The following is a 144179-nucleotide window of genomic DNA, read 5'->3' as shown; positions in this document are numbered from 1 at the left end:
CCGCTCCCATGTGTCAGTCACCCAGAATGCAGCTCTTACCTAGATCCCCACTGGGGCTTTTATGACCTGTCCTCCTAATCCATATTCAGGGCTACTTTTTCCTCTTATGACACTCTGTGGCACTATTAACAAGCCAGGCGCCAAGTTTTGCTGGATTCAATTCAATGTTTCAGCACTGCACTTGGAGACATTTTCCTCCAAACTGGCAGGAGCCTCACAGATGCCAGGTATTCTGACACCTTCTGTGAGTGTGGGAGTGGGAGGCTGGAGCCCCCCAGGGCTCTGATCCTGGAGCTAGAGAGAGAAGGGCAGATGTTTAATTGAAGGCAAGGTTCTCAAGACTCCCGTGGGCCCCTCATGACTCCCAGTCTGATGCTTCCTGTAATCCCCCCTTATAGGAGAAAAGCCCAAGGGGCCTTGCTCTGGTCTGCTCTCACTCCTCTCTGGCCCTGGGGAGCCACCCCTCTCCCCACAGGAAGCTAGTCCAAATAGCAGAAAGAAGGAGAATCCACTCATATTTCAGTTCATGGGAGCAAGGGGAATCCTGGCAATGACAAAAAGGGTCCATTAGTCCAGTCCAGTCCACCAGCCCAAAAGTCAGAGCCTGTGGTGCTCAACCTGTTGGTACCACTTTCCTGGTTTCCCACTGTCAGTTCATGAGCCATCCTGAATTAAGGCCTATGCACTGGGCTTGTGACATCTGCCTGTCTCGCAGGGTGGTTGGGCAGATCATGGAACCTTACTGGCCCTCCACCCACACTTCTCCATCCCTGTATGCTCCTCTGGACAGAGCAGCCTCATGACGTTCCTTAAGTGTCCACTCATTTTTAATTTGGGGCATTTTGCTTTGCTCTCGGTAAATAGTGCATGTTAGCCACTCGTATTGCCATGAGAGCACCTGCTATGCACCAGGTGCTGTGCTAGACATTGGAACTTTAATGGTGGACACGAGAATCCCACTGTCAGCCATCAAATGCCTGTATTTTAAGATAAATATCTACTGACCCATGGTCCCACCCAAAGAACAGTGGCTTCTCAATGTGCCAGCACCACAGTGCAGCACCACAGCTCACCCGCAGGAGGCGCTCCATCTTAGCCAAGTGAATAAAGACGATGCAAAATATTGTGAAATACTGTAACGTGCCAAAAGGACCTGAATTGTTATTAACAGCAGAAGCACTAAATGTCCTACCCATTCTGCCACAGAAGTGAAAATCAGAAGAAACAGCAGGAAGATGGAAGATCCACTTATGTTTCAGTTAGTGCAGTGGTGCCCAACTTTTCTGACACCAGGGAACAGTCGTGGAAGACAATTTTTCCACGGACCAGCGGCGGGGAAAGGACATGGTTTCAGGATGAAACTGTTCCACCTCAAACTATCAGGCATTAGTTAGATTCTTAGAAGGAACATGCAACCTAGATCCCTCATATGCATGGTTCACAATAGGGTTCATGCTCCTGTGAGAATCTTATGCCACTGCTGATCTGACAGGAGGCGGAGCTCAGGCACTAACACCTGCCCCTCACCTGCCACTCACCTCCTGCTGTGCAGCCCCGTTCCTAAGAAGCCATCGACCAGTGCCAGTCCATGGCCCAGGGGTTGGGGACCCCGAGTTAATGGAAGCCAGGGGAACCCTGGTAATGATGAAAAGTGCAATCCAATAAGATTGTAAGGGTCATGGGAGCTCAGAGAAGGAAGGGGTCCTTTTTCAGCTGGGGTGGTCAGAGCCTCTTATGGTAGAGGGGGCATTTCAGCTTGGACGTGGAGAGATGGGCCAGAGGGGTCGTGGCATGAGAGCCAAGGACTGGTTGGGTTTGACCAGACCAGCAGGTCTTGGGTCCACTACATCAGATCTTCAACATAGTTTCCCAGGCCCCTCTGGAATCAGGAGCTACAAAGGAACCCAGGGATCTCTCTTTAACCAGTTCCTGAACAAGATTCAGATGCAGAAGCAGGGCTCTGGGTGGACCCACAAGTTCCAAATAGGGAGGGTGGATGAGGTTATAGGCAAGGGCAGGCCACAGTGGCCCTTGGATGATGACCTGTAACCCGAAGGGAGCCACAGAAGGCTTTAGAGTGGAAAAATGGCATCATCATTTCTGTGAATGTAGGGTGAAAGACTTAGCAAGGAGAGAAACTGGGGGCAAGAAGCCCTCCTGGGAAGCTTTTGGAATCATCAGCATCAAGTAATGACGGCCTAAACCAGGGCAGAGGTAGCAGTGATAGAAAGAAGGAGATGGAACTAAAAACATGGTGGAATAGAATTGACAGGACTCGATAACTGATTGGACGTGGGGGAGTGAAGCCAGTCAAAGATGACTTATTCAAGATGCCTTTGGTGTTTTTAATATAAAATACAAATACGAACACACATGATCAGATATTCCTTAATACTTATCTGATTTGAAGAAACAAACAGCCCCCTATCTCTCAGCTCCAAAGGCTTGGGAGACTCAAGACAATATTAATAATGATGCATTTTATAGTATATGAACTTTGCCATCTGTGGTAGAGGCATCAAAAAGTCAATACGAGTAAATTGACAAGCTTGTCAATGAATGAAATTAATTTTCTTTTTCTGCTGCATCGCTAAACATAATTTCAGAATGTCATGGTAATATTCACTGTCCATTATCATGGCTGAGCGGCAGAGACAGTCAAGTTAAAATATGGAAAGAAATGGCTATATCATAGCATCTAATGCACGGGAAGCACACGCACCCGCTGAAACAGGCATTTGCTCCAGCGAGTACGCAGCCCCTAATATCTCGTCTCAGAATTTGTCAGGTTTGCAGCTGAGAGACCTCTGCCCTTTGAACGTGAGAAAATGGATTTTAACACGTTGCCCTACCTAGTTTTAACCTACACCCAAGTGTTCTCTAGTAGAGCAGATGGCCGGGGCTAGGATGAGACCTTAGGGGTCAGAACGTCTAGGCTCCTGGTTTGAAAAACGGGGAGAAAGTGACTTACAGAGGATGCCACACAGCAGAGCCAGGGTTTGAACCCAGGCTTCCCAATTCTGGAATTCAGTCAGAATCAGTGGACCCTTCTGCTGAGGAGGAGGAGATGGGTAAACGGCTGCCTTTTCTATGGAAAGAAAGCAGAGAACAGCCTGATCAGCCCGGAAGAACATGTGGGCAAGGACGCCAGCTCATTGGTGCAGTCAACCAGTATTGAGCAGGTGCTAGGGACAAGCAGTGGTTGAAGCTTTGGGGGCTCAGCAGAGAATCAAACACACAAAGCCTCCACCCTCACAGATCTTACAGTCCAGCGGGGAGAGACCAAACTGTGTAGTGAATAAGTAAATAATCAAGGAAAATGCGGATTGTGCTGAGTGCTCTAAAGGAAATGAACAGGGTGACGAGGGAGAACGGAGCTGGAGGTGACCAAGTGTGGATGAAAGGGACCTCCCTGAGGAAGGGACTCCCAGCGTCTGGTCCTCTGAGCCACTCTTTGCAAACAAACAGAAAAGGAACAACAGGAGCCATTTCAGGTGCTTCTTGTGTCCCCTTCGCAGAGTGTGAGCTTGTTTAAACCTCTCAACAGTCCAACAAGACCTATCCTGCTGTCCCCACAGTACTGACAAGGCCAGCGAGGCTCAGAAGACCCATAACCATCCAGGAAGTGGGTACATGACCCACACCGCGTCCGTCTGAGCCCAAAGCCTCCACCCTCAGCCCTGCCTCACATGCAATTTGAAAGTTCAGCATTTCTCGTTTGCATTCTGCTTCTCTCTCCACTTGGAACTTTCCAGAAGGCAGGCCTCCTAAAACCCCTCACAGCTACGAGGCAAGGTTGATGGGTTTCCTTGGGATCCCACATTGCATCAGAATCAATGTGAGCTGCAGAGTCTGGCAAAAGCCACCACGGTGGCCTCGCGATGTCATGAAAATAAGGCTGAGGGTCAAGGCTTCAGTAAACCAGTGGCCCCTGCTGGGCCTCACTTCCATCATCTCTAAAATGGGAATAAAAATACTCACCCCGCCTACACCGCAGGCTCTTGGGACAATGGAATGAATGGGAAAACAAATGAAAAATGTCAGCTTACACATCGCCTTCGCCACAGCACACTCTTGGGGGGCCAGTGTGTATCAAGCACCTGCAAATATACCAAGCATTTTACAGCATCAGTGTCCTCACACTGAAGACGGCCACATGGAGACTCAGAACAGGTAACTGATTCATCAGTATTACAGGGAATGCTGGAAATCGGGTTCTTTTGAAGTTAAAGCCCACGCTCCACCACCCTAGGGAGAAATACCTTCATCCTCGGTCAAGGCAAATGTGCTCCATGCCGCCTCTCTGCTGTAGCTGCTCACGGGCGTGGAGTCACAGAGCCTTCCCATGGGGGCTTCCTCAGGGTGCCCGAGTGGAACGAAGAGGGGCAGTGGCTGAAGTGTGGACCCTTTAGATGATATACTTTATTCCAAAACTGGCATCCTACAGCTTCACACACCCAGACAGAGAGAGACGTCCGGTTCTCGGCCACTCCCAAATGGCTTTTTCTTTCCTCGCCGACAGAGGAAATTGCCTCATGAAAGCCAGTGGCCTTTTTTATTTTCTCTCAATGGTTGGAAGCGATTTTTGCCTTCCAGTTGACAACGTGGGTGACAAAGATGGATTTTCTGAGCAAATATTTGTGTTGTTTGTGACCGTGTTTGTGCGGCACAGAGCAGGCAGCTGGATAATGGAGCCCCTTTGGGAGAGGAGCTGAGGATCATGTTTTTTTGCACCTTGGTCGTTTTGGGCCATGCCACTAATTGGAACTTACTGTCCCATTAATGAGTTTTCTCTCCAGAGATTCATATGACCATTTCGACTCTCAAGTCCCCACCTAATGGACTATTGAACAACAGAGAGCACACAGCTCCATCTCAAAGGTGCCCTGTTCAACACGCAGCAGTCCCCAGTTAACCCGGGGCTTAAACACCAGAGTGGCAAAGTGACTCCCAGGCCAGCCCCTGGGAAAAGGGCTAAATTGGTATGATGTAATTGCTCTCCCACCCTGGAAAAGGCCAGTGTGGCCGCCGTCTGAGCAGTGGACGCCCGGTCCCCTGGCGGCCAAGAATCAATTTTTATCCTCACTACGCCACGCTTCCATTTCTACTCATTAGGAGCCTGATGATGACCCCAGTGGGTGAGGCTCACAGGACCAGGGACTTCAAGCAGCTGCCTGGAAAATGGGTCTATGATAAAAGTGGGGTCAGCCAAAAAGGTCAGTCCCCAGAGATGCCCAAGGGGAGAGGCAGACAAACATGTTCTTCCCAGCTGGAATGGGACAAGGACTTCTTCTTCTCCAGAACCTCCTGGTCTCACCTTGGCTAGAACCTCCTATTCTACCTAAAATGTAAATCTGATTGCTGATGGCCCCGCCCTGCTCACAATCCTTCAATGGCTCCCTATTGCCCTCTGAGTGAAATCCAAGCTTCTTAGGGTGTAATACGCGGCATGAGTCTGCATCTCCAGTCTCACCCCCCTCCCCCATGTGCCTCCTCAGACTTGCTCCCTAGAAATACCCAGTTGCTTACGGGTTAGGATTAGGGTCCACGTGCCTTTGCTGTTTCGCACCCTGAGCCCCACTGCAGCTGCACCCCCTCCCCAAAAGTCCTCCTGCTCACTCCTTCTGGTCCTCCAGGTCCCACTGCAGACTAATTCCCTTGCAGAAAACTCCAGTTGGGATCTCCACACACCCCCGTGGCTCAGATCGAAGTTCCCTCGCTTTGTTCCCACACAGCCTACATTGACCACAAACACGGCATTCATTGCAGAGACCTGAAACGATTTGTTGGGGCGTCTCTCCCAGCTAAACCAGGATTTCCCAACCTCGTCACTACCAACGTTCGGGCCCCGTTAGTTGTTTGTTGTGAAGAGACTTTCTGTGCATTGTAACAACGAAAAATGTCCTCAGACATTGCCAGAGGTCCCCTAGAGTGCAGAATCGCCCCCGGTTAAGCATGCCCAGGGCGGACCATAAGCTCCTGAGGGTGCACAGAGCCCATGGGGATCAGAGACTCCTGAGAACAATCCCCACTGCCCTCCTCCCCAGCTGAGGTGTCCATGAGCAAGGTAACACCCCTCCCTGAGCCTCAGTTTCCTTACTCATCAAATGGGGATCATGGCATGTGGCTTAGGGCTGTCGAGAATAGCAGCCACGGGTCATGCTGACAGTCGATAGGCGTTGCTCTACCATGAAACTGCACGTCTTCCTTTTTTTTTTTTTTTTTGCTTTTGAGAAAGAGTCTTGCTCTGTCACCTGGGCTGGAGTGTAATGACACGATCTTGGCTCACTGCAATCTCCATCTCCTGGGTTTAAGCAACTCTCTTGCCTCAGCCTCCCCAGTAGCTGGGATTACAGGCATGTGTCACCATTCCCAGCTAATTTTTTTATTTTTAGTAGAGACAGGGTTTTGCCATGTTGAGCAGACTTGAACATCTGACCTCAAGTGATCCGCCCACCTCAGCCACGCAAAGTGCTGGGATTACGGTTGTCTTACTTTAAATACACAGGAAACTTAGTGTTAGATTCAGATTCACCTGACCCTTGTTAACCCTGCATGCCCCAGATGCTTTTTCATGAGTGCCATCCCATTCAATGCTCACCATGATTACCATCAACATTTCACAGGTAAGAAAACTGAGGGCCCGGCATCAGCTGACTCACCTGAAACCTAAGTGTCACCTGTTGAATTCAGGTTGGAACCCCATCTTCCAGATCCCAGACTGCTGGGGTCTCTTTCCTTTCCAGAGCCTAGCAGATGCCCTCCCTCCTATGCCCAGCTCTCATCCCTCCGTGTCTGGTGGCTCCTGTCCATCCTCAGGCCATATCTTCATGCCAGTTCCTGCAGGATTCTGTGCCCATGGCACCTGCATTTCTCATTATGATCCCATCCCCCATCCCTACTAAGCCATAAACTCCAGGAGGGCTGAGATAGTGACAAGTGTTTGCCAGTTTGTCCAGAGCCTGGCAGAGCACTGACACTAACCATGGATTGAATGCATGAATGGGTGAGTCATGAATAAAGAAAGGTAAGCTAGGAGACTGAACTCTAACCAGGACCATGGCGCCCAGCATGCCAGAGAGAGGCTCCTCAGCTCTCAGAAGGCCTTTCCTATGCAGGTGATTCCAGCCTCTTCCACAGACACTGCCTCCTTACAGCAAGCCCAACACACATCAGACGAGGACCATTACATCAGCACCAACACTGAAAGCTGCATTTTTGGTTTTTCTTGAGACAGAGTCTCGCTCTGTCACCCAGGCTGGAGTGCAGTGGCGCGATCTTGGCTCACCGCAACCTCCACCTCCTGGGTTCAAGTGATTCTCCTGCCTCAGCTTCCCAAGTAGTTGGGATTATAGGCATGTGCCACCACACCAGGCTAATTTTTTGTATTTTTAGTAGAGACGGGGTTTCTCCATGTTGGTCAGGCTGGTCTAGAACTCCTGACCTCAGGTGATCCACCTGCCTCGGCATCCCAAAGTGCTGGGATTACAGGCGTGAGAAGCTGCACTTTTGTCAAAGTGTGGCTCAAGCTCAGTGATGCATGGTCAAGCAGAGGCTGAGGCAAAGCCATCAGAGCCCAGCAGGTCAGTGGATGCGGAGGGACATCACCCCAAGGTTTGGGCCTCCTGACTGAGTCCAGGTCCTCCAATGCCCCGTGCACTCTCAACACCAACCCTCCTACTGTTCCAACTTCCCCCAGACACTCCCAGACCCTGACTACTGCTTTCAAGCCAGTTGTGTGAGCCTTCCTGTGCTTTAAGCCTCTGCCTAGATGTGGCTTTTGGGGAAGGCCATCCTTCCCCCCGGCTTGGATGAGGCCCCCATCATGTCTGCATTTCCCCAGCACACTTCTCCAGCTGCATCCCCATCAAAAACCATCAAACCCCTTCAATGCCTAGCTCTTCTGCTGCAGCACCCCTAGTGCCGGGCACATCAGCGGTGCTCAGTAAACTCACGTGAGATGGAAGAATAAATGTGTTTTGCACAGGTGCTCACATCTGCATCTTTTTTTTTTTTTTTTTGAGACAGAGGAGTCTCACTGTTGCCCAGGCTAGGATGTGGTGGCCTGGTGCCCCTGGCTGCTGAGTCTCTGTAAGTCCCCTGCTTATTCCATAATCACCAGGCAACCCTGTGATGAGGACTCCACATCTCTCATGGGGCCCACCCATAGGAGAGAACATCTCAGTCGTAACTCAGGAATTCTCAACAACTCACTGTTTATAATTCTCACTGGAATTGAGCACACTGATTCTGGCGTCATTAAAATAAAACAAGTACCATGGTGAGTCCTTGCAGGGAACCGCCCACACGTTTGCCCACTACCATCCTCTCTCCCGGGACAAATATTGAAATGGTTCCCCCTTTGTCTCTTCCCACCCCCAAAATAAGAAGGGGGGCCGTGGAGGAAGAGAGGAAAAACCAACAGTATTATTGCATCTATCTTATCTCTTTGCAAAAGAAAAGCAATATTTACTGAAAAATATTGTACAAAAGAATCTCTCCCCACAAGAAAAAAGATGTGATCATCTCTTTAGTGAATAAAAGAAAAAAAAAACAGTTTCTTAAAAACACAGCCATACTCTGCATATGGTCTGTTTAAATGCATTTTATTAAGAGTTATACCACTTAATGATGGCTTAAAGAATCGCTACATAAACAATACCATTTTAGCGTAAGAGGGTTGGAATATTCTAATAGGAGCCAGTAAAAACTCACTCTTCAGTGGTTTATGAAACTTGAATACGTTGATGTGGCGGCACTCAATTAATGTCAGGCCGTATGGATTTCAATCTGGCTTGAAATATATTTAAACGAATGAAGTAGATACAAATGTTAGCTCTTTGGCCAGCCAGAGCTAAAAAATCCATTTTCTATCCCATTTATAATAAGAACTAATTTGAATGTAATTTATCTGAAGTACAATGTTTCCTAATTTTTACACACAACCATTACTTATAGTTTAAGTAATAGTTATATCCATGGATCTTAGTGCACTTAATTGAAAATGCATGTTATTAAAATGCAAGACTTAATCCTTCAAAAATAAAAGCATTATTCTAAAGAATAATTGAATACTCAGACTCAGAGCAAGGGGAGGGGCCGGTGAAAGCTTTCTTTAAAAAAAAAAAAAAAAAAAAAAAAACCTCCCCTTTAAATACCGCACTTCTCTCTCTTTACGTGGTATTAGAATTATGTCAGAGTGAAATTAGCCACTCTCGACCCGTTATTTCAATTCAGATTACAACTGCCTCTCATCCAAGTGTCAGACTTGGCACCAGAGTCAAATCCGTCTGCCGAGGAGTGACATGTCAAGGGTGACAGTGACAAATTGTCACTAAGTGAGGAATAACACATGACAGGGCATGTGTCCGTAATGAGGCATATGCATGCCAGTAAGCCTCGGGATGCGCGGGGCTGAGGGCGGAATGCTGGAAGCGCTCCGGATGCTGCGAGTTCTCATTAGGGCTCCGCACCTCCTTGGATGGGAGTGTCCATCATTAAAATAAATAAATAATAAATAAGCTCCTAAGTGAACAACACATGGACAAAGGCCTATTCTGCTTAAAAAAAAAAAAAAAAAAAAAGGAAGAAAAGAAAAGAAAAAAGAAATCCAAATGTTTGTAAATTTTTTTGAAGGTTAAAATAAAATAAAGTTTTCCTTCCTGACCTCATCTTCCATCTTCATGATTTGTTTCCTCCTTTAACTTCGCCAAGATCAAGGAAACACAAACTTCCAGAATGAAATGATTCTTTCTCTGTGTGTTTGTACAAATATTTCCATGAGCACTTTGAGAGATGGTCCCATTTGCCAAGCAGAGGCTGTCAGAGACATTCCACAAAGGCACCACACGAGTGAATTTCTCATTGGTGTCCAATGAAAATAATGGTATTTTCACCCCAAGCAAAGAGCCAGCTGCTGGGAGGAGGGTGTAGAGGCAGGTGAGAGATACCATCATGAAAAATTAACTCAAGGCCACAAAATAGGAAGCATTCAGAAAGGAAGATAGAATCCCCTATTGTTTTGTTTTGTTTTGCTTTGCTTGATTTTGTGGTCTTCAATTTCCTGTATGGGACCTCTGGAATTGTTGCTTGTCCCAGTGAACAGAGACTTTTATACCCAAGTCACATGGATGTATAATGGAGTGCTGTTCTCATTAGGGCTCTATCCAATGAAAATGTGGATTTTATTGGATAGATGGATAGCTGGATGGATGAATGAATGGATAGGTAGATGAATGTGGGAATGGATAGCTGATGGATAAGTGGATGGATGGGGGATAGATAGGTAGATGGATGAAGAATGGATAAGTATATGGATGGGGGGTGGATAGGCCAATGGATGATGGAATGATGGATAGATGAATAGGTGAAGGGATAGTCGGATGGATGGGTGAATGGATACATGGATGGATAAGGGAATGGATATATGGGTGAATGGAAAAGTGGATGGATGGGGGATGGATGGATGAAAGGATGAATGATTGATGGATGGATAAATGGATATATGGTTGGGAAAGTGGGTAGATGGATGGATAGGTGGAGGGATAGTTGGATGGATGGGTGGATAGATAGAGGGATAGTTAGATGGATGGGTAGATGGATAGGTGGATGGTTAGGGGAATGGATGGAAGGATGAATAAATGGATGAATAGGTAGATGGATAGGGGACAAATGGGTAGATGGATTGGGGGATGAAGAGATAGATGGATAGGTGGAGGAATAATTGGATGGATGGGTGGATGGATAAGAGGATGGATGGGGGAATTGGTTGAATGGATGTATGAATGGATAGATGTAAGGATAGATGAGCTCAGAGGTGAGTTAAAAAGTGAGGACTCACAGGTATGGCTGGGGCAGGCCCTTTGGGGAATCAAATATCTTGCTAAGAGCTTAGACTCTGTTCAAGGTGGAGGATTTAAAGTTGGGAATGACGTGGCTAGGTCTGCATGGTAGAAAGATTACTCTGGCTTCAGTGTGTGCAAGCAAAGACAGTGATAGTGGAAGCAAGGTGATGAGAGGCAGTCTGCTGCAAACTCCCATCTAAGAAATAATATGGCCCAAGAAAAAGTGCTGAAAGAGATCAGGAGAAGTGAACAGGTTTAAGGGATGTTAGAAAGCAAAAATCAACAGAAACCAGTTAACTGGCTGGATTTGTAAAGTGGAGAGAGAAATCCTAAATGATTCCCAGATAGAATAGTAGAACCACTGACTACGACAGCAACACAAAAAAAGAGCAGGTTTTAGAAGGCAGTGAGAAACCGACCATTTGGAAAATGCTGAAATTTTGAGAAGGAATCTAGATTTGGGAGCCCTCAGCACATTGGTGGAAATTCAAGCTGCAAAGGTAAAAGAGGGAACTCTGAAATCAAAGACCATATTTTAGCAAAACTGGAGAGGACTCAAGGGGCAACATTTACACATTTCTATAGCACCTGTTTTTTTACATGCAAATCTACATGTTTTAAGTTTTAAACACTAGTTTGTAATCTGCTTCTTTTCGCTTAATAAAAATATCATGGACATTTTCATTTATCCTTTTTCTTTCACATCATTTAAAGGCTGTTTCAATTTATGAACATGTCATAAATTACTGAACCTATCTCTTCTGGTCAGGCATTTACATTATTTCTAGGTTTTCACTATTGCATGCATCTTCCTGTAATTTTGGCTCTAAATAACTGATCTTTGCAAGGGCTCCCAAGAGCTCCACTGTGATCAAATGGAGGGTGAAGAAGAGAGGTGAGATGCAGAAAGCCAAGACACTCTCAGTGAGCATGCTGGGGACAAGAGGTTCAGTGGTGAGAGGTAATTTAGGAATCACACACCATCTGGGGTGAGAGGGAAAATGAAGATGTCCAAGGTGGCTCTTCTAAGAATTCCTGTTTACCTCTGCAGCTCCACAAATTTCATGGAGCCTCTCCAGGAAATTTCTTAATAAACTATTCATTTAAATGTTGCTTATTAAATTCCATGTCACAAACATCTATGTACGCCTTAGACTGGCTTAGATTGGCCAGCTGAAGTAAGCAACCTAAATATCTAGTGGCTTAACACAACAGAGTTTACTTTTGCTCCTGCTAAACATCACAATGTCTACTGTGAATCTGCAGGAGACTCTGCTCCATAGTGTCCCTCAGGGATCCAGGCTGACAGATGCTCCACCACTGAACAGTTTCACCATCTGGAAGATTCTGCCTCTTTAGTTGCCATGGTAGAGGAAGAGAGATTAGAGAATCTCACATGGGCTTTCCACTATCCCTGTCGGGAAGTCACAGACATCATTTCTTCTCACAGTCCAAGGGCTAGAACTGACCACAGGACCCAACCTACTGGCAAGGAAGCTGAGAAATGTGGGAAGATAAATGGAATATTAGGTGAGTTTTCCTGTCTCTGCCTTGGATATAAATAGCATATCCAAGCTACCCCAACCTGGGACAACAAAATAAGGTTACTCTTCCATTAAATGCCCACTATACAATGGCAAAAGATTAGAAGCGGCCTAACTGTTCATCGATGAGAACTTACTAATTATGTCACACCTATCATAAAATACATTTTAATCACAGAGAAGCCATTGATATGTTTCAAAAGAGAATGTATCGAAATGAAATAATTTCAAAATAATATGAAATGAAGACATTATTACACAAAACAGAATGCACAGAATACTGCCAATGGGTAGAAGGGGATATATACAGTCGATGAAATATTTGTGAAATGTCTCTGATAAGACACACAGGCAGCTGGTGACATTGATTGTCTTCAGGCAAAGGAGGAATGGTTGCAGCATGGGGGTGGACGGGACAGGTTTCACTGCTATTCTTTCTTACTATTTACTTATTTAATTAATTTTTTTTTTTTTTTTTTTTTTTTAGATGTAGCCTCACTCTGTCACCCAGGCTGGAGTGCAATGGCACGATCTCGGCTCACTACAACCTCTACCTCCCGGGCTCAATTCTCCTGCCTCGGCCTCCCAGTAAGCTGGGATTACAGGCGTGTGCCACAGAGACAGGGTTTCACTATGTTGGCAGGGCTGGTCTTGAACTCCTGACCTCAGGTGATCCACCCACCTAGGTCCCAAAGTGCTGAGATTACAGACATAAGCCACAACACCCGACCTATTTATTTATGTATTTATTTTGAGACATAGACTCGCTTTGTTACCCAGGCTGAAGTGCAGTGGCGTGAACATAGCTCACTGAGCCTCAACCTCCTGGGCTGAAGCAATCCTCCCACCTCAGCCTTCTGAGTAGCTGGGACTACAGGCGTGCACCACCATGCTCTGCTAATTTTTTATTTTTATTTTTATTTTATTTATTTATTTATTTATTTTGTAGAGATGGGGTGATTTTTTTAAAAAAATTTTTTGTAGAGATGGCATCTCACCATCTTGCCCAGGCCAGTCTCAAATGCCTGTGCTCAAATGATTCTCCCCCTCTGCCTCCCAAAGTGCTAGAATTACATGTGTGAGACATCACTGGGGCCTTTCCTACCTTTTAAATGTTGAACTTTGACCTGTTTTTAAAAATAAATGCATAACGTATGCAAACAACATATAAAATTATTTTGTAAAAACCTTCAGTAATACTGACTTTGTGCCCCCCACACACCCATGGAGAAACTTACACACACATACCCCATGAGCGCGCCGGCATTACTGAGAAGTTCCAGTCTCCTGCCTCTCTGGGACTCTTCTAAAACCACCTTGTCACAGGAGTGGCTGCCAATAGCCCTAAGGAGGCCACTCTCCTCTGGGAAGAGCCTTTCCCCCATGGTGGTTGCTGCTAACACTGTCCTCTGGCCTCAGGGAGGAGCCCCTGCCCTGATTCTCTCTGACACAGCCGAGACCAGGCTTTCAGGTCTTTCCATTCATCAGGGAACCCTCGAGCCTGACAAAGCAGACAGAACCTCTGCCTCTGGACAGGGAGACACGGAGGCCACAGACCCTGCTGAACGCTGCTCCCACCTTCCAGCCCAGGGGCCACTCAAGCCACACCATGGGAGCCGCCTCCAAGTCCAGGCCCCACATCCGGCGAGGCCCAGAAAAAGGAAGTCCCCTCCCATCCTGAATTTCCTGTCCAAGGGTGGGCCTCCCTGTGGGACAACTGACAGTGAGAATAGCTGCTCCCAAGGAGGTGTGGCCTTGCCCTTTGACCCCCGTAGGACAGGAGCCCCAGAATCCAAGAGCCCCGCCTCGGTCCGTGGGCAGGTGCGCAGACGCATGAAGACTTGCATGTGAGGCTCTCCCACCCAAGCAGTGGTGCAGTGGGGAGGAAGCCAAGGCACAGAACATCCAGGGCAGTGTGCAGAATCCTGTGCCAAGCTCAGCCCTGGCAGGGGTGAGATTCCAGCCGAGAGAGAGGTTCATGAAGGCTCCAGTTCACTAATTAATTTCAAGTGTTTGGGGAAATCAGAGAAAATTTGCTAAAGACAAATCCCAGACCTCCAATTGGCCAACTGCTCCCCCGCTCCTCCCCACTGAAGTCTGGTTCTCTTGCAAATGTGTCCCCAGCCAGCCCAGCTCCTTCTGTCAAGCCCCCTCCCTGCCACCAGCCCTCCCCAGGATGTCATCCAGCAGCTCCAGGGAGGCTTCAGACACGGTGGCTTCAGGCTGCCATTCCTCACCTCGGCAACAAGTGAGTCTTCAAAGGTTACAGATTTCTGGTTTTCTTTTTTTTTTTAAGACGAAGTCTTGCTCTTGTCGCCCAGACTAGAGTACAATGGCGTGATTTCTTCTCACTGCAACCTCTGCCTCCTGGGTTCAAGCAATTCATCAGCCTCCTGCATAGATGGGATTACAGGCACCCACCACCACGCCCAGCTAATTTTTGTATTTTCAGTAGAGATGGGATTTCACTATGTTGACCAGGCTGGAAATCCTGACCTCAGGTGATCTGCCCACCTTGGCTTCCCAAAGTGCCGGGATTACAGGCGTGAGCCACTGCGCCCAGCCTGGTTGCAGATTTCAATTGTGCTGCAGGATGGACTGTGAGTCCTTGGTCTGGCCACTGAGAACCCCAGAGTAATCACAGAGGTCCCAATCCAAAGATTCCAGGGCAGGAGCTAATGCTGACTATGTCCTGGGCACTGGGAGAGAGCAGTGAGCATAACAAAAAGTCACCCTGTCCTGCAGGTCCTGTTGAAGACACCCACATAGACCAAGAAGGATAAACAAAATGATTACAAACTAGGATACATAACACCCTAGGGTACAGATGATGACCAGAGCTGGCTGCGGACAACATGGACAGAGCCCGAGCCCCTGAGGGGAGAGGACCAGTGTAGACACAGCCTGAGCCCCTGGGGGAAGGGGACCAGCGTAGACACAGCCTGAGCCCCTGGAGGAAGGGGACCAGTGTAGACACAGCCTGAGCCCCTGGGGGAAGGGGACCAGTGTAGACACAGCCTGAGCCCCTGGGGGAAGGGGACCAGTGTAGACACAGCCTGAGCCCCTGGGGGAAGGGGACCAGTGTAGACACAGCCTGAGCCCCTGGGGGAAGGGGACCAGTGTAGACACAGCCTGAGCCCCTGGGGAAAGGGGACCATTGTAGACACAGCCTGAGCCCCTGGGGGAAGGGGACCAGTGTAGACACAGCCTGAGCCCCTGGGGGAAGGGGACCAGTGTAGACACAGCCTGAGCCTCTAGGGGAAGGGGACCAATGCAGACACAGCCTGAGCCTCTGGGCTGAAGTGACTGAGGGCAGAAGGTGAGGAGGAGAAGGGTTGGGTGCAGGGAGGGTAGGTAGTCATTCGGGCAAAGGGAAGAGTGTGTTTTGCATGGGCCATATAGGAAAATGAGCTGGGTGTGTTACCACTAAGGAACGTATCCAAGTCACACAGCCCCAAATTACGTTAGTGGCGGTGAATCCATATGGGTCTGCAGCAGCCTCAGTTCTTACCTCCTCAAAAGAAAGAATTCCACTGAGGCAAGTTTTAGAGCAGGAGTGAGTTTATCAATAAGTTTTAGGGCAGGAATGGAAGGAAGCAAAGCACACTTGGAAGAGGTTCCAGCAGACGACTGGAGAGAGTCAAGTGCATAATTTGATCTTTGGCTTGGGTTCTGTAGGTTGGCATGCTGCTGGGAGGTTGCTTTCCTTCTCCCCGATTCTCCCTTGGGGTGAGCTGTCTGCATGCACAGCAGCCTGCCAGCACGTGGGAGGGGCTGCACGCGCAGTGTGTTTACCGAAGTGACGCGCATGCTCACTCAAAGCATTTTTCTTTCACCAGTTGAGTGTTTAAACTCTGCTATTTTTGCCTCTTAGTGCACATGCTTGAGACCACTTGCCCAACTCCTGAGATCTTATTGGGAAGCTGCTGATCACAAGTTTCAGGTGTTTCTGTCTATTGGGAGACCTTTCCCTCGCACTGGCTGCAACCAATTATTATTGTATAGAGACAGTTCTAACAACTTCCTGACCATCACCTGATGGTTCCTGACATTCCTGGTGGGGCAGGGGATGCCTCTCCTGCCCTGCTCACGTCTGCCTGACTGCCTCCTGTAACAAGCACGTTTCAGAAACTAAAAAAAATAGAGCGCAGTGCAGTGCAGGGAGGGAGGGTGCAGACTGAGCTAGAAGGAGAGAGGAACCCAAGGAGGGAGAAGCAGATCATGCTGCCACCTGGGTGTGCTTTTGCCCTAAATGGGAAAAAGCTCAGAATGGGAAGCTCAGAATGGGCTCAGAATGGGAAGCCATCAGAGGGGTTTAGCAGAGGACAGCCTGATCATTGGGACAAGTGTGGGAAGAATGAAGTCAAATTTAAAACTTCCAATTATCATAACACAAAAACACAAATCACAGGTTGGGAGAAGGTGTTTCCCATTTGTATCAACAGCAAAGGGAAATGATCTAAACATATATAAAGAACATCTACAAATCAATAAGAAAGAGACAAAAACAACCCAAGAGGAGACTTTGAACAGACTTTTCACAGAAGAAGAAACACCAATTGCCCATCAACATGTAAAAAGATGTTCTACTCAAAAATAATTCAAAGATGCAAATTTACTGTGCACGAGCTTGGGAAGTTCTGGAGGACCCAATGAAGCACATGTTCCATTAGGAAGCAATTGTGGCTATTTAAAAATAAAGAATATATATTTTAGATGCATATGTATTGTCTTTCAAATGGCTACTAAATCATTAGGACATACATATGTTTTTTGACCTAATATAATAAACAGAACTCCTGGGTGTTTGGTTGAGGAATGGGTAGAAAAATTCCTGAGACCTTAATAGTGCCTGAACTGATTATGTTTGGGGCCTATGGGTTGGAACAGATGAACTGTCCTGGAATAAATCTGTGAGGTTTCCCCTGAACCAGGAGTGCAGAGAAGGCAGAATCCAAGAAATCAGGGGCTGCATTCTGCAGGGGATGGGGATGATGGAAGAACACGCACAGTCTTTTTCTTTGGGGTCTGTAAGAATTCCTCCATATGAAACTGTTAAGTTCATGCTGGTCCCTGTTTCAGGAGGGTACAGAAGCAATATGGCTGGAGGTCTGATGGAGTTCAGAGGAAATGGTCCAGACCCTGACTAGAGGGTTGTATTATGTCCCCCAGAAGAGATATATCTAACTCCTAACCCTTGGAACCTGTGAAGAGAACCTTCTCTAGAATTAGAGGTCGTCACAGACATAATTAGGTTGAGAATCTCTACGTGTGATCACTCTGGATTTAGGGTGGGTCCCAGCTCCCCGACTGGTATTCCTCTACAAGAAAGGCAGCAGGGGATTTAAGACAGAGACTTAGCAGGGAGGCCATGATGTGAAGACGGAGGCAGAGACTGGAGTGATGCTGCCACAAGCCAAGGACACTGGGAGACAAGAAGATCCTACTCCAAAGCCTTCAGAGGGAGCGGGAGCATGGTCCAGCCCACACCTTGATTTCACCTGACTTCCGGCCTCCAGAACTGCCGGGGAACAAATTTCCACTGTTTTAAGCCACCAGCCTGTGTTGATTTATTATGGTGGTCCCAGGAAGCTCTAATGCATCCAGTTTGGCCACTGTAGAGTGTGAAAGGAAATTAAATCTTAGAACCCCAAACTCATTAAGCCAAAGGAAAAGTTAAGCTTGGAACTAGGTCGCACAAACCTTCCCTGACCCCACTTTTGATTCCTAAATAAGATGACTACAAGATGAAAAGTTACATGCCTCCCCCATATTTTGCCCACAAGGAAATTCCTAGTGAGCTCCAAGATCCTAACCCTAAGGTGTTCCTGTTAGAATTTCACCATGGCAATGTAAATTGATAGCTTATCTTTATAGGTGCAGTCACACACCCCCGCCCACCAGACACAGCTGCATATCTGATTGTTCCCCTGCCCCACTGTGTCTGTTTCCTCATGTAAAAATGCAGACTCACTGAGCCACACAAAGGCAGGAATGACTATTTTCCCCTACCCCTGCTTACATAAAAGTTGTATGTTTCTCAATGTCCCGCTCTTTCCCCTTTAAATTTGGGGAAACGGCACCCAACATCAACATCATCTTCAGAGAAAGGCATAAACCTGTCTCCCAGGAGCATGTCTTTAACTTTCACAAACAAACCTCCTAAAATGATTGAGATTTGTCTCATTATTTTCCTCGATTGACAAGAGAAATGAGCAACAGGTCTAGCTGACACCCGGATCCACCACCTCCTGGGAGGGCGGCCTGGGAGCTGCTGGGGGCAAGCCCACTGACCAGCTGACTCCAGCCATCTCTCTGCACCATCAGCAGCTCTGCACCTTGGCGTAGAGGCCTCCTGATTTGGCTTGCTTATTTTCTCCAAGGTCAACGCTGTGTTTGGGGGAAGTAACAGACACACACACACAGTCTTGTTAGGCACGAGCAGGCAAGGAGAGGTGGTAGGGGAGCCCTGCGCTGGGTTCTGGCCCCAGCTCCACCCTTCTGTGCTGTGTGGCTGTGGGTCTGCCATTTCCCTCTCTGGGAAATCTGGAGTCCTCTTGCTGGTGGCCTCACTGACCAATGAGTTAGTAGTTGGACCCTGCACAGCCATCTGCAGAGGGCCATGGTGGGTGTCTGGTGGCTTTAGACTGCTCAAAGGGGAGTCCCACTGGGAAGACATGTCTACCCGGGGTGACAATGAGGAAGGGCACTTTCCTGGATGTATTAGTCTGCCAGGGCTGTCAGCACACAGCATCACATGCTGAGCAGCTTAAGCAACCAAAACTGTATTGCCTCACAGTTCTGGAGGCTAGATGTCTAAAACCAAGGTGTCTGCAGAGTTGGTTCCTTATGAGCAACTTGAGGAAGAATCTTCCACTCTGCTCTCCCAGCTTCTGGTAGCCTCAAGTGTTCCTTGGTTTTCAAATGACTGAGTTTTCTTGTCTTCACATCCAGCTCCCTGTGTGTCCATGCCCAAATTTCCCCTTTTTTTTTTTTTTTTTTTTTTTTTGAGACGGAGTTTCGCTCTTGTTACCCAGGCTGGAGTGCAATGGCGCGATCTCGGCTCACCGCAACCTCCGCCTCCTGGGTTCAGGCAATTCTCCTGCCTCAGCCTCCTGAGTAGCTGGGATTACAGGCACGCGCCACCATGCCCAGCTAATTTTTTGTATTTTTAGTAGAGACGGGGTTTCACCATGTTGACCAGGATGGTCTCGATCTCTTGACCTCGTGATCCACCCGCCTCGGCCTCCCAAAGTGCTGGGATTACAGGCGTGAGCCACCGCGCCCGGCCCAAATTTCCCCTTTTAACCAGGACGCCAGCCATATTGGATTAGGGCCCCTCTAATGACCTCATTTTAACATGATTTCCTCTGTAAAAAGCCAATGTCCAAATAAAGGCACATTCTAAGGTATTTGGGGGACAGAATTCAATCCATAAAACTGGAACAACCACCAAAAAACAAATCTGTATCCAGCTCTTTCTCACATCTAAGCGAGGATAGGGCACGGATTCTTCCAGAAGTCAGTCAACCATTTGTGGTTTGGGGAGCTGGAGAGGGGAATAAAGAGAAATTGGAGGTGACATTTGTTGGGTTGTCTTGGCAAGGAGGCCAGCCCTTGGCCATGCTGCCTGGGTTTGAATCTCCAGCTTTGTTCTTTGCTAGCTCTGTGGCCTTATGCAATTTATTTAAAACCTGACAAGACTCAGTTCCTTCTTCCGTAAAATGAGAATAAAATAATAGTACCTCTCCCCTCACAGTCATAGGGTGACTGTGAGAATTAAATGGAAGGATACAGGTGGAGCGCCCAGGACAATGCCAGCACACAGCAAGCCTTCAGCAGAGGGTAACTGGAATAAATGTCTCTGTGTCTCCAGTCTCTGGCAAACTCAGGAGTGTTTAATTCACGTGTGGCAAGTAAGAAAGAGAATGAGGGAATAAAATATAAACCAATAAGTTGGCAGAATTTGCACAGGCTTAGAAATGACCACTAATTGTGCTTGTCCATGGAAACAAAGGTAGCTGGCCAGTGGAAAGGACTGCTGATGTCATGGCCTTTTCCCACCAGTGAGTCCTCTGTGGGAGAAGGTAAGTTCACAGTTGCTCCCACTGTCGACTGGTAAATGTTTTATACTATTTACGAGGCAGAGAAATTATGTATAATTATTCCATAATGCAAACACATTATGAATACTTAAAGCACCATTTTCTTCCTCCTCCTAAGGAATCTGGTTGAACTCTGTGCTAAAGATGTTTTGTGTAATTGAAATTTAGAACAGGTGTAGAAAGGAATAAAGAGCCTTTCTGACTGAGGTTAAGGAAACTGCAGTAACCCTTCTTGTGAAAATAGGAAAGCTGTTCTAGGAAGGCCTGGGAAGGGCTCTGTCCTGGAGGTATCCTGCACGGCAGGGCATCAAACACAGCTGCGTGGAGAGATCAAGGGCTTCAGGGAAGCGGTCCCCCATAGCCAGTTGCTCTCTAACATCCCCCTTTTACATTTCTGTACCCCACTTGCCATTTATGGAATTAGCTTTACTTGTTCACCTGTCCATGGCCTGCCTCCCTCACTAGAAGGGAAGAATTGGTGGTCCCATTCGCCAGTGTGTCTCCGTAGCCACGGCACCCAAATGAGGGCCCAGCACACAGCAGGCACTCAGTAAATATCTGTCAAAGAAGCAAGCAAATAGAGGAATAGCAAGCCTGTATTAGTCTGTTCTCATGCTGCTAATAACATACCTAAGACTGGCTAATTTATAAAGGGTAGATATCTAATGGATGCACAGTTCCACATGTTTGGGAAGGCCTCACAATCATGGTGGAAGCTGAATGAGGAGCAAAGTCACATCTTACACGGCGGCAGGCAAGAGAGCTTGTGCAGAGGAACTCCCCTTTATGAAACCAACAGATCTCGTCAGACTTAGTCACTATCACAAGAATGGCCTGGGAAAGACCCATCCCCATGATTCAGCTACTTCTCATAGGGTTCCTCCCACAACACACGGGAATGATGGGAGCTACAATTCAACATGAGATTTGGGTGGGGACACAGCTAAACCATGTCACTCCCTGAAGGGAAGGAGTAAGTGGAAAAGGAGTCATTTCATTAAGTGGGCACTTGCTATATGAGTGCAGTTGCATGATCTCATTTAATCATCACAAGCCCTCTTGGGGTTCAATATTTTACCCACAATGCACAGATGAGGACACTGAGGCTTGGAAATGTGAAATGATTTATTTGCCCGAGATCACATAGGTACAAAGTGTGGAGACGAGGTTCTCACCCAGGCCTCAGCCCCTTTCACTCTCTGGATTGTCTTTTGCATCAAACATCAGGCACTCTGATCAAAGGAGCAATTTGAATGGGCAGCCAGATCACCATAAATCACCCAACTGGACCGTCTCACTGTAATAAGAAAGGAGCAATCTGTTTGCAAAAAGGAAAAGAGAATCCCAGTGGCTGGGGGAGGCCATTCATTAAGGGGGCTCAATTGCCTGACAGCTGAATAGAAACTTGAACTGCAGCCTCTCAAACCTGAACTTCGGCTTGGCCTAATTCCATATCAAGTGACAACAGTTTGCCATCTGTCCTGGGTCTGGTCCTCTGAGGACCTCAAAGGGCAGATCCAATCTCCCTTCACTTGGCCTTGACATACATACCCTATCTGTTCTTATTTAAGAAACAATATCGGCCTTTATTCTCCGGCTCCTCTCACAGATGGCTGGACAGTCACCTGTTGCCTTATCTGCCACTCCACCCGAGAGAGTTAGGGGTAGGAGTGGGCACTTAACAGTGAGGATGGAGCTGATAAAAGCACACATAGGCAGAGTATTTCAATTGGGGTGGAACAGGTGTAACCCACCCCCTCTGCTCTAAGTGTTGCTCAAGTGTTGGAAAGGATATGGACTTGGGAGTCAACCACACTGTGTTTCAAATCCTCACTCCCTCATCACTAGCTGTGACCTTGAGCCAGTCATTGTACTTTCTCTGCTCAGCTGTCTTATCTACAAAAATAACTCCTTCCCTGTGGAGTTCTTGTGAAGATTTAATTTAATGGGGGTAATGTATGTAAATCACTTTGGATCTGACATTGGGAATGAGCTTCTTAAACAGCAGGTATTATTATTATTAGATTACATAGATTCTCAGCAAATGTCTCTTAAACCCAAGAAGTCTCCAGGAACACAGCTGAAATTGTTGTTGTTGAACTAACCTCTTCCCAAAACTCATAAAGAAAATTAGCACAACGTAGAGCTATGAAGATCATTGGAAGTCATTTATCTGTCCATTTTACAGATGGGGACAACAAGGCCCAAAGAAAAGGAGACAGGTAGGCCAAGGCCACCCAGCCAATCAGTGGCAGAGCAAGGAGGTGAAGCCCAGACCCCTGAGCTTCCCCTCATAACCCCCGTCTCTCTCTGGGTGCTGGAGCACCCAGAGACTGGCCCAGCATTTCTCTCTTCACATAGTCTCAAGGCTTCTCCAGATGGTCTCTCCATGTGGTTTAGTGTGGGCTTCCTCATGGCATGGTGGCCCTCAGGCAGTTGGTCTGCTTATACAGCAGTACAGGGTGTAACCCAGGGGGTCCAGCAAGCAAGATGGCAGGTGTACAGAGCCATGCTGCGGCACCACCTCCACCTCCTCTATTGGTTACAGTCACACCATGCTCGGTTGAGTAGTGCCCTAAAATGCATGTCCACCCAGAACCTCAGAATGCCACCTTATGTGGAAACAGCGCCATTGCAGACGTATTTAGTGAAGGTGAGGTCTTACTGGAGAAGGGCTGTATTAGTCCATTCTTACACTGCTATAAAGATGCTACCTAAGGCTGGGCATGGTGGCTCACATCTGTGATCCCAGCACATTGGTGGCCGAGGCAGGCAGATCATAGGTTGGCAGTTCAAGGCCAGCCTGGCCAACAGAGTGAAAGCCTGTCTCTACTAAAAATATAAAAATTAGTCAGGCATGGTGGCATGTAGCTGTGGTCTCAGCTACTTAGGAGGCTGAGGCAGGAGAATCACTTGAACTGGGGAGGTGGAGATTGCAGCGAGGTGGGATCGCACCACTGCACTCCAGCTTGGGCAACAGAGTGAGACTTCAAAAAACAAAACAAAACAAAAAGATGCTACCTGAGACTGAGACTGGGTAATTTATAAACAAAAGAGGTTTAATTGACTCACAGTTCCAGATGGCTGGGGAAGCCTCAGGAAACTCAGAATCATGGCAGAAGGCAAAGGGCAGGCAAGCCACATCTTACATGGCAGGAGGAGAGAGCGTGCGAGCAATGGGGGAACTGCCAAACACTTTTAAACCATCAGCTCCCACAAGAACTCACTCACTATCACGAGAACAGCATGGGGAAAACCGTCCCCATGATCCAATCACCTCCCACCAGGCCCCTCCCCTGACACGTGGGGATGACCATTGGAGATGAGATTTAGGTGAGGAAACAGAGAAAAACCATATCAAGGGTGGACCCTAAATCCAACATGGCTGGTGTCCTTGCAAGGAGAGGGAGGTTCAGACACAAAGGCATCACGGAAAAGGCAGAAACAAAGGCCGCATTCCTACATTCTTGCACTGCTATAAAGAAATACCTGAGACTGGGTAATTTATAAAGAAAAGAGGTTCAACTGGCTGGTGGTTCCACAGGCTGTTAGAAGGAAGCATGGCAGCATCTGCTTTTGGGGAGACCTCAGGGAGCTTTTGTTCCTAGCAGAAGACAAAGCAGAAGCAGTCACCTTTAGGGCCGCAGCAGGACCGAGAGAGAAAGGGAGGTGCTGCACACTTTTAAAACAACCAGACCTCATGAGACCTCACTCACTGTCACAAGAATGGCACCCAGTGGGAAATGCACCTCCATGATCCAGCCGCCTCCCACGGGCCCCTCCCCCAGCACTGGGGATTTGGGCAGGAACACAGATCCAGACCATATCAAAGGCCATGTGAAGAGGAAGACAGACTGAAGCAATGCAGCTGCAAGGAACACCAGGGATGGCTGCCGCCACCAGGAACTAGGACAAGACTAGAAAGGACTCCCCCCTAGAGCCTTCAAAGGGAGTTTGGCCCAACCAACACCTTGATTTTGGATGTCTGCCTCCAGAACTGTGACAGAATACATTTCTGTTGTTTTGTCACCCAGTTTGTGCTAATTTGTTACAGAGCCCTAGGAAACTAATGTACAAGCCCACCCACATTCGAGGGGAAGGGAATTTCCACCTCTTGATGGAAAGTGGCAGGGTTCCAGCAGAGCACATGGGACAGGAGATACTGTACCACCCATCTTGGCAAAGCACAATCTGCCACAAACTCTGTAGTGTATATGATGAATGGGGCAAAAATGTTGAGCGCAAGTTTAGGGCTCCAAGCACAGCAGAGGTTTATTTCTCACTCATGTAAATCACAGGCCTCCAGACCCTTCCAAGACGATCTAAGTTGTCTGAGGTTGACCATCCTAGAAAGCTCCTAAAGGATTTCTGATGTGTCTGGACCTGGGAAAGGAATAGAAGCTGGATAGTGTGGCCAGAGAAGTTGGAGGGGTGGGTATGGCCCCTGGCTCACCTCAGCCATGGGGCAGGACTCCTAAACCAGCATGAAGCAAACCAACACCCCACTGCTCTTGAAGCCTTAATAGGGACATTTACCAGGTAATTCTAGGAATCTGTCTGCACGTTAAAGAAGTCTCATCTCTCCAGGGTGGCTGAGGCTTGAAGGGAGGGAATCTATCATTCGTCCCCTGATTCTAGAGGTACTCTGCCCACCAGGGACAGCTGTTCTAGGCTGCTTAGCCAAAGCCTACTCTTGCTGTCTTAGTCTTTTCAGGCTGCTATAACAAAATACCATAAACTTGATGGCTTATAAACAACAGAAATTTCTCACAGTTCTAGAGGCTGTGAAGTCCAGGATCAAAGGGCCAGCAGATTCGGTGCCTGGTGAGGGCCTGCTTCCTGGTTCGTTGACAGCCATCTTTCTACCGTAACCTCACATGACAGAAAGGACAAACAAGCTCCCTTGGAACTCTTTTAAAAGGGCATTAATCCCATTCATGAGGCCTCATGGCCTAATCACCATCATGACCCAATCATCTCCAAAAGGCCCCATCTCCCATTGTCATTGCATGGGGGATTCAGTTTTACATATTAATTTGGGAGGACCCAATATTGAGACCATAGCAGGGCTGCCATAAACTAATAAACCTCTGCCTTGAGCTGCCTTGCCTTCAAAGGAAATGTTTTGCTTGCTAAAAATACAAGATTAGAAGTGGGGTAGACTCCAGGCACATTGTATTAGTTCAAGGATCCCTAGCAGCAAGCAAAAGCAAACTCACAGATGACTAAATACTGAGCTCCAAACACAACTGAGATTTATTTCTCACTCATGTGAAGCCGAATGCAGGGTTCTGATTAGCAGGTGTCCCTTCTCCAAGGGGTGATTGAGAGGTCCAGGCTCCTTCCATCTTGTGGCTCTTCTATCTTCAACATGTGGCTCCCAATGTTGCCATGGAAACTGCATCAAATATGCAGAAAGGGAAAAAGCACAGAGGACGGGCTGGGGGCTGGGGTAGGGAAGAACTGCCCATCACCTCCACCTACAATTTATTGTCTAGAACCCAATCACAGATCAGCACCTAACCACAGAGAGAGGCTGGGAAACAGAGTCTAGCAGTATGCCCAGGAGAAAGCCTGGCAAGCCCCAGAGGGAGGGGCTTGATGAGGAGATAGCCAGCATCTGCCCATAGGAAGGTCAAAGGCTCAGTGGCTCATTATGTCCTCAAGTGCCTGGGCTCTCTTCCTCTCCCCACATCTGCCCACAGAGACCACTCTGCCAATGGTCCAGTCCATCTCTCTCCCCTGACCTCTTCAAGCTTTATACCCTACAGTGAGTCCATTAGCAAATCCAGCTGACTCTGCCCATAGCATCTCCAGATGCTGGCCTCTTCTCCATCACCCTGGTGCCTGTCACCATCATCTCTCACCTGGGTAATCATGGTTGCCTCCTCACTGGGCTCCTAGCTGCTACCTGCTCCTCCTCCAGCCCTTTCTCATCACAGCAGCCTGAATAATCCTTACAAAACGAAATTGGAGATCTGGTCTATGCCAAAACTGCTCATTGGCAACACATCTTACCCAGGCCAGCGTCTTCAAAGTGACTCAGGGGTCCCTGCACAATCTGCCCCCATCCCTCCACCCATGTTCTCTTAGACCTCATCTCCTCTCCCCTCCATCCCCCTTTCCTGTTCACTCTGCCCCAGCCCTACCAGCCCCCTCACCAAACCTCCAGCATGACAGGCACAGCCTTCCTATGAGCCTCAGCCTTCCTATGAGCCATTCCCTCTCTCTCCATCACACGGCTACATCCCCCTCACTTCCTTCAACAGTCATTTTCTCAGCAAGGCCCATCCTAGCAATCCCATTTGAAACTTCAGTGCCCCTTCACTGATTTAATTTTTCTCCTTAACACTTACCACCAGCCAACAAACTATAGCCTCATTTACATTCTGCCTCCCCTACAAGAATGTAAACTTCATAAGGGCAGAAAGTTCGTCTGTTTTCTTCCTTGATGTATTGCCAATGCCACAAACATTGTGGACCCTCAGTGAAGTCTTAGTTGGATGAAGGAACAAAAAGGCTGCAAGGGCAATTGAAGCCGTATGCCTCCCGACTCATGCCCACAGGACAGGGAGAGGGTGTGTATTAGTCCATTTTCACACTGCTCATAAAGATATATCTGAGACGGTGCATTTTACAAAAGAAAGAGGTTTAATGGACTTATAGTTCCAAGTGGCTGGGAGGCCTCACATTCACAGTGGAAGGCAAGGAGGAGCAAGTCACATCTTACATGGATGGCGGCAGCAAAGAGAGAGTCTGTGCAGGGTAATTCCTTCTTATAAAACCATCAGGTCATGAGACTTATTCGCTATCATGAGAACAGCATGAGAAAGGCCTGTCCCCATGATTCAAATACCTCCCACCGGGCCCCTCCCACAACACGTGGGAATTCAAGATGAGATTTGGGTGGGGACACAGCCAAACCATATCAGGGGGGTTTTAGAAATGTTTCTCTGGCCATGAAATATAGGCCGCCTTTTCCAGCTCTTGAATCTGGGTGCATCTGGGAAGCATGTCTACCACAAAACTAAAACCCACCATCCTCAGTGAGGTTGCTCTTGTTTTCATGATTCTCCCCATGGTTGCAAGATGGCTGCCATGACCCCAAGCATAAAAATGACCACAGCCCCCAAAGCAAGAAGCAAGAAGGGGCACTCCCCATATCCACCTCTCTTTTCTCATCAGAGAAGGAAATCTTTCCCAGAAGCTTTCCTATGAGTTTCATCATCCAAACTCAGCACACATGACCACCCTCAGTTTCAAGGGAGCCTGGGAAAGGGCATGTTAGCCTCTTTGAGCTTCTAGAATAGAAGATGGGTGAGGTTGAGGTGAATTTGGAAGAAATGCTACCTAGGCAACTAGTGAGGTTTGCCAACAGCCTTGCTAAAGGCAATCTCAGAAGTGGAGCACTGCAGAGTCGGAACAGTGGATGCATCCACACCAACAGCCAGGCAAGTGAGAGGGGCCAGGCAAGGCCAGAGTTGGCATGGTCTGCTCAAGTTTCCCTAATTAACTAGGGGAGAAACAGCCTGTGCTGAAGTCTCCCATGGCCCAGTCTAGCATCCTCAATCCAGTTCCCATAAGTCCTACTCCATGAGAAGTAAGGGGGGAAGTTCTGGAAACAGCCCATGAGGCAAATATCAGAGGTCAAGGCTGCTCCCCCTTCAATAGAAGTGCAAGGACATAGATAGAAGGCTTGGCTGTGAATAACAATCATTCCTTTGACCAAGCCCTGCATTTTCTGCAATGCTTGTGGTCCTCTCTGAAGTCAGCAGCACACTGACTGAGGCAGGAAGGCTCCAGTGCCAATCATTCACCCACAATACCCACCCAGAGCGATTTTCTTCCTAGTTCATTTCCCCTCCTTTTGCCACTTGATAAAATATAGTACAATTTTTTTTTCCTGGAAAGGACAGCTATTTTATCAGTATTACAAAGCACCTTCAATTTGAACTCAACTTGTAACCACAGCCGAAGACTATTTTGCTTTTAGTCACTATTATGTGGAATGTTATTCATTACTTTTTTTTTTATTTCCAGCAATATGTTTTCTATCAACGTGTATCTTTTGTAACTCTTTTTCTTTTTAACATGAATGAATTTCTCTCTACCACAATATTATGTGAGTAGACAACAGGCATGCAAAACTCGAGTTTCTTTGACTTCTTGGGAAAGAAAAAGCAGAAGAAAATTGAATTAACTCTATTTTCCCTGGGCCCATCCCTAGGACTTGCAGCAGCCCAAGTTCCTCCACTCGTTCCCACCCTCACCTGCCTAATGAGAATGAAATTCCACAGACCCAACAGGGGAGGGTGGCTCTTTGTGGATGTCCCAAGTTTTGGGTGCTGGGATCTGGGATGGAGAAGAGTCTGTAACTCTGGACAGCAGCACCAAGTGTCACCCCTGCTTCTGCCACATGACTGGTTACAAGCATAAGGAGCACATGGGTCAGGTTCTCGATGCAGACTTCCATTTTTAGAGTGGGTGACCTCAGAAAAGTCACAGAGCCTCAGAGAGCCTGAGTGAGCCCTGGTGTTTATCTCTGCAGAGTGAAATCACCCTGCAGGCTTTCATGAGAGCTGCAGCCTCTTCTTGTCAATGTGCTTGCCCGACTCTGAAGGACTCTCTACATGGGAGCTGTGGTTGCTCTTCAAGAGAAGCAGAGTCCCCCAACTTGGTCGCTGCTCTCAGGGCCTTACAGTTTGCGAAGGAAGGCCAGAAATCCTTCTTGTCCTCAAGGTCCTGGTCTCATGCTGCCTCCTCCAGGAACCCTTCCTTGTCCCTCCATACCTGCTCTGTGCCTGGGCAGCACCTGGCAAGCTGCTCCCTGTTGCCCCTTTCACATTACACTTTGTGTTAGTCTGAGTGCCTCTGCCATGTCTGAACTTCCCTCAATTGTCTCTGGAAGCCCTGAGCCTAAAAGCAACTCTGTGCTCAGAAAATACTAGCTGGCTTGATGGAGACACCAGGGCACAGACACAGGGAGCTGTTAATAAACAGCAATGCCATGCTCCAGCCTAGTGCATGGCAACTGCAGAGCTGAAAGTGGTGCCCCTGAGTGTCCTGAGCACTCTTTCAAAACGCTGCTCCTTCAGGAACTGCTTTGGGTTAAGGTGCAGCACACCAAGGGGCCAGGTCATGGTAGGGTGCTCATTTGGCAAAGCTAAATCTTCCCATATCATCACACTGAGAACGTATAATTAAACAGTACCCAGAAGACACATGGCAGTTTACAAAGATCTCTGGGGGTCAGAAAAGAAAAACATATTTGAAACATCTAAGTCAGCAATGGATTCTATTTAAAATATGCAAGAAACTCCTGCAAATAGATAAGAAAAAGCAGACCTAATAGGGAAAATGGGCAAAGGAAAAGAAAAGGCAACTTACAGAGGAAGAAAACAAAAGAACCAGGAAGTACATGAAGAGACACTCAAATGTTTTAGCAATCAGAGAAATGGTATTTAAAACAAAGATCGCTGTACACATATTAGATTCACAAAAATTAGAAAGATGAGTTGTGTCAAGTGCTGGTGAAGATAAGATGTGGCACAACTTAGTCAAACTAGACACCTGGTGCCACAGACAATTCCAATTCCGGGTTTACAGTCCACAGGAATTCCCACAGTGGCCAGCATTGTGACTTAGAAGGCCATTCTGCAGCATCACTGTATTCCCTTCAAACCAAGGCTCCCTCCATTGTGAGACACATCAGTATTTTATGTAACACTAAGAAAGGAAAAACAATGAAAAAATGCTCTCCTGTCACTAGAGACTTTTTATACAATTGTAATTCAAAATGCCTGTTTTGAATCTTTTAACCTTGTTTAGATTTTTTTTCAAATCATTTTTCACCCTTAGGCACATTTAAAAAGAAAAATAGAAGTAAAACAAATTGAGTGGGTCTTCTTAGCTCTCCCTCATATCCCAAGCCCAGCTCTCTGAACCACCTCCTGACCTAGAATGGTCAGTGTTCATCTCTCCCCACACAGTGCTGCCTTCAAGAGTGTAACCATGAAGCATTTCTTCAGCATGCTCCACTATCACCTCCTGATATTCTTCCACATTACAGTCACCCGTGAGTCAGTTCCAACATTAATAATGATGTTCCTGCAGGGTAGGCAGTGGCAACTGTGTCACAGCTGAAGATAGCAAGCACAAGAAGCCACCCAATGTGAGATGTTAAAATAACCAAAAATGTGCATCTTAGAATCTCTAAGACATGGTGTTTGTGGATGTGGCAGCCATGATTTGTGTGCCCACCCAAATCTCATGTTGAATTGTAATGCAATGTTGGAAGTAGGGCCTTGTGGGAGGTGATTGGATTATGGTGGCTGATATGGTTTGACTGTGTCCCCACCCAAATCTCATCTTGAATTGTAGCTCCCATAATCCACATGTGTCATTGGAGGGACCTGGTGGGAAGTAATTGAGTCATGGGGTCAGGTTTTCCCATGCTGTTCTCATGATAGTGAATAAGTCTCACAAGATCCAATGGTTTTATAAAGGGCAGTTCCCCTGCACACATACTCTCGCCTGCCGCTGTGTGAAGGATATATTTGCTTCTCCTTCTACCATGTTTGTAAGTTTCCTGAGGCCTCCCCAGCCCTGTGGAACTGTGAGTCAATTGAACCTCTTTCCTTTATAAATTGCCCAGTCTTGGGTATGACCTTATAGCAGCATGAGAATGAGCTAATACAGGGTGTGTTTTTCTCCCTTTGGTGCTGTTCTGGTGATAGAGTTCTCATGAGATTTGGTTGTTTAAAAGTGTGTGGCACCTCCCTCTTGCTCTTCCTCTTCCTCCTGCTCCAGCCATGTGAAGACATGCCTCCTTCCCCTTTACCTCCCGCCATAATTGTAAATTTCTAGAGGCTTCCCCAGCCCCCATGCTTCCTGTATAGCCTGCAGAACCATGAACCAATTAAACCCCTTTTATTTATAAATTACTCCGTCTCAGGTATTTCTTTATAGCAGTGCAAGAACAGACTAATATAGACGGGGAAAATGAAGTGGAGATGTATCATGGAACTCTGTGGAGCAGCTAGAAGCACTAGACAGAGGGCACACACACATGCACTGTTCATGTACATCAAAACGGTAATTTCCTCAAAACTTACTGGAACAGTTGCTTATATGGAGGGAGGATGAAAGGAAGAGAGTGGAGAGAAAGTGGAGTAACTATATAAGTAATTAACAGGAATGGCAATGGCAAAAACAAGAAACAGGTCTTGCAAATGTTGAGAGGTCACAGGTTCCACTCATTTAATACTCACAACTCCTACCATCTGCAGTGCAGAGATGGGTAAACTGAGGCTCTGAGAGAGTGGAAAGGGGAACTGAGTCCAAGAGAGGGAAACCTCCCATTTATTGAGCACCTACTACTGTGCACTGGACCCGCCTCATGATATGCTTAGCCTCACGACAATCTGCCAAGGCAGAGAGATTGCCATCACTTTACAAGGGCAGATACTGAGGCTCAGAAAGAGGAACTGTCTTGCCTGGGGACCCACAGCTCATAAGAGCCACCTGAGATTTGAGCCCAGGTGGGAGACTCCAAAACTTACAGTCTCTCCACGATGTGCCGTTTTCATGATGTTCCTATCAAACATTCAGGCCAGAAAAGGGCAGCAGAAGAAATCCCAGGGAACTGGCACCCAAGGCCATGCCTGCAAGAAGTAGAGAGGCTCTGTACATTGGGAGAACATGGGAGGGGGTGCACCAACAGTGGGGAGGGGAGAAATCTCATCTCATAACGTGAAGCTACATGGCAGTCAGGTGGCCTCCCTGGCTGGGGCCTCAGGTGGACAAGCAGGCATGGCTGAGGAGAGCTCAGCACAGGAGCAGGCTTGCTGGACAGACCATCACAGGCATCTCCGCTACACCACCACTCTGTCTGACCTCTAGGCCAGGCACAGAGCTTCTGTCCCCTAAGCCATTGTCCATCTGCCCTTCCTTCCAGCCACCCTCCCAATATACTAGTTACTTTGCTTATTTACTTGTCTCTATTTCTGCCCCCAAAGACTGCAGGATCCATGAGGGAAGGGATTTTTGTGTGCTTTCTTCTTTGCCACATCCCCAGGACCTGCACATAGTAGACCTCAGTAAAAGCTTTGTTGAATAAGTGAAATCATGAAAGGCCGTATATCCCATGCCAAGGAGTATAGCTTGCTTCCTGAGGCAATGGGGTGGCCACTGAAGGATCTAGGCAGAGCCGTGACATCCTCAGACCTGCCTAACAGAAGCAGTAGGTGCAATGATTAAGAGTGTAGACTTCACACAGCCAGGTTGCCAGGTATGACCCCTGTCCCCACACAAGTCTTGTAACTTTGTACAAGTCACTCAATCTCAGCTTCCTCATCTGCAAAATAGGGATGAAAATAGTACCTCCTTCATGAAGTTTTGAGAGGATGAAATGAGTTCATACATGTGATGTTTAGGACAGTACCTGGCACAATAATAACATAATAGTTAGTCATGAATCAGTTAGTTTTTGCTGCATAACAAGTCCACTAAAATTAGTGACTTAAAACAGCAATCTTTTGACTCATGTCTCTGTAGTCTGGCAATCTGGGTTAACCTTGATCAACTGTGAGGTTCTTCTGCTGGTCTTGGCTGGGCCCACTCCTGCTCAAGTTGGCAATCAGTGACCTCAGTCATGTGTTATCTGGTTATCTAGCTGCAGCTGGGGTTACAGGGTACCTGGGCCATCTGTCTCTCTCAGCGTCCAGCAGGCAAATTCAAGCTTGTTCATGTGCTGGCAGCTGCAGTGTTTCCAAGTGCAGAAAGATAAAGCAAACCCCAGTGTACAAGCACTATCCAAGCTTCTGCTTGTATCATTTTGCAATTAAGTTCCATTGGCCAAAACATATCACATGGCCAACCCAGCTTCAAGGAGTAGAGAAACGGGCTCCACCTCTTAATAGGAGGGGAAGAATTGGTGGCCATTTTTGCAATCTATGACTTCCCTTGCTATTTCAGAAATGACAAAGCCATCTAAAGAGAACTCAGGAGGCCTTTGCTAATGAACAGATTTGATGAAAGACCGGAAGCCCTACTGGGTGTGAGAAATAGGAAACCAGCCTATCCCGTCCCATATCCCTACTTTCTAGCCGTCGGTGATAAGAACTAGTTATTTTAAGTGGTGAGTGGGCTATGCCAGAAGTAGGTTTCTGCTCTGTCTCAAATGGCCGTTGAATTTTGGGGGATGGAGAACAGAGTGCAGGCTTAGAGCAGATCTTCTTCCAGGGAGTGGTCAGAGCTGTCTGCCTGTAGCACCCTGAGGGTGGCATCCCTAAGCCTCAGCCTCCGCAATCCAGTCTGTAAAAGCTGATCTCACTTAGCTCCTTCTCAAACAATAATTTGAAATCAACGAATCCTGTGCTGACATACTCCTCCCCTATGATTACTGAGCTCTAGACATGAGGAAACAGGCATTTCTCAACCAAGCCCTCCATCAGTGATTACCATTATTGCATAATTGGGGACCTCGGAAGCAACAGAGTGCCGTGAGCTGCCAGGCCCAAGCTCCTGCTCAAAAGACACTCTGAGTTCAGCTGCTAGAAGACAGGAAAATGTGGCTAATTGAGACTAAAGACTGCTCTGAGTAGCTTTCTAATTTTCCACAGTTAGTTCCTTTTTATTCTGCAGTGGTATCCTTTTGGTAATTGACTTTCAAATAATACTTGTTACATATCATACTTAAACAGAAGTATTTCTGGCAGGGTTGAGCTATACAATGGATCTAGAAGTGGATTTCATTAAGGGAACCAGCTCTACAGATCTGAGGCACTCCCACAGTGTCAGCCACACACTGATGTTCAAGAAACATGGCCCATGAGATACATCTACACAGTTATCAGTGTACAGAAATCACAGCATCATTTGTGTGTGCACGCAGCAACCACACACATGGTCACAAAATTCTTTTCTCTCATTTTTCATGGCCCTGTGAGTTTAAAAGGACAAGTGACAAATGAAGAAACTGACGTTCATCAAACTTGGATCACAAAGCATGCTACGGTGCATCCACTAACTGCCAAGCATTGGAAATACAGATATAAATACGGCAACGCCTGCCTTCAAGATGTTCATAACATGGGGGCATGGATGGGGAAAGACAAAAAGCAAACAAATTATAATAATGCAGTGGGAAAGTCAACATTATAGAGATGTATACACATGCAAGATGGGGCACCGAGGAGAGTAAATCTCTGGGGACTGAGGAAGTGAAAGTCAAGTTGAGTCTTGAAGGATGCCTAGAAGTCAACCTGGCGAAGAGGAGGCTAAGACATCCCAGTTAGAGCAGAAAACAAATGCTGCCTATTGCAGGAAAGGAAGAGGTTTCCCAGGACCCATGTGCCAAGGATATTTAGCAGAATGTGGACTAACCTCAAGTTTCCAGCGCTGACTCGGCCTCCATAGTTTTCATGTTTGTGTGCTGTCCAACTGTTTGGCAAATACGTCCACTTCTGTGCTTCCATGGAAGCTTTCATAATGCCCCTTGGGAAACCACATACTTATTTCACTGGGGCTGGCATTGCTCCAACCTCATTTGGATTTGTATTTTAGAATTGCCATTGGAGTCCATTTGTAAGCCATATAATGCTTTTGTTTTTACTGCAATACATTGTTTTTGATCCCAGGTGCTATATTCCTTGGCGCGACCATCCATTTTGTTGCTAGATTTGGCTCTAAAGAATTTGGAACCGTTTCCAAACATTAAATGTATCCTCAAAGGTTGATGATGGCCACTGCACTGAGCATGTTCAAAGAAATGTGCTCTTGTAGGAGGAGGGCACATGTCAGTCTGCCACCTTCCTCACCCCTGCCCAAGGGAAAGGAACCTCGATCTTGAGATACTCTGGGCAGAGTGCCTGGTGCGGGAAGGCCAAGGACTCTGTCTATGGGTGGTACTCGCCCTTCATTCAGTGGGATTATTAAGCTGATCCTATCACCACCTCTGTTGAGGATGCAGCCAACTTATCCACTCTCATCTCAACATGCTCATTTTCACTTCAGATTCTTGTAGCACAAGGCCTGCCAGACAAGCCTAAAACCCCATGGTTTGGATTAGAAGTTAGGGAGTAATAGGAGACTCTGTTTACTTTGATAGACAACATACTGATTAAGATGCAAGCAATGTGGAATGTTAGTTTTTAAAAGTCTGATCACTCATTAAAAACCATACCTTGAATATAGTCAGTGCCAGGGAGATTAACAAAGCACTTTCCATTAAAAACGTTTGCAAAATCCTTTTTAAAGAAGAGAGAAAGATTCTGAACCCAGACAGATAATGGGGACCAAGAATTCATTTCTGGGCCAGCACACTAGTCACAAGCTTCTCCTCATTCGAAGCATTGTGCACCTGCCTTCATGAACAGAGGAGCCTCCCCCACCCCCTTGCCGCCTCTCTAATACTGGTATGTAAGCCCCCAGTCCAGAACCCTCACCCCAAGGAGCAAATGGTGGTTCTACAATGTCCACTTCAGCTCTCAAAATTACATGCTGTGAACTATTGAAAACAAAACCCCAGAACCACACAGGGCATCACAGAGAAGGACTGGCATTTCCAAGCTGGGGATTGCAGATTGAGGCGCCTTGGTGAGGTCTGCAGTTCCTGCTCCCGAGGGCGACCAGGGTGGCTGGCTGCCCTGCTTTCCATGGGAGCTGGCAAGCAGTGTGACACTGTCACTCACCAAGAAAAGTCACTTCCCAAAATATCACACACTGCAGGTAAACGGAAGAAAGGTCAGAATGATGTAGGTGTGCGTGCTATAAACCATCTCGTACATAAAAATTGCCTAATTACTGGGGAGATATGAAAAAGCATACATTACTCCTCAGAGCGGCTAACCCTCGGGGCTGGATAGGAAGCGGGGCACCTCTCAGAGCAGCTCAAACACGTCAGATCTTGGGCCTGCTCCAGTTGCAGAGAAAATACCGAAATTCTTTATGCCCCCACCCCTACCATATGACTACATATGAAGCAATCTGTGAAAACAGCATGAAAACGTCACATAAACTTGAATCTTTGTATTCATTTCATACTTAAATAATGTGACTAATCACTGTTTTTTTACCCTTTGTCCTTGAATTTTCATTACGAAGAGTCAAAAGATATAAATTTCATCCATTAGGTTTGGAAGCATACATAGTAGGCTATTTGAATGAATTAAATTTTGTCGACTTCTGTCTGCTCAGTCAGATTTTGAAATAAGGGGAGTGAACATCACTTCCTCCATTGTCTCTTGTTATTTTCCTTGGTATCTAATCCCTATGCCCCCCACCAACTCTGCAAATATGGGTGCCTTATCATTCAAAGATAATCCATTTTGAAGCAATACAGTTCTTTTAAAATCACTTTGTAATTCATTTGTACTCCCCCACCCCATTGTTTGTTGAGTGTCCACTATGTTCTAGCCATTGAGACTCAGAGACTAAAGTCAGCAGACAACCATTGTTCCAGTATTTCTATGAGCTTGTTGGGGCAATATAACATATATCATTATAAAAACAGTTGTCTACCCTTGTAAAAGAGGGAGCAGATAGATAGGAGAGACTCCTCAGCCACAGTGATAGGATTGGGTAAGGCTTCCCAGAAGAAGTGATACCAGACTCTTAAGGAATTAGTAGGAATTAAGTGGAAAAGAGGAGAACGGGATTTGGGGGCAAAGATTGTGCCATGTGCAAGGACTTGGAGGCTTGACGGAGAGAGAGCAGCTCATCTGAAAACTGCAAGTGGCTTAAGACGCATCACATCAATATGAACTTTGAGTGGCAAGTCTCTTATTTCTAGTTGGTTTTCTGTGCAATAGAGGACCTCCCTGAATCTTCCTCCTTTTTCCCCGTAAGGTATGTGTGTGAATCAATGTCACTAAGTTTATCGTATGTTTGTTCTGGGAGATAGGCAACATTAGAAAGAACACATATGCCAGGGTAACACGGGCTTCTAGAGAGATGACTGAGTTAAAGGACTAATGAGAGCAGAGCGGCTCCTGGAAGAACCTGACAAAGCAAGGATCAAAGCCCACAGGAAGTAACTATGTCTTTTCTGATCACAGAAAAAATGGTAGATGCAAAATCCCTGAAAGGGCTGAAATTCTACAGTCCTATCTCCCTGGACGCGTATTTGTGTGTGTGTGTGCAAACACACAACTAGGGGACATTTGGGGAGGCTCTTGGGTCATTTACTCAGGCAGAGGGCTGACTAGACCAGTGACAGTTGTTGCATGGCCTGGGAAGGAAGCCCGGAAATAAGGGACACTTCATCAAAAAGGAGAAATTGCAGACCGGAAGCTGAGTTGTCTACAGCATAGTCATTGCCAGGATGCTGGTCACAGAAGCAAGGGCATCCTCATGATTCCACCTGCCCCCTCAGGAGAGGAAGTGTCTGTAACTATGGAGCAGGGGAGTGACTTCACCCTCCTGAGGTCTTCCAGAGGCGTCGCTTTTTGTGGTGCCCACCCACATAACGTGTAATGCAACTATCATCTAGCACTTTCCATTCACCGGAATTTCTTCGTCTGTAGTAACTGCAATGTTTTCTTGATTTCCAATATTTCCACTTCCTCCAAGAAAAGGGAAATATAACAACTGGAACTCTTCCAAAAAGTCAATTACCCAAGGGAAACTCCTTATCGAATTCATTGATTATGCCAGCGCACTAGTTCCGCACTCAACCATTCTCTCTTAAAAATGAGTGACAACAAGGCTAGCTGCTTTGTGATCACAGAAGAAATGGAAGGCATGGACCCCACGTAAATGAACTCTTGGTCCCAGGTGGGAAAATGAGATTCACAGAGGAAATAACAGCACACAACAGAATGCAACCAAAAGCCTGAAATGTATATACTGAACTGGGATCTAGTCACCAGATCCTTATTGAGCATTTATTTAATCACTGGTTCATCTATTTCTCTCTTTCTCTCTCTCAATGTTTACCAAGTGCCTTCTAGGTGCCAAAAAACATGGGGAATACAAAGGTGAAACAGAAGCAAAGAGTTTCTTGCTTAGGACAAGCAAGAAGTGGAGACATGACTGCGATGTCAGAGGGCTGCACATATGGTGCTATGGGAATTTAGAGAAGGAGAGCACCATCCACCCTCACCCTTGGACAGCATAGACTTCATGTAGGTGAAGTATGCCTTCCAGACCTTGAGGGATAGGGAGAAACTGCAGAGACCCCCGATTCTCAGGACAAATCCTGGAGTCTTACCAGTTCCCCATCTAGGCATACATGGTCCTGTGGCAGCTTCACACTGGAGACATCCATGACATACCTAGCAATGACTTGAACATCTATGGGAGCTGCGTGTGTAGTGAGAATAGCCTTGGACTCGTTCAGGAGGATCCGGTTGGATTCCAGACCTACTGTTGACTTGCCAGGAGACCTAGATGCAGTGACATATCACCCCGACGCCCCTGCAGGACCGAAGAGTCTTCCTCCAGCTGTTGGGAATATGGGCATTGACTGCTGAGAGTTGCTGAAGAACTGCGCTTGGTGGAAGAGAGCTGCTTTACCCTGGGGCAGCCTGTATCTAATAACAGTCAATATGGGGAAAGGAGACATAAAGGTTCCACCCTTTGCCTCAATTTGGGACTATGCTGAAGGACCATCCCAGTTCAAGCTTCCTGGGATTGGCCGAGGCCTTTCTTGTGACTGCCCTATGATTTAGTTTCTCTCTCTGCCTAGCCCGGTTTCCCTCACCCCTGTCCCCCACCACCAGGCAGTGGTGCGTTAGTACTGATGGCACCAACTGGTGAGAGCCAATTCCATGCACCTCTTCCCAATGCCACATTCAATGACTTCGAGTTGGTAGCTTAGAAATGGGCCATGGTAGGAGTATTTACACTAAAATTGGTGAACTCCACAAATCAAGATCCCCCACCCCAACTCCCACGCCAGAGGATTGTTACACATTCAGCAGCACATGGCTGTCCACAACTGTCAACCCCAAGACACCCCTCTGCAAACTCCTGAACACAAGACTCCTTCCCACCTCAGGGTCTATTTCCTGCAGACCCAACTTAAGACACCAGATGATCTTAGGTGAGATGTATCTGCAAAATCAACGCTGTCACAACCACTGTGACTTTGGACATTTCACCTAATCTCACTGAGCCTCAGTTTTCTCATCTCAGTGGGAAATGGGATCCGAATCTATGGGTTTGGGGGCTGTGCTAAGTGGATGCTGAGTGCTCAGGGCACCTCTAAGTTTATGGAAAGGATAGTGAATCTCCATATGACCTGAGAAGTGACCATTAGAGGCCACATCTATCCAACAGTGATAAACCTCTCAGGTGGCTCTGAGGAGTAAATGACACCAGGGAACAAAAAGCTCCTACTTCAGTGCCTCGCCCAAAACCTCCGTACAAGTGAATGCAAAATACTATGATATATCCAGTGCTCCCGGACTGTGGTCCCATGAGCGGAGGATTCACTACTCACCCAGAACCTAGTGGCTCAAAAACGTGTCAAATGATTCGATGAAACAGCCCAGATCTGTCCCTTTGTACAGCAGAATAGAGTGCAGAGAGAAATGATGACCAATCAATTCAAACATAAGATTTTTACTCCCATTTTTTACTCTGTTGTCCCCAGAAACACAAGAACAGGCTTTTAATGGCCAAAGAGTTGAATGAAACCACCTCTTTAGAACCATTCTGTTTTGCTTCCCACGGTTAGGCTACTGACTCGTGCACAGAAAAGGCTCTGCCTTGGGTTTTGGCATCATTCTCTTGCTTCATAGAGCAGATTAGTCTTACCCCTATCTACCTCCGTCCAGCTACCGTTGAGGGCTGTTACCTTGGAGAGTGTTTACTGCGGTTCTCTCCTTGAGGAGGGAAATGAAGAGGATTTCTAGTAACCCAAGACGCAGAATCATGCCTTCTTGGAAGCAGATGAAAGGCATTTGTCTTTAGCATTCTGTTGTGCACCTTACTGATTCCCAAATTACGTGTTAGGGAATACAATCTGAGACACTGCAACCGTGTAGCCGTTTGGCGTGCACTTTCCTGAGCTCTGTCACCTATCAACTGAAAATTAGAAGCAGTTGTATTTCAGGTGGGACTTGGCAAGCAGATATACAGGACACCCAGTTAAATTTGAACTCCGGATGAATAATCAACACTGGTTTTAGTATAAGGATGTCCTAAGCAATATTGGGGACATATTTATACTAAAAAATCCTTTGTTGTTTATCTGAAATTCAAATTTAGCCAGGCATCTGCTCTGGTTGTGTCCCTGCCAAAATTCATGTTGAAACTTAATCCCTATTGTGGTGGTATTAAAAGGGGGGCCTTTTGGGAAGTGATCGAGACAAGAGGGCAGAGCTTTGTGAATGGAATTACATGCCCTTATAAGGAGGCTTTCAAGAGCTGCCTGGCCCTTTTGCCCTTTTGCCCTTCTGCCACACGAGGACAACACATTTGCCCCCTGCCATGTGCACACACCAGGGAGGAGGCACCATCTCAGAAGCAGAGGATGAGTCCTCACCAGACACCGAATCTGCTGGTACCTTGGTCTTGAACTTCCCAGTCTCCATCATCCATCACTGTGAGAAATAAATTTCTATTATTTATGAACTACCCAGTCTAAGGTATTTTGCAGCAGAAATCGACTAAGACAATATTCCATATTTTATTTGGCAACTCTAATTTTAATAAAATTCAAGAAATCAAAAAGGGTAAGAGAAATGTGTAAGGTTCCAGTTGAAGCAGCTCTGGCCATGTTCCTTATTTTGCGTTCTGAGGGATGGGTAATCACTGTCAACCATGTACCCTTGCCAACTCTAATCCTTCCGCTGCTGGGGAGGGGCAGATACAAGAGGAGAAGAACGACGGCAACATTTTAATGACTTGAAATTAGAATTTCCTGCCTTTGAAACCTCATGAATTTAGAGGTATTCCTGTATCCTGTAGCAGGAAAAAAGTGGAGAAAAAAGGCCCCCCAAGCTTCACATACATAGAACACAACTTCTGCCATCTGGAATGTCTTCCAACTGACCTCAATTACTGCCCCTTTACCCACCATATCTATGTTCTGAAAATGGCGGCCATCTATCTGTCAAGGTAAGAACTTCTGCCCTTTACACACTTGTTTATTTCTGGATTTGGTGCCTAACTTTTCAAACAAGGACAGATAATTATGTTACGAGTAAGAGGGGAGGAAGAGAAAGAGAAAGAATCTGAAACTGTGTAGACACAGGACTTGTCCCCTCTGCTGTAGACATAAAATGCTTGATGGATGCCCGCCTACGTTCCTATACCAAATGCCAGACACCAGAAGAGAGGCATGGGGTGCACCCCAAAGTTCCTATATCTCAGTTGAGGTGGCAGCAGTGATAGCATAGCTCACCCTTCTACCACCAAGGCTTATTATACCCAAGGGAGCTACAAAATGAGAAAGTCCATGGGTAATTATAAGACAATAAGATATCTTTCCATGAGCCACAAGGAAATTCAAATCTTATTATCTAACATGCATGCCCGTTAGGCCATGATCTGACACCAATAATTTACTTTAACTTCCTATTGCACAGGTGTGAAAGCCACTTACGTTGGTCACCATGAATACCTGCTTTGGGATCACAGCAGCCTAGGTCACGGGACATGGAAAAGAAGCAAATCCTTGTGATTTTTTTTTTCCCTGAAGATGTTATTTTTTCTTTTAGGGCAGTTTTAGGTTCACAGCATAATTAAGAAACAGGTGCCTGCCCCCTGCCTCCTGCCCCGACACACGTAGTCTCCCCAACCTTATCCACTACCCCATCAGAGTGGTGCATTTGTTACAATTGACGAACCTCACCGACACATCATCACTCCAAGTCCACAGTGTACATTAGGGTTCACTGTCAGCATTGTACACTTTGATGGGTTTGGACAAGTGTATAATGCTACATATTCATCATTATAGTATCATCCTTGTGATTTTTAAGCCACAGATTTTGGACTGGTTTGTTATTGTAGCAGGACTTAGCTCACACTGACTAATACAATCAGGATTGAAAATATTTGGGGGTTTTAAGGGCCACACTGCAACGGCTGTACACAGTATCAAGTTGGAGATTATAGCCACAGGGATAACTGCAGAGAGGGTGGCTCTGGAGCAAGACAAGTTTGGGCTCAGATGCTACTGTACAACTTATTAGCTGTGACTTTGGGCAAGTCACTTGACCTCTTTAAGCATCAGATTCCTAGAAAATCATAGCACTCCTGTCACAGGGTTGCTAATGGAGATTAAATGACACAATGTGTATAAATTAGCACAGTGCCTGGAACACAGCAAGCTCCCTATAAAAGTTAGTTGATATTAATGCTTTGTAATTCTATTGTTATTCAAAGGTGGAGGTTCTAATATAAGAATCCCACAGTAATACATTCGGCATTCTCTACTTGAAGTTTCTGAAGGTGAGTTCACAGCATCTTAGGTCTTCTGGTTCTACTTGGACTTAAATACCTATCAGTTGTGTCTGTGCTGCGACATCTCCCCGTAACTTGCACCTCACTGGGCCTAGTTCCGCCTTCTCCAGTGACTCTGAAGAGTCATATTCTTCTCTCCGGTGACAGACTTCTGAGTATTCGTAGACACTGGCCTTCTCCACCACATTCCCCACAACCACCTCTGTGTGCCTCTCCAGAGGTCTCAGTTTTCCCATTTCCTTGTGTAACGGGTTTCTTAACCATTCTCCATGCTGCCCACCCTCATTTGGAGCCGCCTCAATTCTTCCAGGTTCATACAAATGAGGGCACCAAGACGCGGTCCACTGGGTACAGAGCAGAGTGCATCGGCTAAGCAGCCTCCACCCAGCCTAGGAGGCGGCGATCAACTCAAGCCTCCTGCCCTTTCCCATGCAACCTGCTGCTAGGCCATGTCTCCTTCAGCCTATTTTTGGGTAATTGCTATTCTTTTTTCTTAATATAAATGTTTGGCAGATTGATCTCATTTTCTAGTTCTCCTCATCTCCTGACCAGTCATTCATGTACTCAACAAATCTCTCTCCTGCACAACCAGATGTGGGACCCAGACACTGTGCTTGGTACAGAGGCTGAAAAGATCAAGAAATGAGGTTCACAGGCTGCAGAAGGAGACTGATTTGGAAACAGAAACATCCTCCAGAATCTTCTGACTCTATATATCATGCAAAGTATAAACCGTTTCATCTGCAAGCATGATGAGTCTGACTTGGATGTTGATACGGTCTGTGTCTCCACCCAAATCTCATCTTGAATTGTATCTCCCATAATTCCCACGTGTTGTGGGAGGGACCCAGTGGGAGATAACTGAATCAAGGGCGCGGTTGCCCCCACACTCTCTTGTGGTAGTGAATAAGTCTCATGAGATCTGATGGTTTTCTAAGGGGAAACCCGTTTCACTTGATTCTCATTCTCTGTTGTCTGAGCCATGTCAGATGTGACTTTTGTTTTCCTCCACAATTGGGAGGCCTCCCCAGCCACGTGGAACTGTGAGTCCATTAAACTCCTTTTTCTGTATAAATTACCCAGTCTTGGATATGTCTTTATCAGCAGCACGGGAACAGACTAATTCAGGTGTCTTCATGTAGAAATGTGATGACAGTGTGAAAATAAGGACTGGGCACCCACAGCAGAACGGTGGCTCCTTCGGGTGACATGCGTCCTAGCTGCAACTCCACGTGATGCTACCATGCTAAGATTTTGCACTTCTTCCAGGCCCCTTTGTCTTGTTAAAAATAACTTTCACTCCTTTTCTTCCTTCTAAGTACTAGCAAAGTAAGTAAACTTTCACTCTTTTTATTCTCTCCTGAGGGAGAGAAGGAGGGAGGAAGAAGGAAAGAAAACTTAATAGAGAAGAAAAAGGAAAAATTTAAGTTAGCATTATATATTTAAATATGTAAACCCAGATAATATTATAGGACGCTTGAAAACAAGCACAATATTTTCTCATTTCAGGTCTCTGCCCTTTTTTTTTTTTTTTTTTTTTGATATGGAGTTTCACTCTTGTTGCCCAGGCTGGAGTGCAACGGCACAATCTTGGCTCACTGCAACCTCTGCCTCTCAGATTCAACAGATTCTCCTGCCTCAGCCTCCTGGGTGGCTGAGATTACAGGCATGTGCCACCACATCCGGCTAATTTTTTGTATTTTTAGTAGAGATGGGGTTTCGCCATGTTGGCTAGGCTGGTCTCCAACTCCTGACCTCAGGTGATCCACCCACCTCAGCCTCCCAAAGTGCTGGCCATCTCTGCCATTTTTTACATTTTCCGTGATTACTCAGAAATCCCTAACAGTGGTCCAGCCATCATGCACCAGCACACTCTAGCTGACCCTGGTGTGCAACAGGCCAATGCTTGGACGCTTGGATTCTTCTGAAGAGTAACTATCCTCTTGACGTCATACTTCTCTTGAGCTTTGGGCGTCCCTTAAGGAAGTATTTTCCTTTTAAGAAAATGGAAACAAATTAGCAGGCAAATAGTTCTGCCAGGCTTTTCATCCACCAACATTAACACAGTGCCTGGTAGAGTGTGAAAACCCAATAAATATGTTAGGTAAGTACATTGTGATCAGTAAGTAAATACGTTAAATAAACATATTTTTGAGAAGCGGAGAGGATGGAAGAGGAGTAACTGAGCTAACAGAGCAGAAGAGGCCCTTGGGGGCTCCCTTGAGTGATACGGCCCTCCAGGTTCCTCTGGGAGCTGGGGACAGAGGCACAGGGTTGAAAATAAGGGGGCTCACTTGGACCCTAGCCTTCCTTCCCCACTCAGCAAGGCCTAACTCTCCAAAACCTTATTAAAACATCTCTAAAGGCCGGGCTCGGTGGCTCATGCCTGGATTCCCAGCACTTTGGGAGGCCGAGGCGGGTGGATCACGAGGTCAAGAGATCGAGACCATCCTGGTCAACAAGATGAAACCCCATCTCTACTAAAAATACAAAAATTAGCTGGGCATGGTGGCACATGCCTGTAGTCCCAGTACTTGGGAGGCTGAGGCAGGAGAATTGCTTGAACCCAGGAGGCAGAGGTTGCAGTTAGCCAAGATCGCGCCATTGCACTCCAGCCTGGGTAACAAGAGCAAAACTCCGTCTCAAAAAAAAAAAAAAATCTCTAAAAATGCCGAAAGATAAAACGAAAACCTCTTCAAAAAAATAGAATGAAAAAATAAAGAGAAAAAACAGGAGCAAAGTGCAACAAATAATTGCTGAGAGTTCTAGGAACACAGAACAGAGACACTGGAGGGGAGGAAACCATCAGAGAAGTCATACAAGAGTATTTCCCAGAACTGAAAAGCACAGTACGCTGGTCTGAAAGGGCCACTGAGTCAAAACCCACTGCAGGGAAGTCTGAAACAGCCTCCTCTGTGGTCACCCTGCTACAACTCAGATTCCCTCCAGTGTCAAGCAAAGGGAATATGGAGCAGTATCAAGCAGAGCCTCCCACTGCTCTGAGTGTCACTTTCCAAGGGCTTTTCATTTCAAACGGGATAAAATCCAAAGTCCTTTAGGTAGCCCCTCGTGATATGGCTTCTGCTGAACTCTCAGCCTTCCCACCTGCCACTCCTCATGCACTCTCGGCACACGGTGCTCTCTGTTCCTCCCGCACGCCAGCCACAGGTCCCTTCCACTTGCTTCTGCCTCCATCCTCTATCTTCCCCAGAAGGCCTCCTCCTTCTCACCTCTAGGCCTCAGCACTCACATCACTTCCTCAGAGAGATCTTCCCTGGTCACCCTAACACCTACAGCCCAAAAAACATTCCTCAACTTCCCTTTTCTGTTTTATATTCATCGTACTTGTCACTGACTGAGATTACTATGCTTATGTATTTCTTATATTTTTTTTCCTCTACCAGATTATAAGCTCCATAAGGTGAAAATCTTGTCTTATTCACTGCAGTATCACTGGAGGTCAGAATAGTGCCAAAGTCAGTGTTCAATATTTGACAAATAATTTAGTTACCGGCACAACAAATGACAGGAAGCCTCATGAAGGTGCATGGCCATGAAATATTACAGCAGAAGGATAAAGAGAAGATCCTAAGAGTTTCAAGGTGAAAAGGGCATCAGAATGCACTAAGCTTCCCCCTCAGCAAAATTAAATCCTAAAACGCAATGAATGGTGGAACATCTTTAAAAATCTGAAGAAAAATTGACCTTCTTCACAGAACTGGAAGAAAACACCTTAAACTTCATATGGAACCAAAACAGACCTGCATAGCCAAGACAATCCTAAGCAAAAAATAAACAAAGCTGGATCCATCACACTACCTGACTTCAAACTATACTACAAGTCTACAGTAATCAAAACAGCATGGTACTGGTACCAAAACAGAGATATAGACCAATGGAACAGAACAGAGGCCTCAGAAGCAAGACCACACATCTACAACTATCTGATCTTTGACAAACCTGACAAAAACAAGCAATGGGGAAAGGAGTCCCTGTTTAATAAATGGGGTTGGGAAAACTAGCTAGCCATATGCAGAAACCTGAAACTGGACCCCTTCCTTACACCTTATACAAAAATTAACTCCAGATGGATTAAAGATTTAAACATAAGACCTAACACCATAAAAACCCTAGGTAGAAAACCTAGGAAATACCATTCAGGACATAGGCATAGGCAAGGACTTCATGACTAAAACACCAAAAGCAATGGCAACAAAAGCCAAAATAGACAAATGGGATCTAATTCAGAACTTCTGCACAGAAGAAACTATCATTAGAGTGAACCGGCAACCAACAGAATGGGGAAAAATTTTTGCAATCCACCCATCTGACAAACGGCTAGTATCTAGAATCTACAAAGAACTTAAACAAATTAACAAGAAGAAAACAAACCCCATCAAAAAGTGGACAAAGGATATGAACAGACATTTTTCAAAAGAAGACATTTATGCAGCCAACAAACATATGGAAAAAATGCTCATCATCACTGGTCATTAGAGAAATGCAAATCAAAACCACACTGAGATACCATCTCACACCAGTTAGAATGGCGATCATTAAAAAATCTGAAGACAACAGATGCCGGAGAGGATGTGGAAAAATAGGAATGCTTTAACACTGTTGGTGGGAGTGTAAATTAGTTCAACCATTGTGGAAGACAGTGTGGCAATTCCTCAAAGATCTAGAAATAGAAATACCATTTGACCCAGCAATCCCATTACTAGGTATATACCCAAAGGATTATAAACCATTCTATTATAAAGACACATGCACACATATGTTCATTGCAGCACTGTTTATAATAGCAAAGACTTGGAACCAACCCACATGCCCATCAATGATAGACTGGATAAAGAAAATGTGGCACATATATACCATGGAATACTATGCAGCCATAAAAAAGGATGAGTTCACGTCCTTTGCAGGGACATGGATGAAGCTGGAAACTACCATTCTCAGCAAACAGATACAGAAAACCAAACACCACATGTTCTTGAGAACACATGAACACATGGAGGAGAATATCACACACCGAGGTCTGCTGGGGGTGGGAACCGGGGCGGGGGATAGCACAGGGTTGGGGGATTGGGGAGGGATAACATTAGGAGAAATACCTAATGTAGATGACACAGGGATGGATGCAGCAAACCACCATGGCATGTGTATACCTATGTAACAATCCTGCACAATCTGCACATGTACCCCAGAACTTAAAGTATAAACACACACACACACACACACACACACACACACAAAAAAAATAATAATAAATACTCAAAATTCACTCCTTTCACATTAAAAAAAACTGAAAAAAAAATAATTTTCAAACCAGGGTGCTATACCTAGCCAAACTATCTAACAGATGTTAAGATAACACAGATATTTTCCAATATGCAAGGATTAAAAATAGTAGCCTCACATACACCTTTTTAAAGAAGCTTCTGCAGGATGTACTAGTGCAAAGCAAGAGAGAAAATCAGGAAAGAAGCTACAGAAATCAGGAATAAGAGACACAAAACAGCAAAGTGGTAAAGAGAAGTCCAAAATTATGGTGAGTGGAAGCTTTAGGTGAAGCTCTGCACAGAGCTTCACCTAAGACAACTTGAAATTACGTGGAACAAAAAGAAAGGCTCCAGAAGGGAGGCATCCAATTTAAAAAGAAATTGATAGATATTCTGATAAGATTGAACATGTGAAATAAAAAAGCTACTGACAGGTGTTATAATAGATCTGATGGGATAACTATAAATAATCAAAAATATGTAGAAAACAGAAAAAAATTAATGAGGCAATTTTTAGTTCCAAGAGAAGCAAAAAGTTTTACCAAAAAAGGAAATGATATCACAATACACTGAAATAAGTAATATCTACCTAGTCAAACAATGTAAGCACTGACTACCAATTTATCTAAAAATACACAGTTGTACAAAAAGGACGGGGGAGGGGGAAGAGTATAAGAGATCTAAGATCTCATCTACCATAATAAGAACTCAATACTTAAGTTTTAAAATTGATAAATAGTAAATTCATCAATGTGAAAGCATGCAAGTTCAAAGCACAAAACTCAAAAATTGCATTTCTTTACACTAACAATGAATCTGTGGAAACTGAAATAACACAATATTGGCCAGTCACAGTGGCTCACACATGGAAGCCCAGCACTTTGGGAGGCTGAGGTGGGTGGATCACTTCAAGTCAGGAGTTTGAGACCAGCCTGGTCAACATGGTGAAACCCGTCTCTACCAAAATGCAAAACTTAGCGGGATGTGGTGGAGGGTGCCTGTAATCCCAGCTACTTGGGATGCTGAGGCAGAAGAATTGCTTGAACCTGGGAAGTTCAGCAGTGAGCTGAGATCATGCCACTGCACTCCAGCCTGGGCAACAGAAAGAGTCTCTGTCTCAAAAAAAAAAAAAAAAAAAAAAACATTTACAACTGCTTCAGAAAAAGGTGAAATACTTAGGTATATACTTAACAAACTAAGTACAGGATTGGTATATTGAAACTCAAAGAAGACCTTAAAAAAAAAAAAAGGATATATTGTGTTCATAGATCAAAAGATTTAACATAGTAAAGATGGCAATTCTCCCCTAAATTGATCTATAGTTTCAATACCATTACTATCAAAATCCCAGAAAGGTTTTTTTATAGACAAAAATTTCATTCTAAAATTTGAATAGAAAGGCAAAAGTTCTCCAATAGCTAAACCAATCTTTAAAAAGGACAAAGTGGGAAGACTCACTCTAACAGCTAAGCTCACTATATAGCTACAGTAATTAAAACAGTGTGATACTGGCAGATTGATGGACATAGAGCTAGCTGAATACAATAGAATATCCACAAACAGACTCATTTACAAATATGTCTAACTAATTTTTTTGCAAAGGTGCAAAATCAATTCAAGAGAGGAAGAGAAGTCTCTTCAAAACATTGTTCTGAGGCCGGGCACGGTGGCTCATGCCTGTAATCCCAGCACTTTGGGAGATGAGGCGGGTGATCATGAAGTTTGAGACCAGCCTGGCTAACATGGTGAAACCCCTGTCTCTACCAAAAATACAAAAATTAGTCAGGCGTGATGGAGGCTGAGGCAGTAGAATTGCTTGAACCTGGGAGGTGGAGGTTGCAGTGAGCCGAGATCACATCATTGCACTCCAGCCTGGGTGACAGAGCAAGACTCTGTATCAGAAAAAAATAATAAAATAAATTGTTCTGAAACAATTGGACATCCATAGACAAAAAGCAGAATCTTGACTCAATACTCACAGCTTATACAAAAACAAAACAACAACAACAACAACAACAAACCCTCAAAATAGATCAAAGCCTTAGATGTAGAACATAAAACTATGAAACTTTTAGGGAAAACTGAAAAATCTTCACAATCTAGGGCTAGGCCAAGTTCTTAGACCAGCATAATCCCAAAAAGGCAAAGCTGATAAATTGGATGGTGCTCTCTTAACTATGGCCTTCAAAATTCCTCTGGGCAACAGAACCTTCACTAGGGAAATCGACCAATCCAAGAGAAAAGATCTTAAGGTAATCATATGACAGCACATGAGGTACCTCCTGTACTGTATGCAGCGTAAAATCCTCACTCATGCCAGCCCAAGTGATGTCAGCCAACTCTGCACAGGCTTCTGAGGGCCCCTCTCCTTTCCTTCTCTAGGGGTTGTATGGGATACCTGCCAAGAACACTGCATTCTACACGTGCAATTCAGGAGCATGGGAAAGTTAGTATCCAAAAGCAGGTTGTGAGATGCATTTCATAGGTTCCTTGGAAGGTCCTGCAGGATTTCAGTGTCAGTCAGTTGGCCGACTTAATGATACCTCCCCATGCTGGCTCTCAAAACTTAGCGGGGTGTGGTGGAGGGCGCCTTCTCATTCCTTTGTCATTTCTCCCCAGGATCACATTCACCGAAAACCTAACTGCATGTAAGCCTCTGTCTCAGGCTTAGCTCTCTGAAGATCCCAGGTAAAGAGATGAAGTCCTTTTAAAAATGGCCCACTTGAGAAGTTTAAAAAAAAAAAATGACAGTTCCAAAGCCCCTCCCCGCCACAGCACACTCTTGGAACTCCCAATCACCTGTTTAATGGCTGACTCTCATATATGAAGCTAGAGAGTCCTCTTATAAATCACAGCAGGGGCCAGGCGTGGCTCACCCCTGTAATCCCAGCACTTTGGGAGGCTGGGGCAGGTGGATCACTTGTGGTCAGGAGTTCAAGACCAACCTGGCCAACATGGTGAAACCCCATCTCTACTAAAAATACAAAAATTAACTGGGCATGGTGGCGTGTGCCTGTAATCCCAGCTACTTGAGAGGCTGAGGCAGGAGAATCGCTTGAACTCAGAGGGCAGAGATTGCAGTGAGCTGAGATAGTGCCTCTACACTCCAGCTTGGGTGAGAGACCAAGACTCTGTCTCAAACAAACAAATCACAGCAAGGCTGATCCTGCTTTGTCTTCTTCCATAAGAGAAGCCATCAAACTCACCTTTTAGACAGTTTTTGACATGATTTCCAAAGCCAGTTTTACTTTTATTAAAGTCCAATTAGTTACACATACATTAAGAGCACGTTAATTTTACTGCATTATAATCTGAAAATGGATAAACTGGCCTCTCTTGCCGTTTTCTATCAGCTTCTGGTATAGAACAAATATCGCCAGAGACCATCCAGCATTTCCGTTGCTTTGCTAAGACATGTGAAGCTCTTCACCTTGTCAGTGAAGACAAACTTTCATTGATGTTGCCTCGGCCACCTAGCCAAAGACTGAAAAAGTAAATACGGATGAAAAATCCCATGTGAATGTGGGCTACTAAAATGGAAATGTAATTTTATTAAATATTTGGGTTTTGCTAGAATTACCTCTACCCAGATTTTGTCTGCCACGTGGCCTTCAGTGAAGCTAGCATCATCAAAGACAAAGCTTGATCACAGTTCTGGGATAGAGAAAGTCAGCTGTGGAAGAGTGGTCAAATATAGGGAGATGGAAAGTATTTGACCCTTCTAGTGACTTTAAAAAATATAAGGTTAAATACAATTTCTAATAGCTTCTGCATGGGAGCAATAGAAAAAGCCATCATTTGGAGTCTTAAAACATCTGTATATTTTTGAAACAGAAAAACTATTCTTTTCAAAATAGGACATTGGCAAAACGGGGCAGGGTTCGGGTGGGGAGTTGTTTCAGTTGCACTGGACTCAGTCAAGGTGACAGGACGTGTTTGCCCACCAGTTTCTCTCCACGTCTTCATTCCTAGGGTCCTAAGGATTCAGAGACGAATGTCAACTGAATGACAGCCTGCATTACCAATTACAAAAATTTTTGAAATTAAATATCTTTGAAAATGAAAAACTGAACCAACGTTCCAATTTGGAGGAAGGGGGACTCAATGTAGAAACTAAAATCATGGTAAACAAAAGGGCTGGGGAGTGTTGGAAATGGTCTTCTGACTTTAACCATAACGAGGACTATCAATTAGGCAAAGAGTGCTCTGAGCCTATGTGCTGGCTCCACTACATTTTTTTTTTTTTTAAGGTCTGGCAGAATGTTTTACAAACTAAACCCAGCAAGACTACAATTCTACCAGAAGGTGCCTCAGATGGTTTTGCTAATAATTTTGATAAGCTAAAATGGAGAAAAACATCATTTCAAGTATTCACTTTTCAAAAACCATCAATTTTAAGTTACAATATTAAATGTCTCTTCCTTCCTCCCTTCATCGCCATCAACCAAATGGAACCAAACCCTGGAACAACCCTCACTAAAAGGTAAAGGGGGTAGGCGCTGACATTTTTTAATATTTTAGCATGCTAAAAATCTTGTCATTCATTTCTTGCTGCTCAGAAGTTGTGTCCAGTTTACATGTAACTTTGAGGAGAGTAAGTTCCTTTAGAGAACTCAGGGGGAGCCGGTGTTGCTACTGTCACGAAGATGTAAGTGCGAACCACCATATATTGGCTTTTGTTTTAATAGCCTTTTAACCAACTTTGTTAATAGACTGAATGCAATTTAGATATGGAACTTGGCTAAAACGTAGCTTCAATTGGCTATTAAAATTTAAGAGCCAACTAAGATAGCTAATTACAAAAAAAGCTCCAGTGATAATGCTAAGCAGAATTAGTAATAGCAAATGACAGTCTGTCTAGTCTTATTCCCATAGGGAAAGAAACTCTTAACTGAGAAGTCAACCAGACAATGTGCAGCAAACCTAATTGCATTACTGGTATTACGGCATACGAATCTGGCAGCTCCCTGGGACAAAACAGGGAATAAAATCTGCCGAACTCGAGGCAGAAAGCGACTGACCCTCTTCTACATGCCAGTTAGAAAAGATTCCAGGAAATGTTATTTCTATTCAGATGAGTAAATGCTCTTTTACTACGCAACATTCCTGTAAAGCCCTAGTAAGGACTGAACAGTGAGGATAGAAGCAAACAGACCTTCCGAAGAGCACAGTTTCAAATGAATAGATCCGCCACCTATGCAGAATTAGATTTTTCCTTTAGATATTTAGGTCTAGAAAAGACAACAATAAATATCTGCTAAAAAGCTGAGTTTAGAGAAAAAAATGTTCTGCTTTTTGCTTCATTACAGATACCCTCATTATGGCATCAGCTGAAGTGCAGACTGGCTCTCCTGTGAAGATTTATCATGTGTGGTGGCCACTTTGAATTGGAGGTACTGTAGTCTTTAACATTCCCTAGTCAAGTGTCTCCCTGCTGTGCCTGTAAATGTCAGTCCAGTTTTTTCACGGCTGTGCGCACAGATTAGAAACAGCAGGAGAGCTTGGGAGTATGACTACAATACCAGTAAGGACACTTGTCTTCGTGGCACTGCTCAAGTGATTCTTGGAATGCAGGACCCTGCTGTTTTCTAATATTTACACACAACTGGAGTCATCAAGAGCAGTAAATGCAGTCGAAAGGCAGCCTGCTTCTTTGTGTTAGGGACTTCACATTCAAATAGGGATATCAACAATAACACCAAAAAAAGAATTTTTTTTAAACTTTCATATTTCCCCTCAATTTTGCGCTACAAGACCAACCAGGTATTATCACGACTGTTCACTTAGCTTGACCCTCCCTTCCAAACACTTTCTATGTGCATCACACAGTTCATTGGGAACAGCAGGTGTTTTAGATTCTTGACCTCAAACTTGTGTTTTTGCAGGCTGTGGTTTCTCTGACCTCTACAGGAAGACAGGGCCTTGGAAACCATTTTGATGTAATTTCAACCACCTTTGCTTTCTGAACACTTTGCATGACATATCAAAGACTTATTTTGGGGCTGCAGCACCTGGAATACAGACCACTTCTCTTTCAAAAGTCTAGGTAGAAACTTTAAAAAAAAAAAAAAACCCCATTGCAACTGTACTCCTCATATCTTAAGAAATGTCTAAATGAGCCTACTCTATGAATGCTAGGGTACACTACATTTTTTAAATGGCAAAAACTGTACTTTTGCACCAACCTAATACTTTGCCATAACTTTATCTGCCAAGGATTTCTGGACTAGAAACTTGGGGTGGGAGGTACACAGGGACTAAATCATATACTTCTGCAATTACAATGATAAGCAGATTGGCATGTACATATTACTCCTCCAGTTAAACTGACTCACATGTCTGCACCATAATGTTCTATAATAGTTAATGAAATAAATGAAGGCAGGAGAACAAAGTTGGGATGTTTGTGGTTGGGGCGGGGGAAGGAGTAGGGAGAACTAAAATGTCCACAACATCAAAGGTCTTCCTAAGAACCTTGAAGGTACATTTCTCTACCTAGAAAAGTTCAAGAAGTTTTTCTCTCTTCACCAGGCAATCTAGTAGTATCACTTCCCAGTTGTAACTTTCCCTGAAATATAATATACTGTCCTGTAACTTTCCAGTCTTCAAGTTTAGCAGACCCTTCAGTAGCTGTACTTTAAGTACTAACACATATTGGTCCCTTATGGGGAAAGTCTACAAAAGTGTGTAGGGATCTTTCTCACATCTGAGAATTATACCAAGGACCACCACGAATTTCTGAACTATGATTTTTGTGTAAAGGCCAGAGAGAATATTGAATACAGCAATTTTTCCACTTTTAAAGAAACTGTTGTCCAGGTGTTATAAGGTGTTCATTTTAAATACCCGTGATGGTTTTTCACTGGCTTCTATATCAGAAGCAGAAAGGCAACACAGAGGAAAGTGGAAATAGCATTCAGACTACTCTTTCACCCTCTCCACATACTCTGGATTCACTCCTCCCTGCTGCATCCCAGGCACAAAGATTATATTATCATCTCCACTCACACTGCTGACATCTCAGAACAATGTTCTAACATTGGACTTAACTAAGTTAAAGAAGAGGGTTTCCTGAAGATCATTTGTAGTGGTTTACAAATGAAACTGAATTTTCTCAATGCAGAAACTTTACTGGGAACTTCATGACAAGCCAAACTACACAAACGCGAATGCTATTCATAAATTGCAAAATGCTATGCCATAATAAACTCACCACTGTATGTATGAACACATCCTCAGTACAGTGGAAATAGTAAGCATTTTGTGTAACACACAAGTGATAGAGTTGTCTAAACATCTGGTCAGCAGTAGACTACATACCATTACTAATATAGTGTATGAGGCTATCTGCATATCAAGACCCTTTTATAATATTAATTCTTTAGTGTGACTTGTACTTTCTGCATCAGAACTTAATAAATTAAAAGAGTACAGAATAACCTGTGGAACTTTAAAAAACTACAAAATTTTATCCATGCAACTGTTACAACTAAAAAATTAAACAGGCATGAAAACAGGACTAACACAGCCAAAGGACAAGAGTTAGATTTCTGTAGTGGTGGTAGGATCATAAGTGAATTTTGATTTCTGTTAATGTGGCTTGAGCGATAAATTAGAATTAATAAGTAAAATGGCATTAATTAAGTCAGTGTGGTGCTAGCATAAGAACAGACAGATCAATGAAATTGAACAGATAGTCTAGAAACAAGAGTATATAATAAAGCCGGCATCACAAACCAGGGTGGAGGAGGGGTGGGAGAGATCATTTATTTAACAAATGGTACTGAAGTTACTGGCTAGCTGCTTAGAAAGAAAATCTTTGTGATCCTCACCTTATAGCACACATATACCAAACTAAATTCCATTTGGATTAAAAATTTAGAAGTATTAAAACAAAAAAAAGCCTAGAGAATGCCATGGTAAATATTTCTAATTTCTGGACAAAAAATATTTTAAAACAGTTGCAGAAATTACAATGAAAGATCAATAGATTAAAGCCATAAAAGCTAAACTTTATAAAAATTAAAAATATACACAAAAAATAAAAGGGGAAAAGTCAGCAACAAAAATGGCAAAGAGTTAAGGTCATTACTGTATAAACAGTACATACCAACACATAAAATAGGAAAGAGTGATTAGTTTACAAATAAAGGTTTGGGTGCACTAGCAATAAAAAAGAAAATTTACCTTATCAAATTATAAAAATAAAACTTAATGTGTTAGTCTGGGTAGCTTAAAGAGCAAACATTTATTTCACACAGTTCTGGAGGCTGAGAAATAGAATTTCTGCCAGATTCTATTCCTGGCGAGGGCCATCTTCCTGGTTTGCAGATGGTCACATGACAGGGACAGGCATCATCTCTCTCCTGAGTCTTCTTATAAAGGCAAGAATCCCATTCATGAAGACTTCACCCTCATGACCTAATCAACCTCCCAAAGGCCCACCTCCAAAGACCATCATCTTAGGGGTTAGGCTTAAACACAGGAACAATGCAGGGGACACCAACTTTCAGTCTATATTCCTCAAAAATGACAAAAATATAGGCTGGGCACTCAGAACTACTGGGCGAAGTGTTAACAGATAGATTTTTGCAAAGCAATTTAATAATATGCATCCACAACTTTCCATTTCAAAGTCTTTGACTAGTGGTTCCCTTTTGAAAATCTAAGAATATTCATATATGTCAATGAAGACTTCTGCCTAATTTTGTTCAAAAATAATTTATAATATCCCAATACTGGAAACAATATTATGAAAATGGTCATGAAAGTATCAGAAATCCATAAAAAAAAGCTGAGAAAACACAGAAGTTACATTCATGAAGTATAATAATATAAAAAGTATTTAATGTTAACTTTTAAAAGCAGAATATAAAGTTGTATATGAAGTATAACTATTTAAAGATAAAAATACAAGGAAATGACCAGAAGAAAATGTGTCAAAACATTAATAGTGGTTGCCTGTGGGTGGTAGTATTATGGCTGGTTTGTCTATTGATACTTTTCTGTATATTCTAAACTATTTTAGATGGTCATGTATTATTAAAACACTCTTATAATCCAAAAATATAGAACATTAAATTTTAAAGAATAAACAAACATATAATGTTCAACTGTGGACATATATATCGCCCTACACAAATACAAATAAATTATTTATATTTCTGCCACTTTATTGCTATGCAACTTGGGTCTCTATATGCACACGTAATTTAGTAATTCAAAGAGATAATCAGGGTTTTATAACTGGCTTATTAGTGTTTGATTTGTCTTAGATCACTATTAAAGAACACCTAGAAGCTATTTCACTTCAGGGCTTAGTCAATTACCAAAGACTTATCAGTTGCTTTCTAGAAAATGTAGAGCACATATACATCCTGTTGTGTGAAGGACAAGAGCCTGGCAGTGGTGCTGATCCTCAACAGACTAAAAAACCTCAGCTCAGTAAGGACCTAAGGAAAATGGCAGAGAAGGCAGGAGAAAATGGAACTAACACGTTAGAATATGCAAGCTGGATTGTGAAAGGAGAACAAAGAATGGCAAATCCACTCCATTCAGGGATTAGAAAGAAAATAAAAGCAATGCAAAATAAAAATACTAAACATAGAACTGAAAAGGACAAGAAAAAAAATAACTCTGAATGACAAGGTTGCTTAACCATTTCTTAAAAGGGGAATAAAAAAAAACTGTACAAGGTAGGGAATAAAATAGCGGAACGAGGGATGTAGCTAACAAATCAAACTGGTTACTATGGCTAGTAGTTTTTCATTAATTTCTGTAGCCCCGCCAATATGGTAACGTTAAAAAAAATGCCACCACTTGTTTAAAACAATATGTGAGGAAATATTTGTTTTCTTAATATTTAACCAACAAGTTTTCCTATGTTTTTGTGTTCTGAAAAATAAGGCGGCTACGGTAATATAAAGAAAAACACACCACACACGTTTTCTTCTATTTTAAGCATTAATGTGTGTAAAAGAGAATTTGAGAGCTGATTTAGGTGTTACAAATAAACTTGAGGACATTAACACTGATGAGTACTAAAACCTAACATTCTATGGAAAGCAGGAGGAGCCTCTGCCCAAAATCAAATATCCTAATCCGTAAAGATATGTAGCTCTAGAACTTCAGGAGGCATTAAAAGGTTAATCTTCAAAGGAAAGTCTGCAGAGGTTTTGCGTTTTTCAGTATCTAACCATTTTGGTGATAAATGCTTCACATGACAACTGAATAGCCACATAAGAGGGCCAGAAGTTAAAAAGAGTCTTTATACTGGTTCATAGTTTCTCAAACTTGGTACCATCCTGACCATTTCTGGTATGTCCATATTCCACCTGTACATTTATTTATTTTTTTTCCCTCAAATCAACTTGCTTTTATAAATTGAAATACCTACTTTAGGCTTGTCCTAAGTAGCAGAGAAATCACCAGTTTAATGTGCTAGCTGTATACTGAATACATATTAACATACTTAAATATTTAAACGAAACTATGTCCATATACATTCTAAACACACTGTGCACGTTATAAGTGGTAAGGTATACCACCCATTAGAAAACATAGTCCGATCCCAAATTCTCTAACCAAGTAAAATTTGAGGAATTAATCCTGAAATTGTTCATAAATATGTTAACATTCCAAGCTTTTGTTCCCAGAAAACTTAAAAAATTCCAGATCTTAAAATTTCTCATCACTGAAACTCTGAAGTGCTTGGTTTACTGTACAAATATTACAGGCTATGAAAGAGAAACCTTAAGAAAAATAAACTCCTGTGAATTAACAATAGACTAGATATATTAATTTCTAGCCATAGGACTTCCTTAGACGAAGCCAGTCTTCACACAATGTTTAATCACACACCACTTGATCATTTATCACTGGTTTTCTTGTCATACAGCTCGCATACTGACATAATTCTTATGTAATCTAACTTTCACCTTTGTAGATTTTCTCCCTCATGGATATGCTTACTCCACTTTTTATTACATATTCCTTTCTCATCTTTGTACCTCCTGTCTCATACAGCAGGTGCTTAATAAAAGATTCTGGAACAGAACAAAATGAATACAAACCAAACCTTATGGCCACAACATATTGTGCACTTGTATCAAACAAAAGAGATTTTTATTTTAAGCTTTGCATTTCCTTAAAAGTGAGGACTTTGTCAAACATTTTTATCCACTCTGAGAAATGTACAATGATTAGAAAAGTGCATGTCATAGTAATTTTCTTATATATGTACTCCAAAACATCAAAAACATATGGCTTTGGAATAACTTAAGGAGTACAACCTGAAGATTTTGAAATTTCATAAATTAGCCTTTAATAAATTGTACAAAATATTTATTTTTATAAAAAAGTTTATGTTTTCCAAACACACGGGTATTTAATTAGTACTTCCACTTTGCAAGACTCACATGAAAACAAAACACTTTCAAATAGAAAAGGAGAAAAAAGTCAAAAGAAAGCAAAGAAAAGAAAAGTTCGTTCACAGCATCTGAATTACTTCTGGACTCTCTTTCTGGTTCTTGAACCTTGAAGACAAATCAAAGAAACTTAAATCATTAATCAATAATTTACGAAAGCAAAAGAACAGAAATATAAATATCCCTAAATACAGCTATTAACATTTTAAAATCGAATTAAGTCTGGTGATTTGCAAAGATAAAACTGACACACAAAGGTATAAATGCTAACACCCTGAAAATCTTAGAAAATTGGGTCAATTTTTAGTATGTCAAAAAAAAAGCTGATGAAACCTACCTTCTAGTCTTAAGCCATGTAAAAATCCTTCGACTTATAAAATGTGTCCAATTTTTACTAATACTGAAATCATTTTCTCCAAAATTTACATTTATTGTAAAATTTAAAATAGTATCTCCACACATATAAACTTTAGCAATACAGATAAGCATTCATTCCTTAGGGGGAAGAGATGAGGTCATGCATGTTATGAAAAGCAAGGGAATGAGTTGCTTTTTAAAGCCTATTACCTACAGCCTTTAGGCAGGAGAGTACTGGGATATTCTGAAATGGAATCTCTTTTCCACTAGGAATTATGCAGATCCCAAATGAGTAGCCTCCTAGAAAAGGATCATATGTGATACTGGTCTAAGTCCCTTATGATAGCTTCTATCTAACTATTCTTGGTTTGGAATAAATCAGTGACTCTCTATTGGGGGCATGGGAATTCTGCCGCACCAAGGAGACATTTCACCCCACCTACTACTCCTACTCCATCTCTGGGCACAACAGTCAGCCTGATCATGGCTCCCTAGTGCTGCCAAAAGATGCAGGGCCATTTCCTTCCCACTGTTGCATGTTACGCTCTGCCAGGAAACAGCAGAGCCACCAGAGTGAGGGAAAGCATGGTGCTCACAATTAATCAATGACTGCACAAAAAAACAAAAAGATCAATAATTCTTTTCTCAAAAGTACAAAACATTCTTTGAATGTGGAACAAAATTCTACTACATATATCTAAAGGTTTTCTGATCATGGGTTTACTTACTTAACATAGAGGTCAGTTTCAAAACTAGCATTTTTAATTTTTCCAAATTATATATAGTTTCTATATAATCACCATACAGTTCAATGACAGCAAACTATATGAATATCCTTTTTTTCTGCCACTCATAATACATACCCTATGTATTGTACTATGATTGATTTTAAAATTTGAGTTTTTTCTTCAATTTCTGTAACATAGCCTTCTAATTTGAGTTTTTTTCTTCAATTTCTGTAACATAGCCTTCTATTAAAAATACCCCACCGGCCGGGCGCGGTGGCTCAAGCCTGTAATCCCAGCACTTTGGGAGGCCGAGGCGGGTGGATCACGAGGTCGAGAGATCGAGACCATCCTGGTCAACATTGTGAAACCCCGTCTCTACTAATACAAAAAAATTAGCTGGGCACGGTGGCGCGTGCCTGTAATCCCAGCTACTCAGGAGGCTGAGGCAGGAGAATTGCCTGAACCCAGGAGGCGGAGGTTGCGGTGAGCCGAGATCGCGCCATTGCACTCCAGCCTGGGTAACAAGAGCGAGACTCCGTCTCAAAAAAAAAAAAAAAAATACCCCACCATAGACTTTTAGGTTTTTATTTCAAGAAACCAGTTAGTTAGTTAGCTAGTTAGCTAGTTAGTTAGTTAGTTAGTTAGTTAGTTAGAGAAGGAGTTTCGCTCTGTCGCCAGGCTAGAGTGCAGTGTCGTGATCTTGGCTCACTGCAACCTCCGCCTCCTGGGTTCAAGTGATTCTGCTGCCTCAGCTTCCAGAGTAGCTGAGAATACAGGCACCTGTCACCATGCCTGGCTAATTTTTGTATTTTAGTAGAGACAGGGGTTTCACCATGTTGGTCAGTCTGGTCTTGAACTCCTGACCTTAAATGATCTGCCCGTCTTGGCCTCCCAAATGCTGGGATTACAGGTGTGAGCCACCACGCCTGGCCTGTTTCAAGAAATTTGAAATTAATTCTGCACAGAAAACTGAAAATGTTGTGATAGAGAGATGGGCATAAAGGGGTATTACAAAATCAAGGTCAATAATCAATACTTATATCTCCTTTCAATACATTTTCAATCTTTAACCACACTACAAAGAACACTAAAGTAACAACTATAGAGCTATATTTAAATAGCACTATTCTCATTAATGTCTTAATTTGCCATTTTACTCTGAAATTAAGTATCATTGCTGCTTACCTCCGTCAATCTAAAGTTTCTCACTGCAACTGAAAGTGGTATTACTGCCTGGGATTTATATAATCAGTCCTATGCACCTTGTTGCATATATCAATTCAATATTTTCCCTAATAATCAATTCTGATTGTTACAGAAAAAAATCTTATTTCTTTAATTTAAAATATAATCATTTTCCTAATATACACTACTGGCAAAGGCTCCAATGATAAGACTAATGTAATAATTTGATATGTGGAAAATAACATACAAGTTTGGGATGTTCTTCTATGGTTCTGTAATGCAGTAGGGAAAAAAAGATGGAAAATTTCTTTGTAGGGTTCCCTTAAAAATACCTACTTTTTGGCTAGTCAAAAAATACTTTCTCCAAAGATTCCTCAGGAATGGTCCAACATCAATACCAACAAAAGTAGTCTCCATTTTATGAACAGGAGGGGGAAAGTACACCAGCCATAAATATCATGGCTATATTAGCTAATTTTTAGCACAATTCTGAAATATTGGCATGATTTTGAAATGCCAGAATATGTATGATTTTTAAAGGCTATCATTTTGTAAGGGGAAAAATTACTTGCAGCAAATAACCAAATTTTCTCAACTGGTAAAAATTATGCCTTGCATTAAAATAAAAGGATTAGAGGCCTCTGTTCTTCTTGAAAACCATCCCATCACCTCCTCTCTTTGAGAAAACGTACACAATACACATTTTGAAAGCTTTCAGAATGTGTTCTTACACAATAGACCCCCAACTATTCAAAATGAGTTCAGGTGTATCAAGAAAATTATACACGTTTTTAAAATGGTCTAAATAGATATTAAAGGAAAGTTGCTCCCATTTTGTTAGGCACAGTATTATGAAAGATCACAGTGAGAAAAATCTCTTACCATATTGTAAATCATAAATTGTGTTTGAAAATAAAATTGTTAATGAAGAAACTGACATTTCTAAGGCTGCTGTTAGAGGTAACCATTCTTGAAACATGTTTATGACAGAAAATCTTAAAGCCCTAAAACACAGAATTCGCTGAATTGTATTATATATCTTGAAAATTTTTTAAAAATCAAATGTAATAATTTGTCTTCTCCTTCAAGTTACTTTAAATGGATAAATTTTAAAATACACATTTACATGAACTCTTGGCTTTTTTTGCTGGAAGCAATAACATTTTACCATCAGATAATATTTCTCTCACTTATTATTATTTTGATAGCAAAATACCTTAACTTGCCTTGTACTTAAGGGGGAAAAAAGTGAACTGTAATGGGGGAAATAAACGGCATTTTAAGAAAAGTAATTCTGCGTTTATATGAATAAGGGTGAATCTGATTATTCTTTATCTTCTTAAAAACTTATGTCAAACAAACTGAATTGTTCTTCTTAAATTATTTATGACTTTACTCTTTTCTCATTAATAAGATAACAAAAATACTAATATATTTGACTAGTCATGCTTTCTCTAAAGATTCCTCAGGAATGGTCCAAAATCAATACCAACAAAAGCAGTCTCCATTTTATGAACAGGAGGGGGAAAGTAAATTTTTCATGGGAAAAACCATCAGTAGAAGACCTTACACTAAAAATTTAGGTTAAAAAATTTTCATAATTATACTAGAATTTAAAAGCATTTATCTATCAAAATAAAACCTTTGACGTTCATTAAGCAAAGTGCAGGTAACAAATGATGTCCAGGCAGTCAAGAGGAATGAGTCTTCCTGATGCGCAGCTGAGACTGTCTTAGACTTAATGAGCGTCAATCTCACTAAAACAATTCAGGATCTACCAAAACAAAACTTGCCAGTTTTAAAATTTAAGGGATTGTTTTTTAAGAATATTACTGTATCTTTATAAATGCTCCTTTTGTTCCCACTCACTGTCATAGCTGCTGCACCTAGCCTCTGGCTGAGACATGCTTCGATGTATTGCTCCTTGGGACTCCTCACTTCCTAATAATAAAATGAATATGACAGGGGAAGAGGGAAAAAAAGACAGTAGTGAATGGAAAACAGCGGCAGAAAAAAGAGAGGGACTACTTCAAAACCTTTCGCCTTCAGTGTGAAGTTATATATTCCCTCTTCAGATACCTCAAGTATTCTTTGGTTAAAGCAGATTAAACCAAAGGATATTCTAATCATAATATGTAACAAAGAACATAGTAATAAAATCAGGCCAAAAATGATTCTCTTTGAAAGTTGAACACTTTGCTTTCCACAAACATGCACTGATGCCACTAGCAAAAGGAAGGGAAAACAAACTGGTGGTCTTACTCAATATGGCGCCTATGCTTTTAAAAAAAAGGTTTTTTTAAAAATAAAAAATAAGTCTTTTCTGTTAGAAACAAGAACTATTTCAGGATGAACAAAATAATAATTCAAAAAAAGGCAGACAGGAGAAACCTTTAAAAAAAAATGTATTGTGGGCCACACTGAATAACTCTCCGTATTGAGTCAAGTACATCATCGTATCATGTGAATCCTGGAACACATTGGCTGGCAGTTTATTAAACATATCAGACCAAAGTCCAACTTAGTTCTGCTCTTTGCAGATGTTGCCTTTGCTAATGTCATTTCTGGAACTACTCCATTACTGAAGTACCTTCAGTGCCAGTTTATAAGCCATCTCAGAAATGACTTCATACCTTGTTTTTTTGCTTTGAGAACTTTGAAAAGTCATCATCCACAAAGCCTTAATTCCTTTCCTCTTAACTTGCTCAGAAAAAAAGAAGTTGACAAATTTTATAAGGAACAATCAGGCAGATCAGTTGCAATAAGCCCATGTCTGACCCCTGACACTCACTATCATAACCAGAATTATGTGGGATCAATTTGAGGAAGTGAAAAGATATTAGCCTGAGAGTTAAGAGTTCTGGTCTATCACTAACCCTTTCACAACAGCTCAGTCATTTATTTTATTCATTTGTATTTTAGAGATGGGGTTTCTGTGTTGCCCAGACTGGACTCAAACTCCTGGCTCAAGCGATCCTCTTGCCTCAGCTTCTTGAGTAGCTGAGACTACAGGCACACGTCACCATGCCTGGCAGCTCTGCCATCCAAATCTGCAAAATGAAGGAAACTTCCCGGTCTCAACTTTATAATTATTGTGGAGAGTAAATAATCTAATGTGTGTACAAAACACACTGCGATACAGACCATTTAAAGATCTTATGGTATTTTATTATAAAATCAAAAGGTCATGACCCAAATAGTTGACCCCTCATCTAGTGAGAGGAAATGAAATGTATGTTTACATATGGAAGCAGCTAGGCAAAACTGTTCAACTTACGGGTCTGTATGGGCTCCTCTGTCTGTGTATTTGAGCATTCCATATCTTCAACACCAGATTCCTTGCTTACTTCAATTTCTTTCTTTCGCTTCTTACATATAAAAATTTAAGAGAGAGAGAGAGAAAAAGAGATATGGTCTGACAGTCAAGTAAACGACAAACTTGTCACATATTGGTGTGTGTGTGTGGGTAGGTGGGTGGGTAGGTGTGTGTGTGTAAGTGTGGGTGTGTCAAAACACACAGGAAGAATATTCTCAGCTTCAGGATAGTGGTTACCTAAAGGAATGGATGAGGGATAAAAGAAAAGGGGAGTCAGAGAACTTTCAGCTAGACAATCAACCCAGATGGTAGGTATATTTGTTATATCCACCTCCAACTTTTTATGCTTTATATACTTCATTATTGAAAGCTATGTTTTAACCATAAGGACTGATCATACAGAAACTCTTCTAAAACAAAATTTTTTACAAACTCGCTATCACCACTCAGGCCAATGATACTCTTCACATTATACAATGTGGGTGAGGTGGAGAATCTATTTAATAAATGGAAAAAATATATGTCTTGCCCCATACATTGCATCAGTGTTTGTACCACATAACATTGGTGGTAAAATTCTATTTATGAATCAATAATGGAAAACTTGTAATAAATGTTTCTCTTTTAGCATACTTTTTATGAAAAGTTTAAAAGGGCCATCAACCTTACAGTAAATGAATAGTCCTAAAAGTACAAAGCTCTCCTAAAATATCAAAAACCGTCTGGATTTCCCATATTCTTTTGGGCCTGTCCTATTTTTCTAGTGAAGTGTTATTTAGGAGTCAGTGCTTATATTCTGTCACCATCCATTCTTCCCAAATGGTCCTTCAATTTCATTTTATTACTTTCTACCAGTATACAACATTTTTTAACATACCCAGCTCTGTGTGAAGTTTCTAAATTCTCCAGCATCTCTATACATAGGTAAAATTATAGAGGGACATCAGTAATAAATACAAAACTTTGAATTTTTTATATAACTTTATCTTGTGTAGTTTCAAATTTAAATAGGTTGAAATCCAAATTTTAATCCAAAGCTTCTCTTGGTTGCCTAAAATAAGTCTGTATCATTTAGAAAACCATCTGATATGCCCCAAATTTCACAGGTTCACAATGCAACAGAATGTCCTCATTTATATTTTCTAACAATTAACAATAAGTTAAACTTCATCTCAGAAGGTTCCTTGCTGCAGGCCATTTTGTGTACAGATAGAAAAGAGGATAATACCTGCTGACAGCACATTGTTCCTTTTCCTAATGGCAACCATGGGTTCTGTTCCAAAGAGAACTACATGGGAAAGCTGAACTCTATTCAAGCCACATTATCTTAAAATCTCCAAATGGTCAGAACTGTTATTATCTATGTATTACAATTAATCCCACTGTTTCAAAACATTCTTAAGGTGGCTGTGGAAAATTAGAACTCAGAGATACCCACCATGTTCCTAAAGAAAATGCTTCACATGTACAAAAATAACAACTTGACTAAACCTTGAAAAACTTTAAAAGGCATTCACTTAGCAGATTTGTATATGGAGGTATTGCCTCTCAAAAATAACTGTGAGAGTGGCTATAACTTCACATAACTGATGAGAAAAGGAGAGAATGCCTTACATCTTTCTTTTCCAAAGTGTTGCTTCATGATTACCATCTAAACCCTGCTGGGCTGAACAGATTGGTTCGATAATTACATACAATAACTGCAGTGGGCAGGTAACCCTCAGCTGGCACAGGGCAGCTCCCCTGTGAGAACTTCCATATGCAAACTGCACTGATGGAGTGCATTAGGTACATCTTTCCTGCCGGTGCACAGGCCTGATTAACGCCAGCCAAGACTCCAAGGTTAGCATGTCAGCAGATTTGTGATGCATTAGGCAGGAATAAACACAGACACTTTTGTTCGTTCAGACCAAAATTAAGGAGGAATATTTCAGTGCTATATTGCTTTCCATACAGCAGAGAACGCATTTTCCAGTTTTTGGAGGGCTGATTTTTAAATGCTCATTATAAAGGGAGCTAGCTATCCAATACATTCTACCCAAGAGCCTAAGTGTATTCATCTAGTTTTCAAGCTTATTTAATAGAAGGGGGCTTTCTTAGTCTCCATGCAGGTAAATTACATAGGAAGGAAAATCAGACAGTATTCAACCAACAAAAGAAACACCTGTGCTTTAGGCAATATGCATTAGGTAAAGCACTCTACTGCATTAATCCACACTTCAGCCAGGTAACTTCTGCCCAACTTTTCCATCAATGTATGTAGTCTGGATAGAAAGGGACAGTGGTCTACAGACCAATTAAAAAACCAAAATAAAATGCTTCAAGTTTGGTAGTATCTGTTATTCATTTTAAAAGGCAGTGAGTAAAATTCTAAGCAATCTGCTGCCAGCGTCTTCCTTCTAAAAATTTCCAAATGCTTCATTTTATTTGTCAACATCCTTAGGCTTCAGATAGAGCATATTTTGGTTCCTTTTGAACAGAAAAATGGCTTCACAAAGTGACTATGCTAATCTCTGATTTTGTCACATTCTGCATCAGGTCTCACAGGTGCCTTTATTTGTGTTTAATAGGAAACCAAAACATTGTATGATATACTAGAGCAAATTATAAAATAAACAGAATATTCTTTTAATTCAGCACAGCTAAAATAACTTTAAAAATTAGATTTATTTCAAAGGGCACTAGCATATATATTACACATTATATTTTTGAGTTGTTCAGATATGCTAGCCTAAAGTTTAGTTAATTAGCAGCTTCTCACTTCCAATTTAGAAACAGGAAGACAAATAGGCTAGATGCATTTGAACTGATAATTTACTAATAGTCTAAACACTGATTGGAGACCTGCTATAAGCTTAAAGCTGTTTTAATAGAAAAGAGAAAAAAAAAACTTCAGAAGCAAAAACCAAAGACCAAGTCTTTGCTTCCCAAGTTAAGCATCAAAAGATCACCTCTAGATGCTTTCAACAGCTTCTAAGAAAAGCCAATCAGATTCATGGTTATCTCCAAAAGAGATGAGTACTCAGGCAGTGTTACTTGGGTTTTGCCCATCCCTTACGACAAAAGTCTACATGTTTACTTTAAAAATTTAGACCATATGGCCTAAAGTTTTAAAATGCTCCATATAGCACATATGTCATAGAATAAAGAACTTTAAATACCGCACTAATCAGTCCATGTGATTGCATTAATCAGTTAATCTTATTTTATTTGATTAAATTATTACATTCCCTAACAGTGGTTGAAAATAGAATATTACTCAGCAGTAAGTAAAAGAAAAAGATAAGACACATCTTCTATGAAGGTAAAACAAATATGTTATTATACCACAATATTTATGAAACTGACTGATAGATTTAGTTAAAATCTACTATACAGACAGAAAAAAACTGAAGCAATGGAAAGAAAAAAACCAAAGAGAATGTGCTCAGTATTTCTCAGCTGGTAGTGGCAAAAAGACTTGAACTCAGAGCTCTTTATTCTTATTGCAATTTCCTTTCCACAGAACTATGCTGTCTCCCTATGTGAACTTACAGCAGGCAACAGCAGTTTCTAGTTGCTGTGTTTTTAATGCATTTTTTCTAGAGTCATATTATAGTACACACACTTGTGTACTTCATGTAAACTAATTCCATAACCTCCTCTATTTCTTTCTTACTACGTATGCTCCCTGAGGGCAAGGACTATGGTTTTCCTCATTTTTCTAAACCTCAACGAGCTTGGCACAGTGTTTTGCACACATACAAATGTGCACCTGTAGAGTAACTATTCAACTATTATTGTAATAAAGAGATAATTTCACATCTTCCTCTAAGTCTCCCAAAAACTGTTAATATTTAAGTGGACATTAATTACAGATATGTTTTAAGAAAATGCAGACAAAGGTCAAATATAATTAAAAAGAGAAGAAATAAAAAGATGGAGAGTTACAAAATGAATAAATGACTTAAAGAGACAGATGAATTTGACGAATAACCTAAAAACATCCCGCTAGAGGCCCAGCACAGTAGCTCAGGCCTATAATCCCAGCACTTTGGGAGGCCTATGTGGGCAGATCACTTGAGATGAGGCGTTTGAGACCAGCTTGGCCAACATAGCGAAACACTGTCTCTACTAAAAATACAAAAATTAGCCGGGTGTAGTGGCATGCACCTGTCACCCCAGCAGAACTGCTTGAACCCAGGAGGTGGAGGTTGCAGTGAGACAAGATCGTACCAATGCACTCCAGTCTGGGTAACAGAGTGAGACTCCGTCTCAAAACAACAAAAAAATCTGCTAGAATTTACTATTTTCAATGAGTTTCAGTGATGAAGACTATAATAAAAATAATGAATATTGCAATTTTCTTCCACAACAGCACTGATCTCCATCTGAACAGAGGTTAGAGGTGAAGATCACCACCATACACTTACTAAGCATCTACTGTGTGCCTGGCCCTGTCATGTTCAAGCTGAAAAACAGACACTATAAAACAATTAAAGGAAAAGAGAAATTTTATCTTTTATAAAAACATTAAACAAACACGTTTAATTTCTGCCAACTATTTGTTTTGATGTAAACACTATAAGAAATCCTTTTTGGGTTCCATAAATGAGCATTCTTACATAGGTGTCCAGTGTAATCCCACTACCATGGAAATTCATTCTGTTAAGTATCAATCCATATGTAAATGTACCACACACATTACCTCACAGTCCACCCTTGGTTTTGTTGTTGTTGTCTATTTGTTTAAATTTAGATCTCTCTCCTGTCAACATTTTTAGTTATCTACTCTGGAGATAGAGGAAGTACAACTCAAGCAATTTTGCTAATTATTAACAGGTCTGAAGGAATGAGTTTAGCAAAAGGAAATGATTAAATATATGGCAAACAAAGTTTGGAATATCTATGTTCTTCACTAGTTCAAGCTATCCCACCCTACAATACCATGAAAAATTAAGAATTTACTGTAAGTATCCAAAAATTGTGTACCAAAAATTACAGGTAATTTATATAAATGTGCCAAAAAATACTGATACAATGGTAGACTTTTTCAGAATAAATAAACAGGGGAAAAAGATATCTGGCTGGCTATTAGGGTTGATCACTCCATGAGAAATACATTTTTTTTCTTTTTCAGCAAAAGCACTGCTTCACAAAGTCAGCATAATTTGTCTATTCACTTATTTTAGAGCACATGTTGTGTCCCCTGAGCTTGGCTTACTAAGGAACTAGTGAAAGCTGGTTTCGAGCTCTACTGTCATCCATTCTCCTAGAAAACACACTCAGTTGACGAGTAGATGAGCTGAGAAACAAGCTAATCCTTGATTACATGATCTATAGGAGTACTACATGCTTAAGAACTTTCATCAAAATGTCATACAATAATAGCAAGCACAACCTAGAAAGATCTCCCAATGACACTTTTGAAAGCAGTAAATTCAATTTCCAACTTGTTGGCAGCAATGGCTTTTCACGATTCTAACATCATTCATATTACAAGGAGATCATGAAACTTTAATATGATCAAACCTATAGTCACTTAACAAGATGAAAGCTGTTTCCAGACATTCGATGAACTAAGGCCTAGAAGACTAATATGTCAGTGTATTCTATTCTAGATTAAAGTCAATGTGACACCTCTTCACTCATGTTTTCCTCTGAGGGTTCCATGATGTGCACCGTTAAGGTCGAAAACTTTTGGCAAAGTTAAGATGTTTCAAGTACAATTTATAGGAAAAGGCAAATGAGTGGCTGGTCATGCTTTTAACATTTTTATGCCTAAAATCACTAGGATGCCTTGAACTTCTCTAAGAAAAAATGCTATCTAAATCCATAATTATAATAATAATCATCATCATCATTGCATGGCCGTGAACAAGTCACCTAGCCTCTTCTGAGTTTTAGTCCCATCGCTTATGAACAAATTTCACAGACATGCTGCAAAAGACATAAAAAATAATTTAAAGGTCCTGAAAGAATACAGAATACTACATAAATGCTCAGTGATAACTTAAAGTTTAAAAGGTCAATATCCTACTACCTGTACTGAGTATAATCAAGTCTTCTGAGGAATTCTCAAGAATTAAAAATGTAAGATTTTGAAAGTTATTTAATATAATACTAAAAACTAAGGAGGCTAATCTTTATAAACACATCAATGAAAACAAAAACCTATGTATATACTAGTGGGGAGTTAACTGATCTCAAGCAACACATGAACAAGTTTATTACCCAACAAACTAGCCTACATTAGAGTTACTATTAAAAACAAACTACCTGATCTTCCCTCAATAAACTTATGTCCACAAAACACCTGATTCCTAAGCACACAGGCAGAAAACAGCAGACATAGAATTCTCTGGTGGTCAGGAGTCCTCTGCTTTATGTCAAGTGCCTATTATCCTTTAGTATCAATTAATAGCTTAAGGTTTTAAAAAAGGGTAACTATGAACTCATTAATTTGACTTACATGTTCTTAATGAAAGTTACGGAGCTACATTTTACTTATTTAAGAATTTTTTTTATATTCTGTCTTAACAAGATGGAGCTACAGTTTAGTCTTTATTTCACAGTAATTAACATTTTGTCTTGCACTACAAAATCAACTTTTACCAATTCATAATCATTTACTATTCAAAATAATCTATTTTAATATACATACTCAATAAGTAAAATATAACCCAGTCTTCATTCACATGTGCCTAATACTCTGTTCCATAAACTGAATTTTTAAAGATGTGAGATGTTAGTTTATTAGAAGGTTCAAATTCCATGTTATTTTCTTGTCATCAAGAAACTAGAAAGATGGGAACTTTAAAAAAAAAAACTCATCCATTATTAAAAAGAAATGCACAGAGGCGGGGCATGGTGGCTCACGCCTGTAATCCCAGCACTTTGGGAGGCCAAGGCAGGCAGATCACCTGCAGTCAGGAGTCTGAGACCAGCCTGACCAACATGGAGAAACCCTGTCTCTCTACTAAAATCACAAAATTAGCCAGGTGTAGTGGTGTGCGCCTGTAATCCCAGCTACTTGCAAGGCTGAGGCGGGAGAATCCCTTGAACCCGGGAGGCAGAGGTTGTGGTGAGCCAAGATCATGCCACTGCACTCTCGCCTGGGCAACAAGAGTGAAACCCTGTCTCAAAAAAAAAGAAAAATGCACATAACTGTTTAACATTTCCTAAGAACTGGCCATTATATCAGAAAAATAAATCTAATAGTATCCTTCGAGATCTCAATTTTGAGTACTTCTTACAAGCATGTCCTTTCATTACTTTAAGAAATTCTGCTGGGCACCATTCAAGACATTTATATAATACCAAATTTCCTTATGTATTCCTTATGGTAAGGTACTTATATACACAAAGGTCAAAATACAGTATCTGTGCATCACTGCCCACATGCAAAAGCTGGTCATGGGGCTGATAAATGCTACAATGTAAAGTCTAAAATGCCCAATATTTGCTATGCCTATTTGCAATAGGACTGCATTCTGCATGGAAGCTATAATTCAGATACTCAAATTTTGATATGCAGTGATTCTTAACTATGTCTGCACAATGAAATCACCTAGGAAGTTTTTTAAAAATTTTCAGGGTCCCAACCTTATAGCTTTTGATTTACTCGGTCTGGGGTGCAGCCCAGATAGTGGGATACTTAAAAGCTCCCAGGTGAATCTTATTATAATATGCAACCAAGGATGCCACCCACAGCTACACAAGCACCTCCATTAAAATGATCTGAGGTACTTGTGTGTTAAAGGACCCAGACCAGAAAAAGAAACTAGAGAAGCAGGGAGTCCTGGCATCCAAAAAACAAGCTATCTGGCCACAAATTTCACTCATTTCTGAAATCACTAGAAGTAGATGTCTGTAATAAAAATTCTATTAAACTAACAGGAAAACAGGCATTCCAATTTAGACTGAGGTATACCCTATTAAAATTAGTCAAACAACAAGAAAAGGACTAGATAATAAACATTGGAAAAAAATCTAAGCAATATCACAGAACTACAAAACCAAAACAGAAAGACACTAAACTCAAAAGGAACAATTAATCCCTGTGCCAAAACAGTTAATATGGAAAAGTCTCATAATTACTATTCTCAAAGGATTTAAGAGGCCATCTTACCAATAAAACAAGAATATGCTGGCATGTTAAAAAAAATAACTACTACCACTGAAATATGCCTAAAAAATATGGCTAAAAAGCAAAACAGATGAAACAAGTGAGAGATACAGAAGAGTGTTAAGGACAGGAAAATATGTGGTCGAACAGCTGGCAGACATGGAGAAAAGTAGCTAGTTTCCAGAGTTCCCAGATTCATGTGGTAGGAGTTCTGGAGGCACAGAACAGAGAAGGAAAGGAAAGGAAATGCTAACATACACGGAAAATAAATTTTTCAAGCGTTTAAGACAGGCATTAGGCCTTTAGATGAAAAAGGTCCACCAAGTACCAAGAAAGATGAATGAAGTGTAAAAACAAACTAGAACACATACACTGTGCACACGTACCTGCAGAATGCCAGGACAAAGAGAAAGGCAAGAAGCTTCAAAGCAAGAGTGAAAAAACAGAAATCTAACAAACAACAAAAATCAGGAAAATTAGAAGTTAGAAGGCAACAAAGCAATGTCTTCGATTAAAAACTACATAGTCACATTAGTTTTCAACTAGGGAAAAAATACAGACATTTTTGGACTTCCTACAATTTACAAGTTTACCATTCGGAAGCTTTCTTTAAAAAAAAATTGAGCATACACTCTAAAACATAAAACCAAGAGAAAGGACATGGATAACAAACAAACAAACAAAACACAAAATATGTTAGACTCATGATAAACTCTAAATAAAAACATATAGTGTACAAATGACACCAAAAAATAGAACTAAAAATTCCAGATGATTGTAGTATGAGAGATGGTTTGTGGAGAGCTCAGAGGGTAAAAGTAAAAACAAGTTCTGTTTACTTTTGTGAGAAAAGGATATAAATTCTAATTAAATGTTCACACACATAAACAAATTAAAATGTGTTAAAAAAAATAAGAGTAGAGACATTTTGGAGGTTAAGATTTTACAACTTCCCTCCACCTAAAATCTGAAGTAATGAACCCAAAATATCAATTAAGAAAAATTTCCGCAGCAAACAGAAGTAGCATAGCTTCGCAGCATAACCTTTGAAAAGTGATGACCATGAAGTTTGTCAGACACTCCAAGAATGTGAGCCAACACCATTCTGAAATTTTTCACCAGTAGCCCCCAATTGAGAAGATGTAAGTCAGGCAGCCTGGGGGAGAAAAGACTTAAAAAGCCCCTTGAAAAGAGGAAACCCTCCCTATGCCCACAATGACTCCTGAAAAGCAGGACCTATAATTTTGTTTCTCCCCTGGCTGGGAAGAAACCTGGAGAAAGAGGGCAGAATAATCAAAATCATTATCTTCAACAGTAAACAGGGAATTGCCAGAACCAGTGAGAAAACAGAACATAAATAAGAAAAACATAAAGAACTAAAGCCATGGAGAAGAGATCACCAATGTAGTCTTTCTTTCACTGTGGATTAACTAAGAACAACCCGAATTAATAAACTCACATTTTTGCTTCTTCTGGGTGTAGGCAAAGAGAACAGAAGCAAATACTGGAAAAAGACTGATAATTTGGCCTATGGTTCACCAGATCCACCCCTAAATATGTACCTGTAGGCAAAGAAAACGAATTGACAATATATTGACCCCTAAAATCCAAACTATGAAGAATAACATTCTCAAAGACGGGAAAGTCAAAGATTCAGGAATCCAATAATCTAGTAAATTCACATAAAGCTATCCTTATCCAATACGAATAAGACAGAATAAGCATGCCAACAAAGAACACCAGGAGACAAGAAAAACTGAAACAGAAGCTCACAACATGCAAAAGACAGCTGAAGACGCCACCTCTGAAAGAAAACATTCCTCTCCTAAAGAAGAAAATTTTATAAAATGTATCAGAGGCTTTAAAAAAAACAGATTAAAAAATACTTACTTTTTTAAAAATAAAGGAAATGATTTTTTAAAAGACAAAAGGATAACAAGGAAACTGCATAGCTAAACAAAACAACGATCATTGTAGAACTTATATATATTAGACATAGCAAAAAACAGAGCAAATAGAGCTGACAATCAAATGACATAAAGACTGTATAATCACAAGTAATCAAAAACAAGAGTAAGAATTAAGCAGTTAGAAGAAAACAGACATAGATGTTGTGTACTATCTCTACAGACACAGAAAACTACAAACACAACTGAGATAAATGGAAGAACATCTAAATAATTATAGGGGCCTACTACATCTATGGAAGAGAAGATGTCAGTTCTTTCCGAATTGCTCCACAGAGTAAATGCAATTTCGGTCAAAATCCCAAAAGTATTTTTGTGGAAACTAATAAAGTTTATATGTAAATTCAAAGACCCAAGAATAGCAAAGACAATGTTAAAGAAATAGGAACCTGGAGAACGTATGCTAGCAGGTATCATTATGAAGCCAATAGTTCAAATAGTGTGGCACTGGCACAAAGACAGACAAGCAGGCCAATGGTTCAGAATAGGGTATCCAGAAAGACACTCAAACACACATGGTTACCTGGGAGCCCACTGCAATGCTGTAAGGACAGGACAGTCTTTTCAACAAATGGTTTAGATGAACCAGATAACCAAAAGAAGGAAAACAAATATTGACTCAAACCATGCACAAAATCAATTTCTGTTAAACTGTAGACCTAAATATAATGGATAAAATTTCTGGAAAATAACATAATATCTTCATGATCTTAAAGTAGACAAAATATTCCCAAAAAGAATATAAAAAACATTAACCATAAACAAAATGACTCATAAACTGAGCTTCATTAAAATGAAGAGCTTTTACTTATCAAAAGATACCATATTAAGAGTGCAAAGATTACACACTAACTGGAAGATGATATGTGCAACACACACACTGTATACATATAAAGTATTCAACTCTGGCAAATCAAAAGAAAGCTGACAATCCCAATTTTTTTTTTTAATAGGCAAAAGATTTGAAATGTACTTCATAAAAAAAAACGATTATCAAGGCTGGCAGGCATACAAAAATGTTCCAAATCACTATTTTTCAAGGAGATTAAATTAAAACCATAAACAAACCAGTGCACACCCACCCAAAATAGGTGAAAATATATATAATGCAGTAGCTAGTGTCAGTAACCACTGGATCTCCCCTATGCTACTGATAGGAATGTAAACTGTGATAGCAGCTTTGGAAAACTGACCGGCCATATCTACAAAACCTGAACATAAGTAAGCCCTATGCTGCAGCAACCCCACTATGTACAGACGCAACCTGAAATAAATGTATATGTTTCCCCCCAAAATTAAAATAATGTTCTTAACAGCATTATCACAACTACCAAAAACTGGAACAATATGAATGTGTCAATAAATTACGGGATAGTCATATGGAATACTATATAGCAATGAAAAACAACAAATTTTTGTTACATGCAACAGCATGGAAATTCAGAGATACAACTAAATGAAACAAAAGAGTACATAATATATAGCATTACTATAAATTTCACCAAAACTGGCAAAACTAATTCTGGCAATGATCCATATCTTGATCTGGATGATGTTTAAATGAGTATTTTGTAAAAGTGTCCTGATTCTTGCACTTTTCTATACATATGTAACAATTTCACTTAATAATTTAGGGGAAAAAAAGTCACTTGACAAAATTCAGACAAATAAGAAGTTCAAAATAAAAAACTCAATAACAGATCTAAAGAAAAAAACTGCTAGCAAATGCTGACTCTACTTAACTACAGTACTATATCAAACCATTAGAAAACAGAGATGTATCAACTTCAAAAATCTAAATTTATATAATTAAAATACAGTTTATCTTTATTACAGTATCAGGCTAAAATAGCCAGATAGATTTTTCCCAAAATTTAGAGGGTACATTCAGGGCAACCCAACTGAAACTATAGGCTACATGGTATAAAGACTGTATGAGGTACAATCCCCTCAGAAAGAAAGGAAGAAAGCCGTCCACCAGAGCAGCTGCAGGCTACTGATTTGCAATGGAAGGGCTTTGCTCTTATTCAACTCTTTGTACCCTGTTCCAGGCTGAGTGCCAGAAAGGGTTTATTTAACAATGGTTAATGATTTTTTCAGGGAAACTCTAGAAAGGCCAATTAGCATAATGCAGTCAGAAAAATAAAATTTAAAAATTTAAAAATTAGGAGGTAAAATAGAGGAGAAGGAAAGAAAGGTATGTGCATATCATTCATAGGGAGTAACAATATAGACTGTCCGAAAAAAAAAAAAATACAAATTGCAAGGCCACAATCTAGACCTACTCAAGGACTTTCCAGGGATGAGATTCCAAACAACTTTTTTGTTGATTTAGGCAGGCAACTTAAAACCCTAAAAGAAAATAGTTAATGGAGGTGTTAATGTCCTTTTAACTTGCTGAGCTCTTTCCAGTAAATTAAGCTATTCTTAACCCAGATGGAACAGGAAGGAATTCTTTAAGGATGGGACTACATGTCATTGATCTTTGCAGTCCCAGAGACCTAGCCTACATCAGGTAGGTAAATTAGATCTTTTACATAATTGTTGAATGTTAATTTATGAATATACATTGAATCCAGTAACTGTTGCACTGTACTGCCAGATTCTAAAAACTGAAAGTGTTTAGTTCTAATCAACAATAAAAATATTTGGCTTTGTACTTTTTAAGAGCAGATTTATACTTGATCTCTTTCTTCTTCTTCAGCCTTACACCATTCCAAAATTCTACGCTTTAAATAAAACTCCTTGATTATTAAGCAGAAAACATTTAACATTTCCAAATGGGTAAATTCATGTTTCACTCGTTTCCAAATATACTGTACCATAATCAAGCATGGTTGCAAAAAAATAGACAAGAAACCTTGCTTCATTCCATTGTTGATCAATTCCTGTAGGTTTTTACCAAAAAGAAAATCTCTTAGGAACCTTTTACATAATGTTAAACTGATTAAACCTATTTCTTTCCAAAACAGATCTGACTCTGATATATACACAGAAAATATACTTTACACTTGAAAAAATTATGACAAAAAAAAAGAGAGGGAACAAATGTATTAATTATAAAATTTAACAAAGTTTCTAGAACTAAGCAACATACTTAGTTTTGAGCCTCCTGACATCCAGAGCAAAAAAAGACATCTGGGTTATAGATCTTGCTGAAAAAGAGACAGCGAGTTAGTTTCTCAAAGGAGAAAGCTTTTCCTTGTAGGGATCCCCCTGAGTTAACTTCTCATCCAGCAGAGCTCTGCTTTTATCTAGTTTCAATGAGAGCATTTACAATTTATTTGAAGAAAATGTTCTGCAGTTTAAAAGAAAAGCTTAAAAAGAAACTGGTCTGGTCCAATTCTTTCACTTTACAAACAAACAAAAAAAAACCAAAATGCCAACAAAATTAATAACTCACTTCAGTTACATGGCTATCAAGCAGCTTTATGATGTTACCTACCCTTACCTTAACTTTCAGTTAATTTCTTTTTAATACAAAGGATAACACTGTGTCAGCAATGAGTATGCAAAAAGCAGTAAACTAATGAAGTAAACCTCCTAACGGTACAACTTGTTCAACTTAGTATTCATTTTTTCCCCTAAAAGAAGCTTTATACATGTAGGGGATGATCCAACAGAAAATTTCCAGCCTTCTGAACTATCCAAGGACACAAGAGAATTATAAGGCCACAGATGTTAGCTCTGCAGCAGACTGACCTACTCAGCTGTAAAGTCAGCCAACCTGCAGAAACTAAATTTTCTCCAGCATGTAGGTCCAAACAACAGGGATTTGCAAAGGAAGGCGGGGGCGGGGGCAGAGAGATGGAGGGCTGAGAGCCAGGAGGTGGCTGCTCTAGACAAGTTCTCATATAGAAGAAGAAATCTTTACTTCTCAATCAACAAAATTTTAGAGAAAAACATTATACAAGCTAGCTATAAATATTAATGCAGAGAAATCTATCCTGAGCAAAGCCATGCTGTTTGTTTATGCATGTACACAAAGAGTAAGTTTACTCTAATACCTTACTAAAAAATTCCACTGAGCCTTCCATTTTACCCTCTTCATTTCAAACATGGTACAGCTTTCAGCATACTTGTTCATCACAAAACTGGAGCAGATGGAATTAAGACAAAACTTGTCCAAAAAAAAGAGGTATATGTGGATGCATGTATATAATTTCAGATTTTTTGATATAAGTAATTACAGAGGCCTGTAATTTGCCAAAGAAAGTAAAATTCTTGGTCCAATTTCGAAATTCCTATCTCCTTTGTTAATTGAAAAGATAAACAATTTTAAATATGCTGTTTCTGATTTTTTTGTTTTCACCCTTTTTCTCAGTTTGGAATATGAGATTTCCAAAGAAATCTATTAGAATTTACAAAGTTAATGACAATAAAAATGGTTAATAATGTAAAACAAAACTTTTTCTTCTAAAAAGTCACTTTCCTTCCTCATATAATAGCTAATACATTTTATTAATAATTTAGATCATAAAGGAAATCAGTAAATTTATAAATAATTATCAAAAATAAGCACTAGCAAATCAGTAAGTTAATGCATACCTGTAAAATCTAAAGTGATGCCAGTTCTTTACATGCTTGTATAATACTTCTATCATAAAGTTCATTATTTAACATTTCTCTCCAAACAATTAATCCCCTTATCTGCTGATATACAGCTTTACATAATGATATTTCTTCACAGAGCAAAATAATGTTCAAACGGTAAAACACACCACACCAACAAACAAGGAAATTTTCAAACGCCCGTTTTCAACTAGTAAACACTTTGACCATATCCACGAATAAGGAACAACCTGAGACAAGATGAACCCTAAGGGGTGACTTGGGAGAAAAGAGCATACAAATCATGAATTCAGTGTCTCATCAAAATTTCTCTGTCAGATATAAGTATTCCAAGTTAAAATCATTTCAGGAATGTAAAACTTGCTACCGAACATAAGAAATATATAAATATGTATTTTTCTATAAACCTCTACACATTGTTCTGTATTATAAAAAGTGTTTGCCTTAATTGTTATGCAATGTTATTTTTCTTCATTGAAAAATTGCTATACTTTCTTAAAGTTAGTATTCGTTGTAATTATAAACACAAGACCAAAGAATAATTTAATAACAAAATTCACCTTTGTTACTGTTTTTGCTTTCAAACCTCCATTCTCCACAACACTGAGGTCCAATTTGCCATCATCCTTACTTCCTATAGCTTTTAGTCCTTGCAAAAGAATATCGCGCAAATTCTGATAAAGAGGTTTTTCAGTGTAGTCTAGTAATTTCACTGTTTCCATGTATTTCGCAATTTCACCTAAAAGAGTAACACAATCATTTTATAACTTTCGATAACAAATCTATTTCTCTCTTACCTCTAAAAAAACAAATTCATGGAATGCAAACACACATCTTGTTAAGATACCTACTTTTTTCAATCACTTCATTGAAAAGTATGCCTTTGAACTCAGAAACTAATTAAAAATGTATTTTGAGAAACAATGTAAAACACACTTCTGTTAATTGTGAGAAACAAGATATAACTTAAAATTTAAATATTCATAAAAATAACGATTATAGTATTAAAGCTATAAAAAATATAAAGGGATCTAGAATAAAGATTATGAAAATAAAATGTTCTTAAATACAATCACTATCCCAGCCAATATGTTTTTGCCATCAAAGCCATTAGCTCTATAGCAAATAGCAATATTCTTTGTGTAAATGTGAAATAAAACACACCAAAAAGAGGTCAAAGAAAGAAGAAATAAATAAGGTCTGGCTTTCCCATAAAAGAGAAAAATCAGCTTTGGAATGATAAAGGTTTACTGTATACTTAAACAAAATGACACCATAAAAAGAAATTCTACTAGTCAAGATCAATACTTTTCAACGTTAAAAATCCATTTTTGAGCTAATGACTCACACACAGACCTTTTCCCTGACCTCCAGACTTGTATATTCACCATTTCATATGTTGGTCCTTGAATATATACATATCACCCTAAATTCCAACAAACCCACATCTAAACTCTTGACCTATCCCTAAAACTTCAGGTTTTCTCTGTCTCAGTTACTGAGAATTTCATCCTTCTAGCTCCTCAAGCCAAAATCTGAGTTAGTCACCCTTGAATCTTTTCTTTTCACACCCCAGTCTTTCAAGAGATCTTACCAGTTCTACGCGCACACACACACACACACACACACACACACACACACACCCTTTCATTAACTCAAATATTTATTAAACACCTCCTATGTGACAGATTATTCCTAAATACTTGGAATACACCAAGAAAAAAACAGACAAAAATCCCTAACTTCCAGTTTCTTCATCTGACAAAGGGGATCTACAAAAACCCAAAACAACTATCACCATGTATGATAAAACATTGAAAATACTCCCCCTTTGGAGAGCAAAATGTCCACTTTTGCCATGTCCCTTCAGTGTAGCAGAATAGTCATGTGTACTTTTCGCTAGTACAATAAGGAAAGAAATATAAGCCACAAAGAGTGGGAAAAAAAGATGTAAACCAGTCTTTATTCACAAACAACATCATACTACATGTAGAAAATCCTACAGAATCTACAAAAAACTGCTAGAACTAGTAGATAAATTTAGCAGGGTCATAAGATGCAAGGCAAATATATTAAAATCTATCTTATTTCTATATACTAGCAAAAAGCAATTGGAAAATAAACTTTTTAAAAAATACTTCAAATAGCATCAAATACTTTGCAACAAATACAATGAAAGGCGGGCAAGGTTTTCCTAGAGGAGACTATAAAACACAGATGAGAGAAATTAAGTCAGACCAAATTTAATAAAGGATATACCATATAAGTGGACTGGAAAACTCAACAGTATAAAGATGTCAGTGCTCCCCAAATTGGTCTACAGATCAATTCAATCCCAAGGTTCCAGTAAACGTGGGGGTGGGTGAGTGTGTGTGTACTTGACAAGGTGATTCTAAAATTTAAATAGAAATGCAAAGGGCAAATAACAGCAAAGTAGCAAAATCTAGTTAAAAAAAAGCATGCTAAAGAATTTGAACTACCAGATATCAAGCCTAAAATAAAGCTACAGTAATTAAGACAGTGTGGTCCAAGAATAGGCAAAAAGAACAACTGAAAAAAGGGAGTCCAGAAAGAGATGCACGGATCCACAGATCCATATTTGATTTATGACAAACATGATAACAAAGGATAAGTCTTTTCAAGGAAGGTCTTTTCAAAGGTCGACTAGATATAAATAAGAGGATAAGAAAGATACACGACCCCTCCTCAAATAATACCCAAAAATCAATTGTAGGTAGACTATACATCTGTATGTGTAACTGGCAAGCTGCAACTGCCAAAAATTGGAGACGACCTAAGAGCAGAATAAATAATGGTATATAACTACAATAGACTACTATACAGAAATAATAATGGAGAAACTACTATTAAACATACAATAATAGGGCCAAGCACAATGGCTCATGCCTACAATCCCAACACTTTGGGAGGCTAAGGTAGGAGGACTGCTTGAGCCCAGGAGTCCAAGACTAGCCTGGACAACACAGTGAGACCCCATCTCTACAAAAAAAATTTTTTTAATTAGCCAGGCATGATGGCATGTGCCTGTACTCCCAGCTACTTCAGAGACTGAAGCGGGAAGATCTCTTGAGCTCAGGAGGTCAAGGCTGCAGTGAGCCATGATTGTGCCACTGCACTCTAGCCTGGATAACAGAGTGAGACTCTGTCTCAAAAAAACAAAACAACAAAAACAAAAAAAAACACGCAATAATGGGGATGAATTTCACAAACATATAACTGAGTGAAAGAGACGGACACTAACAGAAGTAAACATTAATTTCATGAGGACAGGAATTTTATCTATTCCATTCACTGTATTATTCCATTTCTATACATTTGAAACACAAATATTTGGTATTGGAAGTTAAGGTAAGTGACTCATCGGGACAAGAGGGAGAGGCCCAAGGGATAATTCTGAGAAACCCATATTGTATTTATTGGCATGAGAAGTAAGTTGCAATTTTAAATAGCATAAGGTCAGGGTAGACCTCCCTGAAAAGGAGACAACTGAGCAAAGGCTTAAAAAGACATCTGAATACATCCAAGCTGACCACTTCTCACTCTTTGGCTGCTACTTCTCTTGCATGGGTTATTGCAGTGGCCTCTTAACCCGCTTTCTGCCTAGGCCCAGCCTTGCTCCCTCAGCAGTCCATCCCCACGCCAGAAGCAGGAGACATTTCCCCTCAGGATAAGCCATTCATGTTACTTTTCTACTCCAAACCTCACACTCCTGCTTGAAGTAAAAGCCAAAGCCCTCATGGTTACCTGTAAAGACACAGTCCTCGCACCCCCTGGGCAATAGTGTCCCTTCTGCCTAGAACTCTCTTCCACAGACTTCTACACAGCTCACTCCTTCCCTCACTTCCTTGCTACAACTGCTCAAATGTCACCTCCTAAGTGAGGCTGTCCCTGGACACCCTACTTAAAATGACAGTCCTCCTCCCTACTTTACTACCCACCCCATCCCCATCCCTTAATTCTATTCCCTGTTTTCTATTTCTACAGTACTAACCAGGGGAACATAAACATTTTGCTCATGTGTTTACTATTCTAACTCCTCCAATTAGAAGGTTAGCTTCAAGAGGGCAGGAATATTTGTTTTGTTCACTGACGTAACTCCAGTCCTTGGCACACAATAAAGCCTCAATACATACTAGCTTAGTGGATGAATGAAATTTGCTTCCTTTGCTAAAAGCACTGAATAATAATTGAATAAAGATCAAGTATTCATTTAACAAACCATCTAACATCTTACGTTAAGGGCTATTCCATGGTATCACACCTTTTTATACGCAGAAAACAAAACCACTATTAACATTTAAGAAGTCTTTTCCTACCTGGTTTGTTTTTCTCAGGAAAACATTTGTCCATCAAACTTGCAATATTTTCTCTATATCTGTTAAAAATTAAAGAATGAGTCACTGTGTGCAGCTTGATGTCATAGAATGTTATTAATATTAAATGAAAATATATAGCATATTAAGCAATAGTATGCTACATCCTAAATATGCTTACAGACATTTTTCTAAAGTAAAGTAAACAAAAGACCATGGAACCTTACTGTTTAACAAGTACTTTCTTATTTCCGTATCAGTATCAGTTGAAACTACAGTTCCTGTCAAGAAACTGTGACTAAAAATATTTGGCTTATCATAATTTTGCTCAAAATAACGTAAGTTTTCCTTTACCTAATTTTGGAATCTCTAACATATCTAGGATCTTTCAAATTATCCTCCCAAGGAAGATGGCCAGTAAGCCACTGGATCATGCAATAACCAAGTATTTCCAAATCACCACGTCTTGATGGGGCTACAAATGCAAAAGAAGAAGATTAGGTAGACTGAAATAATTTTTAATGTATAATTTCAAGTATATATAAAATAATAAGGTAAAACAGTCAACTCCACGGTCTGTTTTTCATCATAAAATTTTGACTGCATTTAAATAAGGATTGAACATTGGATAGTATAAATAACTTACCTCCCAATTTCCTTCCAACTAACAATTTACTTTAAAACCCAAATTGGTAAATTTTATGGTTTCAGGTGGAGACTATCAGTGTAGAAATAAAACAATGGTATATTCAATACTGCCTTTGGAAAACCTGAAGATATTCTTAAAATTTTCATATGCTATTAAGAGGCCCAGAGAACTGGGTGTTTGAGTTTTTCCACAGCTTTGAGCACAGAAGAAAGAAATGACTGCTGAAGAAATAAACTAACTTAACAGGTAACAAATAAAAGTTAGCTGTTATAAAGTTGTAGGTACATAATAAACTTACAGACTTGAGAAAAAAACACAAAAACAAACTAACATTCCAATTACACTAAATAAAACCAAAAAAAATCCTCATTGCAGTTGAATGAACCACCTCACCACTACCACCTTCTTGGTTATCTTTGAAGGCTGAGAGGAAAAGCCAGGAGAGAAAAACACAGAGGGCCCTGAAAAACATTTGTAGGAATCTCACCTCTGCCTTCTTTCCTCATGCTACTGTGCCTCTTCAATTCTTTTTTGTCTATTTATTTATTTACACAAAATTAAGAACTACACAGGAATCTGGGAGAAAACATTAGCAGTTTATTTCTCACTCAAGCACTACTGACATACCCACACCATTGTGTGCATCGATGCTCGTGAATTCAATAGTGCCATCATGACATCTTTTGGGGTCTTCTTTGTATTCTTTATGAACTCCTTCTGGGCAGTACCGATAAGCAAGGCCATAATCTACCAAGTACACCTATAAATTTCCAAGCACCAAGACAAACTAAAGTCAAAATCACTGCACATATACTCCTTTAAAGCATAGAAACAAAATACTGTCATCTGCAGGTGGATTCACCTACAAGGTCATTCTGTAACACCCTGAACAATTGAGATCCAAAATGTACACAGCAGCAAATATTTAATTCTGAAAGGCTTTTTATTTTTAATAAAAATGTTAAATGACCACATAACTACAGTCTAGTCACTTGACATTATATATATTTTTAGATAAGTATGTGTTATACTTGTTTAATCTTGTCTGTTCAATTTGACCAAAAATTATACATTTTATACTTCCTCTTACAGACTCTAAAGAAAACTGAGCACAGAGTAAACCGTTAATACTTGTTGCACACAGAAAAGCACACCCAATAGAAGACTGCTAATGATGGGGACACATGACATGTTACCTTCTACTCCCGTTTCTTCACTTGTAAAATAATCAAATCGCAATTTACTTTATAAAAATATTTCATACATCATAATAATGATCTAAAGAACTTTTAGATCAGGTGCTTATCTATATTTAAATACTATATTCTAAAGCCAAGAATTCATGATTAAAACTAAATTTTAATATTATATACATACTTATCCGTGGGCACATACATGTGAGTCTGATTAGCATACAAAGCTAAAAAACTTGGCTTTCTTCTAGTCCATAGCCACACATTACAACTCTGAGTTAACGTCATAAATGCACGCATCTGGGCACAAGAGGAAACTGAAGCAAAAATACGTGGCTAGATGTAGCACATACATCTAACACTGGAAAAACAATCCCATCTAAAGTATATATCCGAAGGATAACAGAGCTGCAAAAATATTTCCATATAAACAAAAGGCAGCATGTTTTAGTCACCTGCAAAGTGATTTAAGCTGTATTTTATTATACTGTACAAGTTCAGCCTATTTAAATTAATGGAACCCTTATTGTTCAGGTTCTTAGCTGCATTTTGTTTGTTCCTAGCCTAGAAACATCTAAAAAGAAATGGCTAGAAAGAACAGAGATGAATCTGATGATTGACTTTTTAAGATTTCTCCACTAACACACTATATTAATAGAATAGTAACGTTCTTCTTTAGTAGTTAGATTCCTTTATATCCATCATAACTGACATTGGAGAAAGGGAAGCAAGTATGAGATGACAAAAAAAGAAAAGAGAGCCAAAGGAAAAAGGAAGAACTAAGCAAAGGCAGTTAAAGGTCAATTTAAGAGAAAGAATGAAGTACAGGTACTGACAAATAATTACAATACAAACACATTACTTCCTTGGGTCTCAATTTCCACCCAAACACATTTAAAATGTTCAAATCTTCCTTTTTATATAAGATCAAGTAAGAAGTAAGAACATGCATTAAGTATGAACATCAACTAAACCTTACTTTCACTGAAATCACAGAAACAGCTATACAGGAAAATTGTATAGATCCCTCTACTCCAACTAAACTGACCTAAATAAAGGTATATTATTATAAGCTTTTCTCTTTTCCTTAGAAAGTAAAAATTACAAAGGGAATGTAATAAGCTAAAATAAAAAATGCACATTTGAATTCCAAACACTAAGGGTATACAAATTTAGACAGCTAAGATATTTCTGTAAACCAATTGATTTGAATAATCAACATGTTAAAGACCAAATTTTCCAAGTAATAGAACACTTACATTTGATGGATTTCTTGAACAAAGGAATAAAAAAAAGTGACAAAGCAGACAGGCAAACATAATTCATTGGTGTACTATATAATTTTAAGCTTCCACCCCCAAATAGCTATTTGAAATTCATTTTGTACCACAAGCACTTCTTCTGAATATTATTTAGGGCAAAATAGCCAACTTGAGAAAGTGCCAACAAATCACATCAAAAATGTAGAATGTTAACTAGATCAAAGTGTCAAGAAGAAATACTATTACCACATCTACTTCAAAAAGTAAAACTTCTAGATAGGTTCAAAAGTTCAAAGCAACCATATTTATTTTCAAACAACATGTTTTAAATAGTAGAAATTAAAGTTATAAAACTACCTGGTCAGGATTCTTGTAGCTCAGAAGAAGATTTGAGGCCTTGATATCGCCATGTACATACTCATGCTCGTGAATATATTCCAGAATATCCAGCTATAAAGTATCACACAGAATAAGTTAATGCAGTACCTAACACCAACCAGCAGAGGACCAAGCTTCAACATAAACTAGCCTTTACTGTATTAAAAACAATTTTTTAAAAAACAAGAAAAACGTAGCTCACATACAATTCTTAAGCTTAGCTGCAAGACAGTTTTCCGCGAAAACCTTTTGGCATTCGCTTCATATATTTTCTGAAGGTCACTCCCAAAGCGATCCATTATCATAAACCTGTAACTGAAGACAAATATGAAAAACCAATGAACAAAATACAAATCAAGAAAACCAACTTTGCAATGAGTACTCTCAAAGTAATTTTTTCAAGATAATGTTTAGTAAGGAAGTGTTTTTTAAAAAAGAAATACAAACATTTGCAACAATTTCTCCCAACTAGAAATCTCAAGAGTTCAGAGTGCTTTCAGGTCCTGCTTTTTACCTGGAGGGCCTCTTTCTGGTCTCAGCTAATTACAGGAGACTATTATTCAATTTAAGATAATGTTCACACAGAGAACCCAAAAGTTTTATTCACAGTAAAAATAAAATAAGCTGAATAAACATGACAGCAATGATTTTTCTCATAGTTAAAATTAATTAATATTTCTGGATATCAGCTTCCTTCCTGTGACTTTTTCTCTCTATTTTTAAGGTAACAACTTTCTGCTAAAAATCAAGATTTTTGTGAGATGCTATAACAAGAGCTAGATTCAGTAACATTGTTTAAATGGTGTAAAAGGATTGCACGTTAAACATTCAATAGCAAAGATTTGGGGAAAAACGAAAATCCTGGGAAAATGTGAAGATAATTGGTTTTGCCATAAAGCAGCTATGTCACCTTGGCCAAGTCACATTACTTCCTTGGGCCTCAATTTCCACAGAAGTAAAATGAGAGAACAGGGACTCACCCTTTCTAAGGGCACTCCCAGCACCCAAAACTCAGATTCAATAATCATATGTTGTATTTTAGTATGTACAGAAAAGCATCACCTATTTGCAATAACACTGCTCAGCTTCTACTCTGAAGATCACTTTTATCTTCAACAGTTTTCCAGATTCTAACTTGTCTGGTTAAATCATTCAGCAAATCAATAAAAACCAAAACCACACTCAGAATGTATCAGGACATCTTCCAATGAGGAAGACTATGCATCATCAACACCATAACACCTAGCATTTACTGAACACCTAGTATGAGCACAGCACTACTGTAAGTACTTAAAATGTTATTAGGGTATTTAAACCTCACATCTATAAGGTAGATAACTCCTATCATCCTCATTTTACAGCAGAAGAAAACTGTAAGTAATTTGTCCTCTAATATGTGACAAAATCATGCTTTTAGCCACTGCACTACATGTACTTAAATAAAGGTCAGGAGGATACAAAAATCCCATTTATATGTTGTAGGCTTCTATGACAGCAATATGACAAGTTCAATAGGGAAGGAAGAGTTAACTAACATTAAAAGACAAAATTCTGAACAAAAAGAACTCAGAACTCTATTCATTTTTGAACTGGAAGGAAATTAGAAAATCATCTTGTCTAAACATCTTTTAATAAATAAAATAACTGAGGTCTTTGGAGGTAAAGTGACTTGTCCAAGGTTATAAAGTTAGTCAGTGGCAAAATACATTCATTCATGTAAGCTTTTCTAGTACACTGGCTTGTAAGATAATAAAGGTGAAAATGGTAACTTTGAGTTCCTGGTTTCCTTTGTATAACAGATTTTGAAAGGTTGAGAGATGAGACCGGGGCACATATACATGTTGGCTTTTACTAAATAGGTGATGTGTATAATAATTATAATACAGGCTGAGCATCCCAAATCTGAAAATCTGAAATCAGAAATGCTCTAAAATTAGAAAGTTTTTTAGTGCCAAATGATGCTCAAAGAAAATGTTCACTGGAGAATTTTGGACTTCCCATTTTCAGATTTGGGATACTCAACCAGTAGGTATTAATGCAAGTATTACAAAATCCTGAAGAAATCCCAAATCTAATATACTTCTGGTGCCAACATTTCAGATAAGAGATACTTAACTTGTAATACACAGGTAACAAAAACACCACCTCTGTAACAGTCTGAAAGAGGGCTAAAACAAAATTGCTTAATTCAACATGGGTCTATTAATAAATTCTACTATGTAGGTCTTTGTTTTTATTCACGAATCACCCTACCACCATTCTTATTAAGCCCTTAATCTCTTCACCATACCTAAATCATAAACATCAACTGAAAAACACGATTCCACAAATTTCATAGAACCATTACCACATTCTTCGGGAAAGACATCTCTGCCATTGAGTAATAAAATGAAAGTTATTTCTAAGTAACTCCTTTAAAGTAAAACCTTTGATGTATACTTTTCTGGAGACTTGGATAAAACGCCCAAGTAAAAAAATAAATAAATAAATAAATATATATATATATCAGTATAATTTAATAATGATAGCAGCTAACATTGTTCCAAGCCCTACATACATATTAATTCCAGTGAGTTACAAGAAAAACTAAGGATGTCTGGCAGGAGAGGGGGCTGGAAAAATAATCTACTTTCTATATATTTACTTCTGTAAGACCTATAATGTTTCTTTTTAAGAGCTTCAACCTAAAGAGTAAATCAATGCCTGATATATGATTAATGCTATCTTTTTAAAGGAGACATTTCTAGCAATCTCACTTTATAGAAGAAATGGAGTGGAAGTCATTTATTAGTAAATGGTGACTTAAGACTCAGACTGTGTTCTGGTTGGTCACCACACTCTAAGGCACTTCTGATCCACACCAGGGAAGTTCTTTCCAGCAGTGCCCTCATCAGTCAGCTTACAGATTTGATCTTCGACCCACTTAGTCCTTGGTCACCTCACGGGAGTTACACAGACAAAAGACCTGTTTAACTGGTTCTGAACTTCATCATAAAACAGGTGTTAAGAATGGATATGGTAAAATGTGATATGACAATGTGGGCAACTTTAAGAAAGACCATCATTCCCAAGCAAAATACCACCACTGACAAAAGTAACAGACCAACAAATGAAACCAATCATAATAATCACAGCGATGATCACTGCGACAAACATTTCCTGGCACTTAACTGTGTACCTCTTACAATTTACATGTTTTCATTTCATCTTCACAGTAATTCATAAAGTACTATTATCCTCATCTCACAGATAGGGAAACGAGACAGACAGAAAGTAACTAGCCCATGACCACACCCGATGAAGGATATACAATCAATCTAGCACTAGATTTGTTTGGTGTTTAGGTTTTGCTGCAATATACTGTACTTGTTTTTTTAAGATATTTATACTGAAATTATGGAAAGAGGAAAAGGCTGTTATTCCAAGTCTAAAAATGCTCTAGCCCCAGGCACACTTTTCTTCCAATCATCTCTATAAAATGTGGTTTTCATAATGTACTGTTTTTTAGGTATCTAACTATTATATACTGGAGCACAAAGTCAAACAGATTTTTTTCCTAGCAAGTCATCTATAAGGGTTTTTCTTGTCTTATTCCCCTTTAGACAGTCTTTAATTCACCATGTAAACCATTTTCCAAATGTCACTTTCACCACTGTGTCACCTCATCCCTTGCTCAAGTGCAAGTAATAGCTTCTGACTACCTACTATACATTGGTTACAAACTGTTCTTTCCTCTGTGGGTCTTCATCATCTGCCACCAACTCTCCAAGTTTATTTCCTTCTCTCTTACACACAGGCCCTCTTCCTCTGTTAGAGGAAGACGGTCATTAGGTCATACAGTAGAACAGAAGCCTATCCTGCCTGTGCTCACGTTAATCTCCCATTTAAGATGCTATTCCGCCTCCTCAATGATTTTCTAAACCAGTAGGTTTTAACATTTAAGCGATTAAAGACCCCTTTGAGAGCAAAAGCTAACATCTATGTTTTATATATACTCTTGTAGCTTTATACTTAATCATGATTAAGTGGGTAGTTGTTACTCTATTTCACAGATGAAGAAATTAAAGCAAAACATTGCCCAAAGTCACACACATTTTAAGGGGCAAAACAAGGTTTTAAAACTAGGCAGTCTAGAATCCTTGCTCTTAACTAACTTAACTAATCCTTGCTCTATAGTATTATAAAAACTATAATATATTTTGCTATCCTAGCAAAACCACATAAAAGGAAATGTTAAAAGTGACTTCAAGGCTCCTCAAACACTGGCTGCCTAACCAACTACTACCCCTCCTCTCAATCTTTTCTAACGGAGCACCAATTTGGTTCTGGCATTCCATCCTTTTCCACATGGATCACTGTGACCACTTTGCCCTTGCCAATGAATGGCTTAAGTATTGATAAAATTCTGACCAAGAAAACGGAGAGGAAGTCTGCCACGGGGCTCCTGGGAAAGCTTTCTTTGCCAGGAAAGTGAATCTCACAACACACGACAGATATCATTTTCTGCCCTTAGGTACTGTGCCTGCATGTGAGGCCTAGAAATGGAGTAGCCATCTGGAGACCACACAATGGAGAACTAACAGAGAACAAAGCCAAGATGAGGAGGGCAAGATAAGGAACTTAGGCCCTTGATGACTGCCTGAGTCAAAGTTTTCCTTTACTTGCGGTTCAAATCATCCAAGGCAATATATCCCCAGTTCCAAAGTAAATCTACCCTTAGAGTCTCAGCTACCAAAGCCTTACTCTATCAAGTTCCATTCATTCATTCAAATATGTATCAAGTGCTGCTTATGCACCGAAGTATTAGAGGTTTTCTCGAAATAAACTTTGCCAAGGAATTATCTCCATTCTCTGAACTCCTAAGACATGTAAGTCAGTATCACACAATTTAGCACTTAATTGTTCTCTAATTGTTTGATATATGTTTGTTTTCACTCACCAGCTAGACTGAACCCCTCATAAAGGGTGAGCGTAATCTCATGTGGGCAGATTACGTATCCAACATGAAATACCAAATGCAATCCTGAAGGGGCTTCTTTTTGCATAAACAACAGAGGAGTTGTGTTTGTTTATTTTTAAGGGCAAATAAAAAAAATCCAGCATCTGTTTGGCTTTATTCCTCCTTGTCAGTTGGGTTACAGTCAGTTGATACTGCTCTCTAGAAGTCCCCTGATTAGAGAGGCACCCCTATTCTAATAGGGCATCATAGCCTGCTGCTATGGAAAGCAGAATATAGAGATAACATCTTATTCATCTATGTCACATACATTCTATATAGTCCAGATGGAAGCCTAGTAATATTATAAGTGATCAGTAAATAATTACTGACTAAACCAACTAGTGATGTTGCAAAGGGAAGGAGAAAGACAAATCACACATATTTTTACCTTTTTCCATTTTTGTCATGTAGACCAGACCCCCAATACTTAGGAACACCCAGGTACTTCAGCTTATGGGTACGAATCCATTTCTGAACTACAAATTAAAACAGATCCTATGATTTCAATTGTTATACATAAATGATAATTTTTAAAAAATCATTAAGAGCAAAACGTATTTATACATGCAACAAGAATTCATCTTTAATCATAAAAAAAGAATACAGTATAACCAATAATGAAAAGCATTTTACGATGAAAATATTTTTATTAACCTACAAAACTGCTATTTTTCTTTAAAATGAAAAATCTACAAAAAGCATTTTTTTTAAATCAAAACTACAGTAGTCATTCCTTCGTTCTATGGGCTTGTTTCCAGGAACCCCCAAGCCTCAAGATACCAAAATCCAGATGCTCAAGTCCCTCATATAAAATGGTGTATTATCTGCATATAACCTCCACACACCTTCCCATATACTTTTATCTCATCTCTAGATTACCTATAATACATAATACAATGTAAATGTTGTGTCAATAGTTATACTGTACTTTTTATTTGTACTGTTTTTTATTACTGAATTGTTATTTTTTATTGTTTTTTTTTCCTGGAATATTTTTGATCCCCGGTCGGTTGAGTCTGAGGATGTGGAATCTGAGAATACAGAGGGTGGACTATCCTGAAATTGCAGTTTATCTCTCTAATTACATAATGTTTACTTGATTTTATAGGAAGACCTGTTTTTCATACCAATCTAAAAGGTGTTTCTTCCTCAATCTAAAAGTCCTCAACCAGGAAATAAAGGTCTAGCAGAGATGGACAGAAGGGACCAAAGTAACTAGGAGAGGTTCTGGCTTACTACCTTGATATCCTGTTCTAGTTCATCAATAATTCTCAATGTTTAACAATATTTCGTAAATCATGTCATTTATTATTAACTTTATTCTATATATCAATATAAGGAAAATACTGATGCAACAAACCCATTAAAAGACCAGAATTATTTCAGACAAATCTCACGTAAATGGAATTTATAAGGCAAAAAAAAGATAACAGAGTCATAATATAAGATACAATGCTCTAGGTCTTGGCTTAAAACAAAACAACAAAACTAGTCATTTTTAAAGTGTAAACATGTGTACTGCATTTCTTACTTTGCTCTGGTTTTGCAGCTCGTTGGTAGAACTTTAATTCAGTAAAAAGAGGTCCATTGTCACTGGGTTCCTTAAAATATAAGAGTTAATTAGTACTAGCAGTAGTTAAAATTACTGAGTTATTTTCAATTAACCTTCAAGAAAGACCAACAAATCTATTTTTCGGTCCAAACAATGTAATTTTGATACTTAAGTTTATAACTGTATTAAGATTAAGTCAAACTCCGTAGAAACGTTGAGAGAAATATTAGTCTGTTATTGCTCTCAAGCTCCATCTCTATAAGTGATAAATTACACAAAATCAGATCTACAACTCAGTCTACAGAAGTTTAAGAAAATTAGTTTAAACTAATTTTCATCTTTATTAAGCTTTCTCTTAAGCAAAGATGAGCAACCATCTTAACTGCATCACCAAGGGGCTACAAAATATTTCTGAGATTTAATAAAATTTCAATACCTGATTTAACCAATTAATGGCAAAATCCCATTCCTTTTCTGTTTTCATTACAGTTACATCTACTTTATCAGGATTGGCAAAAACAGACCTTACCACAAAGAAGAGTGCATATTCTGCATCTCGTGAACAATCATGCACTGTCCACTCATCTGCGTCCTTTCCTTTCTAGATACAGATTTACAGACACAGATTCCTGCTTTTGTCAAACCAAAGAGCCATTCAACTTATTTCCCACATGATTTAAAGTCAATAAAAATATGGTGCTCATTAACAATTGTTTTCTACCACTGGGTGCAGTGGCTCATGCCTGTAATCCCAGCACTTTGGGAGACTGAGGCAGGCAGATCACCTGAGGTCAGGAGTTCAAGACCAGCCTGGCCAACATGGTAAAACCCCATCTCTACTAAAAATAGGAAAATTAGCTGGGTATGGTGGCAGGCGCCTGTAATGCCAGCTACTTAGAAGGCAGAGGCAGGAGAATCACTTGAACCTAGGAGGCGAAGACTGCAGTGAGCCGAGATCATGCCACTGCACTCCACCCTGGGCGACAAAACGAGACTCTCTCTCTCTCATAAATAAATAGATATAGATAGATAAATAAATAAAAATAAAGTACTTAGAGAAAAACTGATCAGCCAATCTGCAGAGTCAAGCAGTTATGAATGAGCATTTAACAGCAAATAGGCAACACACTTTAACACTTGGATCACAACCTAAAAATAAGGTTGCCTTATTTGTTACAGGTAAGTATACTTTTCACCCTAACCCTGGAAGAAAGTAGTATCACGATTTGGCATGCATCAACTCCTTAAGAAGTAGGAACTAACCAACAGACTGAAAGTATAAGCGCTGATTTATTAATTTATAAACTCAGCACCCAAGTTTCTCTGTAACCTGTGGCTCCTTTCCTAGCAGCGGTAATAGCATGACACTTGCAAGCATTTACAAGAGACACTTGCAATGTTTCCAGCCAATGGCTAAGAATAGGCCTTCAGTAGGAATCACAGAATCAGTGTAAGAAACAGAAATTCAAAAGGAGGAATTCTAGTAAAGTTCCTCTCCAAAGGCTACCTTTAGAATAGATGATTTACATAATTCAGGTTTGAAAGAGGTTTTCCTAAGACAAATCAGTATAAAATTCTGATTTATTCAGTTTCAACCTATGTCATATCAACTTTAACTTTCAAGTTTTCCTTCAGGCAATAATTTATTAAACTCACAACAATGAGAATCAACCATATAAATCAGGCTATTATAATGAAAGCCCACTACAATAAAGGCTCTCTGAGCTCATTTCATACTTCTTCTAATCCAATAAACTTTCATTATCACAAAATAAAGGAGCTACTTCCTCGGCATTGCACTCTAGCCAAAGCTAGCTATTCCTGTTGAAGAAAATACCTTAACTCATAACTAAAATTTTATTAACATATTTCAAATCTGAAATACTTTGCCAACTCTATAATAGCCAAGATTTAGAAAAGAAATTGGGACTGACATTTTAACTAGAATATCACTAAACGTTTCTTTAAGACTTCTAAGTGTCAAAATGAAGATGACAACAGAAAAAAAATTAAAATGTGATATATTTCAATGGCACCAGCTAAAAGCAACTGGCTGCCATTTAAAAATGAAGCCGTACAAAATTTCTCCTTCCTACCAAAAAAATTATGATATATGAATTAAAAATTCAGGTCACTTCTCATAACATCAGTGAGGAAAATCAAACATCAGTCTGCAAACTTCTTTCCAAGTAACTATGAAATACAGATTCATATAAGTTCACACCAGAAAAGGATCATGATACAATGACCTGTTAGGATACCATCCAAAAGCCTGACCTCTGCCTCTAGTTCTGCTACTGACATGACTGTAAAGGGTAAGTGCAATTCAAAGAACTACTAATTTCTTATTAAGCCTGTCAGCAAGAAAACACAAAAGAGAATTTCTTTCTCCTTGCATTATCCAACTTATTATCAATTTAAATTTAATGTGAAATTATACTTAATAACGTAATAGCATATCAAACAGTGGTTCTCAATCCTGGTTGCAGAGTATAATCAGAATCTCCGGGTGTAGGGCCTGGTTATTGGTATTTTTAGTAAAGCTTCCCAGGTGATTCTTTTGTGCATCAAGACTGAGAACACTGGTAGAATTGAAATTTCTCTCTGCACAGTTACTTTCAGAAATAAAATACAGTGTCTCTCCTGCAGGTCAAGGATTAAGGCCCCAAACAAAACCAGAGACCATCAATTGGTACATGGGAGAAGATTTTTAGTATGTACCTGAAATCTACCTTGAATGTGTAAGTTTTAACTTCACTCCAATGCCAAATAAGAAATTTGTAGGTTAACTATTTGGAGCTGTTTCATAAAGATACATGTATTATTAGTAATAACCAATTCCTTGACAAACCATCCATATTAAGTTAGAAACCCTTACCAGCAGCACAGGGTACCTACCTGCAAGCCCCTACTGAAAACAAAGATAAAAATGTGCATGCACACATGATTCCATTTAAAATAATTAAGGTGCTCTGTGTGCCAGATTCTACCAGTGTTCTCAGTCTTGATGCACAAAAGAAGCACCTGGGAAGCTGTACTAAAAATACCAATAACCAGGCCCTACACCCGGAGATTCTGATTATACTCTACAACTAGGATTGAGAACCACTGTTTGATATGCTATTACATTATTAAGTATAATTCCACATTAAAAATCAATTTGCCTTTATTTCTTAAGATTTGCAAGTTTTTTCTCTGATGATAAAACACATGCTCATTTTAGAAAATATGGAAACACTTTCATGTATTTTCTTCATATACAGTCATTTTATAAAACAATCTTTATACTACATATAGAATTTTGTACCCTGCTGTTTCAGAAATAATTATAAAATTCCCCCAGAGTAGTACACGTTCTTTGAAAATATGATCTTTAATAGCCTATAATGTTATAAATGACAAATGTTCATCAACAGTTCTGATTTCAATATCAGAAAGAACTGATAACTCATTTTACATGTTTGTACTTGGTGAAACATTTCAACCATAATATTATAAAGCTGTGAGAAGGCAAATTATGAATGGGCCTACTCTCTATGGTACAGACAGGAAAGTGAATGACAACAGGAAGTTGAGAGTAAATGAAGTGAGTAGTAAAAAGATACTAGACAATTAATGGCTAAAAAGTATTCAAAAGAATAAATAAAATAAGCATCTAAACACTGCATAGGGAAAACAAACTTTGTTGACAAGATCCTTATCAGGTAACTTAAAATCTAGTTAGTGAAACAGAATAAACACATTTAAAAAAAACTAAAAACTAGTGGCATAAGAATATTAGCATGTGAAATTGTAAAATAAATGTTAATACAATGAGTGCCGTAGGGGTTTAAAGGCATTCAGGAGAGAGTGCTATCAAGGGGAAAAGAAGCAAACAGAAGTTACAAATTTCCCCTTCAAAGGGAAAGAGAAAGACAGTAATACTGTTTTTTTCTTTTTGAGACCGTCTCCCTCTATAGCCGAGGCTGGAGTGCAGTGGCACCACCTCAGCTCACTACAAACTTCTCCTCCCAGGTTCAAGTGATTCTCCTGCCTTAGCCTCAAGAGTAGCTGGGACTATAGGAATGCACCACCATATCCAGCTAATTTTTGTATTTTTAGTAGAGACAGGGTTTCACCATGTTGGCCAGGCTGGGTAACTCCTGACCTCAAGTTTTCCACTCGCCTCAGCCTCTCAAAGCATTGGGATTACAGATATGAGCAACTGTGCCTGGCCAGTAATATTGTTTTGTTTATGACATTCTTCCAGGATAACTGCAACATCAAAAAAGTTACTAAAATATTAAATGCTAAAGAGAAATCAAGTATTTATCACTGTCTTAATTGCAAAGAGGAGAAATAATAAAGGATAATGGAAACACAACTAAATTAAGAGACAGGAGATATACAGTCCTGAACTAGGTACTTGGCCTTATATTTAAAAATATAATTTGTTACCTTAAGCATATAGAAAATGCCTGTTCCTGGCCATGTTTTTTCTTAACCGTCTAAGGTAAAAAGGTAGTAAAAGTAACGTTACATTGACTAACAACAAATAATTACTCACGATAAGGAACAACAACAGAAATATTTCTAATTACAGTAAGCAAGCACATCATTCTAAGATAAAACACAACTTAAAGAAGTTCAGATGCTGTGTGCCACGGCTCATGCCTATAATCCCAGCACCTTAGGAGGCTGAGAGGGAAGGATCACTTGAGCTTAAGAGTTTGAGGCCAGCCTGGGCAATAAAGCAAGATCTCCTGTCTACTAAAAATAAAAAAAAAATAGCCAGGCATGGTGGTGTGTGCCTGTAGTCCCAGCCACTAGAGAGGCTGAGGTGACAGGATTGCTTGAACATAGGAGATCAAGGCTAAAATGAGCTATAACTGCACCAGTGCACTCCAGCCCATACAACAGAGTGAGATCCTGTCTTTAAAAAAAAAAAAAAGTTCAGGTTATACAGAACAAAAAAAGGTATGATTATACACCGTTCCACCTATAAGATATGATACTGCCACACTTCCCTTCCAAAACACAGACTATGCCAACCAACTGCAAGAGGTCGGAAGTAACCACATCATTTGAACCTCAACATTATGAGACGTCATAAGGAGACTTGCTTTCTTCTCACAACAGTACTCTTAACGATCCTAAGAAGAAATTCATCTTACCGATAGATTTTAATGTTTTAATTTGTATTATCAAAAAGAAATGCACATAATATTCTGCAATTAATACAAATGACCCGATTTAATAGTAAGAACCTCAGTTCCTCTGATTTAGCAGCAGGCTGACTATTCCAAGAAGAATGCTATTCCACAAATGAGAAAGAAGAAAAATCCACAATGAAAGGCCATCATGAAAAGGGGCAGGAGAAATAAAGCACTGATACAACTTTAAGGGCATCGCTTTGCTTCCACTTCCCTGCACGAGGCAATAACCGGGACCCAGTTAGCACTCCCACTGCAAACAAAGATAAAAATGGACTTAAGAAAGAAAATTACTATTTTCAGAATTAGACAATGGGCAGGACAGGAGGATTGTGACCACTAAAAGACAGAAAACAAAGTGAGTCCATGGCAGCCCTGGCTTTTTTCCCCTAGAAGCCCTAGGAGTAAAAAGGAGGAGACTTAAGAGACCTACAGGGCAAAAAGGGGAAGACCAAACAGAGTGCCAGGTACAGAACTCTGCTACTAAGATCAACAAGGAGACTGGAAATTTTGAATTGAGAAATAGTGGGGAAAAAAACAAAAGACCAATATCCTTCATGAACAAAGACACAAAAATCCTTAACAAAGTATTCACAAATCAATTATAGCATTATGTAAAAAGTAAAATATACCATGACTAAGTGGGATGTATGTTAAAAATACAAAGTTTGGTCAATACTCAAATATCAATCAATGTAACTGCCACATGAACAGAATAAAGGAGAAAAATCCTGTGATTCATCTCAGATGCAGAAAAAGCATTCAAAAAATAAACAGGAAAACTATAAACTAGTAGAAAATGTTGAAAACACATATCTGAAAAAGGACTTACACCCAGAAAAAAAGCTCTTACTACTCAATTATAAAAAACAAAATGATCCAGTTATTTTTAAAAGATAAAAGTAAGAAGAAAGGAGCAAAAAGGACTGAAGAGGCATTCCACAAAGGAAAATACACGAATGGCCAACAAGCACAACAAAAAACTGCCCAAAATCATTAGGCATCAAGTAAATGCAAACCAAAACTAAAGGTCACATCTACACACTAAGGGTAATGGCTAAAAAACAAATACACACACCTGACAATGCCAAATGTTGAAGAGGATGCAAACAGAACCGTCATATATTATTGGTCTATGTGTAAAAGGGTACAACCATTTTGGAAATCTGCCTGGTACTTTCTTGTAAGTTTAAACAGACAATCTTCCCTATAAATCAGCAACTCTACTTCTAAGTATTTATCCAAGAAAAGTAAAAACCTGTGTTCATAAAAAAACACTTGTACAAGAATGTTTAGAGAAGCTTTATTCATAATACCAAAAACTGGAAACGAAACCAATATCTATCAAGAGAGCAATAAAATGAAAACAAATGACTGATACACCAACAATATGGATGAACCATTAAAACATTATGCTGAGCATAACATGTTACAAAACAATATGCACTGTTTAATATAATTTACATAACTTTCTGAAACAGGAATAACTCATTCACGGCAAAAAAAAAAAAAAAAACAAAAAACTCAAGACAAGTGGTTGCCTCCAAGGGTGCAAGGAAGTAGGGTTTTGACTGAAAAAGAACATAGGAATCTTTTTGAGGTGATGGAAATGTTCTACATTTTAAGAGGTGAGGGTTACACAGGTATATTTGCTTGTCAAAAGTCTTCAAACTGTTCATTTGGTATCTATGTATTTCCCTGTAAAAATTATGCCTCAATTTTTTTAAAAAAAAGTTTAAAAGTCACTAAAAAGGTCCAAAAAAGCTGATTCCTAAGAGATAAAATATAACAGAGAGTAAAACGAAACAAAATGAAAACTTTCAGGGTAATTCTAATTCCTGAGTTCTGGTTGATATAGTTTGGCTGTGTCCCCACCCAAATCTCATCTTGAATTAGCTCCCATAATCCCCATGGGTCCTGGGAGGGACCTGATAGGAGGTAATGAATCATGGGGGCATCCCCTCCATATATACATCTATCCCATTAGTTCTGTCCCTCTAGAGAACCCTAATACAAGTATCCTTCAGGAAAAAAAGTAGGGGAAGAGTTATATATTAATTTGTCCAGATAATACAGCCTGTTGGTTCTTCTATTTAACCAAAACATATTCTTCACATGTATCAACAACTTTAAAGAAGGAGAGTAACAAATGTTGTTAAGCAAAATGGTGCATAATTGATTTGAAAAATAATACTTAAAATGTCTTATAGTTCCTCAACATATAAATTGACCTGGCTGTTAGAAGTATGCTTACGTCAGATAGGATGTTGCCAATCTTTACTCATTACAAACTAATTTCAACATTATTATAGCAAAACAGGCCCAACAATCACAAATAAATAATTTAACTTACTAAAATGGAAGGGGAAGAAAAGAAAATTGGGAATAAACAGAAAAAATTGACCAAGTAGAAGTCCAGAGCAAATACAAAATAAAATACAATAAAATTACATTAAATTAGTATAGTCTTAGAAGATATAAATATAAAAAGTATCTGTAAAAGTAGCTGAAATTTCTTAAATGAGCTGAATATTTTTATTCCATATATACATGCCTCTATGCTTTCATTCATTTATCCCCAAATACCAGTGCCACTTTATTTCAAGAGAGAGGAACTTTTCACACTCAAGTGATTTAAAACTATAAAGCTACTTTTGTGTCTTATTAAATATTTTTTATTGAAAATGTAATATCTTACGGTTTAACTAATTCTAGATAATCAACAAAGGCATTTTACAAAATGACTACACCAAATCAACAGAAAATAAACAAATTAGCTAAAATATTTCTTACCACTTTTATAACACAAGGTGCATCACTTCCAACTGACCCTGAAGAATTCGTATCAGCTGTTTAAAAAAGTAAAATATTTAATATCAGAACAAGTAATATTATAAAGATATTAATATTTAGGTTTGTATCTCTGTATCCCCTTGATAGAATACACTTCAGTTCCCAAATATGTGTTTCAGGGTATCATTACAGTGCATTTCATAATTTTTAAGATTTTCATTCACATTTTAACATATCCGAATTTAGAACGCATCTTAAAATTTCTTCCATATGATTATCAATTACATGTAGGAAACTCTGAGTTAAATAAGTTAAAGATTTTTTTAATTCAAAAGTACTAATGGCCTTTGATATGCTAATGTATATTGTAAATTCCCCAGAGGATAAGTGATACATTTTCTTAAATTTAATGAACTATGAAATTCTTTTAAGAGGAGCATCTGAAGAGTTAAGAAATGTAAGGGAGTAAGAAATGAGGGAGCTAAAGTTCTAAAATGCACTAGTTTGGGAAAAACTCATCTGGACCAATAGTTCAGGATGTTGGCACTAGAACTTTCAACTGCCATCAGAATAATTTTAATGGGGCTGTCATTTTATTTCATGCAAATAAAAAGCACAGTTGCCCCAGAATACTGAGTTAGAAGAAAACGGTTGCCCATATTCACTAAACAAATATTTACCAAGTATATACTAAATGTCAGTTTCTAGGAAAGAGAGATTTAGCAATGAACAGGAAAAAAATCCTTAATCTTAAAAAGCCACCATTTCAGTGGTAGGTAAGCAGTGTGGCCACACGGTAAGAAAGATCTAAACCTCACTGACAAGGTGTTACTTGAGCAGTAGTCTGAGAGCAGGAAGGGAATAAGCCATGTACGTATCCCAGACAGAACAGCACCAAGACCCTGATGTGGGCCAGGCTCAGTGGCTCACATCTGTAATCCCAGCGCTGTGGGATGCTTACGTGAATGGATTACTTGGGGTCAGAAGTTCAAAATCAGCCTGGTCAACATGGAAAACCCTGTGTCTACTAAACACAGAAAAATTAGCCAGACATGGTGGTGGCATGCACCTGTAACCCCAGCTACTCGGGAGGCTGACGGTGAGAAAATCACTTGAACCCAAAAGGCAGAGGCTGCAGTGAGCCAAGATCACGCCACTGCACTCCAGTCTGGGCAACAGAGCGAGACTCCATCTCAAAAAAAAAAGAAAAGCCCCTGATGTGCGAGTATGCTCGAAGTGTTTGGAAAACAAGGAGGCAAAAGTAACTGGGGGAAACTAAGTGAAGTGGAAGAGAAGATAGATCAGAAAGCAGCAGGGAACAAACACAATAGGTTTAACAGGTGACATAAAGGTTTTGACTGTCATTATGAATGAGATGGGAGCCACTGGAAGGTTCTGAAAAGAGGATTAGCAAAATCAGACTGTGGTAACAAAGACTTCGTTGGACTGCTTTGTGGAGAATGGAGTATAGGGGCAAGGGCAGAAGCAGGTAGATCAGTTAAGAGGCTAAACCAATAGTCTAAGTATACAGATTATACCTCAGTAAAGCTAACATAAATTTTTCATAGGCTTGGTACAAAAACAATGTAAAATAAAATATATTTAAAAATTTCTAAAGCATCATATACAAAGATCAAGAGCCAAAGGGCAGCAAGATGGTTGAAGCACAAACTTTCAGGAGATAAAAGGGATGAAGACCAACGTTGTATGTGAAGGGTCTTGTATGTCATTTTCAAAAGTTAGGCATCTTATTCGAAGGGGACTGGGGAGCTATCAGAGAGATTTAAACAGGATGATTATATTGTCTTATCAGTAGACTTGGTCATACAAGCCATACTGAAAACAATGGTGCGCAAGGCAGCAAAACTGGGACAGGGAAGATCGGTGCTACAGTGAGTATCCAGACAAGACATGATGATCATGACCTGACCTAGGACAGTGGCTGCAAAGATGGAGAGAAGTAAGTGGATCTGAGAAGTCACTCCGGTAAAGCAACAGGACTAGAAAAGGAACTAGGCTATTAGTGAAGGAATGCTCAAGAACGCCTTCCCAGTTTCTGGCTTCAAGGCTGTCATTCATTGAGACAATCCTCATGACAGGATCAGGAGATAAAAGATGATGATATACATTTTAGAAATGCCTGCAGAACATCTAAGTAGAGATCCCTTATAGTAGAGGGCAGTGGCTATGGGCCTAGACCCAGGAAATCAAGTCCTAGGCTACAGATAAAAGATATAGAAATCAACAGTAAAGAGACAGTAAGAGAAGCCTGATTTCACTGACAGAATATATAAAATAAAAAGTGAACCTAGAAGACAAGCTGGAACACACAGAAGTGCCTACAGAGATGACCAAGTACAGCCAGAAAAGCAGAAAGAAAACTAGAAGAAAGGTACGTTAGCATAAAAGACAATGGAAGCAACTGTTATGAGAAACAAAGACAAAAAGTATCAAATGCTACAGAAAAAAAAAATCCAAAGAAAATTCAAAAGCAATCTTTTTAATTGATATACGGGAACTGCTGGTGATCTTGAATCTGGCTGTTTCAGTGTATCATGGAAGCGAGAGACTGGAGGCAACAATGTTCAAGCAAGTCCCTCCTTTTACAAATTAGTCATCCCAGCCTTACAAAAGTAAAGTTTTATTACAGAAATCTGTCAAACCATGGCCTATTAAAAATACTATTAGATGGCATCTTTTGATGATAAATACAAATAAAACAGATGAGACAAAGCAAGTTCTAAATTTGCAAAAGGTTACAACAGTAAATTAATTAATGTAAAATGAAGAACTCGTTTTTTTAGAGACAAGTTCCTATTAATATGAGATGGCCTAAGTACACATACCCTGTAGTAAAGATAGCTTACATAATCTACCATCTCCCCTAAATAACAAGATCAAAAATATATACTGACTAATATAGCCACTAATCTTTCACGGCTTACAAGGATTTTTGCCATAAATCGGTGATACAGCCTAGTTCACTGGAATGGGTTTGGCTCTAAACAAAACCAGAGAATCAACACATATTTGACAAAGAAGGGTGCCACTGACCGACAGGAATGATATGTATAAAATATGATAAAGCACTAGATTTCAAGCTATGTTTCATAAAGATAGCTCCAGAAACTGCAACTGATCAAGGGCAGCCCACTGGTCCTGGAGCAGGTTAAGTGGGACTCCTCTTGAGTAAGAGCAGTGCTCTTTACCTATGTCAGTGGTTCTCAAACTTTAGCATGCATCAGAATCACCTAGAGGACTTGATCAAACACTGCTGGCCCCTCTCCCTACAGTTTCTGATTCGTAATCTGAGGTAAGGCTCAAAAAACTGTAGGTCTAACAAGTTCCCAAGTGACACTAATCTACGTCATATTATCAGTATTCCGAGTAAGACGTTGCTAAAAATAAAATTGTATAAACCTCCATGGCAGAAATTAAATAATTAATCTGAGATTAGAAGTAGAGTGAGAACACAGAATGGGAAAGTTAGAAAAATCAGAAGCAAATATAAATTGCCTTGTATCACTACTAATATTTATTGGTGAAGCAGACAGCTTTAGAAGCAATCAGTTAAAATATTTTTTAAGTCAATAATTTAGTTAACAGAATTTCAGGATTCCACAATGGGTCCCCAAAAATTTCAGAATAAGTATGTGAGTTATCTGCACATTTAATCGGGCCTAATATGCAGTGTCTACGTAATTTTCTTAGTTCCAGTATGATGGCTATGCTGGTTGTACAGAAAGAAAAAAGAAACCCACACTTGTAAAAGATTCGCAAACTTCCAAATTAGACAAACACAGAGGGAATAAATCCCACTTAGGTGGAGGAGGGAGGGGAAAGATATGTACATAGTTTTCTTTGAAAAGAGATTATGATTATATAGAGTATCTTAAAAATCTAAAGCCTTAGTCCTCACTAATGACAATTTTACAGATATTTTATCCTCTTTTTCTATTGCGATTACATTAACAATTTCCACTCCTATGTCAGAGATGCATTTTTGCTTAATCAGACAGTATTAAGTTGACTGCAGATTATTAGGAGCATCCTGTAATAGCTCATAATTGAGAAACCATTTTGATAAGAAAGTCATATAAATCTTTGGATTGATCATTAGAAGCAGTCACTTACCAAGATATATACAGCCAAAGCCTCCTTGCCCAATGGGTAATCCTACTTTCCATTCCTTTTTTGCCATGTCAGTTATTATCTCACCAACTGCAAATTGTTCCGCAAGATGTCTCTTTGCAGGGCCCTGTCTTCCAGCTTGAGCTGCTTTTACACGAGGCATTTTCACTGTAACATAAAACAAAGCAATGGTCAGAATTATGATCTAGGAAAACTTCTGTACAGAGATGCTGTTCAAATTCCTATTTACTCCAAAACTTAAAGGATATCTGTTAATTCTGATTTATAATGGCTCGAATCCTATTTGATTATCCTTTAACTTTGCAGAAGAGACAAATAAAATCATATATGCAATTATATTCAAAGAAATAATTAGGTTTAAGTTCCAATGGCATAATGATCAAAAACTAAAAATGTTATGTAACAACAAAGAGTTGCTCTGTGAAGTTGAAAGGGAAAGGTGTCTCCAAATAGGATGCACATTTTATGGGGAAAAAAATGAAGAGTTTATTAAGGTCAATATAGATAGGATAGAACACAGTACAGAGATTGAAAACATAAGGCAACTGAGCACAAGGGGAAAAATTCCTGGGACATGTTAGTAGATGCTTTACACAGGTTCCTATCTATCCTCATGACTCTGAAGATTATATCATCAACCCAATTAATGCTCAGCAAGCTGCTAAGTGGTGGAACAACAGAAATTTGCACTGATGACTACCTGGCTCCAAGACCTCACCAACATGCTTCACAATTATGGAAGTCATTGTAAGGAAGGAGTTCAACTTTCAAGAGTGACAAGAAAAACTGTGGCTTAGGCATCTGGGCAAAGCTGGTGACATCCAGTATTCCTAAGCTTCCTTTCTCACTAACTGTCCTTTAGGAGCTGAATCTTGATTCACTTTTCTAACACATAAGTTTACCGTAACTTTCAGAGAAAGTGGTGTTTTATTGCGAAAAAAGCGCAGATTGGAATCAAAAGACCTGGATTGCAGGTATGACACCAGTTTGTTGGGTAATCTTGATCAAGTCACTTCATGCTGGGCTTCAAGTGCCCTCAGGTATAACTCACTTCATGGACTGAAGGAATTCAATTTGTACTTGTATGCAGGTGAACATGTGTGTGTTGTGTGATTTCAAACTCTCGGTTCTACAAATATTAATCAAAAAAGATTTAAAATAAATACTTGTTAGGATTCCATAGCTCCCTAAAAATATACTGGAGACACATAAAGAAAGAAGGTTAATAAGAATCGTTAAACACTTGAAATGGCTATTCAGATGAAAGAAGTCTGTAGTTCAGTCTTGAGCCTAGATATGCTACTTACATACACACTACATTCAATTGGAATTTTTCAGCAACTCACCCACTATCACTCCAAATACACAAACTCCTTATCTGCAAATGTTCCTTATTAATTTACTGGGGATTTTTTAATTGGATTTTTCCTATAGAATACTAATGCATCTTTGCTGTCTAAATCTTCTCTAAGTTAACAAAAACAACTTCAAAATAAATAAATGTATTTGTTATTTCTTCGTATCAATTAGTTCTCTTAATTAATGTGTTTTTAATCGTGATAAAATCTTGTAAAATGGAATTTCAGTGCCAACCAAGAGAGCCTAGACTCAAAACACCAAAAAAGGTTACTTTTACACCTATGGTAGTAAACCAAATAAAAGAAACAACTAAAACACACAGTACTTCCAAATACTAAAATGGACGCCTTTCTGAATTTTATCCAACTTTATCAAATCATCAGAGTAATCTCTTATTTGATTATTTCTTTATAGTAATCAAAATAGTTTAAAATGAGTGAAAAACATGTTTTTTATCTTTATCTCAAAAAATAGTGACTGGACAATCTTTTGTGTTTTTCTGAAATTCCTTCCCAGAAGTGACAAAAAAATCATATTTTAAATGAAATATTCTGGCACAGCATCTACTCAATGTAAATTGTGGTCAATAAAAAGTGGTTTTCCTCCAAATAAAGCTGTTTGCTTTTATTTTTAGTTTTATTTCTGTGGCCAACTAATTGAAACTAATTGTAATAATTAATTAAGGCTTGGAATGACTTTCTTTCCTAAAAATAGTCACACAAAACAGCGTCATCGCTGTCAGTCTCTTGAATACGCTTATAAATCACTGCTCCTGAAGGTTAACACTGCACGTGGCCGAGGCAGCAGCACAGCTGCTTCATCTCCCTGAATTCCCCCATAAAAGTGGACAGGACAACTGGAGAGTGAAACTCAAAACCCATAGATAACCTCTCCAACCAAACGGAGGGGCAGTATCCCCTATCTCTACAAATCCCAAAATTTGAACAGGTGAAGACAAACTATCACAAACAGCAACAGGTTCTGTGTGGTATCAGCAACTGTAAAGAAGGAAGCAGAAAGAAGTGTGATGCCTCTGATAAATCTGAACATCCCAAAATTACCAGGAGTTACTTGTTAGAAGCACACAAGACACTATGAGAACAGCAACTGAACAAGAAGGGGTCTCCCATTCCCACAGTCAGAAGTGTAAGGGGTCTGTGGTGGGTCTGAAGAGGCTGAAGCCTGTTGCCTCTAAAACTCTCAAAACTAACCCGCCAAAGCCCCTTCCAGGTCAAAGCATCAGAAACTCCTAGGGATAAAGGCAAAATGAGCATCACAAGGATAATACAAATAAAGGAAAAAGAAAATTCAAATGAAAGTGGATCTATAAGTTAGCCACAGTATTCTGGAATACTACATAAAAACAAGCGGAGTGAGATCTAAAGAAATGACCTACACTTGCCATGAACCATCTAATACCAATTGCATATAAGGGAAAACTGGCTGCATATGAAACTCAGCAACAAAAATGGATCAAAACCTAGTCCTACAGTAAGCCGGTATTAAAAAAAAAAGAAAGAAAGAAAGAAAGAAAAAAAAAGCCCTTCAGAAAAGTACGTAAGAAAACATGCCTCCCAAAAGGTTGACAGCTATAAATTAGTATTTCAAAACAAGCTAAAAAACACTTTGTATACAGACTAACATCAATTAGAATTAGAAAAATTCAGAAATCAGATGATAGAATAATTGAAAATGAAAGACAAAAATCAGTTCAGAAATAAAAACTAAAGTAGAAGGAACATAAAAGTAAATAAAACGTTTTAATGAAAGAGAAATAGAAAGCGAAAAGAAAAAACAAAAAATCAAAAAGGACCAAAAGGAAGAAAGGAAGAAAACAGAAAAAAAAAAACTTACATATAACAAAGAATATCAAAGCAAAAGAACAGAATATTAAAAATCCTTTAATTAAAGAAAACTTTCCTGAACTTAATTTAAAAAAAAACATAAAACTACATTTTAAAAGGTCAAAAATCGACCCAGAATGACCAATCTAGTTAACAGTAAATGAAAATATTCTTTGAGCATAGCAGATATTTTATAAGGAAAATAAAATCAAATTGTCATCACTTTAACAGCAACATTTTATGCCTAGGGGAAAATGTAAAATATTTAAGGCTCAAGAAAAGAAAACATGAACCAAAGATTTTATACCCAGCTAAATTTCAAGTATAAAGATTGCTAAGTGTTATCAATATAGAAAACAGCAGTAAGAATACACCAGAAAAGAAGTCCAGCAGAAAGGGTCTGCCACTCCCATAGCAATATCCAAAATGACTCAAGAAATGTCAGTATCAGTGAGTAGTACATATATACTTGTAGAACTGAGACTCAACAAGGGTTATAAAAAAGAAGATAGAGCATATACTGGGGAAATGTACTGACACTGTAGATAGAGTACAACTATTAAAAAATGGGATAACATATGAAAAAAAGGCAACTTTCCAGAAATCATATTGTGATACTTGCTTTTGTTAACTAAGACTATTGTGTGCATACATGTGGAACGATGCAAATGAGAATTATGTGATATTATTATTCTATCACTCCCTTGTGTCCCTAAAAATCAAGATTCAGATATGGAGGAAAGGAGACAGAGATAAAAGAGAGGTATGGTTAAAAATACTGTACTTGGAAATATTTTTAATTCAGAATGTATCTTTAAAATAATTACATACAAACAAACACATCTTTGTATGTCCTAGCCCCATTCACTAAAAAGCTCAGAAACAATAATCAACCCAACAGCAAAGAGCATCCCTAGCACACAAATTGTATTCTTGAAATACCACTTCCCATGAAAAGAAACCAGGTTCTTTGACAAAATAATTATTGCTCCTATAATTAATAATCACCAAGGGATCAAAACTGGAAATCTTCTCATACTCAACGAGCCTGCCCAGTCCATTCCCACTTCCCCCTCAAAAAAAAAAAAATTACAAGAATATACTCAGAAGCAAAATCTGTATTTCATTTCTTGTCAACTATTAGTAACCTCTGCCTATTTTTGTTTTGAATTATTAGTCTTGCTTTTTATTTACAGGCATATTTTATATGCTGTATATTCAACAGAGTACCTCTGTGTCTTGCAAAGAGTCTTCCCAATTTATTTATTAGTAACTATTTATTTTGCATTATTTTTTGCTTTGGATTTCATGTTACCCTCAGAAAGACGTCCCCCAGTCAAATTATATGTTTTTAATATCCCATGTTTTCTTTGGGTTATTTTATGATTCATATTTTGCTGATAACATTTTGATCTGTTTACACTTATTTTAGTGTAACACATGAAGGAAAAGTCCAGCTTTTTCCAAATAGATTTGTTTTTTCTTTCTCTTCCTCAGTCAGTATGTGCTATAAAAATCCAGTGTTTAAGAACTTAAATCTATCGTACCAATCCAAGTAAGCCAAGTACAAAAACTATTCGTATAAAGTTGTTCACATGTACATTCTAGATTACAGTTTCTTTGCAAAAAAGAAAAAATATAAAGAAAATTAGATTTATTAACTAGCATTTGAAACTAACTGTGCTTCGGTTAAAACTTCCCTCACATCTAAACCTGCTCCACATAAACGTTAAGAAGTCACTGAAATATACTCAGTTGCTCTGCCAGAGGCCACTAAGACAGAAATATTTCTTTAAAATATATCTAAATGAAACTCCCTCTTCTGGCTTCTAATAGAAAAAGATGCGGAAGTTTCCCTCTTGTTGGTCCCTATAATATCAGGTAGCCGCAGGCAATCAATGGGCCTGTCAGTCCTCAGGGGCTGCTTCAGCCAGGTATAAGCAGGGCCAATGGTAATGGATTAATGAATATTTGTTCAATACTTATCTTTTAACATCTTGGGAAACACAAAAAGACTTAAATGCAGCTGGTATACCACATACTCATATAGAGCTATTTAACACAACCTTCTTAGAAAAAAATATTATACTTGGCAGTGGCTGTAATTTTTTTAGTGTGCTGATGAATTCTATTTGTTAACATTTTATTTAGGAACAAGACTGACACTCAGACAAGATCGAGTGCATTCAGGGTGGTATAGCCGCAGACAAGACTGATATTCATAAGAATGGTCTGTAGTTTATTTTTTCTGCTATATTTATCAGTTTTAGTATCAATATTATGCTCATTTGATAACAAGATTTTGGAAGATTTTCTTCTTTTACCACAATCTAAGGAGTTTAAGCAGCATTTGAGCTATTCCTTAAGGTTTTGAAGGCTTCAGCAGCGAAATTCTGACAATACAAAGTGTTGGTAAGGAGGTGGAACAGACAGAATTCTCCTACACTGTATACTGTTTCAATCATTTTGAAAATTTGTTTGGCTATACCTTCTAACTGACCCAGCAATTCAACTTCTATGTATATACATGTCCACCCAAAGACATGTACAAGAATGATACTAGCAGCTTTATTCACAACAGCCACAAACTGAAAATCCACATGTCCATCAACAGGAAAATGAATATAGTAAGACAGATGAATATACCAAACACTGTGTTAAGAAAAAGCAGTACCAGACAGAAGAGCACATATTATATTCCATTTATATGAATTTCAATAATAAACAAAACAAATCAATGGTGATACAAGTCAAACAGCAGATACCATTTTGGGGACTAAGAGTCAGAAGAAATGGCTGGAGGTGGAAGGTTCCTAGGGATCTGGTAGTGTTCTATATCCCAATCTTGGTGTTTAAACAATTTGTTCCTGTTAGGGAAATTAATCAAGAAGTATACTTATTATTTCATCCTGTTTATTTATGTAAAATTAACACAGTAAGTTACACAAATCAAAAGTGTATTATAACAGTCAGAGTTTATTCAGGAGACAGAAAACGAGAAAATGTAATACAAAAATTTATTAATCTGTAAAAAGCTGTCAACTGCTAATGGATGTAAAAGACAACTTGAAGGAATATGGAACTAGCAAATGTAGGGAGCAGTTACTGTCTCCAAGGCTAAGGGAGAGTGCCCAAGAACACTTTACTGGACAGACTGCGGCAGGGACCCACTGGGTGGCAGAGTAGTTCTCTTCAGGGCCAGTGAGCTGGAACTGATCCACAGGTGGGATCAAGAAGCTGCCTACCAGGGTGCTAATGAAGCTTACAGGAGAGTAACCAGAGCTGACAGCCACACCTTAAGAGAGTAAGAGAAACAAACAAACAAAAAACAAGCATACTGTAACAAGAGAAGCCATTCCTCTGCTAAGTCTTGCAGTATAGTATCCCTTACTCACCTTCTACTGACAAAATCTAACAGTGTCCTGGAAAAGAAAAAATATTTAAAAGGTCTAGCTCAAGTATATAAACAGATCAAAAGAGGCTGACTATGGAGGTGAGAGACAATACATTACAAGCTTGCACAAGTGTAGACTGATAAATTTTTACAAATGTACATACACTTGTGTGACAACCAAGACAGAGAACATTTTTATCACACCCAAGTTCCCTAGTGCCCCTGCCTGCCAACACCTATTCCTGTTCTCCTAGACAAAGGCTTATTAATGTGCCTCTCAGGGTGTGCCACTTTCTTTAGAGAACACAATTCTGCCAGCTTTTCTGACATCTGTGTCTCAGGTTCCCTTTCAGCATCCTCCTGTACCCTATTTGACCTTCACTGCATTTGGCAGCTCCTTATTTTCTGGTTCAGGGATACAAAAGCTTCTCAGTTTCTGAGAATATGAAATCAGTGTTTCTAAATCTCCTTGTTGCTTTTCAGGCAATTTCTCAAAAGAAGAGGAATTATTTAAAACCAGAAGTCCCTGTTCAAAGAAATAACATAACCACAAGTATTTGCTTCAGTAAGTTAGTGAGTTTTCTGAAGAACTTAAAATACTAATTTGAATTAAACCATCACTTTAGTCCATTATAGGTTTCTTCTAATAATGAAACCAATACTTACATTAAGGTTTCTATTAAAGAATGCACTGAAAGGCACAAACTTTAACAAAAATTAAATCTTTCTACATAATTCCAGCCCCTCTGACTCAATGCAAATCTACTATTATAGTAGTCAATGCAACAGAGGTTTTAAAGAAAAAAGAATTTAGCATCACATAATCCATTACATAATCTGACCACTTCTTTTCCTTCGATATTAAAGGAAATGCAGATGCAATTGAAAAGCACATCAAGATGCAAATCAATACTGCCCTTTGCTGAAATCACTCACTGGTATATTCCATATTAGCATATTCACCAAAATTTAATTGTAAACAGAGTAATTATGGTACTAAAGTTATTAAATACACAAAGCAAGCTTGGAACTATACATATTCAAATAGAATTTCAGTGGCAGATCAACTTTTATATCTGCAACAATACCCTAATTAATAGTCAGCTCTGATGATAAAATGGTCCTCTGTTTTTCAGATAACATTCCAAAAAAAGTTCTGCTATGAATATTAAAATAAAGTTTTGTGAAAAGATTTTTAAAATTTTGAATAGCTATATTTATCACAATATGGTACTGTATTTAGACAACTGGCATTCTTCAAGTCCTGGATTCAAATTGGAAATTTTTTTTATCCTTCTGCTGAAGAGAGGAAAAAGGCTTGAATGAATCACAACAATGACACTTACACTTAATGAGCTCTATGAATTCATCATACCCAAACTGGAAAATCACAATGCTGAATAAAGCTCGTTATACACTGAATGACTACTCATAAATTTTCCCTAAAACAGTTAATGCATGTAAACTCCTTTAGGGGGTCATATATTTTTATGAAATTTTCTTTAAAGTCATAAACTTCTCTGAAATGTTTTATATTGTATAGAGACACTCTGAATCAAGGAAATTCTGGACAAACTAGACTATTCACCATTCCATTAGCATGGTACCAACATATTTTTATCTCCATTCTTCCCAGCACAAAGACCTTTCTCTCCTATAACCTCTCCTTATACATTTACTGACATTTTTCCCATACCTAAAGATGTATCTCTGCTGAAGTCAGACATGACCTCTGAAGTTTCAGTAGTTTGTACTTCTTATTGCATGTGCTAAATAACTGTTTCCCATAAGCTTATAAGCTCCTGCTACATGAGAACTGTCTTAGTCACAAATACATTGTAGTTAGTAGGAACTCACTAAATTCATGCAATTAAACAGCAAAAAAGTTAAGTTAGTATTTTTCCCCAAGTACCAGATGTCTAACTTTATCCTTAATATACATCCCCCAACTGCAAAGGACAATGTCATTCCTCAAAAGTCCAGCAACCATCCTCTACAATGACTCCGTCGAACTCTATTTATTCTTCCTCAAAACTCTAATTCCCCTTCCTAATCCACAATTCTCAACATGTGACCTACTCTAATTTAGAGAGAAAACAGAAGCTTCAGATGGGAATTCCCTATCCTTCTAAGAGCTATGCCTACAAATTACATGCACCCACTTCAAACCCGTCCTAGCTTCCTTCTCCCCTATCACATTGAAAGAAACTATCCTCCTATCAAACATCAGGTCCTTCACCTTTGCTTTGGATCCCATCCACTCTAACCTTCTCAAGACTTATACCATTAATTAATCCCTCTCTCATATAGTCAATGTCTCCTTCAACTAGATCCTTCCCATCAGCTTTTAAAAATGCTTCTGGCTCTGCCATTTAAAAAAAATGAATGCCTTTAATCCCCCTCTGCTACCATCCTTACTTTTCCCTTTCAATGCCAAATGTTTCAATAAATCGTCTGTATTTGCCATTACTTCCTTTCTCCTACTCATCCAACTCACTCCATCTGAGATCCGCCTTCATGACTCCTCTCTAACAATCCTTGCTAAGGTCACCAGTGACCGCCATGTTATGAAATCTAGCTGACACTGAATCATCTCATTTGCCTGCCCAGAGCACTCAACACTGTTCATTATTTCTTTAAATATTCTCTTCCTTTTGCTTTCAAAATACAGTAGTATCCTGGATTCCAGTCTATCATTTAGGTTACTCACAGTTCTAGATAATTTGAGGAATACAGTAAGTTCTTCTTTCAAGATGAAATGAGCTTTTTCATTCAGGGAGCTTGTTCCACTTTATCATATACATTTTTCCAGGGGTTTATCACGTCAAAAAAGCAGACCAACTACACTTCCACAGCTTACACCAAAATACAAATCTTATTATGTGAGAATAAATTATATATAAGAGAAAAATGTTCCATTAAATAAAATTAAGATCTTTGGAAATTCAGGACAGAGACAATTATTTGAAAAAATAATTGATGTTTATTCCTTTAAGCTAACAGATCTCAGGGAAAGAGTTTATAGTCTCAAAGAAGTAACTGTACACCCATGTGCACAGCAGCACTATTCACAATAATAGCAAGAGGTGGAAGCAACCTGAGTATCCATTAACAGATGAATGAATAAATGTGGCATGTATATACAATGGAATATTATTCAGCCTTAAAAAACAGAAGTAAATCCTGACACACACTACACTACAGATGAATCCTGAGGACACTTATGCTAAGTGAAATAAGCCAGTCATAAAAAGACAAATACTGTATGATTCCATTTATATGAGGTACCTAAAGTAGTACAATTCACAGAAACAGAAGTTAGAATGAAGGGTGCTAGAAGCTGGAGGGAGGAAGAAAAGAGAGTTGTTGTTTAGTGGTGTGTAGAGTTTCAAATTGGCAAAATTAAGTTCTGGGGATCTGCTTCACATCAATATGAATACACTTACTGTATTCATATACTTACTACTAATATACACTTACTATTCAACACTACTGAACTGTACACTTAATTAAAAATGATTAAGATGGGAAATCTGTTTCTTACCACAATTTTTTTAAAAAAAAGAAAACAGTTTCTAGATGTAGCAGATGAAACAGGCAGAAATTAAGATGTATCAAGATAGTACCAACATGTTCCTAATGACTATAGCATCATTTCTGCCCCCATACACATACAATTGGAAAAGCATTACAAGTGGTATTTTTTTCAGAAGTTATTCTTACAGATGCTAATTACATATATCTACTAGTTATCACAGCAATAAATAAATGTTAACTGTGAATTATGCAAATTAAGGAAGAAGAGCAATGACATGGTCTGTTCTTTCACTCACGCTACAAATAGTCACTGATAATCTACAATGTGCCAAGCACTGTTCTAGGCACTTGCTATACCTCAAGAAACGAAACAAAGGTCCTGCTCTTTTAACACATTCTAGCAGGAAGACACAGATAAAAAGAACAAATAATGCATATACTACCTAATATTTCAGAAAATACAGTCATGTTTTAAAAACATAAAGCAGGTAAAGGGAGACACAGGATAGGAAGTAGAAGGTGAACGGGGAAAAGTTGCAGTGTTAAACACAGTGGTCATGGTCAGTCTCCTCTGGAAGGACTCTGTTAATCAGAACAAGGACTTGAAGGAGTGGAGAGGGAGAGGGCCATGTAAGTATCTGGGCAGAGAGTATAGGCAGAGGGATGAGTTGTGCAAAGACACTAAGGTAGGAGCCCACCTGACAACCAAAGAGTAAGGATGCCAGCATGGCTGGTGTGGCGTGAGAAAGGAGGAAAGCAGGAGATGAAGTCCCAAAGGTTAGCACAGAATCAAGTTAACAAGAGATCAAGCACAGCCTTGAAGGCCACTATCAGGACTCTGAATTTCATCACAGGGTAAACATATTTCTGCAAGGTTTGGAACTTGCTGTATACTTGCACTTTAATTCATGACACTTCAAATTAAAAATCATACACTGAACACTTGAGTCAAGAAAAATTCTCCTGCTGATTTCTCACCAAAGCTTTTACATTTCTTATATTTTTTGCTAATGTATTAGTCCATTCTCAAAATACATTCCAGCTATAAACTATATAAGCTTGATACAAATCCAGAATGTTAAGTGCTTCTGTAGTACCTCTGTCACAAAAGTCACCTCAAGATAGGAATGCGCTTGCAATGAATCAAATTCCATTCCTAAAAAGCAGAGAATAGGAATAGGCCCTATTGTCCCTTTAACGTAAATATCAGTAATTTAGTAGTGCCATTATAGAGAGAATAGTTTGCAACTTTTTGACAAGAAATATAACTTTTACCATGCTATACTCCTCTTAAAATTTAAAATACTGAGTCCCATTGCAATTCTACATTGTTACAATATATACTGCCTGCTTCATTAATCTGTTTACTCAACAAATATTTATTGACAGCATGCTCTGTGAAGGAGCTATTCTAGAAGACAGGAATAAAGCAGTGAATAAAAGAGACAAAAACCCCTGCCTTCATGGAGCTTATATTTTATTCAGTAGAGAAAAATAATTTTAAAAACTTAAAACAAGTCATATGTCCAATGGTATAAGGACTAAAGGAAAAAAGGCAGGAACAGGGAATTGGGGGCAGGGAGAATAAAATTTGAAAAGATGGTCTAGTTAAAGCCTTACAAGAAAGTGACATTTAAGCAAAAACCTGTTCAAAAAAAAAAAGTGAGAGAATCTAGCCACACAGATGCTCTAGAGACGAGCATCCCACATTGAGGGAGGAGCAACTAAAAAGGAGTTAAGGCAAGAACATGCCCAGCTTGTTCCAGAAATAGCAAGGAGGCTGGTGCAGCTGAGGAAGAATTAGCCAGGGGAGAGCAATGGCTGGGGTCAGATGTAAAGCAGCACAGAGGTGGAGAGCATGTCCAACACACAGGCCACTGTAAGGACTTCGATTTTAACTCTGAGTGGGGAAATCTTGGAAGATCTTGAGCAGAGGAGTGACACGTTCTGACTTGCCCTTTGAATGGGTCACTCCAGTTGATGCATCAAGAAAAGATTGTAAGGGGTAAGGCAGAAACAGCTACCAGTTATTACAGTGGTATTGCTATTGGAATATGCAATAATTGCATTCGCCTTTACTGAGTATTAAGAATGTCAATGTTTTTTTAAAAAACAGCAATGACTTTTTAGCCACTAAACAGAGGGGTACAGAATAACCTAAGGGTTCTGGTGTTTTGTTGTGTTTTGTTTTAACTTTACACAAGCTACCCTCCCCCTCAAAAAATAAGTCTGCAGTGCCAAATAGAAACAATTGATATTAGTGACAGATGGTCTAGGAAGCATGCTAATCATCTCTTACTCTAGATTTTCTAAGCTCTCTCTTTATAGCAATTTAGTTTGCCAGGAAATTAAACACTTGAACTCCTTTTTTCCAAAGGCATTTATAAAATACCTACAAAATATGTGCCAGGAACTGTGCTAGGGGCTGGAAATTCAAAGATGAATGAAATGCAACCGTTAGCCTCAAAAAGCTACATTCAGCTGTATGCAGAAACACCATCACACGGTTATGATACAGTATTATATATCAGCTTCAAACAAGGATCAATACAAAACTTCCCAGGGAAAGAATGTTTCTGAAGGCTTTGATAAAAGTATTTATTAAAGACAGTGAACAGTTGTAGACATCTACAAAATCAAACCCTCTCAGGTTCACAGTAGGGAAAAAAGTGTCTCTTCCAATGATTCAAGTGTGTAAGATATCAAGAGCTATGAAAACCCTTTTGCAATGAATGCCAGGAAGTTCAGAACAAAATTATAAATCCAAATGCATAACTATCCAACATTTAAGGTAACATCTATCTTAACTATACATTAAAATTATTAGGTTGTGCAAAAATAATTTCGGTTTTTGCATCGTTGGAATTTGCTATTTTGTACTGGAATACATTCTTAAATATGGTTATGTCATACATCATTTTAGTGGGCATTTCTCACTTTATGGTTTTTTGCTAATGACTTATCGCTTGCTTTTTGTTTATTTTAGACTATGGAAATGATGTTAGACAAAAAGCTAATTCAAGCGACTTTCTTATTTGAGTTCAAAATGGGTTGTAAAGCAGCGGAGACAACACACAACATCAACAATGTATTTGGCCCAGGAACTCCTAACAAACGTACGCTGCAGTGGTGGTTCAAGAAGTTCTGCAAAGGAGATGAGAGCCATGAAGATGAGGAGCATAGTGGCTGGCCACTGGAAGTTGACAATGACCAACTGAGAGCAATCATCAACGCTGATCCTCTTACAACTACAGGAGAAGCTGCTGAAGAACTCAATGCTGACCACTCTACAGTCATTTGGTATTTGAAGCAAACTGGAAAGGTGAAAAAGCTTCAAAAGTGGATGCCTCATGCGCTGAGCAAAAATCAAAAAAATAGTCATTTCTCAAGTGTTGTCTTCTCTTATTCTATGCAACAACAATGAACCATTTCTCGATCAGATGGTGATGAAAAGTGAATTTTATACAGCAATCAGCAACGAGCTCAGTCGCTGGACCAAGAAGCAGCTCCAAAGTACTTCCCAAAGCCAAACTTGCACCAGAAAAAAGGTCATGGTCACTGCTGGGTGGTCTGCTGCTAGTCTAATACAGTACAGTTTTCTGAATCCTGGCAAACCATTACATCTGAAAAGCATGCTCAGCAAATCGATGAAATGCACCCAAAACTGCAACACTTGCAGCCAGCTCTGATCAACAGAAAGGGGCCAATTCTTCTCCAGGACAACACCCGACCACACGTCGCACAACCAACACTCCAAAAGTTGAATAAATTGGGCTACAAAGTTTTGACTCATCCACCATATTCACCTGACCTCTTCTCAACCAACTACCACTTCTTCAAGTATGTCAACAACTTTTTGCAGGGAAAACGCTTCCACAACCAGCAGGATGCAGAAAATGCTTTCCAAGAATTCATCAAATCCCAAAACACGGATTTTTACACTACAGGAATAAACTAACTTATTTCTCATTGGCAAAAACATGTTGATTGTAATGTTCCTGTTTTGATTAATAAAGAAGTGTCTGAGCCTACTTATGATTTACAATTCAGTCCAAAACTGCAATTATTTCTGCACCAAGCTAATTATCAGTTGAACTCTGGAATAATAAAGGCCCTACTCTGCAACAGCCCCAGTATCTTTATATTTTCATGCTACACAGAGTACTGTGATGCACAGAGTGACTCACTGACCTAGATATTCTGGTACATCTTCCCTCCTTCATTAAGTCATTTATTTTCACTTTAATTGCTCTGTTATATACAAGTCTACTGTATTTGAGGATTTTAATAAAAGACCTTTCCAGTTCATTTTAGAAGTTGGGTAAAAAAATAAACTCATGAATGATTCAGGAGGAGCCAAAAACACCGCTTTTTCCCATCCCATCATATCCCTAGGCCAAAATGACTCATTTTTATTTCAAACTTATTTGGGATTAAGAAGTAATTACATATTTTGGTATAACTGGCCTCCTGCCAGACTGCAGTAAGTCAAAGAGTAAAATCAAACGAAAGATAATCGGTCAACAAAGAACTTCATCACCTCCTTTGCTAAATTACATCAGAAACAATTTGAAAGCAATACATCTAAAGACAATCTTCTTATAAATGAGCCAGCTAATCAGAAGTTGATTAATGCATTTGATTAGTGCTAAGAAATCATCTGAAAAATAAAATACAGAATCTTGAGTTTATAAAGCCACTTTCCAATGACACAGAGGTTCCTCATATATTTTCTTCATTTTGATCCCACAAATCCTATGACTAAGACATAACTGTAAGGATATTTATTGGCTATTAAAATACACTTATGACCAAAACCACTAAACATAAAAAACCTAAGGAAACTGCCCCTAGGTTCCTGCTAGGAACACCTAATCAATCCCCAAGTTTCACTCAGAGGAGAATTATGCGTATCAATAAAAGTATAAAAAACATTCATGGCTATATGGTACCTTTATAACATTAAAAAAATAAGTGTCAAAATATAACACAGCAAACCATGAGAACATAGAAGTGAACTTCCAGAGATGATCTCATAAATTCATAGATTTATTCCTGAAAAACATTAAGCTAAACTCAAACTGTGATACAATCTTTAGCAGCAATTGTCACACTAGTCATGTTTTCACACCTCAGCTGGAAAGAACTAGGTGAAGACTCACGTTTCTAACTCTGAAAAAGAAAGTGGCTATCTTCAGAAGAAAAAATTTCTTCCTAGTCAGAAATTCTTTTACTTGTATTAGAAAAGTGATTAATGTCAGGTTATAAAATGTTTTCGTATAGTGAGTAAAATGCTTAAAATACAGTATCAAGTGTTCTTTCTCAACTTTTATTCCTTAAAAAATTTCTAAAAGTCTACAGATTTAGTTTGTAACTGAGAATGCACAGTGTGGTACATTTGCAAACACAAGCCCAAGACACCTCACTGCTACCACTTTCCCCTACAAGGGAAAGATTCCATGAAGCCTTAGCTGTATTTCTGTTTCTGACTTTTGAGATAGTGGGTAAAAGGATCCATTCCTGGGTCTCAACAGGTCTCCCAGAACCGAAAGTGACAAAGACACTACAGTAACATCCATTCCTACAGAGATTAGAAAATAGGATCACTGTTCTGCCTATGTAAGAGAGTCAGACCTAGGAGACGAGCAAGCCAAAGGATGTCCACTTCAAAGGGGGTGACATCTGGCTCCTAGATCCTACGGCCTATGAAAAGAACACAAAGGAATGCTTATTTATATAAAGCAAACACTGAAACTTTTCTAAAATTAGAAATTGTGAACTATATAGCTAATACTTTTACATAACACTTAGCATATTTTCAAAATTTAGTAAACAATAGATTTCTCATTCATTCTATTTAGGGAGCAAAATTAACTAGCAATTGTAATTAACTTTTACAATTAATTCTCTGGATGTTCACTATATAAATAATCTATCAATAGATTTGATAGAACAGCTACTGAACAACATTTTTCCCTATATATTCTTGGAACAGGGCTCTAGGGGAAAATATTTCCAAATACTCTAAGAGGAAATTAGGATGACTAAATAAAGTACATCAGAAGTGTACTGTGGTCATTAAAAAATTCATGAAGACATGAAAGAACTTTTCAAAATCTCAGAGACAAGATTTTCCTAAGCAACACACAAAACAAGCCACAAAGAAAACTGACATATTTAACAACATAAAAATAGAAACTCTCCACATGTTAAAAAAAACGCCATAAGCAAATTCAAAAGACAAATTAAAAATACCTGCAACATGTCCAGGTACAGTAATGGCTGATGCCTGTAATCCCAGCACTTTGGGAGGTCGAGGCAGGCGGATCACAAGGTCAAGAGATCGAAACCATCCTCACCAACATGGTGAAACCCTTCTCTACTAAAAATACAAAAATTAGCTGGGTGTGGTGGCATGTGCCTGTAGTCCCAGCTACTCAGGAGGCTGAGGCAGGGGAATCGCCTGAACCCAGGAGGCGGAGGTTGCAGTGAGCCAAGATCACGCCTCTGCACTCCAGCCTAGCAACAGAGTGAGATTCCATCTCAAAGAAAAAAAAAATCTGCAAAATATATGACAAAAGGCAAATTTTCTTAGTATTTAAAGAATCCTTTAAATTATAGGACTAAAACCCAACAGAAAAATAGAAGAATATGAAGAGGCAAACTCACAGAAAAAGAAATCAATATGGCTTTAAAGAAAAAAACTTCTTAGAAGAATTTTCAAATATATACACAAAGCAAAGAAGTGATATAATGAGTACCCACCTAAACATCACCTAGTCAACAACTATCAACACATCGCCAACTTGTTTCTACTAACCCCTTCCAAGATTACTTTAAAGCAAACCTCAGACAACACATTTTCATATGTAAATACTTTTAACAGGTACTTTTTAAAAATAAAGCCACCATACATTATTGCCACACCTAACAAAATTAACCGTAACTCCTTAATGTCATCTAATAAGAAGTGTTCAAATCTATCTAATTACCTCAAAGGATGTCTTCTCACAGTTGACTTTTGGACTCAGGACCCAAATACCAGTCAATGCATCTGGCTGATGTGTCTTTGAGTCTCTTTGAATGCCATCACCCTCTTTTTTGTCCTTCCTCTTATTTGTCCTATAAAGTTTCCCATTTTGAATTTTGCTGATTGTGACCCTATAATGTCACTTAATTTGTTCCCTTGTATTTTTTGTTACTGATATCATTGCTCAAATTACCCTACTTCTGTTATCAATGCCCTTCAGCCACAACCACCAGAAATATACCTACAGTTAAACAAGATAGGCTTAAATAATAAATAAAATACATTTATCTGCATCCTCCATTTCCTAGATGACAGAATATTATACACCTTGTTCTTCACCATAATTTTTTTCACTAACAGTATATCCTGGAAATCAATAATAAATAAGCTCAGCATCATTCATTAATAAAATGCAAGTTAAAATTACAATGAGACTTAATTTACAAATAAAATGACTTTTTCGGTTAACAGATTAGTCAAATTCTAAAAATAAGAAAATGCACTGGGTTGGTAAGAGTGTGAGGAAAAACGCACAACAATTTGACATTATGAAAGTTTCGAATGCACACCCCCTTTGGCTCACTAAGTGCACTTCCAGTAATTTATCATGTAGGTATACTCACATACTGTAAAATATACATGGATTGTTACTACAGCATTATATACAATAAAAGACTAGAAAGATTCTTAATTTACCATCAAGAAGGGGCTTTTAGGTTGGATCGCAATTACTTTTGCACCAACCTAATATTAAATGAAGCACAGCATATCCACAGAATGAAATATTAAAATAAGAAATATCATATACATTGGCATGGAATATTCTCCAAGATATATCATTAAGTGAAAAATACAAGGGAAGAACCATGTATTAGAACATTCCTTTTCATATAAAATAAAAGGACCTATCATATACATGCTGCATATGCTTAAATATATATGACTGCACCCCTGGGAGTTGTGCAACAATGTATCCCCATGTATGTACATACAGTACATTACTAGGATGCTATTTAATCAATTAGTAGCAGAGGATGCCTTAGGGGTAGGAAGCTTACTTTTCATTCTTTGCTCTTTTGTATTTAAACATTTATTATTGTGTGCATGTATTAATTTTTAAATTGAGGTGTTTTTTAAGAATTCTTCATGAAAAACAAAAAGTACTTTGGTAAATAAAATGTCAAGTAATTCTTTCCAGTATTAGTCTGGGATTTACCAGTGCTTCTAAAGCATCAGGATCAGCACAAGTCAGCCCTTTCAACTGCCGCAGGTTTAAAGCACTGCAATGAACTACATAGAAAAATAACTCTCAATACTTTCATCTGCAGACAGGATCATACCTTTATATTTTGAAGGTAAAGACGAGATCAGTCTTTAAACAGCAATAGTCTCTAGTCTTTAAAGTACTACGGTCTCTAAAAGACAAGCAACTGAAAATGAATATTGACATCAAGTTCTTACATTAATATGATCACTTATTTTTGCTCAATTAATCCTAAATGAGTAATCTATACCAGGAAGAATCAATTAACCATTAATTTGAATTTATAGCTCTTATGTATAAACGAACTAATATATTACAATTAATACCATCACTATTCAAGCATCTGTGTAACAAGCTATATGCTGGGTAATTTAAACACATTATCTCTAATTTTTACACTAACCATAAAACAAAGGTGTAATGATACTGACTGTACATACAAGAAAACCAAGGATAAGGAAAATTAAATAATTTGTCCATGGCCTTACAACCAGTAGGTTGTAAAAAAAAAAAAAAAAAAAGTGTAATTTTTGCAAAAATGCCTTTTTGCTGATTAAAAGAGAACACATACTGCACAATAAATTATTTGCAAAACAAAAAGTCTTACGGTGGAAAAATATTTGATTTAATGACTAGTAACATAGTCATAAATATAAATGGCATAAAAATAGTATAAAAGATCAAACAGAAACATATTCACATGTTACTATAAATACATATCCATCCCATGGCCTAACTCTGGTGAGTAAAAAGAAATACAAATTCCAAAAATTCTAAGGACAAAAGAAGTAATGAAATAAATCACTGATGTAAATAAAATGTCTTCAGAAAAGTTTTTAGTTTTTTTATACTGACACAAATTCAATTGAAAAAACTTGACGTATAGGCCGCTGAAGAATACATGAAAAAAAGCTAAGAAAACAATACACATATATATATATTTTTTTTTTGAAAGAAAGAAAGAAAAAAAATGAAGAAGAGGAAGAAAAAGGAAGAGAAAGAGAGAGAGAATGGGAGTATTGCTTTCTTGCCCAGGCTAGAATGCAGTTTAGTAATGGGTATTGTTGAAAACCTCTTTTATACCAATAATTATACTTGATGTAGACAGGAAGGAATAAGGGAAGAAAATAACAAACAAGCAGCCAACCAACATTTCATTTAAACCTATGAAATGCTATGCGATTACTGAGGAGTGATTTACTTCCAATTATGTAGTCACTTTTGGAATAAGTATGAGGTGGTAATGTATGTTTTGTGTATTTCAAGTGGAGAGTTCTGTAAATGTTTATTAAGTTTACTTGTTCCGGGTCTGAGTTCAAGTCCTGAACGTCCTTGTTAATTTTCCGTCTCGATCTATAAAATCGTTAGCTCTTCTTGTTACATTGATCCTTTTGCCATTATATAATGTCCTTCTTTGCCTCTTTTGCTCTTTGTTGCTTTAAAGCCTACTCTGTCAGAGGCGAGAATTGAATCTCCTGCTTTTTGTTTGTTTATTTTTACTCTCTGATTGGTTGATAAATCTTCCTTCTTCTCTTTGTTTTGAGTCTTTGTGTATCGTTGCATGTGAGATGGGTCTGGATGCAGTATACCGATGGGTTTTGGCTTTTTATCCAATTAGAATATATATAGGTTTAATACTGGCATTTGATGCTAGCTGGCTGTTTTGCCCATTAGTTAGTGTAAATTTTTCATTGTGTTAATGCTTTTTGCTTTTTGATATATTTTTGGAAAGGCTGATATTGGTTGTTCCTTTATATGTATAGTGCTTCTTTCAGAAGCTCATGTAAAGCAGGCCTGGTGGTGGTGAAGTCTCTAAGTACTTGTTTGTTCGCAAAGGATTTAATTTTTCCTTCGATTATAAAGCTTAGTTTGGCTGGATAGGAAATTCTGGGTTGAAAGTTCTTTTCTTTAAGGATGTTAAATATTGGTCCTCACTCTTTTCTGGCTTGTAGGGTTTCTGCTGAGAGATCTGCTGTAAGTCTGATAGGTTTCCCTTTATGGGTAACCTGACCTTTCTCTCTGGCTGCCCTTAGTATTTTCTCCTTCATTTCAACCCTAATAAATCTGGCAATTATGTGCCTTGGGGTTGGTCTTCTTGAAGAATATCTTTGTGGTGTTCTCTGTATTACCTGGAGTTGAATATTACCCTGCCTTGCCAGGTTGGGAAAATTTTCCTGAATGATATCCTGAAGAGTATTTTCCAACTTGGATTCATTCTCTTCGTCACATTCAGGTACACCTATCAAACGTAAATTAGGTCTTTTCACATAGTCCCATATTTCCTGGAGACTTTGCTCATTTCTTTTCATCTTTTTTTCTCCATTCTTGTCTTCTCATTTCATTTCACTGAGCTGGTCTTTGACTTCTGATATCCTTTCTTCTGCTTGATCAATTCGACTGTTTAAACTTGTGCACACTTCACGAAGTTCTCGTGTTGTGTTTTTCAGCTCCATCAATTCACTTATATTCCTCTCTAAATTGTCCATTCTCATTAGCATTTCATCAAACCTTTTTTCAAGGTTCTTAGTTTCTTTGCATTGGGTTAGAACAAGTTCTTTTAATTCACAGAAATTCCTTATCACCCACGTTTTGAAACCTGCTTCTGTTATTGGAACACACTCGTAATCTATTAAGCCTTGTTCCGTTACTGATGAGTAATTGCGATCCCCTGTAGAGGGAGAGGCATTCTGATTTTGAGTATTCTCTGCCTTTTTACGCTGGTTTCTTCCCTTCATTATATATTTATCCGTCTGTCGTCTTTGTAATTACCGACTTTCTAACTAGGTCTCTAAGCAGACGTCCAACTTGTTGGTTCCCAGCGCTGAAATCTGAGCAATCCACTGCGCCGGCCAAAATAGCGGTGTTAAGATTGATGGTGCTTTTCTGCCCAGGAATCTCCGGACTCTGCACCAAGAACTGGCGCGCTAAGGTGCCAGCAAAACCGCCACGCCGGCCACAAGAGTCGCCCTGGCGACCCGTGGGGCTCCTCTGCTGGGAATCTCCTGGTCCGTGAGCAACAAATATTCATCTGAAAGTGTGGCGTCCTCTCGTTCTCTGGGCTTTCACTGGGAATTACGAGCCCGAGCTGCTAGTGATCAGCCATCTTGGATCTCTCTCACAATACACATATATTAATAGTGCACTCAATGAGACTATCTTCTAGATTCTAGTGCAAAACCCTTAAGATTCTAAAGTCTGTTTCTTCTATAATCTGAGGGTTTTGAATCTGTTATCATTTCTTACTAAATGATCCAAACAAAATCAACTACTCAAGAATCTAATTCTGCCTATATGCAAAAGAAAGTAAGGTGAAAATCAGTCAGCACTGGGCAGCGTTAAGAGCACTGGACTGACTTTACATCCTTTTACACAATTCACAGCAACTGTGATATTGTATTACCATTAGTTGTGTATATATCAATCTCTTCTGACATAATTTGTGAGGGCCTCCAAATCAGGGACCTTGTCTCACCCTGGTATCCCTTTAGTCTAACATACCTGCCATGTGATGTAAAAGGAACTGATATATCTTAAGAATGGGCTGAATTAAAGTCAAGGTCCAGGTCTACCTCTTGTGAACTTAAGACCCAACATCTGCAGGTCTTTTTTCCTTATCGGTAAAATGAAAGGCTTGGATTAAAGTCAAAGCCAGGTATTTTACCTACTGGTTTGTAGGGAAAGGAACAGAGTTCATTTTATTAATATAACCAGTATGAACCACAAATAATCTATTCCAATAACCATGAGATGTACATTTTCCAGTCTAAGATAATCCACAGTATGTATGCTGCCAATGGAACCTGTTGCCAAGAGAATGTAAAAGGGTTTGAAAACCTTCTTAATCCTCCTGCTTAATACAGAATGAACAGTCTCTGAACAAAATGGAAGAAAGAGAAAAAACATTTTGAGTTAAAAATAAATAAGAGTGAACATTAAAAGGTTAATGAACTCAGAAAGACAACTAAGCCAATTTAAAAATGGGTGAAGGATTTGGACAAACATTTCTACAAAACAGATAAACAAATATCTAATAAGCAAACAAAAAGATATTCAGAATCATTAGCTTTTAGGGAAATAAAAATCAAAACCACAATGAGATACCACTTCTTACCCACTAGGATGGATATAAACAGAAAGACAATAACAAGTTTTGGTAGGATCTGGAGAGATCTGAATCCTCACATGTTGTTAGTAAGAATATAAAACAGTACAGTCACTTTGGGAAAGTTTGATTGTCTCTGAAAAACTTAAAAATTACCTAGGTATACTCAGGAGAAATGAAAACATATATTCACACAACAGCTTATACATATATGTCCATTACCAGTGTTATTCATAATAGTCAAAAAGTAAAAGCAACCCAAAAGTCCTTCAACTGATAAATGGATAAATCCAATTCGGTGCATCTATACAATGAAATATTAATCAGCAATAAAAAGAAATAAAGTATTATTGCATGTACAACAAGGATGAACCCTGAACGCACATTAAGATACCAGTCACGAAAGACCACATACTGTAAGATCCCAACTATGTAAAACTTCCAGAATTGATAAATTTATAGATAAAACTATTTGTGGTTTCTTAGGAACAGGGTAGGGAATGAAGAGTGACTGTTAATGGGTAGGGGGTTTCTTTTAGCACTGATGAAAGCATTCTAAAATTAGAGTATGGTGATGGTTACAGTCCTGTGCATACACTGAAAACTACTGAATTACACCTTTTAATGAGTGAATTGTATGGTATGTAAATTATGTCTCACTAAAGCTGTTTGCTTTTTAAAGAAAGGGTTAATGGGAGGAAAAACCTGATAGCAAGGATAACAAAGAACAGTAGCTTTGTTCTCTGTTAGAAACTAAACCAAATCTTTTGAAAGAAGGGTAAAAAAGCACCTCAAAGCAGGCCATTAGGAACATAAAGAAACCAGCAAATGATATATTTTCTATTCTGTCATCCAGGACGGTTCCTAACTCACTCTTCTTAGAGACACAAACATATTATGTAAACCTGATATAGTAATTTGGAACGTATGCCACTTTACAAGATGGAAGAGAGAATTTGCCAAGACTACAACTCACTGATCTTGAATGACTTCTACTGATTCATGAAACTCTGCTGATTATGTGATTCTTAAAAGTTCACGTACAAAACTGAAGAAAGGGACAAGTAAGACGAATAGTATGTGCATATGACTTTCAAAAATGGAATCTGCTCCTTTCTGTAGGAGATAGCTAAATTGTTTTTTAAATGGAATTGGTGTCCTGCGCCATGACTTACTAAAGAAAGCATCATGAGCATCTAGCAAGGGACAGATTTTACTAATAAGATCAGAGGCTGGGCATGGGAGCTCACACCTATAATCCCAGCCCTTTCAGAGGCCAAGGCAGGCGGATCACTTGAGGTCAGTCTGGCCAACATAGTGAGACCCCGTCTCTACTAAAAATACAAAAAATTATCCAGGCATGGTGGCATGCACCCGTAATCCCAGCTACTTGGGAGGCTAAGGTAGAGAATTGCTAGAACCCAGGAGGCGGAGGTTGCAGTGAGCTGAGACAGCACCACTGCACTCCAGCCTGGGCAACAGAGTGGGACTCCATTTCAAAAAATAAAAATAAAATAAAAATCAGAAGAACAGGTGATCTTGGACTTGCCAATGTGATCAATAAAACTGTCTTTCATCAGCAGCTTAGATAAGTTGTAGATGGCAGTTCGAACTGGGGACAATACAAAGCTGGGAGATGTTAAGAAAATTTTAGATAACAAAATTCAAATATAAAAAGATTCTAACAAGCCTCAATACAACCACAAAACTAGGTAAATCCAGCAAACCACAATCAGAACGAAAATCAGAAAACATTCCATTCAAATCCTTCATTTCACAAATGAAGCTGAGTCAAGAGGGATTTAAGAATATGCCCAAGTGCAGAAGGCTCATTCAAGGTAACCTAAGGTGGAGAATACTGGAATCCTAACTCCCAGGCTTGTGTCCACCTGACCCAATGCCACCTGCTACTACTTGTATGGATAACCATACAAAAAAAGAAAAAGAAGCCTTGACTCCTACCTCACAACACACAAACAAATTCTTGGGAACTCTGACCTAAATCTGAAAGGCAAAATACTAAAGCTTCTAGAAGATAACATAAGAGAATAGCTTCATCAACCTGGAATAACAGAGTAACAAAAACTTTTTAAATAAAACACCAAAAAAACACTTTCCTTAAAGGAAAAGATGGATAATTGGAATTGATTAAAATTTAGAATTTCAATTCATCAAAAACACATTACAAGAGCGAAATGACAAGCCATAAGACAGGAAGAGATTTTTATAATTCACATAGTCAACAAAGGATTCATATCCAGAATATCTCAAAAACTCCAACATTTCAATAAGAAAAAAGACAATCCAATTTGTTTAAAACGGACAAAAGACTTCAGCAGGAACTTTATAACAGAGGGTATCCAAATGGCCAACAAGCATATGAAGAAGTGCTCAAATACTATTCTTATTACTGTCCTTAGAGAAGTGCCAATGAAAAAGTACACTAAGATCTTCTATACAACCACTAGTGATTAATTGTTTGTAATAATTAACTTACAATATCAAGTAGAAGCAACGCTGCAGAGTAATTGGAACTTTCATATGTTGGTAAAAGTATAAACAAGTACAACAAGGATGAGAAACAGTCTGGCGGTGTCTACTAAAGCTAGATACGTGGCCAGCACGGTGGCTCACACCTGTAATCCCAGCACTTGGGGAGGCCAAATCGGGTGGATCACTTGAAGTCAGGAGTTGGACACCAGTCTGGCCAACATGGAGAAACCTCATCTCTACTAAAAATAAAAAAATTAGCCAGGCGTGGTGGCAGGTGCCTGTAATCCCAGCTACTCATAAGGCTGAAGCAGGAGAATCACTTGAACCTGGGAGGCAGAGGTTGCTACGAGTCAATATCATGCCACTGCACTCCAGCCAGGGTGACAAAGCGAGACTTTATCTCAAAAATAAATAAATAAATAAAATAAAGCAAGACGCACATACATTTTGACCAAGAATTCTTCTCCTACATATATACTCAACCAAAATGAATATGCAGGTATACCAAAAGATACACACACATATGTATATATATATGATTATAGCAACATTGTTCATAATTGCCTCAAAACAGAAACTATTCAAATATGAATGAATTCTGGTATGTAATTTGTGGTAGTTTTAAAAAATGGCCATAAATTCTTTGACACACCTCTCATAAAGACATGAGGTCTATGTTCCATTCCCTTCAATCCAGGCAGGCTGTGTCTCTGTCAACCAATAGAGTAATGGTGGAGGTGAGATTATATGACTTCTGAAGATAAGCCACTCTCAGGAAGCTTCCTCTGGACACTCAGCCAACATGCTGTGAAAAACCAAAACCTCCTGGTCCCACATGTTGGTGCTTCAGTCAATAATATCAGATGATCCTAGCCTTCTAGATGTTCCAGTCAAGGTACCATACACATGAGTGAAGAAGCCTCTAAATGATTCCAGACCCCAACCATTGCAGAGCAGTGACAAGCCATACCCACCAAATTCCCAACCCACAGAATCCATAAGCATAATAAAATGATTGTTATTTTAAACCACTAAGTTTTGGAGTGGTGTGTTATAGAATAACCAATAATCAAAACTAGTGTGTAATGCAGGGAAAGATAACCACAACTATACTGCTAAGTTTAAAAATAACAAACTACGTGCTCGCTTCGGCAGCACATATACTAAAAAAAAATAACAAACTACATGCAACAACATGAATGAATCTCAAACACAACGAGTAAAAGAAGTCAGGCAAAAAAAAAAAGTCCAGAGGGCATTATTCCGTTTACATATGAGTTCAAAACCAGGTAAAACTACAGTTATACAAGTCAGAATCGTGGTTACCTTGGGTGGGAGTAATTACTGTCTTCAAGATATCCCCACATAGTAGGATTCTGGAGTGCTAGAAAATGACTATCTTGATCTGGGTAGTGGTGATTACAGAGTGTTCACTTTGTAAAACTTTTAAAAATCATTAAGCTTGATGCTTAAGATTTGTGAACCTTTTTTGTTACACTTCAGAAAAACCTTTTTAATCAGTAGAACTTGGTAACCCAACAGAGGCAAGGGTATGAGGGAGAAATAAAGGATGACTTCCAAGTCTTCAGGCATGATTGAATAGACAGTACCCTAAACTGAACAATTAAACCATGGGCAAACAAAAGCAGGGGCAGAAAGCAGGGACCGTGTCCTAGTCATTTTTGATTCAAGTATCACCTCAGTACTTAACAGAGTCGCTCCAGCTTTACAAGATACTACTCTAATTTTCATCCTAACTTTTTGACCACCACTTCTTGGTCTCCTTTGTTACCTCCTTTCTGCCTAGCTGCCTCTTAATATTAGTATTACACAGGCTTCCACACTCAATCTCTTTTCAAACATACACGCACGCATGCAAGCACCCACGCACAGAGAGAGACTGCTCTTGTATTTCCAATCTCAGTGCACAGCATCATCACATAAATGTTCTTTTAAGCTAGAAACTTCCAATTGAACCAAGAATTAGGATTCCAAAATATATTTAAAAGTTGCAGTTAGCTAAATTCAATAAAAAGACATTTAATGAGATAAACATAAGCTCCCATGGTTGGACCCCAAAACTAATGATTACAAACAGAATGAAAAGACATAGCTTAGATCAATGCAGGGATTTTATTTAACTTTATGTTCACTATACGATGTGGTTACAAAAGATATAGCTAATATCAATAAAAATATAGTATGTATTAGAAGGAAGGTGATAGTCTTCCCTCAACTCACAGAAGAAACTGTTATATCTAGAACAAGAGATACAACTCTATTTCCCACATATCAAGCCATGTCTGGAGCACTGCATTCAATTCAACGCACCACAGTTTAAAATGAATTTTTTTAAAAAAGAGGAAAGCCACCAATGTGGTAAACTGACATGAAACCATGCCATGTAAGGAATAGCTAATTAACTGGAGATGTTTCAAATCAAAAAGGCTAAGAATACTTGATGACTATTTTCACATATTTGAAAGGATGTTACATAGAAGAGGGATTCAGCCTGTTCTACATTTCTCCAAAAGCAGAATTGAGTAGAAGAAATAAATAGACTTTCACTCAGTGTAAGGGAACTTTCTAATGGTCAAAGCTTTAACAAAAATAGGACAGGCTGTCTCTAGAGCAGTGGTTCTCAACCAGAGATGATTCTGTCTCCATAGCCGGAGGAGATTTTAAGATACCTAAAATCACCAGATTCTGTGATGATGTCACAAGAGTGGTGGGCCAGGAATGGTGGCTTGTCATTCCAGCTACTCAGGAGGCTGAGGCAGAAGGATCACCTGCACCCAAGAAATCTAGGTGGCACCACTGCACTCCAGCCTGGTTGTCAGAGGGAGACTATGTCTCTTTTTAAAAAAAAAAAGGAATGATGGGAAGTGAGAGTGAGTTGAAAAAAATTTTCTGTTTCAGATACCTCTCCAGAGAAAAATATCTTCAGATACAGCAAAGTTAAAATGATGATGATGACAAACATTTATTGAACACTTATTGTGGGCCAGACATTATACCAAATGATTCATGCATACATTTTGCAGTTAATTCTCTCAACAACTCTATGATAGGTATTCTTTTATCTTGATTTGACGCTAAATTGAATTGCTCTTACAGCAGTCAATATTTGAACTAGATCTACCTGATCCAATTTTATATGTTACTGTCCAAATCATAAACATCAAATGACTTTCAAAGCTTTCACATTCTGGAAAAGAAATGAACAAGCACATATTCCACAAGTATCAGGACACTGTCTGAACAGGTCTGTACTCACTGTAAACCTAACTGGCTAGAAGAAAGAGGAAAGGATTATTTGAAGTAGTCCTGTGATGAAGAGGAGAACAATTATCCTGATTGTCCCCAATTGCCTACTTCTGTAAGAGCCAAGAAGCTCTTATATACTCATGGAAGCTAGGATTAATGATGACATCCCTTTATCGATAGGCGTGAAAGCTCAGGATGGACAGACGTTTGAACATCCCCGACTGGGAATCCTGCCCTTAACAAATACACTAGATGCAGATACATGGTTTCTTGGCTGCCTATACTCACGCCCATCTGTCAGGATGGCAGTATGCCTGCTCACATGTTGGTCAAACTGTCACTAGGGCATAGGTGCCAAGCAATGATAGTTTTAAATGGGCAGCTTGCATAGCACTATAAGAGCTTGCTCTTCTGCAGAAAAAAAAAAAATTCTGTGATAATACTGAAGGGCTGCAATCACAAGTAAAATATTCTTGGTCAATCTCAACATTTTAGTGGAAAAAAGATCTAGAGAAGTAGAAAAGAATCAGAATAAGGAAGTTAAATCAAACAGAAAAGGTACTTTAAAAACATGTGAGCTGTTGCATGAAAGCTTTTAACACTGCCCTTCTTTCATTAACACGTGTCAGTGGTAACCCCTTACACTGTAAAATCCTTGGCTCAACAAGTCATCGCTGATTTTTTTCTTAATGGGATGACACATTTTTCCATGTTCTAAATAAGAGCAGAAATGCACTGATTTCTAGTAGTTTGACACTACACAGGTTCTATTTATTGACTGATTATTTTTAAAATGACTTAAGTCTAATCTATATCCATGATAATCTTTTAAATGCACAAAAGAAAGCAGACACCAAATGAGATCCCCACAGATGAATGGCGGGGGAGGGGAAGGGCATAATTTGCATAGAGAAAGAAACCAAGAATTGAAGTAGGCGCTAACAAAATGGAAAGTGAGTATTTTCAATCATGAATTTAATAGGACTCAAGGGCAAAAACATAGCTCTGTTATCCTTCACATCCCCCTGACTATAAGCAATTTCCTATACTACATCTAGGTTTCTAGTCTATCCTTTAATATTTCACATGAAATACCTAACGCCTTTACTCTCTGGAATTCTTCCCTAAGACCAAAATCTTAAAGCTGCAATTTGAGTCATTTGTTCTTATGCAGTCCTCAGTGATTTTGAAGAACAGCTGGCCATCATCATTCTCTGTATAGTTCTTCACATACAAGTATCAGGACATACTGATTAAATAATTCCTGAGTCTCCTCTTTGCCATGATAAATAAACCTGATTCCATTAACTTTTCCTCATTGGACCGATTTATGCACTCTTTATGTTTTTATGATTTTACTTGCTCAACTCTTGGACTCTTTTCAGGCCTGATAAGAAATGTCACCCACATCAACAATAAGCCAATGGAAACTACTCTTCTTCCCACATGTACAACTTAATAATATTAGCATAAATATCCAACAGTTTGGAAGTCCAGCAGAGTTCTCAGTATCTATCACTGAAGACAGTAGCAAAAGTTTGAAATCTACCATTGCCTTCCTGAAAATACTAGGAATTTAGAACATTATACATTCTGAAGTAACACCACCTTTTTAGCTTTCTGGCAGATATTTGTAACACAAAGTGGTAAGTCAAGGGTCATGATTATATCCCATTCTTCCTACCAACTTATCACTGCCACACATTGTCCTACAACAACTTCTCTTAAATACCATTTTTATCATACCATTTTCCCACTTAAAAACATACAGTACCTTCCTAATGGCCAGTGAACCTGACTACAAATGCTTCAATCTAGTCAGAAGTTTCTATACTCTTTTTCTCTTTCATGAACCAATGATGCTTCCTTTACTACTCTACTCCCCTTCACCTGCATGACTCCCGAAAACAGCCAGTTCTTATTTTCTCTAGAACAGATCTTTGCCCATGTTATTCTCTAAAATGTTTTCCCACTTTTTCCAGATTCCAGCCATGTTATAACTTCAATAAACCTGTATTTATTAATACTTAATTGCTCATTCATTTCTTCCTGTCTTTGTTTCGATACCCAATTTAAAGTATACAGCCAACTGATTTTTGATTTTTAAAACTTACTCAATGGAGAAAGGGTAGACTTTTCAACAAATGGTTTTCGAACAACTGGACATGCATAGACAAAAGGAAAAGAAAAATGTACCAAGATCTAAATCTCACGTCCTGTGCAAAAATGAAATCAAAAAGGATAACGAATATAAATGTAAAACATGTAACTGTAAAACACTTAGGAGAAAAAATGAGAACACCCTCCTGACGTAGAGTTAGGCACAGAGTTCTAAGACAGGCACTAAAAACACAGTTCATATATTGAGAAGTTAGACTTCATCAAAATTTAAAACTATTTTGCTGCTAAAGACAGTGTAAGAGAATGAAAAGACAAGACAGAGACTGAGAGAATGTATTTATGAATCATATATTTGGCAAAGGATTTGTATCCACAATATATAAAGAATTCTCTAAAATCAGTAAGAAAACAATCCAATCACAAAATGGGTAAAAGGCTTAAACAGACAAATCACCAAAAAAGATATGAATGGCAAATAGGCACATGAAATCATCAGTCATTAGGGAAATGTAAATTAAAGCTATGATGAGATATCACTACACACAAAAAATATCAACATCAAATGGTAGTGAGGATGTGGAGAAACTATCTCTTATATACAGTAGCCCCCCTTCATCTGTGGGGGATACATTCCAAAGCCCTCAGTGGATAACGGAAACTGTGGCGAATCAAACCCTACATAAATGCTTTTTTCTATACATACATTAGACATACATATGATAAAGTTTAATTTATAAATTAGAGACAGTAAGAGATTAACAACAATACTAAAATAGAATAATTATAACAATATGCCATCATCACTAGTCTTGCATTTGGGGGTCATTACTAAGTAAAATAAGTGTTTCTCAAACACAAGCACTGAGATACCACATAGTCAATCTGATAACCAAAAGTGACTAACTAGCTGGTAGGTAGTGTACACAGTGTGGATACACTGGACAAAGGGATGATTCACATCCCACATAGGACAAAATAAGAAGGCTCAAGATTTCATCACTATACGACCCAACAGTTGCACTTCTAGGCATTTATTCTAGAACAATTAAAACTTACAGTCACACAAAAACTTGTACATGAATGTTCATAGTAGCTTTATCTGCAACCACCAAAAACCAGAAACAACCCACATGGCCTTCCATGTGTAAATGGTTAAATAAAATGTGATACAGCCATACAACGGACAAGCACTGTACAATTATCCAAAGTAGGAAAGTGACACTAATACAGTATTCATCATTAAACTACTTGTTGAAATGTCAGCTTTTACATTATTTTGTGTGTATAATTCTAGGACACTGTGTCATGTGTACAGATTCATGTAGCCATCACCACGAACAAGACACTGAACTGTTATATTATCTCAAAGAAACTCAGCCTTAACCCCAGCAAAACTGGTCTGCTCTCCATTTCTATAATTTTGTCATTTTGAGAATGCTATATAAATGAAATCATACAACCTCTGAGACTGGTTTTTTTCACTCAATACAATACCCTTAAACTCCATCCCAGTTGCTGCATGTACCAACAGTTTGTTTCTTTTTTTGATGATGGTGTTCTATTGCATGACTACCACATTTTATTTAACCATTCACTCACTGAAGGACATGTGTGTTGTTTCTGGTTTTTAGCTATCATAAATGAGGCTGCTACAAGCATTCATGTGCAGGTTGTGTTGTGAACATAAGTCTTTATTTCTCTAGGATAAAGGCCCAAGAGTATAATTGCTGGGTTGTATGTCAAGTGTTATGTTTAACTTTTCAAGAAATTGCCAAACTAATTTCCAGAGTGGTTATATCATTTTACATTCCCACCAGCAACATATGAAAGATAAATTTTAGAGTCACCATTTCTAAAGTATTTTCTACAAGTCTGAAGAAACAAGATTAAACTTCTTAAATGTTATAATCTGAGCTTTTTTTAAAAATTAATTTTAAAACTTTTTCCTGATTCCCAAATAGATTTCTTTGTCTTATTAGCTCTAAGAAAGAAATGTATACAGCTGACCCTTGAACATGAGTGTAAACTGTACAGGTCCACTTATACACAGATTTTCTCCTGCCTCTGCCACCCCAAGACAGCAAGACCAACCTCTCCTCTTGCTCTTACTCCTGGGCCTACTCAACACCAAGACAATGAAGATGAAGACCTTTAAGATGGCCCATTTCTGGTTCATGAACAATAAATAAATTTTCTCTTTCTTATAGTTTTCTTAATAACATTTTCTTCTCTCTAGCTTATTGTACTATAAGAATATAGCACATAGTACATATAACATACAAATATGTGTTAATAAATTGTTTATGCTATTAGTAGGACTTCTGGTCAACAGGTTATGAGTAGTTAAGCTTTGGAGAAGTCAAAGCTTATACATGGATTTTCAACTCCGTGGGGGTCAGCACTCCCAACCTGAGTTGTTCAAGGGCACACTGTAATTACATATAATCTCTATGTTGACAGCTGTTGCCAAATTATATGGTAAACTGCAGTAAGATGTGAAAAAAGCAACTCGAAAGACTACAGTAACAGAAACAGTAAAAGTTTCTGTCCCTATGTCTTCCGGACATAGTTCATAAAGACTTAAGGTCTAACAGTTCTTCCTAACAATATTGTGAAATGCAATTACAATGCATTAATACTTAGTGTCATCAAATGATGACTTTTATTTTAGCTGTTACTTGGTAAAAACAATTTAAGAAAAGCAATTAACCTGAACTAAAGCTGTGGTTAGCTATGTCTAACTTCATGGTTTGTTTAATTTTAGATACAAATGACAATTAGATAGATAATGCAGTCTCTTTAGGATTCTTAAAGCAAGTATCTAAGTCTAGAGTAAAAATATTTGCCGACATACAAACAGCTAGACAGACGGTCCTCAAAAAGAAAAGAAAAGAAATATAAGGAAATTATACTGTCCCTGAAACAGTGGAATGGGGCTGCTCTTCTTCCTAATGATTTTCAGTTCTCATGTTTAGTCCCCTGCAGGGCCAATTATATTGTTCCTGATACTGAGTTCCACAAGACACATGTGTCCTTCAATTATCAGTATGTTATTTGCTTTAAAAGTATAACAGAACATTCCTAAATCTCAAATTACTTTGCAATTTAATTATGACTTCATCTAGCATATTTTCCCATTTAATCAGTAAGACTTACCAATAAACATTTTAGTACACACGTTTAATATTCATCTTAAATATCTGCCATTGTGAACAGTATCTACCTTAATTTTCAAATCCTAGAGCACTGGTTCTCATCCTAAGGCGAGAGACCCAGAGAGAGAGAGAAGTAACTGCAAAGAATCATCAAAATCCATGTACTTACCTGAAGACTAAATAAATGATTCACAAACATCTATTTTTCCAAGTTGACAAAGATACTGTGGCTAATAAAATTCTTAATAAATTTCCTGAAGAATGTTAGTAAAAGTACATCAGTTGGTTCTCATTAGTATTTACTGATGAATACTAAAAATCTAACTCCTAATATGGGAGAAGAGCCACAGCTCATACCTCTCTAGATCTAGAAAGCTTTTCTCTTTTAAAGTGTTGCCCATATGACACTCAAAACAAGAGTAGTAGGATGTGCTTGAATTTGAGTGCAAAGATTTAAGACATTGGGAGAGATGGAGCAGGGGTAATTGGGAAAGTGTGTGAAATTACTTCAAAATAGTAACTTCAGAATGCTGGGTGCTTAAATATCAGTCAAGCACCAAAGCAAAAAAAAATTCAAAGGACACAGCCCTCTGCATCTTTATAAAAGAAGAAATATATTCACAGGAATCTCGATCAAAAGAACCAAACTTACCCTACAGTAAAAACACATCTTGGTTAAAGCACCTACCTAAATGCTTTATTAGGGTCCTAACACCCTTTTAAATTCATCTTGAACGTTTATCAAACATTTTCTACATATTAAAATTAATAATGCAGTTTTTCAAATGTGCCCTACACATTTATTGAATTCTTCTGTGCTGGATGCTAAATAAAGTTAAAAAAAAAAAAAAAAAACCTATTTAATTTAAAACAAAGAAAACTTGCTTCAGCAAAATACTACAATAGCAAGAATAGACTTTGCACCTAGCACAATTCCTTGCAAATAGGGGGCACGTGATCTCTGGTGAATAAATGAGTCCATTTCTTCTCACTCTGAAAAATAACCCTGGCAAGCATGTAAAATATCCTACCAGTCTGAAAAATATTCTCCAGTCCTATTCAGTTACCAATCCATTCTCAGAACCCATCAAGAGCAATTTTCATGAAAGCCTCACTCACACGCACAAAGAGGCAGCATTTAATTCCCATTAGGCTCACTGCCTGATCTATGGAGATATAAGCATTTGCACATTTGCATAAATTCAGGAGACATCCTTCATTTGATATAAGGTAAATCTTAAAGCTTTGCTTCATTTCCAAATAAGTTTTATTTTTCAAATCAAAAATATTTTTAAAGTTTTATTTTTCAAATCATAATCCTAATCATAGTACATTATATCTTATTAGGGATGCTTTTAAGAAAAAAAATATAGCTGTCAAAATTAAAATATTGTTTTTTCATTTCTAGACATCTGGGACATTTCACTTATATTATTATTATTTCACATTAGTTCTCAAAGTTTAAAAAAAAAAAGCTGGCCTATTTCCTTTAAGAAATTTAATTTTAGGGTCTGTCAACATTTTGAATGCATTACTGTTATTTTTAAAATATACACTTGCATACTGGAATAAAACTTAGCATAAGCTTTCCATATAACCATTTCCTGGGCACTTACTAACTTACTATATGCCAGGCTCTATGCTTAACACATTACTCCATTATCTCATTTGTTTAACAAATATCCTCTCATAATTTTTGCAGCACTGAGCATAACAAGAAGCCATTGCACTATAAAACTTATATTTGTACTGGGTACCAGAACTAAATTGACAGTAACGCCTCGCACAAGTTTATTGTTATTAAATTCAAGTTGTGTCACTGTATTAACATAGAATCTGATCAGCAATGTTGAGATGTACAGAGAATACCATCTGTGATAGCATCAACAGAAAAAGCTATTAAGTGACTACTTAAGTTACATTCCATTCTATAGGTAACAGATGAACATAATCTTACCTACCCAGAAATTTAATTCCAATCACTACATGCCATTTTGAAGAACATAAACGTAACCTACATAAAGTGACTATATAAAGAACCCTTGCTTCCTTCTGAAAATTCTTTAAAATTCTACATTAAATTCTCCCCCAATGTATCTTGCTCAGCATGTCATAAAGAAAGGTGACTTTTTTATTGTGAACTCTTGAAAATAAATGCTGCCCTTCATTTTTTTTTTTTAACTCTTGAATCAACAGATGGGCAATTCCAGAAAGAAAGCAAGAAAGAAAACAAGAAAGAAAGAAAAAGAAAAGAAAAACACACAATAGTTAATGAGGTTCTTCAACAGTTCCCCAAAACCAACACCCTCCCAAAAGCAAAACTGGTATTTCCAAGTTGTTCCAAGAAAGGGACATAGGGGGAGGGAAGAGTCTACACACACAAAAAAAGGGACTTCAAAGGACGTGAGAAAAATGGGTGGCCTCAACAAGAACCTATGTCTGACTCTGCTACTGTCTGTCAAATTTAATTCAATTACCTAAGTTTTGAGACGAGAACCAAAATACTATTTCGATGGTAGGAAAAACTATGTGTTGCTCCTGAACAGTTGCATCAGAAAAGGACGCCGCCCTGCCAGCTAGGGACAGGACAGAGGAGGAACTGTCAAAAGGGATATGAAAGTCCCTTGCAAAACCCACAAGCGGCTCTACCGCTTTGCACCAGACAGACCCTCAAGTACAAGTTCACAGGGCCTCCCCGCGACGTAACAGGGAACTAGAGGGCGGCCTCGCGGTCCCCAGGCCTGGCTGCTATCCTCAGGGTTCAGGCTCCCTCTCCCATCTCAGGTCTCTCAAGTCAAAGGTCACCTCCTCTGAGATGCCCTCCAGAATCACCTAACCTCAAGGGCCTCGCCCCCATTCCTCTAGCCCGCAACTGCCTGTCCCCTTTCTAAGAAAGCATTTCCGTATCCGCAAAGCATCGCAGCTGCGAGTGTTGTTTCCCTTCTATACAGTGAGCTCCGCGGGGCAGGGGCCTCTTCTGTGCTGTTCACTCGGACCCCCACCTGACAGACACGGCTTCCCAGAGAGGCCAGAGTCGGCGGTGGGAGCCTGGCCACGACACCACGCGCGTTCAGAACGCGGAGCTCTGACAGGGGTCGGCCTGTCCAGTCCAGGCATCCCCAGGGGCGCCGGCGGGGCCTGAACTAGTCAAGGACGGAGCGGACGCCCGCGCAGGCTGAAGCCAAGCGGTGGAACGCGGCCCCGCGGGGCGACCTGGCCGGACAGCGCCTCCCGCACCCCCAGCGGACCCACAGGCCGCCCGGAAGGCCCGGCCCGGCCCCAGCCCCCAACCGCCCGCCTCCGTGCCCCCCGCTTAGCGCGCGAGTCCTCGAGCCGTGTCGCCTGCGGCCTGCCTACCCTAAGCTGCAGACCCGTCGCCTTCCGCACAGTACGAACTTCCCGCCGCTTTCGCCGACTCGCAACCCGGCAGCAGCGCCGGCCCCTTTGCACCCTGAAGTATGGAGCCTTCCCATTGGCTCGGAGGCGCCGGGGAAGGGCGGGGCGAGCGGGAACGCGATGGGGCGGGGAGGAGGCTACGCTAGCCCCGCGCCTCCCCGGGAATGCCGGGAGCTGTGGTCCAGCGCTCCCAAAGCATTCTGGGAGTTGGAGTCTCTTCGCGGCAAAGTGAGATCCCCGTCCTTCTGCTCCCGAGGACTTCTAGGAAATGTGGTTTACAGCCTCTGATTCCGCCCTTCTGATCAAATCCAGTACTGTACTCGTCAGTGCCATAGGATCCGAAATAAATATGCTAGTGTTCGTAATAGCTTGATTTATTAAGTTTGTTGGCAGAGAGCTGGATGTAAAATAAGTTTCCTGTTTCTGTTAGGATTAAATGAAATAATCTAGAGACAGTACTTCAAACTTAGTTGGTGCTCAATAAATAGCAGATAGTATTAGGATTATTCTGCCCACTCATTGACATGTGTGTAAATCCAACCTGGTTTTCGAAGCCTATTTCAAAGCCTATCTCAAGGTCTACCTAACCCTCTGTAGTGTTTCATCTGTAATCAACGTATACCACAGTTTGTTTTGTGTTTATTCTAATCAGCTAAGTCTCTGTCACCCACGAGACTGAAAGCTTCTTGGGCACTGAGTCATTGTTCTAGGTCAAAATCACCGAAGTCACAGGCAGAGGGAGATTAACAATGAAGCCAATGAAGCATTCAGGACCTCACTTGCACAGGTCTCTCAATGAGTTTATGTAGCTTTGGGGGTTTTTTATTTGTCGATTTTAATTTTTCTTTTTTTGTTTGTTTTTGT

The 144179-nt window shown here is 39.3% G+C and overlaps 1 protein-coding gene across 2 annotated transcripts; it reads right to left on the bottom strand.

The window, feature by feature from the left end:
• Positions 1-59487: 59487 nt before the first annotated feature.
• On the bottom strand, positions 59488-143365 carry VRK1 (VRK serine/threonine kinase 1). 2 transcript variants are annotated; one of them, XM_012471263.2, is made up of 13 exons: positions 143277-143365; positions 106336-106500; positions 102202-102257; positions 94196-94265; positions 93053-93140; positions 87872-87980; positions 87645-87737; positions 85460-85592; positions 84538-84658; positions 84187-84245; positions 80410-80588; positions 65165-65255; positions 59488-59725 (listed from the first exon to the last, which is right to left on the bottom strand). In XM_012471263.2, exons 2-13 carry the CDS (start codon positions 106493-106495, stop codon positions 59694-59696), a joined length of 1191 nt encoding a protein of 396 aa, XP_012326686.2. In that variant the 5' UTR covers positions 106496-106500; positions 143277-143365; the 3' UTR covers positions 59488-59693. The 2 variants fall into 2 exon arrangements, with proteins under 2 accessions (XP_012326686.2, XP_012326688.2); XM_012471265.2 differs by having other exon boundaries at positions 65165-65252.
• Between the last annotated feature and the right edge of the window lie 814 nt (positions 143366-144179).

This window comes from Aotus nancymaae, unplaced genomic scaffold (genome assembly GCF_030222135.1).
Source record: "Aotus nancymaae isolate 86718 unplaced genomic scaffold, 86718_ANA_hifiasm-v0.15.2.pri h1tg000011l, whole genome shotgun sequence".
NCBI classification, from domain to species: Eukaryota; Metazoa; Chordata; class Mammalia; order Primates; family Aotidae; genus Aotus; species Aotus nancymaae.
Note: the sequence above shows the minus strand (reverse complement) of the source record. Positions and strands in the feature narration are given on the sequence as shown.

What these genes read in the sequence shown, in the direction of transcription:
- VRK1 (XM_012471263.2), bottom strand. Translation starts at nt 106,495, where the DNA reads ATGCCTCGTGTAAAAGCAGCTCAAGCTGGAAGACAGGGCCCTGCAAAG. An exon ending in GCTACAAGAATCCTGACCAG is followed by an intron (nt 85,593 to 87,644) that starts GTAGTTTTATAA and finishes GGAAATTTATAG; the next exon opens with GTGTACTTGGTAGATTATGG. An exon ending in AGAGGAGCCCATACAGACCC is followed by an intron (nt 59,726 to 65,164) that starts GTAAGTTGAACA and finishes TTTGTCTTCAAG; the next exon opens with GTTCAAGAACCAGAAAGAGA.